Genomic DNA, 144,179 nt, shown 5'->3' on the forward strand with positions numbered 1-144,179 from the left:
TGATTTTTTTTATGTCTTCCAGTTTATCCTAAAAATCACCGCCTTACACTCTTATTATTTTGTGTTGTGTGTTTAGTTTTGTGTTCTTATCGTTTTGAAAAAGCACATCAGGTAACAAACACGGATATCACACAAGACATTTTCTCCCCCGCTGTAACAGCTCAGTCTGTAGGTTTAAACTGCAATATGATCCCATGTTAAAACACTGTGACCCCACTTCTGGCTTTGTTTACATAATAATTCATTGGTTTGTAATCCATGATAATCCTGGCATGAACAGTATTGTACGAGTTTCTGGACCAAAGTCAAACCGCATCTCACAGAAAAACATGAATTGTACCTTTAAGCTGCAAGCTGTTTTGTTAAATATGTTATGTTTCCAGTAAACTACATGGTTATTTTGTGATGTAGCGACAGCACACACAGGGATTCCTCATATTGCTTCACATGTTGCCTCCACATGCCACTCGGCATCCACACCGGTAGAGGGCAGTAGAATCCTCAACAGCTCTGCGTTAGGATCCTAGCGTCCTTTTAAAGATCGTCTATTGGTAAGATGGATCATTCAATGCTTGCGTCACTCAAGTTTCGTGTTAGACCTTCCATGGTGCTAGATTTACTGTCTTGGAGAGTTACTGTAGCTGTAGACCTTTCAACTCCTGTAGGCAGCTGAACGCAAATTGAAAAATAAATCTCTCCAAAGCTGTCCGTGACAATATAACAAACGCAATCGCCATTGAACTCCAGTGTAAAATAGTGTTCTGTCTATGTGTTGCTGATATGTAATATTCTAATTAGAAAGATAGGCAGCTGGATAGATGGATAGAGAGAGGGAAAGAGAGAGCGAGGGAGATTTTATGTGTTTCCCACTCATTTACATGTAGCAATAATCACACTTTGCATTAGTGTGGCAAAGTCCCAAGCTCGTGGCGGCTTTTGCGGCACCCGGAAGCGGGACAGAGTGAGACCTCTTCCCTTTCCGCCCCTCTTTGCAGCCCGTTCCTCCCTTCCGCTCCGACGGGCTTCAGTAAATTCAGCAGTAATGGATTCGCAGCGCAGGGCGAGGGTGTGCAAATGACAGCTCGCAGCAACTCTGTAAGTAGCCTGCCGTGGTTCAGACATGAGCGAGTGGCGCAGAGGAGACAGTGTGTGCTCTGATGTGCACGCAGGATCTTGTCTTTGCGGCCGGAATTGTTTTGCACAACTGTAAAGGAAAAAGTGTGTAGAGGAGCGTGTCCATAGTCCACCTCTGACATGTCAGTAACCCAGGAGTGTCCTTATGTTGAGTGGCAGGAAGCTCAGTCACTCACAGCACCTGGTGGTTTTCATGTCGGACCCACATGAGCTAGATCAGATCAGAGATCCCCACTGGACAGGGAAGCCCACCAGTCTGGATTCAGTGTAGACCTGTCAGCAGTGTGACTGAGACTACATGGCTGTAATCCCTGTGATCCATTTCCTGTTGCATTCATTCACTCACTCACTCACTCATTGCAGAGGCCGGAATGCGACTGCCCCACCGCTGAGCTCAAGATGAGAGAGTGGTGGATTCATGTGGGTCTGATCTGCATCCCCCTGGTCGCAGTCTACCTGCACATCCCGCCCCCCCAGCTGTCACCTGCCCTGCGCAAGTGGCACAGCGCTGGGGAGGTTTTCCATTTCAGAGGCCACAACATCTTCTACAGAGGTGAGAGAGCAGCACGGACCTCCACAACCTCCCGTCAGGAGACATCAGTATGATACTTCTGTGGTAATCCTATAGGACTTTAAAGAGGGGGTTATTGAACCTAATCATGGCCTTATCTTGCTTTATCGTATTTTATACTTTTAAACTCAAGAGGAAAAGGTGCAAATACTGCATGATTATGTGTAATAGCCTCTGCTGGTCTCCACTTAAAATCTGTGTCCCCCCTCTGTCAACATACCAGATTCCTACGGTGCACTTGGAAGCTCTGATGTGGTCATTCTGCTCCACGGCTTCCCCACCTCCAGCTACGACTGGAACAAGGTACTGGCCACACCGCCAAGCGTCTCATCAAGGCACCGGAGCCGGCACTGTTCACGTTTGCACAAATTGCAAGCCGACACTGAGAAATGCCATCTCTGTCTGTGCCCCGGTCTAATTAAAACGCTGCCATGTGGAGGCTGGCCAGAGACAGACTCTCTGACTGCTTTGAGGTTAAATTACGCTGGAGGAGAGCGTTTGGTCCTGGGTGAGCTGCAGTCTGACTCCTGGACGGTTTTGCACGGTCTTGCTTCCAGACAGAAGCCCTGGTGTTTTCTGAATAACCCTCAGTGGAATAACAGAGCGTGCAAGATCTTCTTTGAACAATTGCCCAGATATGAAGATAATGCCAGCTTCCTGACTGGAAAACAGAGCTTGAAATGTTTCACTTTGCTTAACAACATCCGTGTGTATGTTTGTTTTGTCCGCCAGATTTGGGAGCCGCTTACTCAGCGCTTCAACAGGGTCATTGCGCTGGACTTCCTGGGTTTCGGCTTCAGTGACAAACCTGTAAGTAAAACTCTGTGCTGTAATTCCCTTGCTGAAGTGTCCCAGAGCAGGACGCTGACCTCCCCTCTGTGTGCCGCACCGCCCAGCGGCCCCACAGGTACTCCATCTTCGAGCAGGCCAGTGTGGTGGAGGCCCTGGTGGCCCACCTGGGACTGAGCGACCAGCGAGTCAACCTGCTGTCCCACGACTACGGAGACACCGTGGCCCTGGAGCTGCTCTACAGGTGTGTGTGTGTGGAGTAAATTGACAAAAGCAAATATGTTAAGTCAATAATCCGGCTCATTCTCTGTCTGTCTTTTTCCTCATAAAAAAAAAACCAAACAAACAAACTAGGAGTGAACAGAACCGGACAGGTCGTCTGACCATCAACAGCCTCTGCCTGTCCAATGGAGGTAGGGTGCAGTCTGTCCTCTGAGGTCACATCGTGCTTCGTTTCTTTTCATCGCTTTGAGTGCTTGTTTTTGTGCCAGCCCACAGTTGGCAGGACAGGGTTTCAAGTGAAAAATGGGTCCACATGCTGACAGGCTGAATATACTCTTTTAAAGCAGCAATAAAGGACAGAGGCTTGCAGCACACTCAGGCTGTTAAGTAGAGAAGAGTAAAAGCCACTCACCGGGAACTCTATTCATGCTCCTTTCAGCCTGAAATAATCTGGGCCTAAAGCACGGGCAGTAAATGGAGATTCAAGTGTGTGGGCTTTAGTTTCTTCAGTTGCTGCTTTCCTAACCCTGCATTTCACTGTGTTGTTAGCCGTCAACACAAGTGGACACTTAAGTGGCATCGATGACAGTTGCCTGATGGGATCTTGAGGCGGCTCTGACACGTTTGAAAGAGGAGTTTGCTCTCACCTGGACTGGAGATTAAAGCCAGGACTCTCACTTTCCCTCCGTTTTGTTTTTGCACAGGAATATTCCCAGAAACGCACTATCCACGTCTGCTGCAGACGGTGAGTCACCTTTTGTCGTTTCAGTCCTCTCCTCTTCAGATGAGGTGCACTGCAGCCGTCTGGTGAAACAAAGCGGATGAACTGATGATGATTGTGTTGTTGTTGTTTTTTTTTGTTGTTGTTGTTTTTCTCTCTCCATAAGCTTCTCAAGGACTCAAGTTTTCTGGCTCCAGTTCTGACACGTCTCACCAACTATATGCTCTTCTCAAAAGGGTAAGTACCACACACACACACACACACACACACAAACACACAGGACAAGTTTATTCATTCTTAGATAACAAATTTTATTTTATGCTGTATCTGTTCTTTTGTGGTTTTCCACAGAATGGCATAGCTGGCTGCTTGTTGTAGTAAACACCTGAAGAGTTTTGTTCCACAGAGAGACGTCCCACTGTCATTAATAATTAATAATACTGTTTAGGATCATAACACGTGCACAGGCTGGAAAAAGAATGTTTTGGAAAAGAATCCTTGATGTTGAGTATATCAGTAAGAGCATGACGTTGGACATTTTGTTTTTCTCATTGTTCTCTCTCTCCCTGTGTGTGTGTGTGTGTGTGTGTGTGTGTGTGTGTGTGTTAGGATCGGGGAAGTGTTCGGTCCGTACACTCAGCCTACAGACGCTGAGTTCTGGGACATGTGGACGGGCCTGCGCTTCAATGATGGGAACCTGGTCCTGGACAGGTGAGGTCACACTTCTTTGTTTAGACTGCAAACGGCCTCATTACCTCCACAGTGCAGGTTACATTATTAGACTGAATGTTTGTCTGTGAGCAGGATATCTCAGAAATTAATTTCTATTTAATTTGGTAATCATGTAGGTCTCAGTTTAAGGAATCATTGGTAAGATTTTGGTGGTGATCTGACTCTTGGATTTCAGACATTAATTTCTTCAATTCTGCTGCTCCCACCAATGGATTCATCATTTCTGTGTGACTGAACTTTTTTCAAACCTACAAGAACTTTGTGTTAAACTGATGATGCCAACATTTCCAAAGATACCAAATATGTCCTGCTGAACTACAGGAAAATGATGCACAAGAGAGCTGGATATTATCTGCTTGATATGCAGCTGCAGCCATGAAACAACGGCATCTTGGCTTTGAATATTTCTCTCAGTGTAAGCATGATGCAGCTTCAGTGACATGTGGCAGCCAGCAGATGGTGAATATGGATGTGACAAGATTGTACAATATGGACAAAAAAGTTTGGACAACTTTCAAGCAACTTAAGGGGACATTTAAGGTCACGGGGTCAAATGATTACAGCTTGTTGGTCAGAGCCATGAAACTAATGGAGACTTTGTTCCAAATCCTAAGCATGTCACATATCACATATAACAGTGATGTCTTCGGGCTTTAGAACAAATAGAGGAATTGCTGTCCATTGGTGAAACTCTCCCCCCATTTATGATTTCACACCCTCCCCTTCTGTCCATGCACAGCATTCTCCAGTACATCAACCAGAGATTAAAACACAGAGAGAGATGGGTGGGCGCGCTCACGTCCACCTTCATCCCATGTGAGTACTCACTCTTACACACACACACCTATACACACACACTCAGATTTACCTGATGAGCTCAGCGTGGAAGTCGACCTGTGCAGGCCACACACTTCCTTCAGATGTATTAACCCAGGAGTCTCAGCTCGCGAGGCGCTTGTGCTAAGCCGCTTAGCCTGCGAGGAGTAGCCTCTTAGCCCATCTGTGATCCCTGGCACGGTGGGGGGAGGGGGGAGGAGGGTGAGATGTGTGTGTGTGTGTGTGTGTGTGTGTGTGTGTGTGTGTGTGTGCTGTCTACTGACAGACACTACATCTATAACAGCAGAAAAGCCCTCTGATTAGCCATCATAGCTGTTAAGATTGAGGAGTTGAAAGCCTGCTCCTTGGCCCTAATGAAAACACGCGTGCACTGAAAACATTCCCACAATTCCCCTGATGACATCACAGGTCAGGTCCCGGCATGCCCACCTCCATCCTGTCCTCCCTCACTCCTCTCACCCCCCTTGTCTTTCAGTGCACATGATCTACGGACCCTTGGACCCAGTCAACCCTCATCCCCAGTTCATCCGTCTTTACCAGTGAGTGGCCCTTCCTCTGATTCTTAAACCCTGTTCAGATTATCTGCAATGCACCTTTTCTTCGTATGTTCACCAAGCTCCTTCGGTGAATGTCTTAAAGGAATATTCCAGCGTTTTGGACAAAACATCCTTTATCTGACTTACCCAGACTGAGACATGATGTTTGGTATTGTTTTCACCTCTACGTCTGTACGGCTGAGTTCCTTTTGGTAGCACTTAATTTTAGCTTAGCATAAAGACTTGAAGTCAATGGGAGTCGTTAGCCTGGTTGTGTCAAAGTGAATAAATAAACCTCACAGTAACTCTAAAGCTGTCTTATTTACAAAAAAACGAACATGTTGTCTCAGTCTGGGTCAGTGGGAAAAAGCCTGGTTTGCCCAAAACGTTGGAGTACTCCTTTAAGAATGAAGACAATTCACAAGGAAATGGAAAGTCTGTGTTTCCCAGAAAATCTGAACAGGTTTCCTGATTTGTGCTGTTTCACTGCGATTTGATCCAGCCCTTCCTGCCACAGGCATCGGTCTTGTCTGCAGGATTGGGCATTAATTCAGACAATTTTGTGATTTGACTTTGCATGCTGATAGATAATTCTTTTTAAATGCTGCAGTGGTGCATACAAATGTAAGAAATGGCCGTTTGAGTGAGTGTTGTGTTTAAAGGTTACGCTGAAAGCAAAAAATGTGTTACTAAAACCAGTCAAGATATCTTTTATGCCTTGAAGAGTGCTTTCCGCCATTTGTGAATACATTGGTAATATTTTTCTATCAAGGGCTGCGTTTTTGACTGTTTTTATTCTTTTGGCTTATGGTGGGCCTTAAACTGCCATTGATTTGTTAATATCCCTGATTTTTTTTTTTTTTCCAGACCATACCTTTCCCTCAGTGTCAAATAGAGCTCAACCACCACCTGAAGTGTGAACAGGCTGATGGTGCAGGTGTAATGTCAAGGTGTTCGGAGTAGAAGGTCAATGGTTCAAGCCCCAGGCAGGACCTGAAAGTCAGGACTGGGGGTTAAACAAAAAAGTTAAAAAAAAAAAAAAAAAAAAGTAAAAATTAGAAAAAAAAGCAAGCTTGTTTACCTTGTCTCTCCTCTGGTGTTTCTCACAAGCTTGTTTACCTTGTCTCTCCTCTCCTGTGGTGTTTCTCACAAGCTTGTTTGTCTTGTCCCTTCTTCCTTGTGGTGTTTTGCACCTTTCTCTGCTTGGTTCCTGTGGCATCTTTTCATTTCTCCTGGCCTTCCCACATGAACACCGTTCACATCTGACTCCGTAACCACCGCACACTTTTGTAGGATTTTGCCAGCCATTGCATCTTCATTCCCAGTTAGGAATCTCTTTCATTTCAGAGAATCTCTTCCAGGACTTCGCAACCACCATCAACTTTCTGAGATTTCACTACCACCATCTTTCCATTTGAGTTTTGTTCACAGGGAATCTCGTTCGGTGCTCCACAGGAACTTCTCTCAGTCTTGAACCGGCAACCTCATGCGTTCCAGGCGCATGTCTTCCAGCTTTGCCGCCATCTTTCACAGCTCTGTCAGCCAGCGATGTGTTACTAGTCTTTGTGCAAGTGACACCACCACTGAGCTACATGGGCAGAGGCTCAATAAAGTGTTACCACCTTCAACCTCTCTGTCTTTAATTGAAAATTGTTTTCTGCTACTGTTGCCGCCATCACTACAATAAAATGGTGGAAGATAAATTGCCAAATCAGATCAGATCTGACAGATTTAAATAAATAACTCAGACTCAGGACTTGAACTTGTAACCTTCTGAACTTCTGCACGCTGACAAAACCACTGAGCTACAGCAGCCATGCAGCTTATTGTGTGTTAACTTCATCATGAATTTCCACACGTTAAACAAAACTGTTGTATTGGGGAAGTCAGAGCGCAGTCTGTGTCATGTTCAAGTCACCCTTCATCTTTAAACTTGTGTAAACTTGTGATGTTCTCCCCTTTGCCAAAAACTAAATGAAGCCTGTGTGGTGTTCCTGCAGGCAGCTGGTCCAGAGGTCAACCGTAACCGTGCTGGACGAGCACATCAGCCACTACCCTCAGCTGGAAGACCCCACTGGCTTCCTCAACGCATATTTCAACTTCATCAACTCCTTCTGAAGATGGTCTGCCCAGTACAAAATGCAACACAAAGGCTCCGACCTGGACTCAGATCCTACACACGTCCTTTGAAATGATGATGTCCATATTCAGAAGCTTTATCTCCCCAGTATTTGCAAAGACTTGAAGTATTTTATCGGTGATGCAAAGGTACCAAAGTTAGAAAAGTTCTAGTGTGGTGCGAAGACTCATTCACTAATGAGATTTTATCATAACTGATACTCAACTAAGCAGCATTATACCCGGAGGTGTCAATTACTGGCTTGGAATACATGAATTTAACAGAGCTATGAGCACTATGAACAAAAATGAGTTGTTTCTCAATGCTAATGTAAAATTGACTCTTTGATGGGAACTTTGGAGCCTCACATGAAGCACGGCAAGGTCGGCTCTATGAACATATCCAATTTTGAGACTTAATTCCCTTCATTTTATGTTGATTGTGATGTGAATTTTGTTCAAGTAAGAATTTGCCAGAATCTGCATCCTCTTGAATTTTGATATGATTTTCTACATGTCTGTATGGTGATGCAAAAAAATAACTTTTCTGTGAATAAAACTTAATTTTGTAAAGAAAAAATATCTGTGGGTGCCTCAATATGTTACAACAGCAACAAACAAAACATGGTGCGTCTCCACAGTCAGAATTTGGTAAATCTGACATGTTTATTGAGAGAAAACAGGATGAAGACCAGGAGCCAGAATAAAGAAACAACTGAAGTCATTCATCATCAAGGTGGATGTTAACACATACGTTTACATACTAGACATGGTAACAAAATGTTTTTAAAGTTGGATGATGTCAGCATAATAGTCACATAGCATCGGATATCGTTTTATCAGACATCAAATCATCTTTAACAAACATAAGAACACACTGAGCTGACAAAAATAAGAGCACTGTATGCTGAGAGCTGTGAAAAAGACAGGTTAAAGTGATGCATCAGATACAGTGTGTTATGAAGAGATGGTTGGCACGAGGCTGGATGATGAGCTCTTTAGCCTACGGACGCCAGGATGACGTCGACAGCCGTCTCGTCTCCGCTGCGAACGGTCACCTGCATGGTGACGCCGTCGCCCAGCGCCAGGCGAGCGCGGACCAGCACGTCGTTACCTCCCCGAAACACACCTGAGAGGAGAGGGAGGGAGCTGTTAGTCAAACTGCTGCATGCCGTTCTGATCAAATTACGGTGTAGCCATGGAAACCAGAGAATCAGCATGTACACAAGCTTTTAAAGACTGCAAATAACCAGACGAGTCAAGCTAGGAGGACATTCCTGCATACATTCTGGACTACTGTACGCTCAAACATTTTACAGAAACGAGCATTTTGATTGTTGACAAATAGAATTTCACACATCCTAAAATAGACCTGTTAGGTGCCAGTATCTAGTGGCACTTGTGTAGGATTGTGCTTGTTTTTTTTCTTCTCGTCTTTTTCACTCTGCTGTCACTCTCCAGGTGCATTTCCACCTACGCATGTGTCATGATTGGATGGTCTGTTTCAGAGGACCTTCATCTCTGTTGTAGCTGTGTGTGTGTGTAACTTGTTCATGGCAGGCACTTTAGTAAAGCTCTTTCTAAGTAACTCTGTAAGTAATGCTTGGTTTGGAAAAGGGCCAGGAGAAAGGGTAGCCCTCAACACCTAGATCTCTCCAGGGACGTAACAGTCCTATGTGTAACAATTTGAAAACATTCAAGAAAGTATGAGAACAGAAATTATCAACTGAAAGTAGTAAAATTAATGGCATGTGATGGACGTATGTAGCTTTGTTTCAGGTGGGTGGCTCCACTGCTACTAACTGGGGCAGTGTTGATGTCCCAGTGTGTTAGTGGACCTTAACATGAGTGGGAACAGCTGACATAACATCTAAATTTAAATATTCCAAAGAATTATATGTTGGTGACAGACAACATTTTGAGTAAAACCCTTCCAGAGCTGACAGCTCCCACAGGCCTAAAGGCTGATACCCACCAGCGAGGAACAGCACATGAGAGTTCTTGTTTTCAGGAACTTTGTCGGAGCGCTCACATGGCTGCATTCCCAGGAAGCTGATGATGTTCCCAACCGCCTCTGTACATGAAAACCACACATTAGTCAACACTGTTTCTGCTTAAATCTGATAAGTAGTAAATTGACAAATACTAAAACCTAGGCAAGTCCTGACACAAGACTGTGTACAACTGGTTAATGCTATAAATCTAATACCAGTAAGAAAAAAAAAATGCTGAAGGCAAACTAGATCCCTTATTCAGCTCATCAAGTTAATTTCCCAGTCCAATTTCAGATACTGTCAAAGTCCAAGGAAAGAAAAAGCATCCTAATCTAGCCTAAATAATGAATTGCGTACCGTCTAGAGTCCGTACAGACGCCAGGGCAAAGGTCTCCTCCTTCTCAAAGTCATCTCCGACCTCCTCCCACGCCGCGCTAAAGTTAGGCTTCAAAACCTTCTGAATGTGGTCTGCTACCGTCACCTCCAGGTCCTCCAACTAGGAGCAGAGCAGGGAGAGAAACACAAGAAATGAAAAGAAGAGGCCAAAGAGGAGGAGAGTTGGAGATAAAAGAGAAAAGGGGTAAGTGAACAGAGGAAAAACACAGGACAAGGTAAGACAATTACATTGATGGAAATCCACTGTAGGTATTTTCTCATTGGCTATTTTATGACAGTTTGTTGACTAAGTGTGATAACATACCACGTATTCATCATCATAACCATCATCGTCAGGCTCTCCTGTGTTGGGGTCGCAGTCTCTAACCAAGTACTTCATGGTGCAACTGAATGTACAGGACACTGCAGAAAGACAGAATATAACGTGCTTACACACTACAGATTTTATAGCTTTTGGTTGAAAAAGGGCAATGACTTTCATCTTTACTGTTCTGGGCTTCTCAATGGCACCAGTCAGCTACCGAAATGTTATGATCTTAGTTAACACTATTACCACCAAAGTCTGTATTATAAAGTGAGACAAGACCCTGCAACCAAAGCCAGTGCCAGGATTCGTACCTGCGGTGGGGTCGTCGTCAGGCAGGCGGACCAAGCTGTAGCAGGAGCCAGGCTGGCTGTAGGGGAGGCTGGGGGCAGGAATGTAGTGTAGCACCTCGTAGGCTTCTGACGGCTCCATCTGCACCACCACCTGACACACAAACACACACGCAAGATTCACATCTGATTTCCTACTGTGTTAACGTTATGTAAAGTTGCAAGTAGCAGGCAGGGGAAGTAGGAAAAAGGAAAATCCACTGAAAAAACAACAGTACTCCACCACAGTCTCATCAAAATAACATTAATGGTGCCAGTGGTATTGCAGATTATGGACAGATGGAAGACTGAACAGATGGAAACCAATCCTCAGCTCGACAAAAATAAATACAAAACTGAATGGAAGCCATATGTTCAAAAATCCTTAAACATGGCTGGTACCTTCTGCAGGAGCTGGTCGTTGAGGGTGTTGGTGCAGTCGAACTGGAAGACCATGTGTCTGGTGAAGGTGTGCTTGATGCAGCGCACCACGTACTCCGTCTCCGCCTCCGTCAGCTGCACCGGCTCGGACGACTTGAAGAGCGGACCCAGCCCCTGAAACTCGGGGATGGAGGCCAGTTGTTCTTTTGGATGGATGGAGAGGAGAGATGGAGGGCGAGAAAGAGGAGGTGGAGGGACAGAGAGAAATATTTTAAAGGGAGAAATAAGGCAAAAACAGAAACAAAGAGAAAAGGAGATAACAAAAACAATGACCACCTCAATCTGCTGCCACCAACTGTAGATTTAAGAGTGCATAGGTAGTGGATGTAATTTTATTGACTATATCCAATATTATTACACCTTCCTAAGTGCAACACTGTGAGAACATCAGAATTAGTGGCTGTAAGAGCAAAAGCTGGTGGCAAAGTTTGTGAAATCTCTGTTGCGGTGCAAACCTTAAATGATACATGACAGATCTCTTCGTCTTACCCTGGTATATGTCTTGGCGTGAAGGTGCCAGTTTCTCTGGGAGCTTGCTGGTGGCAACAGGCGCGATTTCTGAAAGGAAAGAAGCCACATCAACTGTCTTCCTCACACTCAACCTTTTCAGCTAACCGAGCAACAACACATGAGAATAACAGGAATATGTGGACCATCACAGGCAGAAAATCAAGTAAAAGTGAAGGCTGGGGGGGTTTAAGTGCCCAAAACTGTCTTGGCATCACAATCCAATACCTTCTAAAGAAGCAAAAATGATCTTCAGAATCAAGTTGCCTTTGAGAAACAGACACGGTCACTCCATAACTATCCAACATCTGGCCATGTTATTATCTGGCTTCTTAGTCTCAAAGGCGTGAATGAGAAAACCCAGCCTGGTCTAAGGCAATAGAGGGCACACTGTACCTGTCTTCTGCTCGGTGATAGGTGTGGTGGCCAGAGGGACCGTCTTCATGTCGAAGGGTTTCTCTGAGGGCTCCAGCGTGTACTGGTGGAGTGACTTCTCCAAGCCAGGGATAGACACCGACAGACCTGAGAGCAGCACACAGAGGAAGATTAACTCCAGACAAACAGGGAAGAGACTTTTTGTCACAGCTGATCAGTGTTTGATCAGCTGTTTTGGCAGGTGCCCACTGAGGGGAACCTTAAAACAAACACATAAACAAACCAAAACTACAGATCCTGTACAGTCCTAGCACACATTTGTCAGTCACTAGGTACAGTTAGTTAGGTGTGTGCTTATCTATGTGTCTTACCATTGAAGATGTAGGCTGCATTGAGGGCCTTCTGTTTCTGCTGGAGCACATTCATATAGAACGTAGCTCTGTCACGCACCTCATCATCACTGTCCATCATACACCTGTAAATAAGGGTATGCATGCACACACACATTAGAGGCATGTGGCACTACATATTCAAATTCAAACTCATATTCAAAGTTATATTACATTGTGTGAAGGACATTGTATGTAATTTGTATTCAATATACAGACTAGAAATGACACTAAAAAATACACTAACAATCCTCTCATAATCTCTAATTTTAGGCCAAACAATGACTGTTCCATTACATTAGGGAGAAAAGTTTTCAATATATGTCATCCATGCAAGGACAGAAAGTGGCAGTGAAAACACTAACTAATGGAAGTAAATTTGAGTTACCTCTGCATGAGAACCAGCACACTTGGGAGAAGATCATCATTCTGGGCTCCAAATTTAGCCAAAGCACTGACAGCAGCTGGAGGTGAAGGGGAAGAAAGTGTTTCAGTTGATTTTAAAACTTCACCAACACAAAACTGCTATTCACCAACATAAAGAGTGTGATTTAGGTATCCTAGATGATGAGTACTGCTGGTACAGTGAGTACCACTGTATGCAACTGACTTAGATGTCAGTGGAAAGAGATAAGGTCAGGTAAGTCATTGGGGTGGTCAACTAGTGACATGCAATGGGCAATTAAAACAGAAAAAAAAAAAAAAACTCAAACACAAGTATGTTTTTGTTAGTGCGAAAATAAATTAAAAAATAAATTCTCTTCAGCACTTAGTCCCAGATATTCAGGGATGGGATGAATACACACTACCCCCTCTGTCTCACCTGCTCGAACAGCCTCGCTCTCCAGCACCACTCGGTTGAAGATGAAGCGGATGTACTTGGAGGGCGAGGGTGTGCGCGGGCCCTCCTTGCCTAGTAAGTGCAGGATCTTGGTGGCCAGCACCGTGTGCTCGCAGTCCTCAATGAACTCACACAGGTGGGCCAGACCGGTCTCTTTGCTCTCAGGGTTCTCCTCGATGATGCTGATGATGCAGTCCACGATGGCCCGCTTGTACTCAAAACCACCCTGCAGGGGAGAGGACTCCATGAGCAGCAGTGATCAAAAGGCTCTGGGCTAAGGTGCAACGCTGTCATTGGTGTAGTTAAGCTTGATTAAGAGCTTATTGTGTGATTACACAATGATAGCAACAGCTGATTCCCATGCATGTACCATAAATACACACTCACTGACTGAACCTGCCGGCCTGCACATCAACATTGATATGACTAATAGCTATTCAGCCTATTTATCTGTCATTTACGCATCATTTGATGAAAATAAACCCAGCTGGACATTACTTTTCAAAGACATAGCAATTCCAGATTTTGCCTCACTAGTCACCATGAGTAGAGGGTGGCAACTGAGCAACCAAAGCACAAATAAAAATTATTTAACCCTTATGCAGAATGCACTTTACAAGTTTAATATAGTGAAGCACTTACTCTCTCAAAATGTGTCTTCTGTGACACCATTTATACTTATGACCTATTTTCTATGTAGGCCTCTTATGGAAAATAAGTAATACTGACTCATGATGATGACCATACAATTACCTGTATGGTCAAATCATGCCGTGCCATTTATAATTATGATTGTGATAAGTGAATGATCTCTGCAGGGCAAAGACCAAAGTGTGACTGAGAGCAGGAAGCCCTCGAATAGTGAACTCACATCGTCTCTGAGCATGTTGGACAGGAAGTTCATCATGACGCTGTGTTTCCTGGGATACTTCTGACACAGGGCGCTGATGGCCTGCACCACCACCACCTGGATTATCAGAGTAACAGGGACATCATCAGGACAGGTTAAAAACATGGATTTAAAAAAGGAGGGAAATCTAGAAATTAATCTTTTATAGTAACAAATCCTGAGGTCAACAAAACTCCACAATGCCACATTCTCAGTTCAACAGCTATTGTATTTCAATGTCCATAAATCCCTCAGGATTAATATTGGATTAATATTCCCAGACCCATTTTCCAGCTGGCATTCTGCCTTGCTATCATTGTCGTTAAGTTGTTTTTGGCTGGCTTGCCTGAAACTACCATTAGTTGATCTGAGGGGAAATTATGTTTTTGCTTCCCTTCCACAAGGGAGGGCAGAGGTTACAGAAAAGAGCTGGTAGGGATTAGGGAATCAGAGTCTTGCTTCAGTACATTTTATTAGAGTGAATGCGTATCACAACAGGGGGTTGAATATGTCTGCATTACCCTGTTGCCCAAAACCTCTAGGCACTTTGTTCTCCTGCCTACTCAAAAAAACAGAAATAAAATCAATTTAAACTAAACCAAAATAAAGAAGCCTGACCTTGAACTCGTCTGAGATCTCAGAGACAAAGGAGGAGATCTGCTTCATGAGTCGGTCCACGCTGCTCTCACTGCCGGTCTTGAGCAGGGTGGTGATGGCCAGCGTGGCGATGCTGCGGTTTGAGTCTGTGATCAGGTTCTCCAGGTCCAAGTTGCATGCAGTCACTGCTGAGGGGTGCTTCATTGCCACCTGGTGGCCACAGGGAACATCGTAGTTGTAAGCGTCAATTTTCAAAAGTACTGTCATAAAATATCATGACAATGGTATCTAGAATAAAAATAGAGCCTAAATATACCTTAATACATCATCCATCATAAAAATGACCGGTGTTTCTGTACAGCAAAATAAACTTTGTGACGGAGGGATGGAGAGTGTAGCTGTACCTTGTTCAGAGTCCTGACTGCAGCGTATCTCAGAGCTGCTTTGGGAGAACTGCAGAAGAGTTGCAGCACTGCAGAAAAAGACACACATTCACAATGAGACTCAAAGAGCCTAAGAGGGTAATATGATGAGGACAGATCATAAAAGCAGCAGGTAAATCTTGGGTAGGATGGCAATTTATTTTATTCCAAAATGAATGAAACAAATAAGGCTTATGCTTTCACTGATGCAGCAGAAAGGCTTACCAGAGACAGCGGGTGCCAGCTCCCTGGCAGTGCAGTTGGGCATGTGGACGATGGCAGAGGCGGCCTCGTACACCACCATCTCATTCTTGTTTCTCAGGCAGCTCTCAATGAAGTCAAACAAGGGGCTGTCGTGGCTGCAAACACACAGACAGAATACAATACTGTAAACAACAGATGTAATGCTTACTGCAACACCACAGTGATAAAGGTTACAAAGAAAGTCAACTCAGTGTTACTTGTTTATTTTCCCAGCTGACCAACACCGGCAAGAATAAATAACATGGAAACCCTAACATGCATGTCCATGACGCTCTGTGTGTATCTGGGCCGTTAGGAGTGCAGGCATACGTACCCTCCTTCTGTCTCCTCCAGCAGTTTGCTGGCGATCCGGATGAGCATGCAGTAGGCAAAGGGAGACTTGAGACCAGACTTGGTGAACTTGTTGAGCATCTTGGATACAGCAAGACGGTCATTCTTCCTAAGGTGGTACAACAGGCCCAGGGCATGATACTGGAGGATGAGACACACACACACACACACACACACACACACACACACACACACACACACCAGTTTTAAGATTAGCTATTGTCCAAAACATTTTTTCACCATCCATGTTTCAACATAACATGAATTCTCCGGTGCCTGTGTCTGTTCTACTCACCTGGACCATGATATTATCGCTGGATGCAGCCTCCTGGGCCTCATTCACCCAGCGCTTCACCACATCATAGCTCATCTTCACCATGTGCTGAGGACACAAACACAAGAGACTTCAGAAAGATAGTTTTGACCAACCCAAGGAAAACTAAAAGCAGAATTCAAATCACCATGAAGACTGAATCTGAAAGAAAGAAAAGGAGATGCAAGAGTGGGAAAACAACATTTTGTGCCTTTTTGACTGAATCAGACTGACATCTGATTCAGTCTAGAACAACATATTCATTATATCAATAACAAACTGAGGTGATCCTGTCAGACCATAAGGAATACTAACAACTGCACAGACAGTGGCAGTCATCTTTCATGCAATCAAAGATGCCAGCCACTTAAACACTCCTGTTGGCAACTGGGCAAATAAAATAAAAGAACCCCTGAACTCAAATAGTATTATATCTACTCCAAAAACTGGTATCTACACAAGGGGTGGGTGTTAATTTGGCTGTGATGACAAAGCCAGACCAGCCGCACTGAGGCACCAGCTAAGCCTGTTTTAGAGCTAGAAAAACCCTGGATTTTATTGCACACAAACCACAGCGCACCCACACACAGTCATCTTACTCACACAGGAACACAAAAACAGCAGGAAAACAGCAAGCTACTACTGAAAATACATGTGGCCTGTGTGTCTATGACACCACAAGGCTAGACTGATGTCCAGTTTTGTAAATTAAATCTGTTATTGTGCCATGTCTCACCAGTGAGGAGACCAGTGCTGAACTGGACACACTGGGCACCTTGTCCACAATGGCCTGCTTCATGTACCTCTCAATGGCCTGCAGCATGGTGGTCTGTGGGAAAATGGTGATTCAGTTTTTTATATTACACAGCATGAAAATGTCACAGGAAAAATGGGAGAGGATGACAAGACCTCAGAGTTTTTGGTGAAATTCAAAAAGTGATACATGTGTTGCATGTAAAGGGAAACATGAAGGAGAAGAGAGAGGAAAAGAGGAAGCAGCACTCACGTCAGTGATCCTGCAGAGGGCTCTGATAGCAGGTCCTCTGTACACATCTTCCTTCCCCGTCATATCTTTGGTCAGGCTATAAAACACCACACACACAGCAAATAAAGCACTCCGCAGCATCAGATGACATGAGAAATAAGGCATCAGAAATAAAAAGTAATTTCCAAAATAATCTTTTTTTTCCCTCTCTAATAATTTAAAAAGGATTGAAAGGTTTTTAGCTTAAAGATCATTTCTAACAATCTGTTTGCAATGTGAAAAAACTACAATTTTATGCACCGTGAACTTTTACTTCATATGTCCTTGTGTGATTGGGAGAAAAACTTGCACTAAAATTACAGCCAAAGATTTTCTTTAACACTGAAAAGTGAAATGAGGCACCAGCCCTAGTATAGCCACAACCAAACCAAAATCAATTTCAAATGCTCTTCCATTCTGGAAAGAACTGTATTTGCACACATGTAAAACTTGTGTCTATGTCAAAATACTAACCTGCTGGTAACAATGATGACATCCTCTGAGATGTTGGCCATCTCTTTGATGGTCAGGTAGCACATCCTCCTGAGGGTTTGCTGAGATGACACAAAGTTTGACCTCATTTCCATTATGACTTGCAAAAAAACTATTGTATAAAATGTATATCGCTACAAACACTGAGCAAAGACAGAAACTGGAATGAAACTGGAATGAAAGCAGTGAACGAATGACTGGATGACAGAATTAAACATCAATAACTTACATCATTGGACTGAAAGAGCCTCGTCATGGCAAAGAAGGCCTCAGTCGCCTCTGTGGTCCCAAAATGCTCTCCCTATATTGACAAAGAGGTAAAAATACAGAGCAAGTGAGAGACAGGAGGAGGACAGATGCAAAATGTGTGTGTTTTGTCCAACAATCTTTTACCTGGTTGAGAAGGTAAATAATCTTGGTGAGGATGTGCAGACATCTTCTGGGGTTGATGGGCGTCTCGTTGAAGATACGTGCCTACGAAAAAGCAGAGCATAACTTAATACAAGGATTAAGCCAGGGAGCAGCGTCCTGCTTGTAGGAGACGTGAGGGCAGGTAAAGCCCTTTGAGACTGTCAACAGTGATACCGTGCTTCAAATAAACTTGAACTTGAACACGTTCCTAGTGCAGAACCTGAGCCATGTACTGCAAACATTACCTCCTGCAACACTGCACTCTTCTCCAGGTGCTGGAAAGGGTTCGACCCACTTCCTGAAAGACAAAACATCAGAGTTAGGCTTCCTTTTCCGGCAGAAACTTTACAATGTTACTTAACTAAATTACATGAAAGACCAAAAGCTGTGTGCCACTGTTGGCATGTTGTTGTTGACTACCTAAATAACTGTTAAAATAACACATAACCCTTTAGACATCAAAGTTCTTGTGGAAATCATGTTTTTTTTTTTTTTTCTTCCCCAGTGGCATATGATCTGTCAGTGGTTCTCGCACCACTACAGGTGTGGTTATGTTTGGATAGGGTCCTAAAGCAGAGGGAAGCTCTTTGACGATTTAAAATGGCATTTTATAGTTCCCCATTGTCATCCAAAACAACTAATTTGTGCAAAATGCTTATGTTTCTTATATGATTTATACAGCTTTAGAAAAATAATGAAAGCAAATAGACCCTAAAGAAAACGGTACATTGAGAGCCTATCATGTTCATTTCATGTTTACCCATTTGTCCACATTACATAAGGAAAGACATAAATATGAAGCCAATAAATGATGTTAATCACGTATTTAGACACGTTAAACATTGAATGGGATCAAACTGTGCCCAGAGATAACGGGAGGATAACACATAAGGTGGCGCTGGCTGCATCGCCAAATGAAGCAAAAACTAAATAAATTTCAGGGACAGGCTGGCAGTTCACCATGAAACTGTAACAGTAACAGGGGCAAGCAGCTAGGACTGACGTGCTGGTCATAAAAGTCACATCTCAGCGGAGCTACATGAGCAGATATGAACACATAACATAACCCCAAGTCAGCCCGGTCTGTGGCTAATGCTACATGCTAACCATCAAACGTAGTAACGGTTAATTGATGCTATACTTAAAGGAGTGGTGTTGACAAGTAAATGTGTGCCTTGTAAATTTAATTGCGAACGTAATTAGATTCATAAGTAGCTAAATACTACATACATAATAATAAATTAGCCTGCAGAAGTGTCTAACAGTCAAGCAGCTAACCTGACATCTGGCTAGCTTTGGTCGGCTAACAGCTTAGCTTCCACACAGAATAAACTCTGAACAACCCAGACGTTGTTTTTAACTTCCACAGCTGCTGCAACTGAAAAAAATTGACTTTGCAACCTTACCAGATTCTTCGTCTTTCTTGTCAAATTTTTTAATCATTGTCGCGGAATGAGTTTCACGGATGAGGGCGAACGACGCTCTCAAACTCGATCCGAAGAGAAGCTACTTCCACGTAGCAGAAATGAGCGCTTCCTGTTTGAGCGTCCACGTCGACCGAGGGGGAGCCACGTCACATCCTGTTCCGCATCACCACCGACAGAGGGCGCTGCTGTAACAAAATCGTGATACCACGGGGCGAAACCTCAGTTTGTGATTTTATTTATCACAGATATGTGTTAGTGCCTTTAAAACACAGGTTATCATTGCAAGGTGTTTTTTAATCATTATCATCTGCTCTAAAACCAATATAAAGCGTTCAGCAGCTTATTGCTTAAATGTTGACTGTTAAAAGCAACAAACTTCGGTGTTCAGCGTTCACATGTTCAATAAAAAGGCTACTTTGTTTTAATCTACAGAATTTAAATGACGACTGAGCGCCTGTAGGAGTCTCGTTTCGGGTGTACGGAGCAGCTGGACAACAATTGCACTGGGGAGACATGCACATTCAAAGTATAGCCTACAGTATCTCTGTAGGAAAATGACAAAAAGTTAGTTAGAGACACCAATTTGTTCTAAAAATGTAGCCTACATCTGCGAGGAAAAACAGCTACACTCGTTCCTTAGATGTACGAAAACAAACATATAGTTAGTTCCATGTGCTTTATTTGAGGAAAAATAATCCTTTATTTTGAGTATAAAAATAACAGACATCTGATGAACACATACAGTACATTCCCATGCATTAACATTTTACTGTTTTACACAATTTTGCAGTTGGCTTGTACATCAGTGCCCACCAAAAGAGGTTTTGCCACTTTTCTCATTGTTTCACACTGAAATGTTGACCGGTGATAATCTGCTTTATGAACCCAGTAAACCCTTTTAAAACAAATGGAGCAGGGAGAATGCCCAGTTTTGACTAACCTCCAAAAAATGACCATAATCAAGGTCCTGATATCAAATCTAATAACAGGATGATGGAACAAAGGAAAGAAATATTTCAGGGGTCTTTTGCTCAGGATGTAGGAATACTCTGTTGTAATCATAAATGCTTACCAGCCAGGCCAGTGGTTCTCCATCATGGTCACATGACACACCCAAAAGAGCAACACATCGGACTACAGACCCCGAGTCTGTCCCAGCAGCCTCCACATGACAAGATTTAGGCGTTGACTGAGAAGTGAGCAGTGCAGAATGTGAAACCCAGCTACTTTTAGTCACTACAGCACTGTTCATCCTCTAAACTGAATAATTACTGATCTCAAAGACTTGATTTCTGTCTATTTTTAAAATTCTGATTCTAATTATAATCTGGAGTAAAGTTTAAATGAACTGGGATAATTACATGAAAATCCACTTGTTGCAGGATTTTTCTCCACATAGGTGACAATACACTGAAATTGACAGATTAAGGTGGATTAAGAGTAAACCTTAAGGGACAAAGTGCAGTTCTGTCAGCCCTACTGGCAGAAGTTAATGAAATCCAGGCTCATAACTTAATGACTTTAGATTATGGATAATATTTGCAGTGAAAATCTTATCTGTAGTCATTTTTTTCATCCTGCTTTGTTCAGTGTTTATAGTTTTGTCAAGGATTCTGAAACTGAAAGCTGGTAAATGAAGGGGCAATAATAACTAGATTTTTTTTTTTATTATTTTAGTGAAATTGAGAAGCTCAGTTGGATGTGTGCTGAAAACAGGTACTACATCGCAGAAAACGCTTATCTTAAGTCGTTATTTAAGTACTTAAGTAGTTATTTAAAATGTTATTCTTATACTGAAATAAATCTACCAGTGAGATAATTCCTCGTTTCATTTGCAAGTCATCTTGTCATAAGTGGAACGACCCTGTTCTTATTGTTTTGACCGTAGTTTTTCTTGGTTAAACATAATAACATTTTATGCTGCAATTTTTTTTAAACTAAACTACAAATAAAAAAACGAATATAACATATAATATAAATTATACTGTAAAACTGAATCTGCGAAATCACTAGTTACATATGAAACTGAGCTCATCAGGCAGGCCTTATGATTACTTGCCATTACTTTCCCTAAATCTGAGCTACAATTCCACATCATGCTCCATAATTTCCCTGATGAATCGTCGTCCTCCCTATCTAAATGAGAAATGGCAAAGAAGTTTAATTTGGTGGAAGTATTCCCAACACTTCAACTTTATTGAGCAAAAGGATGACAAGAACATTGGTCCCTCTGACCATTCACAGGGGCTGGGTTATCGCGATAGTTCAAGAAAAGAGAGGATGTCCACCGCCGACTTTGGGAGGTGTAACGGAAAATTAATGACAAACAGGCTATTATAACGAATTACTGCTCGCGCGGAGTAACACGTTAAGGAATAGCATTAATTTTTGAAAGGAATGACGAGCAACTAGTGAGTGTTTTTCAGGAGTGAGCCCGGCCGGGCGGTCAGCTTGTCCGGGTTCACTTCCTCCGGCCAATCTGCGCCAGGAGGCGCGCGTTGTCGGCCGCCTTGGCGCGCAGGTTCTTGGCTTTGGCCACGTCGAAGAGGACGTTCATGATGTTGGTCGGGACGTCCAGCGACAGGGTCAGCCTGCTCCTGCGGTCACTCTTCCCGCTGTTCCGGAGCATCTTGCCCCTGAGCTTGGTCCGGCTCAGGAACCTGTAGTTTGCGGGACTGGAAGTCCTTTTTTCCCGGCTGGACTCAGCCGAGGCGGAGGACGGATAGTCCTCGGACTGGAGCAGGGACCCCAAGGCGTCCAGGGAGGGGTATTCCGGGTCGTCCTCGCTGCTCCGGACCTCCGCGGGTGTCTGGTTGTCGCACAGGAGGTCAGAGCGGCTCTCGAAGAGGCGGAGGCACAGGCTGGAGGTCGGTGTGCACAGGACCGAGAGCAGCAGCAGGGTCTTCAGGGACGACAGCATGCTGTGTCCTCTGGGAGCGGACAAAAAAAAAAAAAACAATAACAACAACAACAACAACAACATTTTGGTCACTCTTGTACAGTAACTTTTATTTTCTCTCCGTGCACTGCAAAACTGTCTATCTTAACAAGTCAAATAATCTTGTGCTGAGTCCTTAAGTCTTATTTATCTTGAGAAATCTGCCATTGGTGAGTGTCTCATACACTGGAGTATGGTGTAATAAGATGTCATTAACCCTCAAGCATTGTAAACAAAATCTTGAAAGCTGCATAAGAAACAATTTGGAAATGATCTCATCCCCACTGACAGATTTTCCGTTGTTGGGTTGAACATGGATGAATATTAGGACAATTAAAAATTAGATGGTTTGTGAAGATGAACGCTGTTTGCAGTACTGATTCTGTAAGATCAGCACAAATGAAAATAAGTGAAACTTACTGATGAAGTTCAGTTCTACTCCTCAACAGATATTCAACCCTGCGCTTTTGCAATCCGCTTATGAATGTCTAGAGCTGAGTTTGAAAAACTTTGCTGTGTAGCTGTGTAAAATATAGCGAGTTGCAAAAATATAAGCAAAAATGTAGCAAAACTTACCACGCGTGTCCTATGACAAAGAGTACAGTTTAAAGAGCGGAGTTTATTCGCGTTCCCCTCCAAGACAAAACACTGTCAAGCACCCAAAAACAACCCTTAAAAGTTGATCTCGTATAAGAAATCCTTATAAGTTAATCTGTGCGAAGGTCACTTGTGGTGAGCAGTGCGCACTGTCTGACCACCAGTCTGAGCTGCTCGTCCATTCCCAGCGCATTCATTTAGTAGGAGCCATGAAAGTGCAGCGCTGCGCCAGCAACAACGTCATCCCGCTGGCATTTCGGTCTCCTATGAAGTATCCCATTGGCTGGGATGCGGTGAGGTAGAGGTAAGTAATGAGGTTGATAAACTGTGACCTCCTGCTGATGATCATAACACATCACAACCACCAACAAGCAAAAATAAATTAATAAAAATACTTAACATGTTTGTCTTTCTGTAACTATTTCCTTATCAGTCTGATGAAAAAGTACACTGTGACTATTCCTTTTAAAAAAGGGGAAAAAAGTTGTGTAAACCAATTTAACACTGAATGGATAAAATCTCACTCCTTGATACTGCTAGTTTTGTACAATCAACTGTCTCAAAAGTTACAAAACTCTCCAACCCATGTGCTTCTCTTTATCTACAGCTCCTTTGTGACTGGTATAGATTTAATAAAGGAAATCACACAATTCCTAAGTTAAATCAGTGTGATAACAGCTCTGGATTCCCCTCATCAGTGGAGTGTGTTGTCCACCTGTGATAACCCTGCTGTCTGTGACACCCACATTTTTACACACCACACAAAGATGTGTTTTATGTGAACAGTGTGTCAGATAGCATTAGTGGGCTTTTCTTTTATTGCTTAAGAAATAACACTAAGAAGAGAGAATGGAGAGCATTTGAGAGGCCGGTCTGCACTTCAGCACCATGGACAGCTCCAGCAGGGATTCCCCACTTCCTACCAATGTCATTTTAATGACACACACCAGACTTGTTGAATATAATTGACTGGGCTGTGTTAGTAATGGACCTGCCTTCATGATTTGCAGCTCAGATCTTTATGGAGATGGTGTGTGAGCTCTCCTTAACAATCTTATATAGACTTGGAGTTTATATGTAACACACAACATGGGTGCCACCTGCAGTGATGTATGGGAGAGATGGGATCAAGCTCTAATGAGGAGTCTCATTGTGGCTTTAACATAACTCTATAAGGCTTTGCAGCTGGAGTAATCACAGTCCAAGAGACACTGCAGTGAAATGTCCTCCCACTCTTCCCTCTGCTCTGCCATCGATCTCTGAAAAGCTAGGAATTAATTGTGCTCCACTTCAGATTCAGTGGTAGATGTGCACTTTAATTAAACCATTGTTGGTGATTCACATTTTTGTTAGCAACTTGAGAAAGTACACGCTGAGTAACCTCATGTGTCTCTCAGCCCAGATTACGGGTGAGGGCCTGTTGGCCACACTAGTTTTAAATTTTAAAAACAAAAAAAAAAAAGTACTTTCCAAAAACAAAAGAACAGACAATTTTTAATTTGTCTCCAATGCAAATGAACATGAGAAACTTTTTTCCCTCTTGAACTGTTGTCATCTTAATGCCAGCGGAGTCATTTGTCATATTCAAGATATTGTCACTTAATTCAAGAAAACGTCTTTGCTTTGGAAACAAGTGAAATTATCTTAGACACAGTGTCACCTTGTTAATACAAGATGAAAAGATTTATTATGAAAAGGATTATAGGTTATTATTTAACACACACAACACACAAATTACACAATATTTGTTTTCTTGTATTTTTTTTTACATCCATATCCAATTATCTTTCATTTCTGGAAAACAGTGTATCTTTAATGATGCTGTGCCACAGGCACAAATAAAAACCACAACAAATGAAACAAAAGATTTTTTTTTTTTTTTTTTTTTTTTTTTTTTTTTTTGGATAATATCAGCCCTCAATGTGCCATCAAACAAAATGCCTTCCTGTCCCTAAATGGTGGCCTATTGGTTTACACTTCTGATTGATCCCTCCTTGCATTTTGTCATGCCCTAACATCCTATTTCACCAGGAAATGCATTAAATTATGGAGGCAAGCTGCACTCAAAATGCTACTTTATTGCAACTTTAATGTACTTGGCAGAAAGTGTGCCTGATCGAGCTGCTGTTACAGATATGAGAGTCCAATTAAAACACTCTGTCACTACATCTCGCTGATCTCTTTGGCATCTTGGTGGGTGGATCTATGGCATACAGCAGCGTGGAAGTGTCATGGAGCCTTTGTAGGCTTATCAGTGCAAGGATCATCTGTCACTTTGAGAGAGAAATTTTGCTTGAAATACTGTAACCCACCTTTAAAAGAACTGATTGATAGTGGGGCAAGTATAGCATGATGCCTCGGAAATGTAGCAGAAAGATGCAGTAAAAGCTGGGTTGTGAACCAAGCAAGAGCACCTATAGATTCATAAAGCATGAGAAATAATTTTCACGGTCACACCAACAGGATCCTTCCATGCGTGCTGCCCCCATCCGCACGCCCACGCAGGAATCCCCTGCTAAAGCTGCGTCTGTCTGATGTAAAGTCCTCTGAAACACTCTCACCGGACTCCTGTTGGCTCCTCATCTGGCTCCCAGCCTGACCCACAACACCCCCTGCCAAATGGACATATGCACTGGTGGAGAGGAGGCAGCAGGCAATCAGCTACCAGTTTCTTATACTGCACTAGCCAAGAGACAGGGCAAGTGACAGGGCGTAAGATGTGTGGCAGAGGGTTGTGTAAAGTGAGAGAGAGACTGGAGAAATAGGGAGGGACAAGGAGACATGCAAATCAGTGGTAGGTAGACAGAAAGATAGACAGCCAGACAGACAGTTAAATAGACAGACAGACAGGCAGATAATATAATTAGCCGGTTTAAAATAGCATTCAGGCCAGCCTCCATGCCAAGCTTCAACCAGACTGTCCAAATATTGGGGCAAGTCAGGTCACGAGGCACTCCCACACACGCGCACACACGCGTGCACACATATGTTTGTGTGTGATGAGTAGGCATATAAACAAAAACACGCAAACAGTTATTCAACAGTTATTCTCAAGTGCACCTGCTGTGTGAAACACAAGAGCACGATGTCCACAAAAGTAAAGACGGATTTAATTTTCTTTCAGTCGTGTCAATATTCAGCAATTTTGAGAAACAAACACAAATCATCCGGCACTGCTTAAAGAATACATCTGTAAAAATCTGTTAATACATCAAAAGAAATTACAAACTAACGTGCTTAACATTCACATTGTGATTTTCATTGTGCATACAAACAAAGCTGCTATAGTAACCTCCTTGTGATATATACATAAAAAAAAACATTATAAAACATTTTGATAACATTCTTCACTGTCATGTACAAAATAAGCATTTTGTTTGGCAGTTGTTGGCTTCATCTCCAGGGTTCAAGGCCTGTGGAAACAGTGAGCACATTATTAGTCACTGTCATAAAGATCTCCAGACTCAGGTGTCATCAGGTGCCTCTCATTCATGCTGTTTTACCAAAATCCTACAGGCAGCCCGTCTCTCAGCATCACAGAATCTCTTTGAATCATCTGATTTGCTGATGAAGCTTTTCTGTTCCATCCATATATTTCAAACGTCATCTGATCGGTTCTCTACCTCTCCCCTCCGTAACACACCACTTCTGGCACTCCTGTCTTGAGGGGAATCGGTTTTGGTTGCCACCACAGCCCCCGTACACAAAGGGCCTGCATTCCCCTGAGCGACGGTGGAAGTACCAGAGCAGAACAAACTCCGTACAGCCGCCCTCCGACATTGGCTCTAGGCAGCGATCAGCAGCCGAGCCTGGATCCGAAGTGAAGAGACAGGACAAAGTGAAAATAAAGAGTTAAAACCTGTGAGATCATCAATAATAGTCGAACTGGCTATGGAAACTTTTTTTTTTTTTTACACCATCTTCACCTCTAACAGCCACTACAGAGAAGAAATTTAGGGCCAAAGAGTTTATTTACTTATGTCAACATACACACATTCTGAGTAAAGAGGTCCCTCAATTTTGCCACTTCAGGCTGTCAGTTTAGAAAGTCACTTACTGGAGTTAGAAATAGTTCACCCAAAAATGAATGTTTTTATTTTCATTATCTACTAGCTCTCATGTCACATGGTGAAATGTGTATGTCAGTGTCACAAAGGCAGCTGGTGCAGCTTCATTCACCCCTCCTTAAACCAGCTGCAGTGAATGAAAATTGTTCTTTTATGGCTCCAAAAATGACAAAACGCCCATAAAATTACTCAAGATACTCAACATAATCCAAGTGCTCTGTAGCCAAACGATTACACTGTGGGTCCAAAAGTCCAATATTTACCTCATTATCTCCTTCTGCAGGGCCAAGTGTCTCTACAGAGGAAGCAGATGCTGCTTTCACTTTCTGTCAGAAACAATCATGTTTTCAACTACTGTTTCGTCAACACTGACAAAACAGACCCTGAAATAAAAGTGGGGAAAGGATTTTTGTGGACTATCTTAGAAAAAGTGAAACAGAGACCCTTTGTGCTGTTTAATAATTGATATTTATTTAACTTTACCATCAAAAAGTTCTTTCATGTGGCACCTAAAAGTTAAACAAAGTGAAAATATCATCTGGGCATCTTGTGTATCATATAAAATTCAACTTTGCTTTATGTTTAGACACAAAACACTTATACTGTGCTGTTTGGAGTAATTTTTGTAAGATACTCCAGTCTTGAACATGGCTGCTGCAGGGCTGCGTCAGGTAACTCACTGATATGAGAATAAAAGGACAATGATGAAAATCAATTTTTGGGAAAAGATTCGTCAGTTCTTAAAATACTCTCAATTTGCTTATGTATTAAATGAGTCAAAATGAATGAAAGAGGAGAGCGGAGGACAGGAGAGCAGACTTCAGATAGTAAGGAGACGGTTTGCAGGGACTCCAGGAGGCCCCTTAAATTCAGCCTGTAACATTTCAAAAGTGAGATCTGAAAGAGATCACCGAGCTGTACAGGCAAGCCTGAGTGAAGTTTTGTGAAAGATTTGTGTGATCTTTCATGTTGGCATACAGGCAATTGTCAGCTGAGCTACTGGAAGCCATAAATTTATTATTATCTCTGCTGACTCAGACACACGCATCCTCATTATTCTCTAGAGACAGCGCTCCACTGCAGATTGTGAATGTATAAATTAAATGAAAAATCACACACACAGGCTGAAACTCAATTTTTTCTCTCTTTCAGTGTACACACACACACACACACACACACACACACACAAACATACACACACACAAAACACACACACAGAGCTATAGACAGACAAGACCAAACTGAGCGAGGGGGAAGAAGAGAGGAAGAAGAAAAGAGAAGATAATAAAAGAGCAGACGTTTCCATCTCAAACCAAATCTTTGCCACTCACCAGTCGTCTTTTCTCCAAATACCCTTCTCTTCTTCCTCTGTCCCGACTCCACACTCCTTTCCCCGCCAAAATCTGAAGTCCAGAGGCAGTACAGTTAGAAGGCTACAGGTTGGTGGACTCAACCATTGGAGACTAAGTAGGGGCTGCGTGGACTGGACCAACACTTAACAAACACTGGTACAAGTGTCCTGTATGTCTTACTGCCATTATGGTGCACTGACCTAACATTTGGAATCACAACACACCTAATTTAGTGTGAAGGGGTTGTGTGCAGCATTTCAAAACAATACATTATATCACTGTCAGCCTCACTGCTATTTATGTCTAATTACTGAAAATAAATGACACCATGTTTGGGTTGATGCCAGTGGTGTTGGCACTAGTGTTTCTCCAAATTCAGACATTTCCCATACACCCTGTTGCTTCCCGTCATAATGTTGCTACTGGCTCCCACTCCCCCTTCCTGTTGATGTGTGTGTTTGTTTGAAAGACCAAGAGGAATAAGCCCTTCATTAAAGCAAGCACTCATTCAAGCACTCAAGGTAAGCTAAAATGAAGTTGAGACGATCAGCCCTCATCCTGTTTCCTGCCTTCAAGGAATCCAACAGATAATTATGGCATTATGGTAGTAATACTGATGTCTCAAAATGAATATGGAGATGATGTATAGACTATAACCCATCAGACAAATGGGTTGTAGTCATTATATTGTATACAGGATGAGGTAAAAAGCCTCCATTCCACATCTAATAATTGTGATCTATGAATAAACATGCTGACATTGACAGCGGCAATGACAGAGATGTTCTTTGATTATTTTCTTGGTAATGTGGTTACCTGAAGCAAGAAGCTGGAATTACAATAAATTGGAGTGCAGGAAGCTGATCTCGCCTGAGGACTATGAGCTCTAATGAGCTGTGTGAAATACTTTCTCTGACTTTTTGCCCACTTTTTGTCTTCACGCTGGTAGCTGCAGTCAATGCAGCACAGAAGAATGACCATTTCATTTTGACACAAATAACAGTTTTAACCCTTACTTAACTAAACAAGTCAAGGAAGTACATGTTCTTGTTTGTAACTCGTGGGTTTTTGGGTCAGCTATACTGTCAGTAACTACATTGTTGGTTTCATTTCTGTCTTGATAGTTTGGATTTATTGCTAAACCAGTTTTTTGCACTGTCTCCCAAAGTTTAGAAATTTCAAAGTGTTGGGCGGTGACTCACAAATTTGATGGGGAAAACTGATAAACGTGTTTTCATTACCAATGCCATAACTGTTTCATTGACTTTCACTGTTTCACCAAGCCACACAAATGAAGACATGAGACATCATGCAGCATCATCCATGATGCAGTTTTGTGAATCGTGATGCCTCAGCCATTTGTGTGTGTTTGGCCCGTTTGTGCTCGCTTGTGTCCCACAAATGGAAATTTGCAGCTATATTTACCACCAGTATTATTATTACCAGTGTGGTTTGATGGGATCCCCTCTTCTCTGAGGACTACAGGGGCCAGACTGGCCATTTCTCCCAGTCCATCTCCAAATGTGTTCTTTTCCTCTTCATCATCTTCCTCTCCCATCCCCTCCTCAGTTTGCTCACTAGTGAACAACGATACAGTGTCCTCTGGCTTGCTGTCACTCTCAGTCACCACGGTCTCTTTATCTGGATCCATGGACTTCACTAAGAGCTGGTATTCCATCCCTGCAGTGCCACACGCGTGCATAAACACACACACACACACACACACCCACACACACACACACACACACACACACATACACATGCACACACACACACAAAGACACATGAAAACCATATAAGAATAGTGTTGTTTGTTAATAACAGTACTCTAGTTTCATTGTGTGTCACGTCCTGAATTAAATGGAGAGACAGACTGGAAAGGTAAAAGTACATTTGACTCTAAGAATATAAAGTCTTGGTGGATTCTTGTGGCGAGGCGTCACTTAGTAGCGGCCTCGTGTTTGTGAATGGCTCCACTGTGGCTGGCACCATGGTGAGTGTTCCTCTGAGAGAACATAACAGATGGCACAGCACATATGGGTGCTGCCACGGGAGCTCAAGAACACACACACACACACACACACACATACCCACACACACACACACACACACACACACACACACATATACCCACACACAAAATATGTAGCTAGAGGCACAAACTCATTCACTATTCGGCAAATTGTGCATAAAGAAGTGAACAAGCATAGATGGTTCGAAATGTGTACAAGTAAACAACATATCCGTGCATGTATGCACATACATACACATACACACACACACACACAAACACACACACACTCACCGCACTTTTCTGCCACCTCTTGGGTGACAAGCTCCTTCACTTTTTCAACCTTGAGGCAGAGAGAGACAAGATTCAAAGTCAGTGTTACTGACATCAAATGAATATTTCATTCACTGATTCTAGTTTTACTAACCCTGGAAGTAAATTTCATGAATGTGTGTGTGTGTGTGTGTGTGTGTGTGTGTGTGTGTGTGTGTGTGTGTGTGTTTGGGTGTGATAAACACGCACAGAGAGTCCAGGCTCCCCCTTGTCCCCCTTGCGTCCTTCATCCCCCACCTTCCCCTGTGGGAAAAGCACATTCACTCATAAATGAATGGGACTACGGGCAGAAAATGCTGCATAATCTTCAGTGGATCTCATGATAATGCATGCGCTCACTTAAAACTCAGGGAAGAAAAGAGCATTTACAGAAAAAAAGGTTTGTCTTACACTGTCCCCTTTATTTCCAGGAGTCCCAGGTGGTCCTCGCTGACAAGGCTTTCCTCTGCCTCTTCTGCCCCTCTCTCCCTGTGGAACAATGATCAGATTCAAATTACACACAAAACACACATCTATGAGTTTTCAAATTCTTTCACACAGAACTTCAACACTGAAGAAAATAATGAATAACGGCCCAATTTAGCCCGCTCATTAACCTATATTTCTGAACTGTGTGAATGACAGACTTCCCAATTAGCTGCATCCTTGGAAAGTCCTCATTAGAAGTTCCCAGCTACTCACTGTCAACATGGAGAGTCTGGTAATTGTAGCTGAAAGGAGCTAATTGAATGACATATTACTTGAAAGCTCCAGACAGAAATAGCCATCTCTCTCTCTCTCTCTCTCTCTCTCTCTCTCTCTCCCTCTCTCTCTGTGTGTGTGTGTGTGTGTGTGTGTGTGTGTGTATTAATTAAGGCCATGTCTTGGATGTATCTGCTGCTACAGTACAGTCCTACAGAGCATCATTCTGACATTCTGCCCATTGTGTTCTGTCACCATTCTGCTTTTACTTGGAAATGGAAATTATTACATTCAAAAATATAAAAAAAATAAATAAATGAGAGAATGGAGAATAAGAGAGGGAGAGAGGAGCCACACAGAGAAATAGAGAGAAATGAAAAATAAATCTCGACCAAAAGAATAAAAAAACACATAAAAAAAAAAAAACGTCCTTTTCTGAATAACCTCTCGATTTTTTCTGTTACATCTACATCTATGCCATCATCTGATGAGCCACTTTTAATTCATAACATTTTCAAGTGCAATACACAATGTTTTTAAGTGCAATATCCACTCTTTTTGAAGTATTTATTTTAGTTTCATATTTATCGGCTGTGTGATTGTTTTCTTTCTTTAATTTTCTCATTAATTGCACTAATCAGGAGTTATGGTCCTAATTTTGTTGTACATGCACAATGACAATAAAGGTTTTCTATTCTAGACAGTCCAGCATGCAGAGCATAAAACGATGCATAGTCGAGTGTGTATTGTGTCTTCTATTGCCACTTGAGCGAGTGGGTGTACCTTAGGTCCTGTGTCCCCTCGGGCTCCTGAGGGTCCTGGTCTTCCCGGGTCTCCATCCCTCCCTGGACTCCCTGCTGACCCTTTGAACCCTGGGAAGCCGGGGAAACCTGCTGCCCCCTGCGTGGAGAAAGACTAACATGAGCGAGTAAACTAACTTGTGATGGATGCCATTTCATCATTCAGTTATATAATGGTTCAAGTGTGTACAAAGACACTAAAAAATTAATACCGGAAACCTAAATGTAAAATACTAAACATTTGCATTTTTGAAAAGTAAATGAATCATAAAACATGACCTGATGGTGCACGGGAATGCATAAACATGATCAACAGTCAAGCTGGTTTGACTTTGTTTTAGTAATATTTTATTGACCTTGTCTCCTTTCTGTCCTGGGGCACCGTCCACACCATCGATCCCTCCAGTCCCCTTATCACCCTAAAGATATCACATGAAAAATTATGAATTCAAATTTTACAAATGAAAAATTATGAATGAAAGTAAAAACTGAGTGTATTTGTGTACCTTACGTCCCGTGAGTCCATTGAGCCCAGGTATTCCCGGAGTGCCAGGTAACCCCGTGTCACCCTGTCATGCAAACATTTTTCACATCATCTGTTTCACCAACCTAAATGCCTGTTTGGCCTCAACAGAATCAAAGGCCTAACCTTTTCTCCATCCAGTCCTGGGCTCCCCATGCGTCCAGGTAAGCCTCTGAATCCCTGAAAAAAAAAAAAAAACAGGTAAAACTTTAGAATGTAACTACTCAAGCAGGCATAAAGAGCTCCCAAGAAAATGAGCTTCTGATTTGCAACACAACACAAGCGACAAGGTTGGAAGACAAACAATTAGCAGTGAGTAATGGTAATTGCTCAAGACAAGCCTTCACCTTCTCCCCCTTCTCCCCTGTGTCGCCTGGCAAGCCTGGCTCTCCTGAATTGCCCTGTGGGAGGAACAAGAGTTTTGAATAAAGTGTTTGATCATCAGAATAATGCCAATAGAATCACTCATGCCTTATATTCCTCTGCACCTGATCACCCTTCTGTCCTTGCAGTCCTATTTCACCTTTTTCCCCCTTGGCTCCATCCAATCCATGATCACCATTGCGGCCCTAGAATCACATCATTAGCCCATGAACAGGAAGAGTTGTGTGTGTGTGTGTGTGTGTGTGTGTGTGTGTGTGTGTGTGTGTGTGTGTTTAAGTATCTACTGTACCTTTACACCATTAGCACCTGGCTCCCCTGGATCTCCCTGTAGAAAAAAAAAAAAAAATCATACACAGCGCTTCAGAGATTGTAAGTGCATATCTTTCGGTGGATGAATTTCAAAAAGATGAATGTTTATCCAGTGTTAACAAATTTGACTGAACCCTTTCTCACTTTCTGGCCTACTGGTCCTCGGGCTCCAAACGGTCCCACTGCACCCTTCGTGCCTGCGTCGCCCTTTAGGCCCTTCAGATTAAAAATCAGGCACACAATCATTACATGTCCTTTTAAATCCTTCTTCTTCTTTGCCTTTTTAATGTTCTCACTGGGAGCTCGTACCTTGAATCCAGGGGGACCATCTTCCCCCTTTTCTCCTTTATCTCCATCAAAACCTGGCGGGCCTCGCACACCCTGAATCACAAATTACATGCTGTCAAAAGCTTTGTTTAAACACCTTGCTTTAATTGCAAGGAAATTCAAATGATTGAATCAAATTAAAAGAGCAACAGAGTGCGCTGAGACATCATCCCCAAGAGGATCTTACCGCCTCTCCCTTGGTGCCCTTATATCCGCGGGGACCTTGGATTTGAAGCACGCTGCCCTGCAGAAAGCAACTGATTGGTAACTACAAGCACCACATCAGTGTAATCCACAAGTAATTATGAAGTGGTATCAGGATGATAAAAATGACTATATAAAGGAAATCCTAAGAAATGATCATTCAATCTCTCATTTATACATCTTTTGCTACATATCATTAAAATCATAGTTTCATGGCAAGAAAAGTTAATATAGGCTAAATTCTGGTTCACCTACAAAATAACAAGAATCATACCCTCTCTCCTCTGACTCCAGGTGATCCACGGTCTCCCTGGAAAGTAGCACATTTTTGCCAAACATGATAAGTATTTCCATTCCAGTTTTCTCCAAATGTACATAGATTACTGTAATTATTTGCTGCATTGCTGTCCCAGCCAGGAAATTGTGCATTGTGCATGCATGTTACAATATAATGTGCCCCATCCACTTCTGATGAAAAATCAGTTCCAAAAGACAACATAAACTGGGCCAAATGTGAGTGGCACTGATGAGAGAAGGTGTGTTTACAAAGAAAGTACACAGGGACTGACACTTCAGTGGGGAGGAGAGAAGCGAGCCTCAGGGCAGAGGGACTGACAACTGACATCACGCCAACCAAAACAACCTTGTGACACCTCAAACTGAATGGAAGATGACTATCGTAGAAACCAATAAAAAAAAACCAAGCTCCTGGACACTTGGATGTCAGTGCTGGTTTCCATTGCTCCTGTTTACGCAAACAACTCGCTCCAACAGCACGTCATGTATAAATAAAGCATGTGTTGCGTGCAGAGAGGGTCAGTAAGTTTAATTACTCTGCGGCATCACAGAGACTGCCAGCCTTTCATGTTTTTCAGTGCATTACAAAGTCTAGATATAACTGAGAATGGTGTGTAAACAGAACACATGCAATCAGCTGGCGTCCTGAGGGCGAAGCTTCAGTGATGAGAGAGGTCAAAGGGGGAATGTCATGCCTCCCTTAAGCTGACAGGCGGGTCGCAAACATTTATGTTGCACTGAGCAAATACTGTACGAGCTGAGTGCAACACTGATGTGCAGAAGGGCATCTCAGAACACACAGTTTGTTAAAGGTTGAAGTGGATTGGCCACAGCAGCAGAACACCATGCAAAGGTCATCTCCTGTTGGTTAAATAGTAGATGGCTGAGGAGTGGAACAATCATTACATGGTCCAACACGCTGAGGGCAGGGTCAAGGTTTGCTGGAAACAGTATGAATCCATGGATCTCCTCTGTCTGCTGTCAAGCGGGGAATGTTTTCTCCATACACCTTTGTACCAGTAGAGCATTGTGCACACAATAACATAGCAAAGTATTGTTACTAACTAGGTGCGCGCTTTCATGGCGCTTTTTCAAACAAAAGCTCCCAGCAGGATAGAGCATCAATGTCTCAAAATGCTTCCAGGAACATGACAGTAAATATTTTAGCACAAAGCTCAACCTGAAAGAGCTTTGGGATGTTTGCATCAGGGTTCCCCACACTCACTTGGATATCCAGTTCAAGAGCTTTTCATTGAGTTGTAAGGTGTTGTTCATATTTGTTTAAACAATGGTAAGGAAATCAAAGTATGGCTATTTTTTTCTCCTTCAAATCAATAAATCTACTTCTAAACTTTTAAGGCCCGCTGCAGCAAAATTCTGCAGAAAATATGTGACACAATCAAATAAATATACAACAAAACCTATTGAAGCATTTCAACATCTTATTGAATCCATGCCTTAAAAAATTCAGGCTGTTTTGCCAGCTAGGTGCAGGCCACTTAATAAAGCAGATACTGACTGCATATCAACAGAGGTTATAATGTGTGTATAACAACATACTGGCTTACCTTTTCACCTTTGCTTCCTTGCAAGCCTTTCAGACCCTATTAAAAGAGGTCATGTAAAAGCATGTACATCATTTCAACTCAAATGAAGGTCTTGAATGGAGTTTTGTAACCAGCGGCATAGCTCTGAAAAGTAAGGTGTGATACTCACTCTATGCCCTGGAGCTCCTTTAACTCCTACTATGCCCCTTTCACCCTGTAGAAAACAAGATCCAAAAGTTTGCTTTATCCAATGCAAAACGTATTCTTCACAGAAATCGGCAATGAAATTTTGAAAGGAAAAAAGCGTGGACCAACAACACACCTACAGCAATAATTATCCAATTTAGCAGCCATTATCCAGTCCCCACCAACATTTCCCCATCCTCACAAGCCAGACAATCTTGGATGCTGATCACAGTGAGAGAATATTTTCCATTCCAAAACCTGAGATCAGGCATTTTCACCTGATTTAAAAAGGGACTGAACCTGGACAAAATGTTCTTTCCACCCTCAGAGGTAATCTGAAGTATAAACTGTGCTCACCCGTCTGCCTGGGATCCCAGCCACACCCCTGGCACCGGGCTCACCTGGCAGACTGTCACCCTGATGGGAAGAAGAATACTATGCTAAACTGCAAACATTAAAACAAACGCAAGCTCAATCTACATGTCAGAGCAGAAAGCAAAAACAAGCAACAACAAATTCTAATGCACATACTTAAAATATATCATATATATACTCTGCATTATTGGATAAAGACAGGTAATACGACTGTTTATATGTTGCATGTACCTTTTCTCCTTTCACTCCAGGCACACCAGGAGGACCCTTAGGAACAAACAATAATAATGTCAAATTCTTAAAATAAATTCTTTATAATAAAATATTGGTATGATGATGATATGTGGATGTGAACAAAAAAGCTCCAGCTGTCAAATTAAATTTTACTTTCTTGAACAGGTGACATTTTATTTTAATATACATGAGGTTGCTAACTATTTACATCACTGCATGCTGTCTTTAGTTGCCCCACAAGAGGAAACCCTACTTAAAACTGACACCTTCATTAAAAGTCAAAATAAAAGCCAAGAAATGATCAGATGCATCAGTTGTGAAGTTTGTTGAGACAGTGTGTGTTTTCTAACCAGGGGGCCTGATGCTCCTCGTGGTCCAGGAGATCCAGGTAATCCGTTCTTTCCCCGTCTCCCCCTTTCCCCCTGCATCAACAGACAACATTAAGTACCATGAAATACAGCTTATGGTCTGTGTTGCTGTCACAACCATCTCCATGTTGGCCCAATGCAATTTGTTCAGATACTTTCACTGTTTTTTTCTCTGTTTGAAGGCGGTTCAATGGCAACTTTTGACACACACAAGATAATATTAAGTGATACATTATGGGATGTCAACCTGTCTTACCTCTCTGCCCGGTTCTCCTGGATCCCCCGGCTGACCTCTCAGGCCTGGGGAGCCCTGAATGCCTGGGTTACCACGGATACCCTGGATACCTTGAGCACCTGGAGGTCCTGGCTCACCAGGCTCACCCTGAGGAGAGAGAGACGGAGAGAGAGACAAATTCAATGTTTGGCAGACAAACACAGTGAGAGGAGGTCACTTGTTTTGTGTGATGTCATTATTCAGTTCTATTTCTTTCAAATTAATTGCTTTCGATTAAACTCTTCCTTGCCATTATCAATTTATACGTTTCCACACACAATTTCAGTGAGTGAGTCATTGAGGCAATTAATTTCACTAAATGAAAACTGAAATGAGAAACAAAGTCAATTAAAGCAAGAGTGATAGAAAGACAATGAGAAGATTAATTGCTATCTCAGGGATGCTATTAATCAACCGCTGACTGTTTTTTGAGGAAGTGAGGAAACTGGTAAAAATCACCTTTTGTCCTGGAGGACCAGCCTGCCCCACTGGCCCTCTGTGACCAATACCTGGCTCACCCTACACACACACACACACACACACACACACAGAGAGAAACACACTGAAATGCACTGACAACTCAACCAGTATTTCAGTCTCATGCAAAGACATACACCGTGTTCAAATCAAGTTGCACTCAGTCTGGCAGAAGGGTAGTGTAGTTTATATCTTACTCATGTATGAACAAATTTGTATTTACCTTTTGTCCCTTTTCACCAATTTCCCCCTGATAAAAGCAGACAATCACAGCACAAATCAGTTGGACAGCTGTACGGGCAGTCTGTGTCTCTACATTTATTTCATGCACCAAAATAAATCATCACAGGCAATGAAGGAAAGAAAAAAAACCTAAGCAGACTTTGCAGAGTCTTATCAAGATGTGGCAGGTTAACAAGGGGAATTATTAATGTCTGCTTTAATCTAGTGCCTCAAACAGAAGCAGAGCTGAGGGGGGCATCAAACGCCCAGATTCTCCTGGTTTTACTGACAGGCGAGACGGGAGAGAAGCTCTCCCCGAGCTCTGACGTCATTCGCTGATGCAACATGGGTAGGCGGGGACAGCAGCGATGATATTTTTATGCACTGGTGGCACATTTCATGGGGTGACTGTCATTCCTGCTATATCGTATTGGGATGATGGTGATGGTGATGATTGTATAATGAGCAGGATGAGACCGATGACTCATGAACTTTGACAATGTCAGGATGTGTTTCAGTTAAGACGAGGCTTTCAAAATGTAAACAACATGTTAGATGTTAATTTTCCTCTTTGTTTTTTTTTTTTTGTTTTTTTTTTTAAGAGTTGAGCAGGTTGCATTTGATATTACTTAACTCTTTGTAGTTACTTTGAATGTTACAGTGAGTGGAATCAGCATGAAACACAGGTATCATGAGTTTGACACTTAAAAAGCTATTGTATTTTTTACTTGAAGACTTTACATGTGCTTGAAAATGAATGTGTGATTATTTAGTTACCTTTGGTCCTTGTTTTCCATCCTCACCTGGAGCGCCCTATTGTGCAAAAAATGCACAAGAAGCATCACATTTATTTGTCTCAACATTTAGTAACAGTTAAAACAAACAAGCGTGTTTGGATCCTGAATAGAAGTGTGAATGAAATCAAAGTGAGAATGTAGCCTTTGCCCTCACCTTCAGGTAAAAATACATTGGAGGATATGGATATGGCCTTCCAGTCTCTTCCTCATAATCCCCCTCTTGCCCTCTCTCCATCTCCGCCCTGCTTCTCTCCCATTCTTCCCTCTCCCTCTCCAAGTCTCGCCCCCTCCCGTTATCTGTTTCCTCTCTCTCCTTTTCCATTTTTTCTCTCTCCAGTTCCATCTCAGCCTCCTTCTCTTTCTCCAGCTCCATTCTTTCTCTCTCCATCTCCAGACGCTCCCTCTCTCTCTCCTTCTCCAGGTCCTCCTCCCCTTCCCTCTCTCGATCCACGTCCTCCTCTGTCTCCCACTCGTAGTCTCCGCTTCGCTCCTCTTCCCCATAATCTGGGACTGTTTCTGTGAATTCTGTTGCTGTCTCTTCCTCCAATCCCCCCTCCTCCTCTTCCTTCTCTACTTTTTCTTCCCCTCCCTTTGTTTCTGTATGCATCATCCTCCCATCATCCTCCCTCCACTCTTGTCTTTCACTCCTGTTTTGGATTTGAAGGTCAGGGCTTGCTTGCCGCTTCTTCTAGAATGACACAAGTTTTATGATGCTAAGCAACATAGATTTGAATTCATATTTAATGTGAATAAACACTTGATAATCAATATCTATGTTTTTGATTGCTTACATTCCAGTTGTTGTGGCCTTGGGCTCCAGAAGAATATGACTACATTTTTGAAAAACAAAACATGAAGAAATAAATCTGACATGTAGCCTGGAGTGACCATAAAAAAGTATTTTCATATTTCATACAATGCAATGCCTTATCCAACATTTTCTTTTCTTTGGTGTATGGATTTTTAAATGTGAAAAGCTGGAGATGTTGAGAAAAAAAAACAATTTACTTTATGTCCATCCTTGTATCGATTTCTTCCACCTGGGACACCCGGCATGAAAGCCTTAAATATTATAATGATTATTATTTTTGTGTTTATGCCTGTTGCTGTTTTCTGCAAAACTAGATGACACTTACCATCGAATCAGGCCAGGGGGCGCTTTTCCTCACCCTGATTCGGGATCGAAGCACCTGTCAAGTCCCCAAAACGTTTTATAAGTGAATTTAGCATCTGTCCTGTCAAATACTTGTGTTGCAGTGTGTGTGTGTGTGTGTGTGTGTTAGAAATGCTTCTTGAAATCTCCTGTCTGAAACAATTCTAGAATATACATTAAGAACGACACACAGGCTTGTTTGGAAAGTTATCTGAATGTTTTTACTCTCTTAAGGATACATGCACAGAGACGTTAAGCACAGATGAAAAATGCAATAACAAAAAAATTTCACCAGTGAAAGGAGCGTGTGATCTGGCTATATAAATGCTGAGAACATCAATATATTCTGACTAGTAATACAAAAATCTTTTATCAAGTAGATTATTAATGACAGTAAACAAAATACAATATTTTTTGTCCATGTTTCAATAAATAAAAAAATTAATGACAACTTGGTACAGAGGGATGTTTATTAAAATTATGGGCACAGGTTTGGGAACATTTGTCACGTTATGATTTAATGTAATCTATATTTGTGAGACACATGATGAAATTGTTTAATAAATAAATTACGAGTAGCGTGGAGAAGCCATTGAATCAAAGGCTGCAGCTCAATTTACACTGAACAAATTAATGAATGTCAATAACCTGGATGTGAAGGTACAATTCTCTTCCTTTGACGCAGTGTTTCCCTATTTTCAACAGTCCACAGCTAAGATGGAAAAAAAAACCCTGATTCAAGACATGAATCTTGTCGTGGCTTTGGGTGAGTGACATCATCAGTGTGTGAAAAGGAGCTGTCCATCATGAAACGTTGGCAGGTTCAGGGCAAGTTGCTCCTCACCAGCGATACACTTCACAGTTTATATACACACACTTCCCCGAGCAGTGTGCACTTGCTTATGAATGCTTACAACCCTACAGTCACATTCTCTCAGGAATTAAGAGAGGTCCTGTTTAAAAAACAAAACAAAACAAAACAAAACAAAAAGAGAGAAAAGTATTAAGAGTAACTCTCTGGAATGAGCTTTTTGTTGAGTAAATCACTCCTGAGGAGTGTGACTTTTAGTAGCATGTCTGTTCATTTGCATTCAGGCAGTTCTGAGAGAAACCGTGCTCAAAGCATGCTGGAACAATCAGGTCTTCTAGCAACTTGCCCATAACGTTTATTCTATCTCATGCTTTGCTTTATATGTATTTTTGCATTGTGATGGTTTAACTGTGCTTTTCATTCACATTCCATTCACATTAGTCTCATAGAAACAAGTGTACCGCTTTGCACTGGTGAAATTTTCACAGGTGTTAGTACGGAAAAAGCTCCTGAATTGTGACGACAAGTGCTCACATCACATACAGCAGGTGTGGGAGGTGTGGTGCTTCATGTAAGGACCTTCCTGTCCTGCCCTTTGCTCTCACTATACATCCCAATAACCATCACTGTATTTGAGCACTTGCCTGTCACGTTCAGGCGTCTGGAGAAAAGTGCAGATGACAGAGCTTTGAATTCTCAAGGCATGCAAGCGTTTTCAAGAGCAGTTTGGTAAAAATCACAAGTCTACCTTGTCTGCGTCCTCTGTTGTGATGGGAGGTGTAAGCATCGACGCTTCCTCCTGATGGTGACAAAAACAGGACAAGAGCAGTTTGAATGGAGCAGCACCACAATGAATCAAAATCTGTGACTTTTTCAGTAAGCATCAAGAAAGCCTAAAGCCCTCATACCCTTTCTATATCACTGTTTGTCTGAGACGGCGGCTCTGTGGTTGTCAAGTGACCCTGAAAGAAAACATTTACTTCACAAATTAAAAACTGAAGACACTGAGCAATAAAAAAAAAAAAAAAAAAAAAAAAAAATCACAAAATTCAACCTGTACAAGAGCTAACTACAGACTTTAGTTTTAAACCACTTGAATGGTGTTTGCTCTTTACATTATGTTTGGGTGTCTGGATTGTACATTCATTAATTTGAAAAACTTAAATAGCTGATAAACTGCTGACATAATGCAGTCAAATACATAATTAATTGCTGGAAGATTTTAGCTGAGGTAGTGGTTTGTGGTTATATTATAATGTAACAACAAGCTGTATCAAACTACAAGAGAGTGTTTTCACCTGTGCAGCCATCTGTCTGTCTGAGCGTGAGGGCAGTGGGCTGAGCTGGACAGGCCTGTGTGTGGGCAGCTGTTCCTCCTGCTTAAGTAAAATAACATCAGCCCTTTACTGAATAAGTAATAATCCTTTTTTCTAAGAGTTTCACTCCACAGATTGGTGGAGCAGCACTCAGCTCATCTGAAATGTATCATTTCCCTTTCCATCAGATTAAAACTTTAATTAAAATATTGACTTATGTTAAAACAGTGAATGAGATTTGTATTGCTTCACTTTTATTGTGAAGAGAAAAAAACAGTCTGGGTTACATATGGTGGTACTCACATTTTGACTCAACAGATAGGGCAAATTTTCCATTTGGACTTCAAGCTGCATATGAGGAGAAATTATAGTATATTTTATGTTAAAATTAATATCACAGTTGAGACTCAATCTAGCTCAGCGCATAGGGACTGAAGAACAGATACCTGCTCTTTCCTTCTCCCCTCCTGAGCGACTGAGGGGCCGGCGATGGAAAGTTCTCCCTGTGGGATTAAAAAAAGAAAAAAAAAAACTTTCCATTATTAATGCCATCATTTTTAATGGCACACAACCTACAGAAAGTCCAATTTTGAAGCGCAGCACAGGTACATGCAGTGGGCCATTATGACAAACTAATTTATTCCTAATAATTAATTCAGGTAGTAGGTGTGTCATTAATCAACTCTTTCCCATCTATTGTGTGGGCATGAATATATTCTGGTCCCAAGAGATGCTGCTATTCAAATCAGGTATTTTGATTATGAGTTGACAGCTCCATTATCAAGAAGGCAGCCACGCACAGTTAGATAATGCTCCAAATTTGCAACAACCCCACATGACCAGGCATCACTTAGATATTTTAATTTCTGGAAATGCAGTGAGTGTCAGCTCTTTTTGAAACCATTTCCTACCTCGTATTCATAACTGTAATCTTCACCATGGTAAAATTCCTCTTCCTCCCCCTGTACCCGCTCACTTGCCTTCACACAGAGGAGAAACAGCGTGACTTATGAACAGATAGAGCCACACAACACAACTTATGAAGTGTGTCAGCGAGCGGAAGATGAGCGCACATAATGCCATAACAAAGCATACAGCCCATTGATTATAACTATTACCATTTAAATGGACTATAGTGAAATAAGCACACTGATGTAAAGACAAATGCATGCATTCAGCTATTTTAGCCAAACCATCTGCTATCTGCTGTTACTGCTGAATTACAGTGACGATATTTTAAATTGTGTTCACTTCTTATAAAAGCCTGAGTGCAGACATTAAGCGGTTACATCTACACAGGTAATGTCACGTTAATGTCATGCTAAGCATCAGCCAGCAGTGTTAGAGCCTGTTTTTAAGCTGGGCAGAGTGAAATGGCTTTGTTAGTTCAATTCCCTGTTTGGCTGGGGCAAAGGTGAAGTTAAGTTTCCAGGTTTTGTTTGACCCCTTCAAGGACATTTACCAGGCGCTGTCTCTGCCTCTTATGTCGTCCTTTGTTTCCTTTGCCCTGCTTAAGAAGTTCACAGTCAGACAGAAAAAAATAAAGGTTTTCCATGCTTCAGAAGTTGTTGATGATAAAGACTGAAACCATGAGTTGATAAGTTTAGGTAGGGAAAAAAGTGGTTAATTAATACAAATCATTAATGCAACACCATTACACAAAGATGTTTAGCAGTCAGCAATGTTAAAGTTACCAGGTGTTTGAGATCTATTTAACCTTTTTTTTATTGTATAAAGTATCAAAATCTAGGGAGAAAAATTATACTGAATAGACCATCAAACTGAAGTGTCTTGAGAATTTTATTTGAGTCACAGTGTTTTTGCAGATGGAACAATAACAGTGATTGCATTTGATCGCTCAGGAGAAAACACTGTCATTTGAAGCTGCTAATGGAGGCTTTACCTTCCCACGCTCCCTGTTCCTCTTCTTGTCTCCTGAGCTCTTCTTGACAGAGTCGTCCCGAGTGAGGAGAACAGTCTCCACCACTGCCTCTGGTAACCCTGAGACATTCTGACGTGCACACACACACACACACACACACACACACACACACACACACACACAGGATTTCTTGCTCTCCATTCAATGTTGTTACGTGGATCCATTTGGAAACTATGGCCCTGTCTATGCTAAGTGCCATTGGGACCAAAAACGTGAATTACAAGGCTGTCACCTTCTTGGAGGATGTAATAACTAACAATGGCTTTACATTAGAGATGGCATTTCTTTGCTATTTTTGCTTGATTGTGCAAAGTAACAGGAAAATGCAAGAAATACAGTGGCGTAGCATGCAACAAATGTCCTAAAAGCCTGATTTGAACCTCACAGGGAAATTATTTTGTATTTACATTTGACCGCTACTACAGTCACATGAACTTGAAGTAGGATGTTGATGAAAAACAAAATCAATACAGCAATCCAGCTCTGGGTAAACACTAGTATAAAAATGTTTATCATGTTTTAACATGTTCAACGTGCTCTCAAACATGTTCTGCAAAAAGTTACAAATTTAAAGTTGCAGAGCCCCTTACCTCCTGAGTGGCAGTGTGGTTGGAAGTAGAGTTGATCACAGTCAGATTAATTTTGAGTGGGGATATTTCAATGCCATCCTCATCCACCGTCCCCTTCCCCTCTGTTCCCCTTGACCTGGCTCCAATCCTGCCCAGCTCCTGATCTCCATTCAGCGACGTGATGGCCAGCAAGGCAGGGCCCTCTGCAGTTTCATTCAGAAGGTCCTTCAGGGGAAAAGAGGAAATGAGCAGTCATGAGAAGAACATTCATCTGATGTAAGGGAAACATTAGAATATACAAATTGGTTAAACATTGTCTAATTTGAGTGTAATGTGTCATTTCCATCCTTTCCTTCTTATCGCACGGCAACACTCCTCCCACAGGAAGAGGATCACATTATGGAGAATTAATATCATTCATGCTCACAGAGAAATAGGTTAACGCTTGACACTTACAGCTGTGAGAGGCTCTGGAAGCTGTCTGTTCAACTCGGGGTCTTCTATGGTGTCTATCTGTGACCTCTGCTGGCTGGAGAGGTCAAACTTCACCGAACTCTGTTCAGACGACACAGTCAGGCATTTATAGATAGTCTCACAGGTCAGCCAGTATGTTTTATACTAAAGGTGCCTTATAGGATTTGTAGGCTTGGTAAGATACAGTATAGACTCTTATAAATTAACTTACATAGCAAAGCAATCTCAGCCAATTGTATGCAATATATGCTGAGGATGTAAAATATTTCAAAATGCAAAAGTACAACTTGCATGCATTACTGAGTGCCATCCACATGTAAAATATTACAATGCTTCTGTCATTGCTAGATGAATTTTAACCACTGAGGCATGGACCAACCACTTGCTATTAACAGACTCTCACTTGTCACTTCCTTTACAAAACCATGCACTCAGAGTTTACATACTGTGTACTCGGTGATGATGTTGGAGTTGTGAGTTTCTATGTCCTCTTTTGCTTTCCTGGAGCTGTCTAGCACCTGAAGCAACTCCTCTATTCCCTCCTGTAGCAGTCTGTCAATTAAGGCCTTGAGCAAGGGAAGCTGAGGAAAAGAGCTTTTATTCAGATGGGCATACCTTGAAAATCCAAGAAACTCAAAATCTATTGAAGTCAAAATCTGCAGGATGTCACAGAGCTCACCCTGATGCCGTAGGCTTCAAACATTGCCTCAATGTCCTGAGGAAGACGGAAGTACATTGATAATCAATAACATGCATGGATATGTTAAATGAGAGCATAATTTTGCAATATCCTATACTCACCTTCATCTCAACTGATTTTCCAGGGGCTCCAGCATCACCCTGTAGAGACATGAAACTGAGCAGTAAAAATAATGTCATTTCTTGTCCTCCATGTGTTTCTTATGGGAAAACATCGAACAGCACATACCTTCTCTCCTTTCAAGCCTCTCTCCCCTTTATCTCCCTGTAAAAAATTAAAAAAGCTATGAACTACAGAGCCATTATTGCTCTTACTTATGAATCGTCTTTGGTGAGAACCCCATTACCATCTTACCTTCCTTCCCGGTGAGCCCTGGATGCACAGAGACAGAGGGGCAACACATTGGAACATGCATCTAGAATGCATGACATCAAGCTCATGCCACAAGCTAATGACTCCCAACATCTATCAGCACATCTAGCATTTCAACTCTCTAGTAAAACTCATATAATGATGCACTCTGATGCCAGGGAAAATATAATGTAAGGTTTTTGGCCATGCCATGCTTGGATTGATGTGCTACTTTTCATAAGAGCTGCAAGCATGCTGTGTGTGACCATCAAACTCACCGTGGCTCCTGGAGGACCCATTGGGATAGGAAATGCTTGTCTGATGTTTTCAATGGTGGCACCCTGTGAAATGACCCACACAACAATCAGAAAAAGAAAACTGGCATTCAACAGAACCACTGCCAGGTCTAGAGGGACCTGCTTTCGGTTATTCTGAAATACGCTGAAACTCAAAACATGAAAAAAAAAAAACGGAAAAAAAGAAACTGGTGCTGATGAAGAAAATTACCCTGTCTACATAGTTTAACATATTGCTCGACTGACTTTTTGAAATCAGGAAACTTTTAAAAGTTTCAAGAGGTGAGGGATTCTCCTCTCCCAGTCTAATAAATTAGTGAAATTGCAGGCAACTATTTTTACCTCTGGAGTGACAAGCACTTGCGTACCAGGCAAACCTGGAGGTCCCGGTTCCCCCTTGCTACCATCTTTACCCTGGTGAGGGAACACAGTCACTTAGTGCTCTAGTTCACACCTCATTTTTTTCACAAAGGCAATTTGGTTTTACCACTTACATTTACACCTGGCTCTCCCTTGTCACCCTGGAAAGAAGAAGGAGAGAATACCTTTTGTATTCATTACATTGCTTAATTATTTTTTTTTTTTGCCCAATAAATAAATGTAAAGCACCTTTTTGCCATCATCTCCTTTTGGTCCTTTTTCTCCCTGTGAAATGAAAATGCATTTTTAATTTTGATCAATTTGAAAAATTAAATACTTAGTTACATGACACTATATTAAGGCAAAAAAAAAGATAGTAAAGTGAAACATAGCACTGTAATAGCTGAATGAAAATAGATCCTCACATCTTTTCCTGACAGGCCCCTCTTCCCATCAGTTCCAGGTCTCCCCTACAGAGAAAAGGAAATTAATACAAAGACAATTTCAACAATTTTCTTTCAGACTGATCATTGTGCTGGAGACATAGCAAGTCAATGTTATTCATACACCTGAAACAACATGATATTTAATTTAATTACGTGCCCGTTGAATTAATACATTAAAGATATTCAAAATGAATTGCCATGCTGAGCTATTATGTACAAAAGATTAACAGACAATTTTGCAGAGTGGTGTGACAGTGCTACTGAAACAGCTTTTTTTCAGGACACTGATGCTTAGATAAAAATCCTGGTATTGATACATTCTAAGTGATGCCCTATAATAAAAGGACATCAGCCTCCAAGAGCAAAATGCAACAGTTTCTTCAACTCATGAATGCTCTTCAGACTTCTGACAAAGAGAAAATGTTGAAATGCATCAAGCCTATATTCTGTCTTTAATGCAATCTGTCATATCATGGATAGGAAAAAGACAAAATGATACTCACCGGAGTTCCTGGTAAGCCAGGCATTCCAGCGATCCCCACCCGACCTTGGTCTCCTTTCTCTCCCCTCTGTTCACACACACACACACACACACGCAGACACATACACACACCCCTGTCACTTCTGCTGCATAGTCACAGATTTGTGCAATGTATGGCACATGGTAGTGGATCAAAAGGTAAGTAACTATATTACTTGAAAGTAGAAAATGATTTCAAAGTAAATTCTGTCATTTGGGTGCATCCAAAGACATTATTACCACTCTCATAGTTAACAGACTGTAAACTGTGCAGCAACTCATTACTGCAATACTCCGTATATATTGTTGTAATATTATTGTGGGATTACTGCACATATTTTTTACATTATGCATATATATAGATAGTTTACTAATTTCTAATGCACATATTTTTACTTAGCCTAATTCACATATTTTCACAAGTCTTATTTTCCTTTTTTAGTTCTTATAATTTCATTAATCCTTATGTTTTTCTCTCTCGAATTTAAGCAACTGACCCAATTTTCCAAATGCGGATCGATAAAGTCGTTCTGATTCTGATTCTGATTAAGCACATCCATAACTTGTCTTTATGTTTAAATAATTACTTAAGTGTCGACTCCATAATATCAGCAGCCATTCGTGAATAGCAGCTGCAGAGGCGGGTGTAGTGAGGTGAGCTCAGATGCAAGCCTTGGCTTTGATGTGGTTCATTTCAGGCTTTGTGGAGCTCAGACGCTCGGCTTCTATCAGCTTTTAACACCAAGCAAATGGAGGCTTTGGGCACATTTTAGGGTACTCATGGATTTTAATAATATGATTCATCACTTTTAGATCTGCATAAAGACATATTCAAAGCCGTCCCTGCTTTTCCTTTTGATAAACTAGTTTTTGGTAGGTGAGATAATCCTATTCAGTGGTGTCTTTTTTCATGAGAGAAAGTGATGCCTTGTGAAAGCGTGCTCGTAGAGAGTAATAGCCTTGCCTTCAGCATGCAGATATTACATTGTGTCAGTCTGGCCATTGGGCCTTTGTTTCATGTAAGTGACTGAGTCATAGCACCTGAGACACAGACCCAACTGACTGTGTCCACACTGAATCAGAGAATTTCATCTCACATCTCCATTGTACCCTCTCACTTGATGGATTATTAACTGCTCATCTCCATTGTTCCCACTCATTTGATGTTTCATTAACTGCTTATTTTTATTATAAACTATTCCTTAGAAGGGCAGGTGCAACAATGCCTCCATTATTTCTGGTCTCGCAGAATTTCTACATGTTTGCTGCTTCTACATGTTTCCAGACATATTGTTTCATGAAGACACTTTGCACCAGTTCATCCTTATTGCAGAGCTTCTCTTTCTGTTGTTTGAGCCCTTTTCCCTTTGTGAGTTATTAAGCTGTTCAACTATATACAACACATCTCACCAAAGGTCAGAAATGTGAGAAATGTGAAATAATTCATATATAAAGTGTCTGTGCACTCACCAGACCTGGTTCTCCCTTTTGTCCCTGGTCACCCTGCAGGTGTTACAAAAAATATACTAAAGCTGGTATAATTATATAGCATTTTGAAGACATAAGGACAGAGCAGGTCATTTATCTGTAATTGCAGGACACATGGAAAAGGAAACAGCATTAATGCATGAGTTGAAATGCATGTAGATGTTTGTCTAACCTTGGCTCCTGGCTTCCCGGGTAGTCCATCCAGTCCATCTCTCCCCATCCCAGACACACCCTGCAAAGCAGCATCAACACATTTTTAAAACCTCATTCATTTAGAACTGTTCATTTCAAGAGCTAAACCACACTGATATATACAGTACCACAACACAAAGTAAATGCAATGTAGGTGATGTCCATACAGTACCAGAGATGAACCCGGTGGTCCAGGTTTGCCTTCAGGACCCTGTGGACAGACAAATAAAAATATTTGATATCTGTACCATCCTTTTTTGTTGTTGCTTTTGTTGTGTTCATTCTTTTGTGTGTTTGCACTACTATCTATGGTAGTCATTATCAGTTTGCTATTGAATTTTCAGCACACAATAATGTGTTGATGCTATTCAGTGGAACAAAAGATGTGATGCTCACTCTTGGCCCAGGCAGACCTGTTTCTCCTCTCAGACCAGGCTCACCAGGTTCCCCTGGCTCACCCTGAGAATATAACAGGGCAGAGCAGGACAGGACAGGACAGGACAGGGCAGGGCAGGGCAGGGAAGGACAGGACACAGCAGGACAAAACAGGGCAGGACAAAACAGAGCAGGACACAACAGGACAGGGCAAGGCAGGGTAGGGCAGGGCAGGGCAGGGCAGGGCAGGAGAGGAGAGGAGAGGAGAGGAGAGAAGAGAAGAGAAGAGAAGAGAAGAGAAGAGGAGAAGAGAAGAGAAGAGAAAACCATTTAATGTTGAATAAAATCAATATATGTCTCTAACATGGCTACATGCGACTCTTCAGTACATTTACCTTGATCACTCTGGTCAATACATTGTTGTCTGAAGCAAACTGATGGGATGAAATCAAAGAGTTAACTTACAAATGTCAGTAAACTAAAAGACAGACATCACTTTCATAAAGTCTTATGGGACATTTGTTTTTATTTAGTGAATAGCTATCTACTATGGTATTAAAAGTTTATTTACGTGTGCTCCTCCCGGTGGCCCCGGTTTTCCCTTTGGAATGTCAGCCGCAGGATTGAAACAAAACAACAAGACACAGTTAGAGGGACTTGACACCTCACAATGCTAAACTCACCATATTTGCAAGACAGAGGAAAATTTCAGACGCACTGAAGGGTGTCATACATAAAAAAGCCAAACTTAATTACTGAGCATATCAAAAAAGAAATCAAGGAATCACAAGAGGATAGCGGGTTGCAGAGATGTGAGATGTAGAGTCTGACAGAGGAACAATCAGAAGGCAGCCAACCAGGAGAAACAATAAGACATGCTCATCGACTGAGCACACATAAATATAAACACACCGGCTCTCCTTTTTCTCCTTTCTTGCCATCTGTCCCCTGAGAGGAAAATTGAAATCTCATGTTATCTTGATGCAAAACAATTCAAGTTTATATATTCCACTGAATGGTGGGGACATTCCAAGAACAAAACAGACTGATTCCCAACACGTATTTTATTAACACTAATGTTTTTGTCAATAAAGAACTACATTAGAACTTACAGACAAGCCAGTCTTCCCAGTATCCCCCTTCTCTCCTGGGTCCCCCGGTCGTCCTGGTAATCCCAGTGGACCCTTGTCAACATTACAGGAAATATTGAATTAGAATGATTTGAACATGTACTGCAACCTTACACTGCTTTTTAGATGAAGGAAGAGTCTATGTCCCTGAACAAAGCAATACTTTACCCTAATTCCTCTTTCACCAGGCTCTCCAGATGGACCTTGCTCACCCTGTAAAAGACAGAATGAATAAACAAATACATTAATAAACAAACAAAGATAGCATTTAAAGTTGAACATAACTAGTGGTTAAAATGGCTGCTGGAACATTTAGTTTCCCAAGCAATACTAATATAAAACCAGATCCTAATCACACTCACATATTCAGGCTACAATGACTAAACCCAGAATAATCCTGACCAAAAACAAACAAACAAACAAACAAACAAACAAAAAACGAAAAGCACCTTACCTTAGGTCCTTGGTCTCCTTTAACTCCAGGTTCGCCCTGCATAGAAGCAAAACAGTAGCTATCACCAACACGGCATCTTGTAAAGTATCGAGTCGTCTATATGCATACATATTTGAGAATAAAATGAAAACTTGGAAATTTCACGTCAAGAGGTTAAAAGAAAGAATAGAAACTCAAACACTGAGGAACAACAAAGACTTGACATGTTTCTAAGCTCCAGATGAAATGTAGAGCTCTGTTTGGACATGCAATGCTTTCACTCATCCAGATGGCTATGATAATTACTTGTGTCATCTGTGTGATATGTTTTGATACTTTGATACAATCTTTCTGTCCTGTGAGGAAAGTGAAGTAGTATTGTATTGTATCAACTGCAAATGTCCTGTATCATTGCAGTAACAACCATGTAGAATTTACTTACATCTTTACCTCTTAATCCTGGAGCTCCAGGATTGCCAGGTAAGCCGACATTCCCTGTATCCCCTTTAGAGCCGTCCTGCCCCTGGACAAATGAATGACTGGATTTAGTTACATTAACAACCTAAGTAAACATCAAAACCTCCTCACATAATTGATTTTGAGGGTTTTTGTGGGTGCAATGAAAGTGTAGGTGAATTGCCTCAAACAAGCAAAACCTCTTATAAATGACATAGGCAAAATCATCTGCTATGATTTACCTTTGGTCCAGGTTTTCCAGACAAACCAACATTTCCCTGAGAAGGATAAAAAAAAAGAAACATTTATTTTCTTGCCTCAAAGTCATGGCAACACTACAGGGGTTAAAGTGCGAGGTTGTTCATGTTTCTAGTGACTCACCCTCTCACCGTTCTCTCCTTTTGGTCCCTGTTGTCCTGGGATCCCAAACCCAGGACTGCCCTGCACACATCAGAACAAAAAAACAAAACATCCTGCAACCATCTCTTTGTTTTAGACAATATTATTCTGCAGTGACATCTCGCTAACTGAAAATGACAAAATATATGACACAATTGTCATCATTAACCTTTTCTCCTTTGTCTCCTTGTTGTCCTTTTACTCCCTGGGGCCCAGCAGGACCGACTGGACCGATATCACCCTGACAGACAAAATGAATGTGCATACACACACACACACACAGACACACGTGCACATATACACACACAAACACACGTGCACATATACACATACAGCGTACCACACACACAAATCAATCAAAATGATTGTTCATCAGGCAAAATAACTGTAGCAGTGTCAAAACACAATTCTCCACACTTTTAATGGCACCCTGTGGACTGAAATTAAAGAGGTCCCATTCAGAGGACTCTGGAGCATTCAGTCCCACTGCAGAAGTTAATAAGGGAAAATCTTAATTGTGTTTGATAAGCAGACCCAGAGGATTGCCTGAGAGTGCAAGAATACCCCAAACAATTAATTAACAATGCTTCAGCAATAGAAACATAAAGAGAAATCACTTCCCAGTGGACTGACTTTTTAAAGCCATTGACGATAAATGTTAACAACGCACTTTTATACACACGAGTTTGTGAACAAATTCAATAAGCAGATGGCAGCAGTCTGAAGGTTATTAAAGCCAAATTGTGACTGCATTGTCACCTGTTTTGGAATGAACTGGGAAAATGTAGGCAGGAAAATGCAGAGGGGGGTGTTACTCACTCCCCTCTCTCAACAGCTACCATTCGTTTGCCCTTGAGCAAGGCAATTAAGGTTCAATTTCTCCACAGAGAGCGAGAGAAACTCAGTGAGCAAACAGAGCAATGATGTGCCAGATTAGAGGCTGATTGGAGTTTTAGTTATATAAACATTTCTTGGCAACAAAGCTGCTCTGGACGCGGAAGCAATCTCACTCGTTGTGTAAAAACTCAATGGAAAGACCTTGAAGAAACCAGTTTTTCAGAATGAAAGATTGCTAACCGAGTATACACACACACACACACACACACACACACACACACACATACGCACACACACACACACACACACACGCATACACGGTAATTGCTTTGCCTTTTCATGACCACATGAGTATGGCATTCATGATTTTGGAAGGTAAGCAAGTTTACTTACCGAAACAGCTACTAGCCAGTAAAACTAGTCTGAACTCTCTCAGCTAATTTAGATAATTTAGTGCAGCTGGATTGGATTTTTTCCAGGTGCTGCAGGAATGGTAGACCTCCCTTGACTTTAATCCAACTTTACGTAGACAGTTAAAACTGTTGTTATCTGGCCCCGCCTACTGAGATTTAATTCAAACAATAGACAGACAACTAGGCTTCATTGCTTCCTGTAGCTTTGGGGGAAGAGTTACACATCTGGGAGGAGGGATATGCATAACCTCGCCCCACAATCATCTCTACAGGCTTTCTATTTGGATGGCACACAAAATGCCAAACTGATGCATACAAAATGATGAAAAATGACAACTTCGTCCTTCTTCCTTTGATAAATGACGACTGTATTAATGTGAAGCAGGCTCATGCATGCAGGCAGAGCAGAACAATTCCCTGGATACACAACGGTTAAAAAAATAAAGTTGACTTTAGTGACTTACCCTGGTACCCTTCTTTCCAGTTGGGCCAATTATCTGTTGTGAAGGGGGAAAAAGGATGAATTGCGTGCTGTAAAACTGCTGTACAGTGCTGCCGTGTGTAGTATTATATAAGTGGAATGTCTACTACGTGAAATAATCTTTTGCTTTTCTTACACCCTTGGCAGGATCTCCTGGCGCTCCTCTTGGACCCACATCTCCTTTTTGTCCATCTGGCCCAGTCAATCCCTAAAACATTAATGGTAACACTGATAGATTCAAGTGATACTGATTTTAAAAAGGTTAGTAAAAATATACTTTGACTATTATTCCTGACTGTCTGCCTCTCCTGCACATTGCTGTTTATTGTGTTTTATGTTTGATCAGTATATTTTGTGTTTAAATGCTTATTTTCACTAAAGCTAAAAAGCATTAATCCTGTGTTTCTCCTGTGAACTGACACTTTATTTGTACAACTTCAGCTCTGGTCTTTGAATTGGAAAATAAAAATGAGAAAAGATTCACACTGGATGACAAAAGACAGGAAGATTGTCCTCATGAGGACATTTGCACAAGACAATCTGCTCATATTCATTGTGCCGCCTCAAATTAAAAATTAGCGATGCAAGACAAAATGGCCAGCACATTTGCAAAAGATACCCACTGAGGTTTGACAGTGAGGCTCATGATGACATGCAGTCATAATCACCCCTGATAGATAGAACATAATCTCAAAAACCTAGAACAAAAATGCCTTTCCCTTTTGTTCACTTATCAGTGTGAGCATCTGTAGGGAGAGATGAAACAATAGCCATCAAATTGTATACCGATATCTTCCATCTCCATCGTGCTGTATTGTGACCAAAATGAATCAGGAAGTGGATTTTTAATAGGCCGAGGTGAGTCAGTGGCAGCTTGGGTAAAAATCTATCGACTGAAATGTGGTGTGGGTGGAAAAAATAAAATCTGTCTGCTGTGAGTCAGTAAATTTGATTTTACTGCGCATGCATGTGCACACACACACACACACACACACACACATTTTGGAGCTTTGGAAGACAAGAGCGGCTAAATGAAGGGAATTCTGAGCTCAAATGTATTCTAATGATCCGGGAAACTTCTAAAACAGTCTAATGGCCATGGTGAAATTCATATTCACTGTCCATTCAAACTGACTTAATACCAGCATCTGGACATCGTTAGAGACTATTTTATGGTTTAAAGTGGTTTGTAGTTGCACAGGTTCCTACAGCATGCATTTGCAGATATTACTGAATGCAATATGGGGTTGAGTTACATCATAGTGCTACAAATGTCAAAAGATCATGTGACAAACATCTTTCGCTCTCGTTATAGTGCATGTAACCTTGACTGGTGAAAAGGAAACCAAGATACGCAGCGATACTCACTGTGGGTCCTAGTGGTCCTATTGGTCCTATCTCTCCTCGGTCACCCTACAAAACAAAAAAAAGTGTTTGCTAGTGGAAAGCTTAATTTTCTATTCCAGCTGATTCGTGTGTACTCCAGATTCATATCTTTAATGGCTTTCATGTTTATATTTTGCATATTTACTGTATTTCTTAAAACCCTTTTTTCCACTGGTGTTTGGCATCACTATCACGGACATTTCACCACAACACACACATACATACACTCCTGGGCCTTCATGCACATTAGAGGCCAATCACATTTCAGCACCAATTTCACTTCCTTACAACTGAATTAAACTGATTAATTCACATCATAATATTAATTATACAGTGACTATTTTAATCTTAACCAAGGCAAGAGAATCAAAACGAGTGTGTGAGATGAACTCACCTTATCTCCCTGCTCCCCTTTCAACCCCTTCTTTCCCTGCAGGTGAAAATAAAACACTGGCACTGAGTTCTTTCATCACTGACACTTATGCACGATCAGGAGTGAACCAGGTATGAAATCAATTGCATTTGACTGAGAGTAAAATATGCAGGATTTTGCCTCCAGTTGTTGAAATGGAAATAATAATCTATACCCGAGGTCCAATGATTCCCTGGATACCCTGATCTCCAGTTTCGCCCTTGAAAAATAAGTCAAATAAAAACAGAATTTTATGAAAAGATGTTGTGTGTGGTTTCTGGGTTATTACATTCAAAGAACAGTACAGATATTCAAAGGTATTTTTTGATGGGTACCTTGGGGCCAACTGGTCCTGATAAGCCCATATTTCCCTGCAAAAACAGAAAAAAAAAAAAAAAAAAAGAATTTGTGTTAAAGCCTCCAAAACTACAGGCGGGTCTCATATCTTGTATTATCCTTTTTACCTCCTGATCATCTTGGACAGTTTAATTGAGAAACAGAGCCTAGCATGTGATGTTGTCCTTCATTCTTTCAGCCTTTATTTATTCATGAAAATCATTAAGGCTCCCCTATTTTACAATGACATCGAGACAACTTTCAAAGCAAGAATCAGTTAAAACGATCATAAACAATTACAAACTGAAATAAAGTGATTTGAAATCAAGGTTTTAAACCGGCCGGTAGACAGAAGTGTCTCAATTTTCAGGGAGTGCTGAAGGTCATTCCATATATTTAGGGGACAAAACATAAAAGTAAAGCAACAGCAAATGCTCCATGGGCTGGTTTCTCAGACATCTCTAATTTCTAATACTAAACTAAGATTTTGTTTTCAGTGGAGATCATGCACATTCAACTAACCCTACAAGTCTACAAATTCTCATTCACTGTCAGCAGAGCAGTTCCAAAAAGTCTCTCTTGGGGTCCTTGTTCTCTGGAGTGAAGCTTTCATTTAGTTATTTTCACAAATATGAACTCTGTGAGCTCTACATTCAGACAGAAATAACATCATCAAAGTCCTATGTGGTAAATTTTCCCTTCCACATTCATTTTGATGTACCTTCTCTCCTGGCTCTCCACGGGGACCTTGGATGCCTTGTATACCAATTCCTTCTTCACCCTGAGAAAACACATCAGTCATTAAGGCAATTAAACAGTCTCACATTCACATAATCATATTCAAAGTACTGGACAAGGACAATAGTTAGCATTTTTCCAGGAATAAAAGACAATTTTACCTTTTCTCCCTTCTGACCTGGCAATCCTGGCACGCCATCAATGCCAATGGGACCTGGTAAGCCTGCAATACCCTGGTGTGTATGCATGAGAGTGTGTTTGAGCGTGTGAAAGAGGGAGAGAGACAGTTAAAATTAGATCAGTACACTTTTACATAACAACTGCAAAGCTGTGACACTATTTACCCTCAACACTTTGTTTGTCTGTTGTGTTTCTCAGCATCATTTGACTTTTTCTACAACCATAAACTACGCACTTACATCTTTCCCGTGGTCCCCTTTGTCTCCCTTCAGCCCCGTCTTCCCGCGCAAACCCTTTCAAAAATAATGCATGTATTTTCAAATAAAAAAAGCAATAATGCATGTTTTACAAACACAAAATAATCCTAAATGTCTGTAAATGCAGGATTAATTTGAAATTTCTGGCCCCATGCCAGTGGATACGAGCAATCAACTTATTTATTTATTAATGCAGCTTAAACAGACTAATTACCAGATACTTACTTTAGCCCCAGGTTCCCCGACGTCTCCCTACAAAGTCAAAAGATAAAACAGTACAAACCCCTCCATTAATCTAGGTTAAGTGCTATCCAAAGATGTTTAAATATATCTTTGACACATCTCCCACTGAATGGGTTGGCTTGTTGTAATATTATCAAAAATTATAAGATAATACTGGTACTATGATACAGTGAAATTTCAGTACTGTACAGTATGCTACAATGTCATATGGGGAAAAGTACCAAAAATGTCAGCAATAACTTTAACACTACATATTACATTAATGGTAGGATTTCACTCTTCTTTTACAGTAGTCACCAATGCACAGAAGATCTTACAGCTTAAAAAGTCTTGCTTTAATGATTAGTTTCAATTTTGAATCAGAACATGTTACCTTGACAGAGATTCCTGGAGGCCCTAGTGGTCCTGGCTGACCAGGCAGCCCTGGAGCTCCAGAGACCCCTGGTACACCAGGCGGTCCTTGGGGACCCTGAAACATAGTGATTAATACTTGAATTATCCAAAAGTTACATGATGAAGACAGTCCTGAAATGGCTTCTTTGAAGACTCACTGAAGATCCTGGTTCTCCTTTTCGTCCAGGGATGTAACCTGCTTCTGCACCTCCTATAACATATCCAGGTTCTCCCTTTGTGAAAGAGACAAGAGGTCAAACATTTAGCATAAACCAAGATATGCCATGTGTGTTAACACATTTCCATCTCCTTGTTGAACATTGTATCCCTTTAATCCTTTTCCAGAGAGTAGGCAGTTCTGTTGGGACAAGGGCAGTGACTACTTTGAGAAACTCAAAGGTTGGCGCCTTAGCACAGGTTGTTGAAGAAAAAGAGGTATTGCATGGTATTTCAATACAATGACTTACTCTCTCTCCTCTCTGTCCTTTTGGACCAGTGAGTCCAGGAAGGCCCTGCCATTAAAGTACAGACATGAAAAATGATTATAATATTAATTACTATACATTACCATACAAACACACATCTTTGTAAATCTGATAAATGTGGAGGACATGAAAAAGTTTGATGGTTATTATAAATTCCCATCCACGGGAAATTAAAAAGTAATTAAAAGGTGCACTGAAGGGGTTACTATATCAAATTAATAGCTAAAAAATTGTAACTTCTTTTAGCTCTTATTTAGTTTGACCCCCACCTTAATTTTTCACTGCATCTTGATCTTTGATGATGCAAAAAGGTAAAATTTTTTCAAGATTTATTTTGTGCATTATTGGATTTATGTGAACTTCACAGATGAAAGAGCCAGGACATATTGAGAAAGAAAAACACAGGTCCTGGGCTGGTTTTCAAACCCAGGACAGTGCAGTTACAGTTAATGGTTTGTACCTGAACAAACGGAACCACCAGGATGCACCGTAACACGTTTTTTTACATAAATATTTTTGATATTTCTGATCTTTTCTGTTCTGTTCTTACTGCTGTTCTTACCACCTTTTCTGTTCTGATCTTACCATTTCACCTGGAACACCTGGAGGACCCTGCAAAATATAGCTGTTGTTATTTTCACACTCTGAGCAAAATCAAATGAACCCTAACCAGGTCAGCTTTTTTTTTTTTTTTTTTTTTTTTTTTTTTTTTACCCGTTGGCCTGCAGAACCTGGGGGTCCAGTTCTCCCTGGTCGCCCAGGCAACCCAGGAATACCATCTGTTCCTGGAGGTCCCTGCCAAACAAATAAGATGAAGAAAATGTGCCAGAAAATAAAATAACAATAGAAAGCAAACCAAATATTAAAGGTATAAATCACAGTAAGCAGATTGTATGTCATCCCCTGTTTTCATCCTCTTGTCAAATTCATGGCAAAGTTATAATATTTCTGTTATATGTTCTTCCATCTGTACTGCTCATGTGAACAGCTAACAATGCACACTTGGACATCTGCTACATAAATCTGATGGCGTGAAGAGCCAGTGTTTCATATTTAAATGCAAAGCATATGAGCAATAAATTTGTAGATCTGTAAGCTGGCAACATCTGCTCACCTGTAAATCTGTATCGTATAGAGATATTACTTTTAAGCCTTCATCTTCTTCAAGAGGTGCTATTTGTTGTAGTATTTTGAGTACAATATAATCTTGCTTTTGTATTAATTGTTATGTCACCTTTAATATATTCTGTATTATCATTCATTTTGCTGTCATTATATGTAAAATTATCAAAAAGTCTTTTTGGCTGCAAAGATGCCGTATCCTTGCAGGAATCGTAAAAGTTTCATCAAATCTAAGTGAACAACAGTGTCACTTTCATGGTTTGGTGACTTTCATATTTCACATCATCATCAATGGGTCTCTTATGGAATTAAAAGAGAAACCGAAATACACCCCAGACAACAACAAGTGACACATTAAAACCTTGTTTATCAAAATCTCAGCCCTCCAAACTAATTAGTCTACTGAATGGACATTAATGAGCAAAAAGTGTAGAACTATGAAATATATTAAAATCAACTCTTCCCATAGTAATACTGCTCATCCATGACCAAAAACAGAGTTGCAGAACACAGTGTCTGTGTGTGTGTGTGTGTGTGTGTGTGTGTATGTGTGTGTGTGTGCACTGTCTCCTACCTTCTCTCCCTTTTCTCCTTTAGAAGGGCTGAAGGGATTATACTCTCCAGAGCTTTGCTTAAACCTCTGCACACACACAAAGAGCACCACTGGTTATTTAAAAAAAAAAAAAAAAAAAAAAACTTTAAAGGAGAAATACTCATTTGCTAACTGACATCACACTTTTTTTCAGTCCAAGTTTTATACTGAACAAGTCAAAAAGTTCAGTATTCTACATTTCATTAAGGAAACTTATCAGAATTAAACAAATTTATTGAACATACCAGCCCTCCAGAACCAAAACCAAAACCATCTCCCTAGAGAGAGGGAATGAGAGAAAGAGAGTATGTGTAAGTCAGCAAAACAGATTATAGTATGTCTGCATGAATCTCTAAATCAATTTAATCTTTAATCTTTAATTTGACTCACCTTTTCACCTTTTTGGCCCTGAAAGGACAAAGCACATGACAAATGATTAGCAAAGACAAAAACCCATTAATCAAATCAAACATTAATCAGTGTTTGAGAGGTCTGGATAAATGCCAGCACATATCAGTAAAGTGGAGCTACAGACAATGATAATGATCACAACATAAACATATCTAGGTATAATGTCTGCTGAAATGCAGAATTTTGGGGCGGACTTTGTACCCCATCAGATATTTTAGCTACAACGTGTCCATAATGATAACACAATAATGATGGTGAGGAGGAAGAGGAGGAGCTATCAATGGGAATGAATAAAAATGTTTCTGAAGAAAGCACCAACCTTAACACATTCAGAGGGGCAGGGACCCTGGGGCTTAAGCAGCTCCTCTGGGTCTTCAGTAGGGGTGTCCAACTGAGCCGACTAAGAAAACAGAATGCATTACGTATAGGTCACTTGCATACAAAATTCTAATATAAAAACATATAACATGCAAATAGTATTGATTCTGCAACAAAAATTTATTCTGCAATTCTTACATGAACAGTTCACCCAAAAGTGACCATTTTGACATTATCTACTCACCGTCATGCCACCTCAAACACAGGTAAAGTGTCTTTGTCTTTACAACACACAGGGAGGAACTCTCATCAAACAGAACGTGGATAGGTGAGCCTTAAATGCATGTGAGCATCAACTGTTTTCCTATCAAAGGCATTAAATAGCTCTAAAAACACCACCCACTGACTTCAGTTGTTTTGGAGAAGGCTGCTAGCCACCTGTGTGTTGCATCTGTGTTTCAACTGGCATGGGGGTGAGAGGATAATGACAAAATATTCATTTAGCTGAGGAAAAATGTTTGAAACTTTACCGAATAAGAAACAAAATAATCAAACTCTCCAACAAGACTCAGTATGTTTCAAGAAAGACCAAACTATCTCGCCCCCGCCTTTTTCATTTTTGTTTTTGTTTATTTCCCCCCACCTCATCATGTTGTTTGAACTCGGAAAGGAGCGCCTCACTACAGATGCTATTGATGAACTCTCTCTCTATAGAGGGGAAATCATCAAAGGTCTGAGAGTAGAAGATGTTCTTGTAGCTGGTTGGAGAAGCTATCTTCCTCAGCTCCTCAAGGTCTGCATTAGCAACCCCAACAGCCAGGACACTGACACCTTGAAGAAAAGAGAGATATGGCTATTAAAAGACAGGACATTTCCAGATTAATGTTGCTGGTATTTGGAATATCACATCATATTGATCACACATTTGTGATGAAAATAGAAAATCTCTTCCAAATTCATATGGCTAAAACAGGCCATTTTCAGTACTGTTGTGGAGTCTATAGGACACTGACCCAGAGTGTGTGCGATCCTGGATGGGGGCACCACATCATCCTGCGCCCTTCCATCTGTGATCAGAACCAAAACATGAGCCACATCCTGCCTCATGCCCAGAGACTCCTGGAACACCTCCTTCAGCACATAGCTGATGCCTTTTCCTAGGGGTAAATAACAGTATTGTCAGCAAACAAGATGACTTTTCACAAAGTTTTACATTTAAGATGGTACAGCAGGTTAGTTTGCCCTGCTTGCCCACACACTCTCCACATGGGGATGGCTGTGGAGGGTGTGGGTTGTCAGACACCTGTTTTTGTGTTGCCCCCTCCGTAGCGTAGCCCTCTGAGTGCCCTGAGCACAGAGTTTCTGTCCTTGTAGTCAATTAAACGGAACTGGATTCGAGGATCATCACTGTAGTGAACAACAGCTATCTGAGGGAGGAGAAACGGGAGGAAATGTAGATCGTCATAAAAAATACAATAATCTGGACAATTCTTTGCATAGATATGGAGAGATCAGTGTCAGTGTCGACTGTGTTTGGATTAAAGAAATTTTAATTTCTTGCGATTATATTGAACCCTGAAGTTAATTTGTATGGTATAATTTGAAATTGAAATCCACAAACCAAACCTGAATGTGATTATGATTGAATTTTACCTTAAGCTTAACTCTAAATATGATTTTCTCAGTTCAAATTTAATTTTCTTGATTCAGGTTCAGTTTTGTGAGGCACACACCTCCGTGTAGAGGATTTTTACCTCCTAAGCACCAACAGTGGGTTAACGCTTTACTTAGCCAACCACAAACCATGTGTGCCTTGTTCAATAATCAAGTCCCATTCTCCCCATGTCTTTTAATTAATTAAGAGAACAAATCCATTTTTTCTTTAATTAGTTCAATACGAACATGGCAAATTCCAACATTTGCAATTCAAATGCAAACTAGTTGGCACTAATTTCTTTCCACTGATGTGGATTTCTCCTGCCATATTATCACCAGCATAGATACAGGAGCAGACAAAGGCAGCTTCGTGTTGACATTCTCACCTGAGTCCCCTTGGGACCAATGACAGGGAAGTAAGTGGCCACCCGGAATATGAAGTCTTTCATCTTGACGAAGTTATTAGCACCGATGCTCGAGGACTCATCCACCAAGAAAACTATGTCTGCTTTCATCTTACCACACACTGACCAAACACGCACACACGCACGTGCGCACGCACGCACACACACACACACACACACACACACGCACACACGCACACACGCACACGCACACACGCACACACGCACACACACACACGCACACACACACACATCTTTAAGTATACACATTCACCACTTACAAAAGAAAGACAACATAACAGGCAATGCTATTTTCTTGCAGCATATCCACATAGTAATTATACAGCTTAAGCAGTATTAATCACACAAAGTGAACGAGATAGTGAAGAGCTGCTCATTCACTTTCTATAGTATTAATGTACTGTACAGGTTGTCCCTCTAAAATTAATATTCTAGGAGGTCATCTCTCTAAAATACCTGGTCTTGGTGGGGCAGTGGTCTCTGTGCTGGACGTAGACAGTCTTCTGGTTGAAGTGGTTAATCGGACGGTGGTGGCTGGTGTCGTGTTGGGTCCAGTGACACTTGGTTTCTTGGTGGTGACAGTTTTGGTGGGGGGCTTAACCATGGGGTTCTGGGTGGTCTGTGAGGCGGTGGTAATGTGAGAGGGGCGGGGGGCCACTGTGACAGACTGGACTGGCACCAACAGAGGACCTTTTGCCACTGAGACACACAAAGCCATAATATAGCTGATTAAAAACGCACATTTAGAAAGCTGAGTAAACTCATATTAGATGAAATTAGATTAGATTTCACTGTAAAATTCCCTGAGGGGAAATAATGCGTATCATGGCTCATAAATAGTTCTTTTTTCATTTTTGGTCTCTTTCAGAGTAAATTGCATTCACTCTACTAGCTGTATCAATTGGTATTCGTCAATCATTACTAAATTGTTGGTATTACTCTATGATTAAATAGCAGACTGTTGCAAGTAGAGGTTTATGGAGAGAGGTTTATTGCAGAGCTGATTAAACCACTTAAGCGCTGTCTTACCTATCCTTTGATAGACTGTGCTTATGGGTCCCTCCACTTCTCCATACAAGGGTCTGATGGTAAAAATATAGGTTCTGCCATACAGCAGATCACTGATCTTATAGGAGGAGAAACCTGGGCCCAGAATCTCTGTTTTAGAGTCCAACTCTGAAAGGAGATATAAGAGAGAAGATCTTATTATGTATCACCACAGAATGAATATTCCCATTGTTTGATTAAACTATTCAAGGTTAGTACTGTTAATTTGACAGCTTGTTGGATTTGAGTGACACTGCTTATGCAATGAACTTAATAAGTTTTGAGGACTACTGAATAGAAAGACATGCCTTCTTTCTGAAATAAATTTTTGGATGATAAAGAGATACTATATGGTGGTATTTAAAGAATCTGAGGAGAGAGGAGAGAGAGCAGTGATCCTGGGCTCATGCTCTGAAAATTGTGGTCGGAGCACAACCTCATGCAGATTTGTAAACATGAAGTGTGATATCATGGATAAATCAAAGATGTTCCTGTGTCAAGTTAGGGCTCATTAGGTGACAGACCTACAAACTACCAAGGGAAATTTGGAAATTTATTACAAGACATCACAAGTGAAATAAAGGAGATGCATCAGTGTAAGACACAGTGAGCAAAGTTAAAACTAGGAGCCAAGTTCCTGTACCTGTCCAGCCCTTAGTATATCCACCATATCAGCATTTCACTACAATTGTAATCATTTTCCCCCTGAAGAAAATACATGCTTATTACAACCCACACTGCTGAATACTGGCTGTGACGTTTTCTTTCAGTCTCCCCCCTTCCAACAAAGGGGTGCTTATGCTAAGACCCAATTCACACTGCAATAACATGTGTCATGCAACAAATCCCCCACAACACCTAGGGGATCCCACAACAAATTACTACTTTAACTGTCACACTTGGAACATAATTAAATAAATATTGATTTCTTGAACAAACACCTCCCGCAAGCAGATTGGTGCTTATGTCAGGTCCCAATACACACTGCAATAAGACATGTCTTGCAAAGTACATGAATTAAATTCTAAAGGCTGAAAAGTTGATTTAGGCATGGAATTTGACACAATGCTAAGCGAAGGCTGCTTGTTGGTAGAGAGTTTGTGATGGTTGCCCTCTGACCTGAGATGTGTCTCCAGGAGAGGAGGTATCCAGATACACCTGCCACCCTGGTCCAGTTCAGAACGGTGCTGCTGTCTGTAGTGTTCAGAGCAGCAAAGCCATTCACTTTAGGAAGATCCACTGGAACAGAAAACAATGGCAAATAAGTAAACCAAAATTCAAAATCATCAGCAAAATTTCAATCCATGGTTTGATTAACATTTATGGACAAATATGGAGAAATTCAAGCTCTGGTGGAGGGAGAATGTCGGTGGGAATGTCTTGGTAGAAAAATGTTCATCTGTAAGCTGTCATATTCAGAAACAGAGGAATGGTCTATAGGAGTGTTCTCAGCTTTTTTGGCTTAAAGCCCCAAAAAACAAAATGATACGCTTTCATGAATCCTTATAGCAATGAAGAAGTTGACAGGTGGCAAATATTTACTATACCAAAAGATAATTACTCATAACCATTAGAAGGATTTAAAATTTGGATTTGTATGATGGATACTTTGTCTTATTTTGTCACATTTCAAATATCATTGGGAGAACCTTGTTGGTAAACTGTGGCGAGAATGTTGGGTCTGGATTGGGTCTGCCTCCACACAGAATATCTACTGGGCAATTTAAAACCATGATCCTATCTATCTATCTATCTATATACACTATATTACCAAAAGTATTCGCTCACCCATTCAAATGATCAGAATCAGGTGTCCTAATCACTTGGCCTGGCCACAGGTGTATAAAATCAAGCACTCAGGCATGCAGACTGTGAAACAAGACATTTGTGAAAGAATGGGCCGCTCTCAGGAGCTCAGTGAATTCCAGCGTGGAACTGTCATAGGATGCCACCTGTGCAACAAATCCAGTCGTGAAATTTCCTCGCTCCTAAATATTCCACAGTCAACTGTCAGCTCTATTATAACAAAATGGAAGCGTTTGGGAACAACAGCAACTCAGCCACCAAGTGGTAGGCCACGTAAAGTGACGGAGAGGGGTCAGCGGAGGCTGAAGCGCATAGTGCAAAGAGGTCGCCGACTTTCTGCACAGTCAATTGCTACAGAGCTACAAACTTCATGTGACCTTCAGATTAGCCCAAGTACAGTACGCAGAGAGCTTCATGGAATGGGTTTCCATGGCCGAGCAGCTGCAGCCAAGCCACACATCACCAAGTGCAATGCAAAGCGGCGGATGTAATGGTGTAAAGCACGCCGCCACTGGCCTCTAGAGCAGTGGAGACGCGTTCTCTGGAGTGATGAATCACGCTTTTCCATCTGGCAATCTGATGGACGAGTCTGGGTTTGGAGGTTGCCAGGAGAACGGTACATTTCAGACTGCATTGTGCCGACTGTGAAATTTGGTGGAGGAGGAATTATGGTGTGGGGTTGTTTTTCAGGAGCTGGGCTTGGCCCCTTAGTTCCAGTGAAAGGAACTTTGAATGCTTCAGGATACCAAAACATTTTGGACAATTCCATGCTCCCAACCTTGTGGGAACAGTTTGGAGCGGGCCCCTTCCTCTTCCAACATGACTGTGCACCAGTGCACAAAGCAAGGTCCATAAAGACATGGATGACAGAGTCTGGTGTGGATGAACTTGACTGGCCTGCACAGAGTCCTGACCTGAACCCGATAGAACACCTTTGGGATGAATTAGAGCGGAGACTGAGAGCCAGGCCTTCTCGACCAACATCAGTGTGTGACCTCACCAATGCGCTTTTGGAAGAATGGTCAAAAATTCCTATAAACACTCTCCTCAACCTTGTGGACAGTCTTCCCAGAAGAGTTGAAGCTGTAATAGCTGCAAAAGGTGGACCGACATCATATTGAACTCTATGGGTTAGGAATGGGATGGCACTTCAGTTCATAGTATGAGTAAAGGCAGGTGAGCGAATACTTTTGGTAATATAGTGTATCTATCTATCTATCTATCTATCTATCTATCTATCTATTTATCTACCTATCTATCTGTTTATCTGTCTGCCTGTCTGTCTGTCTGTCTATGGTGTTGCCCCCTGTTCAGGTTTGGCAGCACTCACGGGTCCGTGCAGTGACCAGAGCCGGGCTCCCCTCTCTGCTTCCCACCATGGGTGACACCTGGATCTTATAGGCTGAGCTCTCCTGCAGCCTGGGGATGGTGAAGGTGGTGGTGGCAGCAGATACCAGCTGGGACTTCTCATCGCCCCCTAGAGGAGGGAATGGTTAAAGACAGCAATGACAGAAAAAGAGAGTGCAGCACCGACTACTGAAAATACTATAATGAAGAAATCTGTACCAATTAAAAGTTAAAGGGTCACAGGTGTGCATTTTACAAGAGCTCTACAACGACCTTTAAATAACTGAGGGTGAGATCCATACATTTAATATTTGACAAACATGCAGGAAAAAATATTAGGAAAAAAGAAACAGAAACTAGGAGACACACCATGTTTAAAGTGTGTTTTTTTGGTGTATATACTGTACATGCATAGAGCATGCACACACATGTTTGATTGTGTATGTGGTCCTCTTACCAAGGAAAGGGCTCCAGGAGACTTTATACCCAGTTACTCCTGGTGTTTTCCTCCAGGCCAGGGTGAAGGAGTTGACTCCTATGTCCACCACCTTCACTTCTCTCACTGCCTGGATCAACTCTGAGTCTGATACTGCAGCTGGAGAATACCACCATACATCCAAGTCAGGTCAGGAAAACTGGTGGCAATGCAACTGTATTCCATTATTCTCTATGGGCTCACAAATCAAATGCAATCATCAGAGTGGGGAACAGTGTGAAATCTCTGCATAGCCACTGTTAGCACCGAAAATAAATTTGTATTTCATCAAAGATGGTGAGTTGGCGTAGGATTTACCTCAAATATTTCCACACTATGTAGTTTGTCAGTATAATACACTGAGAGCTTGGTTTAATATATTGACATTGACAGTGATGAAATGATAGCAGCCCTGTTGACTTAGAGTCTTAAAAGCTGATGGAAAAAGAACAGAGTCGGCAGTTAAAATAGGAAGACCAAAATACATGAGTTGTCAGTCAAACAAAGGCACTATTCCTAGCCCCAACCCATTTAATTACAATATCAAGTCTCTCTGCTATTAGTAACAGCACAGAGCTATTGAGATCTAAAAAGGACGGATACTATCATGATCAGGTTAAAGTGAATTTATATAACACAAACTGCCACCACACATTGTTACCAGAAGCTACCTAGGCACGCCTCTTCCTTCCTTACCTGTGAGCTGGGAGAGGGAGATTTCAGGTCCCTCTGTGTTGCCGTACACTGCATGGATGCTGACTGTGTAGGTAGTCTCTGGTCTCAGATCTTCGATACGATGGAACAGAACAGTACGGTCCAGGTAACGGGACTGAGGGCTTCTGCCATCTACATGCATGCAGGCATACACACACACACACACACACACACACACACACACACACACACAAATATAAAATAACAATATCCCATACAGACATAATGAGTAATTTCCTCAATTCTTATCAAATGTTCTCCAGCCAGTACAGTTACAGTAACTACTGAGTTCTTCACAGTCTGTAAAGATTCTTGCTTATGAAACGTAACGTGCATGTAACACAATTAATGGGGTTCACACCATTTCAGGCATATTCAAATTTAGTAGTTCTTTTGTAATATGAGAGCCCAACAGAAACAGGGCCTGAAATGTTTCCCAATCCATAGTTGAAGAAATGCAGAGGCATAGGAAGATGCTGACAGATAAAGTACCTGTGCTCCATGAGAGTTTGTACTCAGTGGCTCCAACGATGGGACTCCACTCCACATCTATAGAGGTGCTGGTATAGGATGACACCTTGAAGTTGGACACATAGCCCAAAGGAGCTGAAATACAGAGAGCAAGAAGTGGTAATACAGTATGTTTAGTCTGCACTTATTTTTAAATTACTTATGGCATTTATTTACTTGGTAATATACAACAAAAAGAGACAAAGCGGATTAAAAAAAGAGACAGGGTGACACAAGAAATGTTGGGAACTGGATCCAAACAACCACTGTCTATGTACACAGTATGTACCTGAACCTGATGAGATGCAGGTATATTCCACAGCTCTGCACTTTCATCACCTTGCTTTGCTTGTTCTGTCTTGCTTTGCTGAGGTTGCTTGGTTTATTAATTAAAATTTTAGTCTTTAGTCACTACTGTGGGTGACGCTGACACTCACATGTACGGAAGGTAGCGGTGATACCGGGCCCCACCACAGATCCAAACAGCACGTAGAGAGACAGGACGTACTCAGTATCATGGATGACATTCTTCAGCTGGTACTCTGTGGTGCTGCCATTCAGTGCCAGCTGCCTGGGACGGTCCCGACCCACAAACTCTGAAAATAATATGAATGTTAACACAGTGGCAGATCGATACCCTCACCTAAACCATATATTTATACTGCTTTAGAACTGTAGGAATTCTCCAAGTAGCTCCTTGGGTGCAAAAAACAGCAACAAACAAGTTTAGGTGTGTTGTTTACTGCACGATGGCTATAACTACAGGTGTGGTGTATTAGTTGTTGTAACACTGATGAATGAATCCAAACCACATTCAGCTGAGGCCCCAGTTGGTTTAAAAAAAAAAAAAAAAAAAAAAAAAAAAAAAACAATCCAGGGATGTTAACGATCTCTTATTGATTTCCTTCATTAAATCTATACACATTACATGGTATATAGATAACAATTTTTAAAGCTTTGAGACAGCTGAAATGTGGATTGTTTAATACATTAATTGCAAATTTATATTAAACTAACCTTGAATTCACTATTGTAAGCAATGAGATGCTGCATGTAGCACAATTATAGAACTGGGTAAACATTGTTCTGAGCTGTTGCTTACTGTGAGTATATTGTTCAAATTAATATCTGCGATGCAAACAATAATATTCTGGTGTAAAAGAATAAGCGCTTGAAAAGAACCATTGATTAATTAATTTTCATAGATTTCTTGCCATTTCCTCAAAGGATAAATCAAACAATAATTTTAGTTGTCTTTTTTTCTGCCAAAAAGACTGATACTGAGCTTCATAAGCACAACTAGCATGTGTACCCCCCTTTTTTTTTATTTAAAAAAAAAAAGAAAAAAAAAAAAAAGCCCAACAATTTGTGTGGCAAACTTCAATGGAAGAACACAGACATATTATCCATCTCAAAATAAAAGATCAAAACCTCCTCATCTTTCATCCCTCTCTCTTTCACCCGGTTATTCCCCACTTTCCTGCTGTTCCTGTCAACTTTGGCTTGGCATCAGAGGCTCTTCCTCTCATTAAAGCACACAAAGCACACGGCATCCTCCTTCCTCTATCCCTTTATTTGTCTTTCATCAGGAAGGGTGCCCATGCTACCTGTCACATCCCCCTGGCAGACTGGCAGGGTGGGTGTGTCCATTGTAAAAATCAATGGCATTTCAAAAGCTCTTGGTGGAGTTAGTCTGTCAGTCAGAGACTAAGAGCCAGGCAACTTCAGACAAAAACCCAGCGCACGCACACATACACACACACACACACACACACACACACACACACACACACACACACACTGAATAAATGTCCTTTCACTGTGTCCTATTCCTGCTGGAGGAGGGCATCATAAACCTTCATGGTATGTAAAATGTAGATGAGAGTGAGTGAGTCATCAGCGCTAGCAGTGAGAGGTTTGGATCTTATCACTATATATTTATGTACATATCTGTGTATGCATGTATTAATATGCATGCTTATCTATGTACTTGAGAGAAAGCACGATAACCTTTAAACCTCTCATAAATAGCATTTTAATACCCTAATTTAGACTGTAATTATCTGTATACACAACCACTAAGTATACAGACTTAAGATGCACTGATACCCACTCTGCAGTGGAGGTTCTGGGCCTGGGGAATTGGAATATACACACACAAACACATACACACACACACACATAAACATACACTGATACATAGCAAAGCTTTGACTGTTACATTAAATGTTCTGTTAAATTCAAGCTTTGGCAACACTGCTAACAGTTATTACCCCAAACCTGCCACTCATTGTTAATGAATTTCTCATTTTCTGTATAAGCAAGTCATTGTCCAGCCACTCAAAAAGACACCAGGGGTCCGCATAAAACTGCATAAAACTGTGTAGATTCATCACTAAAACACACACATGGCGTGAAGTATGTGGGAAGGTACACTAATTCTCACTGCACTTTCTTTTTTAAAAATACCGGTGTCTGTGTAGAAAATAGTATATGCATGTTTCTGAGTGTATATATTTGCCCCCTGCTCTTGATCTAGCTCTGTCTCAGAATTATAAGACCTATCTTGAAGTTCTCCTTTTCCTCCAAGGTTTTGGAAATGGTGGTTGCATTGCAGCTCCTCAAAGTACTGGATGGCTACAGTACCCTTGATAAATTCCAGTCAGGGTTTCACCAACGACACCTTGCTGAAATGGCACAGCTCAGAGTCACCAACAATTTATTAATGTGTTCTGACACTGACAAAAACACACTTGACTTGAGTGTGGCATTTCACACTCCTGACCACTTCATATTATTGGATACATTTAAGGATTGGGTTTGTAGCTCCAGCACTGCTCTCAAATGGTTGTACTACCTACTTAAAAAGTACTGTAGATGATTAGTGCTGTAGATGGTTAGCTGGTGACTGCAGGCCCACATCGGCCTCTCTGCAATGTGAGGTTCCCCAGGGTTCAATTCTTGGTCCTTTCTTGTTCTCCTGCTACATACTTCCACTTGCTTCATTTATTTATCTTTTCAGCCCAATCTCCTTCAAGTGTTACACAGACCACACACAGCTGTATAAGTCTTCATTTGCCTGAGTAAAGCATATTGAATTGAACTAAACTGAGAGAAACGGAGAGAGAAAGAGAATCACCTGGGGTGGGTCCCCAGGCCAGTCTGTAGCCTGTGGCTCCTGGGACACTGTTCCATGAAACAACAGCACTACTGGTGCTCACAGCAGATACCTTCAGAGTCTGGACTGCACTGCTCTCCACTGACAGAGAGAGAGAGAGAGAAAGAGAGAGAGGGAGAGAGAGAGAGTGAGAGAGAAAATGAGAGAGAGAGAGAGAGAGAGAGAGAAGAAGAAGACAGGGGAGAGATAAAAGAAGATGGGGGAACAGTGATGCATCTTCAGTTCTGTCCCTGTCATATAATGTATACACACACAAACACACACACGCGCACACACACACACAAATACATAACATCCTTCTTAATCTGCTCATATATAATCAGTGTGTGTCATATTTTTGCACTCCTCAGTCTGTATCCGACTCACATGTCTTGGCTCTGGTGGTGGTGACGGGTCCCTCGATGTCTACGAATATGGGGTTGATGGTGATGGTGTACTCAGAGCCTGGGTTGAGGCCCTGGATCATATAGAAACTGTAGGTGTCTCCAAGGTTTACATTCTCTATGTGGCCATCTAAAAGAATAGAAGGAAGCACAAACTTATGTAAAGTGGAAAGATGAAATGCCTGGTAATGATATCTGGAGTGACAGACAGAGAGATGGAGAGGTAGATTAAAAAAAAAATCACAAATAAAAGGTGGGTAAACTGAGTTTCAGTGGGACTGCCCTTAGCTGCACCCCCATTCATGAGAAAGTGACAATCAATTCAGTCATTTTTGGGGTCGTTACAGGTAAGAGACCCTTAGTGCTGCAGTACCTGGTGACGCCCAGGTCAGGCGGTACCCTGTCGCACCCTGCACTGCTGTCCACCTCGCCTGGACTGTGTCTGTGGTTGCATTCTGAACCAGAAACTGTTGAACTGGCATCAGCTTTACTGTGGAACACACACACACACACACACACACACACACATACAGACATACAGACATACAAATTCATAATTTCATGTCATTATCACTGAATTAGTTTACTGACTGATCATGCTAATGAATAACAGCTGTGATAAAGAGGAGGGTTGTTTAGAAAATTATGTGTCTGTGCATGCTGAGTGTCATAGTCAATTGACAAAAATCACATAGCATAAACAGAAAATAATGGCACAATAACTAATGATATATTCATTTGACGAACAGACCATAATATCATATTTCCAACAACTCTAGAGATGATTTCTATGGAACACATCATCAAATCAACAATAAAAAGAAGCTTTTTATAAATCTTTTTCAAAACCAGTCCTTGCTATACTTTGTTACTTGAACAACACCACCCTTGTGTGGACACGTTTTGGTACTACACCTTAGCATTTGTGATACTTGTTTGATCCCCATAGGGAATTTCTCTTTTCTCTTTCCCCTCCTCCACAGTGAAGTCGGGGTCAGCTTTAGAATGGGACAGTTGAGTATCACCAATTCTTTCTGTAAAAAGGGCTTGAACCCAAGCCTTCTTATTGCATGTTTACATTACACTGAATTTATATATGCAAATGAATGTAAATCTGATGTAAATGTGATGCTTTGATCTTGATCTCTTGATCTCTGGGGCAGCAGGAAGACCCACAAACCAAAAGAGGGAGAGAGGCATGACAGTAACAATGCACAGCATAGACACACACAGAAAAAGTAAATTAAAAAAATCAAAATGAAAAAAGGAAGAAAAAACGTACATGTTTTGCCCACTATGGAGACAGGCTCGCTTGGTCCTTGGGGGTAGACAGCATAAATACTGACGGTGTACTTGTTATCCTCCTCCAGATTGTCAATCACATGGGACGAGGTGTCTCCAGGAAGCAGCTGCTCATAAGTAGATCCCGGTCTATTGGCTGAATCATAAATCAGAAAGAATCAAACACTGAGCACTTTGCCCCTGTAACAATTTGTTCCACTCAAGCTGGATGCCATAAGTTCAAGAACATGTTCAGATTATCTGTATTTATGATGAGGCTCAATGTAGTTATGAAAATAATAAAACTGATTCACTGTTAGTGACACTTTAAACTACACAGCTTTGTCTCCATGTAAACAATTTGCAAAGTATAAAAGAAGGTATAACATTCTAAAAGAAAGTAACATCTTAGCAAAACACTTATTTTGTATACTGCGATGATATGCTGATGATAAAACTCTAGCTTTGGATGTGGTGTTTCATAGTGTTAACTGCACTCAAGAATGTTTGCCTACATCTAGGGATGAAGATCTTGAATCCGTTGAGCTTTCCTAGAGGAGGCGTCCAGGCCAGTCGCAGAGAGAACAGGCCCTTTTCAATGACACGGAAGTTTGAGACCTGAGGCAAAGGAGCTGAAAGACAAGGACGTGCCGCTTAGGGAAGGGAAGTACAATATATTTCAAAATGAAGGTTCAAAGTGTGCATGCAATGTAAATGCATGTGTGCCTTTGCACAGGTGTGTATGTGTGTGCATGGCACCCACTGGTCTGGACGGTGACTGTAGCAGAGTCTCCTATGAGACTGGGGTAGATGGCGTAGACAGTGAGGGAGTAGTCTGTTTTAGGAGTCAGGTCTGTCACCACCGCTGTGTTTACGTCTCCCTTCAGATCAATCTGTCACATACACAGAGGACAGCAGAGAGAGAAGGGGTTGAATGTCATAGTGTGTGTGAAAAAGTGAGAGAGACAGAGCAACAGAAAAAAAAAGTTGGATCAAGACAGTGATGAAAATAAAGAGTAAAAGACAGAAATATGCAGTCAGAACATCCTGTCCTGAACAAAAAACTATTCACATCCACAATCCCTGCATGAGTGTCCACATCAGTAAAACACCAGCGTCTTTATTCTTTGTTTGTTCTCCTGGACAAGCACAGTAACCCTTTCCCCAGTTGTATATAAGTTATGTGGTATGTCATGCAGAACTTAAACTGTTTCTCTTGTGGTACTGCAAGGGGATTCTGAAGTGTTTCTCTATATGACTGTAGTGTTGAATCTGAGACACACACACACACACACACACACAAGTATACATGTACACATGCTGGCAGACTAACAATGTATTCTGTTAGACTCCACTCATACTCCGAGGAACTGGCAAAGCTGGATACATTTTTTGAACATATTCATACCAAGGGAAATGGACACATTCTGGAGTGCACCCACAAAGACGTGCAAACACACACACACACACACACACACACACACACACACACACACACACATACGCACATGTAAACACACTCACATGCACACATACACACACAGGCTCATTGTGAAAAGCTACATCATGTATTGTAGCTTTCATAGCGTTTATGGGCCCTGCACCCTGTGACTTCGAGTGTGTTTGTCATTCAAATAGAGCAGGATTATGACTGAGGAAAAGAACATCACATAAAAAGGTAGGTATTTCTCTAAAATACTCAAGTGTATTCTCCAGATAGTCTGGAGTACTATGAGGAGCTCACTTTTCATCAGGATGACACTGCGATTCTAGCACATCCAAAATCAGGGAAGTCTATTTGTACAATTAGAAAAGCCAGGCACATATGTACATAGTCAGTAATATGACATTAACAGTTATATTATTTTGTGAATATAAAGCAAGGTAGTATACTGACCTCTATTTTAAGAATGCCACTGTATTGTGTGTGGAGAAGTTAGGATGTGCTCTTGCCTTGCCAAAAGGCTATTCTTGGCCTTGCAAAAGCTTTAAGTATTAATGCCAACTGTGACTTAACACTTGCTGTATATAATGAACACACTCTCTGCACTTTCAGTTGCAGCTCATTCTTTACTGTCACTGTTCCATCCTGCTCACTCTCACTTACCTAAAGCCCAGAAAAAATTATGTTACACGTGCGTGCACCATCTGCCATGGATGCCCTGCTGGCTTCATGCTCATTGGGGGAATGCAAATAGTGGGAGAATGGGCTGTGTAATTTTGGCCTGAGGATGGGACTAGAGGAAAAGTTGCAAAAGAAGCAAGGAACAACAGTCAGTGCTAGCTACGTTGAAAGATCTACAATGAATTAGGATGAAAATATTTTATAAAAAAATCTACAAATCAATAAGCATAGCTTCCAAAATAATGATGGAGATGATGATGGAGAGGGAATTCAAGCAATATTTGAGAAACTTGTTAACACTTTAAGAAAATGGTATGGTGTAAATCTTAGAAACAAGACAAAAAGTACATTCCAAGTTGGAGGCAGGATGTGCATAAAGAGGTCAGTGTTAGAGGATAACTCAAGCGGTCTTGACCACAATTTGGGGTGACGACCTGGCCGATATAGCCATTAATGGGGTGTAAGATATCCATAGCAAAGGTAGAGAAGTTAGAATAATGAGCCTATACATTTAAAAATGGCTTAGAATTTCTTAAGGCAGTCTATCATAGCGCTGTGAGGTACAAGGAACCTTGACCACGTGGCCCCTTGGCAGGTAACATCTTGCTTAATAGGGATTTGAGACTGGAGTTGATGCAAAATGAGTAGTATATACACACAGAAATACATGTAGTATCTGCTATTTCAGCACCAGACTAAGATATGACATAGTGGATAGTCCAATATTCAGTCATCTATAAATGGAAGGAAAAAGCTTAGATACACTGCACTAGCAGCGAAGACTGAAGAGGGAAGTCACAAGGCCAGCATATGTCTTGCAGAAGTTGGGTGCAGTGGATTTGTAGGCACATTCACAACTCATTTTCTGAGGCATAAGGTATTCATAGTCAGGGATTATGATGGCTCAGTGGCTCTGGCTGTAAAGAAAAGACACCGCCAAGTGAAGCACAAGAAAACATCTAAAAAGCAAAGGTGACGTACGTCTCATAGCCACTGTAGCAATAACTACAAAACACAGGAAAACGAAATGTCGTTACTCAAAATATGCATGCAAAATTTATCTTGTAAAAAAGTCTATGAATAGTCTATAGTGTTTCCATAATTTTTTACATCTTGATAGGGAAGGACGTTCCTGTAGAGTTAAATCCTAATGAATCAAAGCCTCTAAAACTCAATACATTTTAGAGGCTTTTTATAGATAAGATACCACAGTTTGTCTTAATGAAGTGGGAATTGGGGTTTGAAAAAAGGCTCTGCTGGTAATTAGAAAGTACAGGTGACAACGCACTTATGCACACACACACACACACACACACACACAAACACACACACACACACACACACAAACACACACACATACATGCAGGCACACAGTTCCTCACCAGTCTCTGCTGTGAAGCCACGAGCTGTCCCTTGGGACTGAGAGGAGTGACCAGGAGTCGGTATCCAGTGACGTCTCCTGTGGCCTGGCTCCATGTCAGTCTGAGGGAGCTATGGGCCAACTCAGTGACCTGCAGGTCCCTGGGACCCACGACACGATCATCAGCTGTAAGGGGGAGAAGGGTGACAGGGGAAACATACTGTAGTTGACTTGTCAGTATGAGGATGGTTGGAGAGGATAAAATGCTTTATTAAGAAGAGCATTGCTTTCATACTGCATGTGTCCACTCACCAGGCTGGATGGTTTTCACTGGGCGCGGTGGCTCAGAGGCAGTAAGACACAACCTCCGGGAGAGTTTGGGCAGAAGCGCTCCCAGGAGAGAGAAGTCAGTGCCTAGCAACAGGTGCTCCTCATGCGGCTCTGTCACAATCATCCTCAGCTCTGATTCGTCAGCTCCCCTAATACCTGGGTGGGGACATGGACAGGGATAGTGTGATAGGATGTAGGACACACATGGGCAAAATAAGGCCTGGGGACTGCATCTGGCATTCGGCCATCAAACCCTGTGCCAAATTTACGCTTGCATAGGAGAACAAATTCTTCTGTTTATTTCACAAAGGTGCTGTACAATGCACCAACAATCCTGTAGATGGCAGTGTCAGACATGAGTTGGGTTGAGCTTGACATGGTAGACTCTGCACGTGCTGTGGGCACAACTGAAAATGCTACAAGTTTCATGCTGGCTCACAAAATCACCAAGGAGAGAAAACCATTTTCACAGTGATTGTTTTTACAAAAAACTGCATGGTGCAGGCTGCAACTGCAACAACAACAACAACAACATAAAGCATTCAAGCAGAGTACAGTAGCTTTTATATAATGTGATATAACTGAATGTGTTTAGAAATAAACTGCACTATAGAAACTTGAATTATAAACTTGGAATGTGGCCCCTCACCTGATCTTCAACTCACTGCCCAGCCCTTGAACCAAAAAGGTTGCCCACACCTGATGTAAGACACTGCAGATACAGCAAAAATTGAAGCCCTACCTTTCCCATGCTTGTTACACTGCTACACCTTCAACTCCAAATTATGCAGTGCTACAGAGGCACAGATGCATAATGTAGATGTCTATGTTGGTTACTTCTAAAGGGGATGCAATGCATCCAGTGTGGTGACATTAATAAAGGCAAGAGACAAGATTAAAAAAAACAAGATTTTAAAAAACAACATAACACTGTCAAAAAAAACAAATTCATTATCATAATGAATAATATACCATCCCTGCACCATGGGACACTTGATTTTTGCTGAATTTCCAATTGATTAATGCATAACAGTCTCACTAATGTTTGCCAATTACAAAGTGACAGTCCATTCATTTAGCAAGTGTCATTCATATCTTTTACATCTTTGATTATCTCCACATTATCTATTGTGGTGACACAAGAAAAAATACAGATCATTAACTAAATTTGAACACAATGAACTGAAACCAACAGAGATTATTAGGGAGTGTGGCAGCATTTTGAGTGATTGACTGTAAAGATGAAAGATATCATCTATAGAACGAGACACACACATGCTCACACTCATACATATACACACAAAAAGACACACCGCCGCACACATACACACAGGCTATATCAAAGGCCTACTGTCAGCTGTCTGGGGCTGACACGTGCACTTGTCCATGTGTGTTTCTGCATGTACAGTCCATGCATGTATGTGCACACGCACATCTATGTCTGGCTACACAGGCGTGTCGGAGGTGTGTGAGCTAGTAGACAAAGATGTATGGGGGTCTTCTCCATGGGCGTGATGAACGAGAGGAGCTGGCCTCGGAGTCAGAGGTGCAGAGGGGGGACACAGAAAAGCTTCATGAAAAATCGCAGCAATTAGCCCATCACTGGCTAATGAGCTGTAATTATTACACTGCTCCCGGCTGAGACCAGTACACAGTGTTTGTGTGTGTGTGTGTGTGTGTGTGTGTGTGTGCATGTGTGTGTGTGTGTGTGTGTGTGTGTGTGTGTGTGTGTGTGCGTGTGTGTGTGTGCGTGTGTGCGTGTGAGTGCGTGTGTGCGCACTTATGTATGTGTAAGAGAACGAGAGAGGGAAGAATTGGGGGAACAGAGTGTGTGTACGCATATATATTTATATTCATTTTGTGGATATGCATTCATGAACAGAGGGCAAAATGTACACTAGCTTTACAGATTTATGCAGCACACAGTATCTGAAAATACACCTTCATATCACATACAGACAGGAGCAGACATAATCACTCACTCCCTCTCATGTATATGATACACACTCAAACATCCACATGAAAATATACTCACATGAGTGCACACACACTCAGATCTAGAGATATAAGGAATCACATACACATGAATGCACAAACAAACAACCCACACTGAATGACACTCAATGAATTCAAATGCATAGGTCATGCATTTTCCAACTGCAAACTCTGCAGATAAGCCAGCGAGCTTGGATAAAATCTGAGGGCCGCTGCAGTGGGGATGTTGAAGGAATTTATGATTACCAAATTCCACACTCACCTACTGCAAAGAGAGAAATCCCACTGTCAGCCACTGCTTTAGCTGCGCCATCAACCTGGTCATCTGAACGGCCATTTGTGATCAAAACAGCAATCTGTCAAGCAGGGGGAAACATGAAATCACATAATCAAAGCTATCTAGCATCCAGTAATATGTTTTACTCCCACCCTACTATTTTAGTCCCATTCAATCATGGATGATATACATGTGGTCTGGAAGTCACTGTCAGCAGAGATTGTAAATGCAGTCTGATAGGTTCAGCCATTTCTGTGTTTCACATCATGGGTTGCTGCAACAGTATGTGACAGGCTTTCAGCTGTTTGGATTTTTCCCACAAGTACTTACTGCAGCAATATGGACTGTATGTCATTGCTATTTCATTGCTTTGTCATATCATTTACACTGACATTTTAAGTATTTATACTGTGTTTGAATAAATAAAAATTCAAATAAAGTAACTTAGAATTAACAATGCCAGAATAACTATATTGTTTGACACACAGTGCTATGGCGCTTATGCATAACTTATATAGCTTATAGTTAGCATAATAATTAAATGAATTCAAGTTCCCTTTTAGTAGGGCCTTAACTAATGCTGATTTTGTATTGTGAAAAAGTGTTACAAGTGTTGCTATAAATTGTAATCCTTCAGTTGAGGCTGCAATCTACATTAATATGCATAATGGAAGAATGATGGACTTTTGACATGCTTTAGCTCATAACTGAATACATAATTAACTAAATTAAACAAACCCAAAGACAAAGTGGAATTCAAGGATGCTGTACTCATCTCACTGAAAGTTCACCTCATAGTCGCTGAGGAGAGGGCCGTAATGCATCAATATGCAGACGATGTATCTTTTTTTTTGCATGTGTCTCTGGCTGTCAAATCCAATACATCAACCTAATCCTCATCTCTCTGCCTTCCCACATCAGGTGTGCTGCTGCAGTTTGATTCACATACATAGACATTCAGAGAGAAAGCACTGTTTGGAATGCTAACCAGCCATCTTACACAAAAACAAGACCACAGCACAAGACTGTCAGAGAAGTATAGTCCAAGGAAAAGTAAAGTATTTGGAGTTTGTTGGAGTGTTTGGATAATACTGTTTGATGTGCCTCCTATGTTCAGTTGAGTTGCCGGCTGCTGTGTTTGGGTTCAGATCCAAGGTCGAGGCCGGTTTAATAGATTGAATCTTAAAATATTTATTATGATCCAAAATCCTTCAAGGGTCTGTTTATTCTGAATCCACACTAACCTATATATGTTTCAACAAGATTTCATATGCTGGCTTTTGGGATTTTCCAGATGGCATTTTGGAACCTTTAGTCTGGTGTGGTCTGATCTCTTTTAACTTTGAACTTGCTTGAGAAGTCTGCATGTGTAACTGTTTCAAGGATGATTTAATGAATTGCATTTCCTTCAATTTGTTCAAAGCTATCTGTGTCAAATACCTTTGGCGCGTTGTCTCTGGTGATGGCCGGGCTGAAGACGTAGTCAACCAGGAACTGGAGGGCGTCACCCGTTCTGCTGGCTCCGCCCTCATAGGGAAGGTCTCTGATTGCTCTGAGCACTTCCTCCAATGAGCTGTAGTCTGTCAGAGCAATCCGCATCCTAGATCAGAGGACACAAACTGTCAGTGGTTCATATAGAAATGCTGTTCAGCACAGGCTATATAAATTCACTAATGTGTAATGCCATCCAGTAATAACTGTAACACAACTGAGTGTTGCTGTCATGATGAGTATCTGTGCACCAGGATAGAAACACTTGCTCATGGGCTCTTGCTGAAAGTAAGCACACTGTGGGTTATTAAACAATGGAGACCAATATCAGTTTTTTATAGTTTAAATGATTGGGTATAAATTACTGAATCAAAAGTGTACTTCTTTTCACATAAAATACTTCTCCTGTAAAGATAAATGAGCTTGGTTTGATGGTTGGCTGTGCGTTACCTGAGGATGTGCTGTGCCCATGCCTGTGCTCAAGATTTACCTGGGAATATCCCCGTAGACAGTGACTCCAAAGCGGACGCCCTCAGCTCCCACCACATTGTCCTGGAAGGAGGAGATGATGGTGGAGATGAAGTCTTTAACACTGGAGAAGCTGGTTTGGCCCACACTCCATGACTCATCCACCAGAAACACTATGTCCGCCTGCACTACCGTCCTGCATGCTGGGGGAGGGAAAAGAACGGGTGAATGGCTGTGTGTGCCTCTACCCAGGTGTTAAGAATGAGTGAACACATGTCTGCATGTGCATGCACAGTTTAAAAGTATGTATGTGTCATGAAAGATGTATGTGACTTCATTGTTTGATTGGTGTATAAATGGGAGAATGTGTGTGGGGGTAGAAATCTGCATTCATCTCCAACATCTCACTCAGCTTTGTTCAAAGTTCACTCTGTTTTCTTTCAAAAAATCAGGAAACTGAAACAAAACACTACATAGCATTTGCCTTCAGCTTTAAGAAACTTTTCATATTCAATTTAAGATACAGAATAAAGGTTTAAGGTTAAGAGTACTTAACTGTCACACAGTGGATATTTGTGTTTTGGTGAAATAAAGATGAAAAAAATAAAATAAATTAAAAAATAAATAAATAAATAAAACATTACATTTTACTAAAAATGAGTGGTGCACTTGCACAGCTTTCAGTGGTGAAACACATTATAGAAGGAAATCTAGCAGTACCTATGAAGTTTTTTTCCCTCATTGACCACCAGGTAGCAGTCTTGTTCCATCCTACAGAGGGTGCTCACTGCACTTGCCTTTGTCACGCAGCCAGAGCACCACAAGAATCCCTATGAATTTTTAATGGGACACAAGTGAACTGAAGAGACTATCAATATTCTGAGCGCTCCAGCAATAAAACTTTAGTACAGCGATGAGGAACGCTTAGAATAATAAGGTAAACACACCCAAAATCAGGGTCTGTCCCCTTGCTCAGCCAAGCAAACAAGTTTAACATGAGGATCTGCCCTGTTTGGAGAGAGAAGTTGCATTCTTATGCTTTTTAACATGGAGTCAATAAGACCCCCCCACACTCATGCACACACACACACACACACACACACACACACACACACACACACACACACACACACACACATAATCAGAGACATACACACACAGAAATGTGTAGGGTCCGCACAAACCCTCCAAATCAATATTGTAGCATTACATATGCAATAAACCACAGTGACGACGGCATTGATTAGGTCAATGAATAAGAGATAGGCACCACTGATTGTCCTGTAAGTGATAACTCAGCTTCTCTGCCTGTCCTCTATTTCATTACCTTGCTTTCTCTCCTCTATTATCCCTCCCTTTCCTTGGCCGCAGTCCCAGAATTCAGTGGGGGTAACATATGTCTCCAGCTCCTGGCGACCTAACATTCTGTTACGCCTCACACACCCGTACATCTCTGGCCACGCAGCAAGGAAGCTAAATATCAAATAGGAAACCATTATGGTTCCTTCACTATCTCTACCAACAGTTCTGTTATAGTAGCATGTATATTCATAGTGAACTCCATCACCAATGCAAAAAGTAACAGTGAACCACAATGCTTGATCAGGCTTTCCATGTCCTGTGTCAAGTGTCATATGTGCTCATATGTCCATGTACATATTTTGGGATACAATTTCCACACCAAAGAAATCTGTGAAAAAAACATAAAACATGGTGTAGACATGAGCAGGAAATCAGTGGGAGGCTGGTCTATGTCAGACAGACTCAGACTGAGGTGGAAAATAAGATCAATTATCCAGAAGTTTCTCTGTCTGGGCTGGCAGGTGAGAACCACATGTCTTGGATGAGGGGACAACACATGCTGAGGGATTAGAGGTGTTTTCTTGAAGGTTATCTATGCTGCTATCTCATACTGGCTAAAATGGCCAGTGATTAAAGTGATTACTGTGGATGCATCTCTATAGTGTAGCAACACTGATTTATGCATTAGCTGTAGCTGTAGTTGTAAGAGCAAAAATTTTGCCAAATGCGTGACATGATTCCACTTTTTTTTTTCAGGGCAATTTCACTTGACTCCAATATTTCCAACAAGAGTCACCGTGATAAAGCAAGGCAAAACACAAGCATTAGTATGCCTTATGCCAGTAATAAGAAAGACATTTGACTCATGAAAAATAAGGAGAGAAACAAGAGAAACAACCTCAATATTAAATGACTGGTAAGATGGATATGTTTTGTAGTGAGGAACTGCCATTTCCACAATAAGTCGTGTGATATTACCTGAAGACAATGGCAGAGGTAACTAACTACATTTACTCAAATGCTGTAGTTGCACAGCTTTTTGTTGCATTCAGAGAAAACAGGCAGGGGAATAAGAGAAAACTATATCTGGCTTTATGGTGTGTTTTTTTTTTTATTTTGTAATTAAAAAAAGTATAGTTTGAGCTCATGCTCCCATCCTTTTGTAATAACATGTCGATCACATGTAGCAATGTTCTCTGTTCCAAGAAATACAATCTCTACTAATCTGAGTACATGTAAATAAGCTATTTTTTACTTTAACCAGCCAAGTATTACTTTGTTTATATCCCTGATGGAGGACCCAAAGGCCTTACCAGCACAAAAGAAAACAAAAAAAACTTTTCATTTATGTTGTGTACAGCTTTGTATAAATGCAGTACACTGTGGGCAAGCGAAAGTCACTCCGTCAGACACTTTCATCATCTCAGAAACAGTAATGAATTACCACAATCTACTGTAATGAAATCAAGAGACCAGAATTGAGTTATCAGAAAACAAAATACTGTGAAACACAGGTTTATCAGCTTCACACTGTGCCCACACACGGTTTCTCTGAAAAACTGCTGTAAACACTAGAGAATATGAAAAGAAATGGCAGTATTTATGATCATGAGTTAGCTAGCTTTGACAACTCAGCGACCTTAATTGGCAGAACAAGTACAAACGTACACCAGGTAAACAAGCTGGAAAAGCACAAACTTATGTGAAATTTGAAATGCGATGGCCCTAGGGATTGCTGTGCACAGTCATAGGAGGATATGGGAAATAACATAAACACTGTCAAGAATTAGCAATGCCAAGAGCTTTGCAAAGCAGTGGTACCATCAAATGGGGCCTTAGGCTATTTTTGTCCTTGCATAATTCTGCTCAACCTTACCAATTACTCTGCCAATCACTTTCCACATTGAAAAAACATAACTTTTGATTGGCTGATTGACCTTTTGGTGACATCCAATAGCACCTGAGGCTAAGGTTGTGTATCTAGGGGATGGATTTGACAGCCTGGCAGACTGAGTGCATGTATTGTACATGAGGCTCACAGATGTTTAAATTCCCTGACTAGACAGAGAATGGAGACAAACTCAAGCAAGGTTACTGTCTGCTTGCTGCACCAATCCAGGTGTGGAGATTTAATGATTGGGCCTGTGCACAGACTGTCAGTTCAGCCCCCAGTCAAAGGTCGGTGCACATACCTGGCATTCATATCAAACGTTACGATATTGTAACCCTAGTTCGATAAGCATGGGTGAAGCCTTTTTCTGGACTTTGTGGGTAATAATTCTTTTCAACCACATGCACAAAATAGCTCACTGACATTCACAGAAATGCAGTTGGCCAATCAAGATGGCCTGCCTAATGTGAGCTCGATCTGCACAGTATATAAGGCAAGTATATACCTAGCTAATGGCATCCGTAACCCTATTCAGCGAGCGGCAGGGTCCATAAATAGAGGGCTCCACCTGTGCTTATAGAAGTAGGGTTACAATATTGTAACCTCTGTTCTATCCCACATAGGCTCCACCCTTTACTGGTCTACAGGTCAATTGGCACGGTGAGAAAAAAGGAAAAAATCAGGGGCCCAATTCATCTCAGTGAAACATAATATGAAAGTGGGTGGATCGCAGGCCTACCCTCACAGGGGTCAAAGGTTATGGCAGAGGCATCCTGCCCACCTCATGCCCTGAGGTCATCAAGGAGCATGGGGAGAATGCAGGTGACACATGTAATGCCCAGGGGGTCAGGTGTAAAAACAGCTGACACACACATCAATTTCACAAGTCCAGGGTCACAGCAGCAAGCACGGGCCCTGAAAAGGAACCTGCCATGTCCAAGAGACTGAGCCATATGAAGGCATGAAGTGAACATATGAAAGGCATAGATCACAACATTGCCATGGATATGTCCTTGACACTCAACCCACTGAAAATGGTCGTAAAGGCCTGGGAAATGCACTCACGCAGCCATTTGGCAAGGCACTTCTTGGATAGGGCTTTGCCAGCCACACCATCCCTATGGCACACACACAGCTGTTCAGTGCGTTGGATGGGGGCCATGCATCCAACATAACATGCCAACATGCATACTGGGCATAGCAGATGCAATTTTGCCTCCAGGTCTCCCATGTAGGATGGAGGACAAAATGCATCCAGCTGTATTATTCTCGACCAAAATAAACTCCTTATGTACGTGGGAACAAAGGAGGGCTTCGATCTGAAAGTAGCACCACTTTGGTCACTACGAAGCAGCATGCAGCTGGGGTGACCCAAAAGGGCACTCAGCTCACTAACTGTCCTGGCTGAAGTCAGTGCAAGCTGCAGAGCTGTCTTGAGTGACAGTGCCTTCAGAGGGGAGCGCTGCATGGGCTCGTCCGGCTGCTTGGCTAGGGCTGTCTGTGCGTGTGATTGGAGGAGTGCTATCACCCACAGAGTCTGGTAAAGGGTGAAGCCTGTGTGAGACAGAACTATAACTAAAGATTACTTCCCTGAATCTTTGTTTTGACTCATGAATAATAAGCAAGTGAATTAGTGAATACGTAACATGCAGTGCAGAGGTTTTGTCACTCATAGAGCATGAGTGGCAGAAAGGAATTACTAGAAAATCAAAACACAGAGAACACAGACGTTGGAAGTTGGAAACAATAACAAAGCAGAGCATGAGGAGCAAGTCACTTGAGTGAATGTATGAATGTGTGTGTGTGTATGTGTGTGTGTGTGTGTGTGTGTGTGTTGTGGATGCAAGGAATCAATTACCTTCAGCTTGTGCTGTGACACTTCGATGGGAAAGAGAAACGGACAGTATAAAAACCCACACACAAGCGTGGCCCATACTACTCCTGTCCTCTCCTCTTCTCTCCTCTCCTCCTCCCGGTTCTACTCTTCGCAAATCCCTTTCCTTAGTTCCACTGCACAACCATCAATCCCAACTCTTCTTTTCTCTTATCTGAAAGTGTACAGAAGAAAACATCAGCATGATCGATTAATGGCACTCAAACATAACACAAATTTCATTTTCAGTTTGTAAAGAGCTCATGATTCTTATGCAGGAATTATGCCTTTGCAAACTTGCAAGAGTTTCATGCTTAGACATACCTCCAATGACGGTGTTAAAATTTATGTGTGGGGTGGATATCTTGAAAAACTTATAACTAGATTAAGTTCAAGCTAACACAGAGGGCCTTATTCACAGAAGACGTGCCTCCTCCACAGTTTTGTCAGTTGAGTCTAAACTCTCCCTAATTAAATCAACCCTCAGCAGTTTGCATAGTGCACCTTTAACTTCAGTTTTGAGTGAAAAGTGAAAAATGTATAGGCCTTAAGTGAAACAAAGTGTATATCAAATAGGCTTGGAATCGATGTTATATTACCACATACATGATAGCCCCTTAATAATTAGCATATTATACAGACTTGCATCATTGCATTTCAATATAAAGCAAGTGATTTGACCTTTTCTTTGAATCAGACATTGCACAGTTGAGAACACAAAGCAAGTCAGAATCCTGGAGATGTCAGGAAAATACCGACACCTGTTTTTGGGGAAACTCTGCCCTGCCAGCTGCTCAAAAGGCATCCAGCAGGAGCCCTCATGCATGGACAAGGTTGGAGTGAATGCCAGCCTGCCCAATTTTACCGATAAATTGCGACCACATGTGCTTATTAGAACTTTGAAATACGAGCTTAAGTGCCTTGTGGCTCGAGGACACTTTGACAGCTGGGCAGCGCGGCCTCTCATTTCACTGCGCCACCCTGCCATGCCAACATGAACAAACTAACCACTGGGTTTGCTTTCACACACAAACACAGACAAATATAAGCAACGGATGAAATATTGTTGTGGTTACAGTGGAAACAGTAATGAGATCAAACAAGTTATTTTACTGTAAGTACACATCATGCTGTCATATTTTGCCAGAAAAGAAGAATCTGTCATGACATGAAAATGATAATTTGTCAGAGAATTTTGAACATATACTCTATGATATTTGATGAACACGGCTTTAACATCCGATCTCTGATCTGTGGAATCTGTGTTCAGTGTCATATGATCACAATAAATCTGTCCAGTCTGTGCTGCTTAACAGACACAAATGATCAAAGCAGTAGTTTTTGGCAAGCATTCAGTTAAGATCATTTGAACTGAAGAGAGATGCTCATTGGAAACTACTAAAGACCAGAATGAGACAGAGTTCGGCTGGATTACTGTAAAAACCCAAATTAAAAAATGCGTAAGCTTCTTTTGGAAACTATCCAAAAATACACAAAACTAATTCCCTGTGGTTTCTTTAATGTTAACTGCTACAATTCCTCTTGGTGTAGTCCAGCCAGGTTAAGGATAATGTGAAAAAACTCTGGTATGGTTCTACAACAGAAGCAAACCGTGTTTGGCTCAGTCAGCTAACAGCCAAACCCCCAGAGCAGAGCACCTGTCCCGGGGAGAGGATTAACCAAACCCCCTGAGGGCCCCACATCACCCTGGTACTCACACTACACAGGTGATTATGTACAAAACCATGGCTGGGACAGCGCGAGTAATCACTACCGGGGTGTGTGTGTGTGTGTGTGTGTGTGTGTGTGTGTGTGTGTGTGTGTGTGTGTGTGTATGATGCCTTGCACTTGGTCAAAAACCTATTGTACCAGGGCAAGTCTGTAATAATGGGCACATGTGTGTCCAATTTCTTTTTGCACCTGCCCACAGTTATATTATTGTGTGTGAGTGTGTGTGCACCTCAGTGCCTCATGTTTGACCAGGATGTCATGACACCATGTGAGCCCAATTCTTACCGCTATTTAGCATGTGTCAATCAACACACACACAGACACACAGTGGGTTCACATTGTCTGTAATCTGACATTTAGTGCAGCATCAGCTTTACTATAACCACTACTGTCAAATATAATTTCTTTTCATCTTTATTAGAAAGGGGACTAAATGTATATAAAAGATAGCAGGAAAAAGAGGGGAAGGTACACCTGCACACTGGATCAGAGTTCCCAATTCATTTATTTAAGTAGATGTGACATTTCAACATGGAGTCTTCATCAGGCATTAGTCAGGACAGTGGCCCAGCTGGTCTATATCTAGAAGCCACACAATGTCATTCATATGCTGGCGCTAATAGTTCTAAAACATCATCTAGATACAAATAAATTCAATTTTGGAGAGTAACAACAGTACAAAAATGAATGTATGAATCCCAAAATAATAACACAATTCACAGGAAAGTTGATTAAATACACATGTGTGAATGAATGGTTGAATAATCTGTCAAGTTAAATTCTAAAGACTAACTTGTGACAGGTACTGTAAGAGCACACAAACATATGCGCTACGATCATCGGTAGTGGAGCATACAAATAAGTCATCTAAAATGAAGAGTCAGCACAAAGCAGAGGTTCAACATTCCCAGGAAAGGTGTGATAACAAAATCCTTGTTTAGTCTGTGTGGAGACACAGTCTTAAGGGAGTGTATCCAATATGTTTCCCTCTGCAGGGGTTTTCTCTCATAATCCCCACCTCTAGGGGGAGTATTCACTGCCTCAATGCCAATATATCTCATTGACCTGATGCTGTGTCCCACCTGTATAAAATTACCTGCAACTGGATTTTTGGTTTCAGCTCTCCTGATAGCAGACCTATGTTCACTTAAACAAGCATGTTGATTATTGGATGGTTTACCAGCACAGGATAGACCACATGGGCAATGTATAAGATAGACAACATGAGTTGTGCTGCATGTTATCACACCACGGATCTTTATGTCTCGGCCGGTATGTGGGTGGTTGAATGTTTTGCAGCGATGTGTGTAAATACACTGTGTACAGTTACCACACTTGTAGTTACCATCAGGTAGTGGGGGTGGGAGAGAGGTGTGGGGACGATGTGTTGGAGATTCGGAGGTCCTTTCAACACCAAGTTATCTTGAGATTAGGGTCAGACTGAAAGATGAACCATTATTTATGTATGATTTTATGTTATTCTGAGCCGAGTGCAGAATATTTGCTACAGCATAGCATACTGTCAGTATATTTTGTACAAGCAACAAACTATAGACTCTGTGCTTGTGAGAGTCCATCAAAAAGATTGTTAGCTGTTTCTGCCCGTTCTCTTTTCTATCCCAAAACTGAGATTGCTGAGATCTGCAGCATGGGTCATATAGGACTGCACATTCCCCTCTCTCTGTGGAACTGGCTGAGAGGCAGACTTTTTGTGAGGGGTGATGGGTGAAAACTGTCCCGCCACAGAAGGGCAGTGTTCCTATCTGTAGGTTTGCAATAAAGGTCAGTGTGTAGCTGATTGTCTGATATTTCCAAAATATTAAAATATTAATTTTAGGCTACTGCCACACTGATTTAGGTATTCACAAAACTTGTTCAGATTTTTCTCAGTACGGTCAAATATAACAAAAATATCATCAACAAATCATTTATACAACTTGATCATTGACAAGAAAGGATTGCACTCATTGAAAAGGTATCTATCCTTAAAAAGTCATGTGCCAATCTGCAATATGACACCATACGACTTCCCATAGCTCTTCCTGTCTTTTGTAAATACTAGTCTTTTTGTGTTTCCACTACTGGTTGCAGCCAAAGATCAATATAGGATGATATATATTTCCACCAGTCCCATTTATGGTGGGACTCCCGCTCAAAGGGGTAGTTTGAGCTTGGTGACCCTTAGGTAAGGTGTAGATCATTGGGGGTACGTGGGTGGTCAGCTTTCAGAAAATTAAACGTGTTCTTGTCAAATTTGGAGTTATTGAAGCAATACTGTAAATTCTCATGTGTGTGTGCAGGTGGAGGTGAGGTGGGTGTTGCCACTGCCAGCTATTGGCCTGGTATTGATCTATCCTGGCCAGTGGACAGGCAGACAGAGAAAGGAGCCCCACAGGGGAGCATACTGCTATTCTTGACAGAAATCTAAACAGTGGAAGAGTATTTATTACCCATGAGAGTAAGTGGAAGTACTGTGACACTATGAAAAAGCCCCACTTTCTATTCTTCAATGCAGAGAGAGAAAAAGAGAGATACAAAGAATCCTGCAATTTGCAGAAAGAATGCAAATTCCAGCTTACAATGAAAGAGTGAAGCCCCATGGCTATAGCTTTTGATTTGGTATAATGTACTGACAGTATGCAGCTCAATCCCACTGACACTCTGCAGCTGCTTTGCTAGCATATAATCTCCCACTGAGATGTATATCTTGGAAAGTGACATTTAAGGGCAAGTGTACAAGGAAAGTACAGAATTAGTGTCTTATCTTAGTATCTGACACTGCAGATGTTGCTGCTGGCTTCTACTCATGGTACCTGTGGTTGAAACACACGAATTTAACCAATCAGGAGGGGCTGCTACAACAGACACTGTCCTTGCAAATTCATTCATCACAAAACATCACAGAAAGCGAGAAAAAGAAAGGGCAAAAGACTAAAAGTGATTAACTGGATGCATGCATCAATCAATGCCCTATTAGAGCATATCCAAAGCTTAAATTGCCACATGATGCATGAGCAATGGAATCACAAAACAGTAACAGATTATCTTTTTAAAATAAATGAACTTCCATTAGAGAGGAACACGTTCAGCACATTAAGTGTGATTGAGCCAACACAGTCCATGCTGTCATGTTTAAAATTAGCTTGCTGTTCCCCATACCTCTCCATTCGAGTGCATGTGTGTGTGATCATGTGTATGTGCAAGTTCATAAGCAGAACATCAAAGAGAGCTCTGCCTTCACTCAACTATTATACAGAAAAAAATAAAAAAAAACAGAAAAGCTGGAATGAAAACATAAAAGGTTCCTTTTAACTTGAAAAACTGACATTTTGCCTATCAAGCCATCAAATAATGTTCACCACACATCAATCTCCCAATACTGAGACACCATGAAGCCATATTTTCAGTATGAATTGATATCATAATGATGTTTAAAAAAAAAAAAATCAGATCAATGTGAAACAAATGTGAATTCCAGAAATCGCCCCACTGTGGTTTGACCACCTGGTCTGATAAAGGCTGACTAGTTTACAACCTCTGCAGATGGAAGTGAGAGCTGGCAGAGTTTATATTATAGTGTAATGCAGCCAAAAACCACTCTCCACTCTGCCATTCACATACCAGTGCAAACCTGAGATTTGTCTCTGCATGTATCCTGCTTATAAATGAGGACTGTGCTGCAGAGAGGACAAACTCAATCATGGGCTTTTGAATAATGACAGCAAGTCTGTCTAACCTGTATCCCCCTGGTATTAGTGCAGCAGAATTTAAAATAGTTTCTGATGGGAGTGGAGCAATAGTGCAGCAACAGCAACGCAACATGAATGTAAAGACAGTCCTGTGATGGCTTCTTCTTATGTAACACAATTTTAAAAGCAAATTTTTTTGCCCAAGTTACCAAAGGTGAGGTGTGGAACAAGGGTCTTCTGGGCCATGCATGCCATCCTAAATTGCTGTAGCCGAGCAATTGCTACGCAGATACATCATCGCTGTCAGGTGAAAAACTCTTATCTCCAAGATGACAGCTGTTCGGGGACTAGAAAAAAAGAAAAGCTTGAGCTCGTCCACAGTGTATTTCTGACTTTACCCACAAGGTTTTGAAAGTGTTTCATCTGGTTTCATCAGTCCAGTGGATGCAGAATTTTCTCCACCCATAGAGGACCATGTAATCCTGAAGCTGAACATGAAAAGCTGCAAAATTCGAGTGAAGTTTTCACAAAGTGACAGAAGTGCGGAAACAGTTGGTGACTTTTGTAAACATCTCACTCTCTACCTATGCATCCACCCACCCATTCACTGACATACACTATCAATCCTGAGGTTATAATAACCCAGTGTGGGTGTCACCTTACATGCTGAGGCCATCACTGTGTCAGTTGAAAATGAAGAATATGGCCTTCAGCACGACACAAGTTATTTTACTGTGGTCAAAGAAACAGAAATCACAGCTCATTCCAACAATACCTCAAGACATTCCTGCAAGCTCTGCTATCGTGAGCGGATCACATATACAGACGCCATGCTCGTGATGCGCCCACATGAAAAAAGTACACATAATGGAGTCTATCACTCACACCTCACTGGAACCACAAGCACTTTAATCCAGAAGCCTCACCTAGCAGGAAGTATGTATTGTGTCCAAGGCCTTAGTTTATTACTATCCTGAGAGGATTAAATAAGGATACAAAATGAAGTTTTCCTGTCTCTGCCACTTAAACTTCCTCTCTGTCCCCTTCTCTTGCTTACACACACACACACACACACACACACACACACACACACACACACACCGTATGCCCTACAAGTCTAACTGCGCGTCAGCTATTTCTACATAATGGCATTTTCCACCTCACCACTTCACAGGATGGATTATCCCTGTAGGTGGGAAACTGGTAACAGTGAAAAGGCACACACACACACACACACACACACACACACACACACACACACACACAGAGCTCTCAGCTAAGAGCTATGCAGTGTGATAGCAGATATCTCTGGTGCATCAGAATACACATACAAAGATGACTAAGATCTAAGACACACAAGCTAATACACCCCCCTCAAACATACGCACACACACACACACATACAAGAATGTACATTCATTCACTGCCTACTAGCTATAGCATACAAATCAGCACACTGTCTTAATATCATTTTGCATTTGCAGTGAACTGACACAGACAAGTCTATGCATGGGGAAGAACTCCACCATTCAGCTTCACCGCTCCTACAAACAGCCCTTTATGCTCTAATCATTCATAAATACCCTATAGTTGATGTGACTGCAATATGTAATATGTCTTGGTCTTGTTGGTTTTATGCCACATTCATATTCGTGAGATGCCACTTAAAAGCATGATGAAGGATCAGAGTTTTTCAACTTGGAAACTTTGAATAAGCTCTCATGGCCAAAAAGACAAGCAGACTTTACACACAAATAAAATGCTGGCATTTTCTGCAAGTCCATTAGACTTTGTGTGTGTGTGTGTGTGTGTGTGTTTCTTTATCGCTTACGAGGGCTAGATTGAGCGGAACAGCACATTTGCAGACTAACAGTTTCATTTGCTGACTAACAGGTTCAGCAATTACCTTATCACAGAAAAAAGAGGTGAATGAGACAGAGAGAAAAGAAAAAAAGACAAAAAAAAAAAAAAACAGCGAGCACTTGCATCAGACAAGTTACACTGTTTAAGGTGAAACTCTACTGTAAGCAGTAACACTAAAAGAGCAATGTTCTAGAGTTATATAGGAAAGGTGCTGGCCTTAGTCCAGACATTTAAGCAGTAACAAGGCCATCTTGGCAGGGAAGAATCTAACAGCTACTCTGTAAAGCACCATATTAAAGTGCAGTAAAAGTAATGGAGTTTTCACTATGACCTAAAAATGAGCCCACAGATTCTCACTTACCACTCCAGAGAAGTGAATCATCATTATCTTCCCAAAATCTATTTCTTTAGGATTGCCAGCTTATAAAATAGAGAAAAAAAAAGTCCCCTTAAAACACACTAAAAAGTTTCATCCGAGTTAAGAAAAAAAAAAAAAAGAAAAAAAAAAAGGTCCGTTGATACTGTATTCCTTCAGTGGTGCTGGTCAAAAATGAATATTGTGAATAGTGAATCAGTGTGTGCATGTGTGTGTGAATGTGGGTGAGAGAAGAGGTAGACTTGTGCAAAATGTGTGCGAGAGAGGATGAGTGACACACTGACTTTTTTTTTTGCGGGGCTGTGCTGTGTAGCGCTCAAAAGTTAGAAGAGGGGTGTGTGTGAAGCTGCTGCAACCTGTTGGCTCAGAGAGACGGAGAGCGAGAGAGAGAGGAAGAGAGAGAGAGAGAGAGAGAGAGAGAGAGAGAGAGAGAGAGAGAGAGAGAGAGAGAGAGAGAAGGAGGTGGAGGTTACAGATGAGCTTTGACCCTACCAGGAATGCGGTGCTACTTTCCTGCAGTACACAAATTTATGTATGTGCATGTATGCGTAATGTATGTGAATGTAAGTGTGTGCATGTGTGTGTAGTAGATCCAGGTCTCGATGCAGACAGCCAGGATTTCACCTCAGGGTACTGGGAAAACAACAGTGAAGTAAGATGATGTGAAGTACTGTCAACTTAATCCTTCCACCACATGAAAACACACTGTAAGCTGAAATCAGAAATGTGAACTTCCGCCAAAAAAACATCTGAGCTATGCGTATAAGAAGACGGGAGTCAGTCCTTGAATGACCTCGGCAATGTGCGAAAAGAGCTTCGCGATTTGATCTCGTATTGGCACAATAACTTTTTCACCGCTGAAATCCAAAACGAACCGCTCATATAGCCTGCTGCATTTGAATACAGCTGTTCCAAATAGCAATGAAAAACATTTCACAACCAAACCACATCTGCACCTTGCCTTCACACATTATTAGAGCAATTTAAGCATTAGGTTATAAGGAAGGAAAGGGACGAATAAAAGATCATAATAACACCAAGTCCAAACACAGCCAAGGTCAGTTTGTTGAAAATATAAGACTGGCACTCTTATACTCCTTGCATACCTCTGTGCACACACATGAACTTAGTCAAAATAGCTGGCAGAGCAAACACCTTCTTAAAAAGAAGCATAGACAAGAGGACAGATCGGTCATGCTTTACGAGCTGTTGGTGTGTTTAGAGCATGGTGGGCCATGGGGTCATCTTTAACGGGGGACCCCAGGAATGTGTTAGGCAGCTTAATAGGGTTTAGCCAGCTGTCAGTCGTGACATGCTATAACTCAGCAGGACAATGGTGGGATCTAGGTGAGACGCACATCTAGGTGATAATGGCAAGAGTTCACGGATGCCAACAGGAGAACATAAAACTGCATATGTGCACAAAGACAGTTTTATAATACACTATTTCTGTCTTTTACTGTCTACACTGGCATGGCAGCTACTCTTGTCCCCTTTTCCATGCATCTTTTCACAAAGTTGTAGCACACGACTTCTAAGCAAATCCTACTGGAGTATCAGTGCCACAGAAATGCTGCAAACATGTAAAGACTGAGGCATAAAGTTTCTACATCTATACTACACAGATGAAGCAAGGGTTTTGTTCTGTTTCTGCAAGCGTATGGAGAACAAGTCTGCCTGTAGATTTGCGGTGATGGAAAGAGTACAACAAATTGCTTCTCAAGTAGAAGTACCATTACTTTGCTGATATTTTATTCAAGTAGAAGTAACAGTAGAAGTACTACTGTAAGAATCTACTGAAGTAAAAGTAAAAAGTAGCTCATTTAAAAGCTACTGGGTTCCTTTTTCAAATCAGTAACTGTGTTAGCTTTGATCTTTTCCATGCAGTTAGAAAAGATGAGAACACACAGAGCAAACTAGATTCTTTTAAAGGGGCATTGCAAAAAATTGCAGAGAACTGATTGAAGTGAGGACCTTGTCAACTCAACCAACATGTAGAATAAGCACATAATATGATGCTTGATATTTTTCCCTTTTTTTCTAGATGGTCCTCGCTTCCATCAATCATCTGCAGTTTTTCATTGTGCACCTCTTATGGGAAATTTAGAAAAAGAAGTAGAACCAACAAAATAGAAGCAGATTCCTCTTCTGATTTTCGTTGACTGAGCGTTCATTGTGAAAGGTTCCACAATCTGTCATTAATCATTTGTTCTCTGTAATGGATATGATTTAAAATGTAGTGAAGTACAACACTCAAGCAAAAATGTACTTTAGTAAAATGAAAACTACTACCAGAGCACAAAAAAGCTACACAATTATAGTAACATATTAAGTAAGTGTAATTGGTTGCTTCAACCTCTGTAGATTTGTACATTCATAAAATTCAGACTAATAAAGAAATATCTGTGGAGGTAAACATATTTACCAGACATTTCAGTAAGACTCTCTCAAACACATCTGCAATAAATAGAAAATGCCATTTATCAGGAAACCATGAAAGGGCGTACACACACATAGTCTAGCGAAAAAACAACAACTATGGATTTCATCCTCGCCTTGGCAAGAAACAGAGCAACACTGATCAAAAGTCTGTGAAGCTATTGGAAACCCATGTCTAGATTATTCACAGATGTCGCAACATAGGAAAAAATACGTCACAGAGGGTGAAATCATCCCGGTCTCTATGGAGGATGCATGCTCTATATACAGCATCACTGCATTATGTCACTTTTATTAAAATGAGCCTTCTGTAGTCTCAGTGGCTCAAATCACATCCATACATGTGTTGCTCTAATGGAAAATTTAAAGCTCAACCCTGCACCTAATTGCACTGTTATGCAGACCTGTGAAGAATAGTGAGAGCCTGCAGTTTTCTTTTGCATGGAGAAGGAAATGGTGCGAGAATGGTGAACATCATGAATGTCCAACTCTATGTCCCGTTCTGTATGTACATTAACCAGGTTGGTGCCACTGACTGGAGGCGGATGAGGGGGGGTGAATTTGAGAAAAGCATTTTTAGTTTAAGAAGTGTTTTATCGTTGTGTGAATTGAGAATAAAGTACAGGATAGGTTCTGTATTTTTCAGCCCAGTGTGTATTAAAATGTTGACTCCCATCATAGTGTAATCCAACTGTGGATTACGCTACCTCGCTGCCACCTTTAGTGATGATAACTCACTGCTCTGCTGCATCTTGCTAGCCTTCAACAACATCCAAAAGGGCACTATTTTTCAGGCTCAAAAACCATTATAAATGTCCAACATGACACTCACTGTGTCAGGTCAAATGGATGCTCTTTTCTTTGGTATTCCCCGTGGTCTAAAATTCTTATTTTTGGGCAAGTCATTTATACCAAGTTGACACTATGAATGCCACACAAGATTAAAGTTCCAATGTCCCAGTTCAGGTGAATGCAGAATTTCCCTGTGCTATGTATGGTTATAAATGATGGGTAATGACATTTTCATACAGGCTAGGTTGAAAAATACCAAACCTATCCTTTACTGTGAATACCTTTGAGACAGACTTTGACATCGCCATCCATCTAGCCATCTTGCTAGGAAGCAAAGGAAACAGGTTGGAGCCTCTAACACATTGCCACGCTCATTATGCAAATATGCTTGTATAGGCCTGATCATACTGATGGCATACAGATTCAGATTACACTTAAGGACATTACACTGTGAGACAGTACTTGCAATAGCACATTTACACTCTTTCGGATTACAAAATTGGTCAGGCTTTGTGAAGGTCTGTAACTGGCCATTGCACTGATAGGCCACTTGACGATAATATGAGGACACAACTGTCATGATTGTGTTTCCTTTTCCTTATTCACTTTCCTTCTTTCCTTCCCTTGTTTCCTCCAAGTTTCCTCCTGGTAGGAGACAAGTGATAGTGACTGAGGAGAGGAAAGGAAAGGAGCAGAAGGAAAGACAAATGGGACAACACCCATATTTCTGCACGCCTGCTGTGGCATTTAGGGGTCAACATTGCAGGCAGTGCAATAAAAGTAGTTCATCTGTCTGGAAGAGAAGTAGAAATAAAAGCTTGTGTACTGTGGCCTGGCCTGAGGGCTGTCTGAGCTAACTGCTGCCCTGCCACTGACCTCTGGACATGTTCAGGTCAAGAGTTACTACAGCGACCAGGAGGGCTCATCAATCAGGACCAGGCTTCCTAAACAGCCATTGGGGCTGTGGGTGTTGGAGAGATGGGGTACATTTGTCTGTGAATGAGTGTGTCTAAGAGAGTATAGCTGAGTACATAAATGTCTCCCCTGATACTGAACAGGTAGGATGGGCTTCAATATGAGGAGAAGCTGCAACTAGTAGTAGTATGAATATTGTTTTTCAGTGGAGAGTTTCTTGTCACATAACCCAGATGCTCTTTTTGGAGGATTATTGTCCCCAAGAAAGATTTGTAGGGGAAAAACTGGAATACACAAACTCCAAAACAGTCAGTGAGCATAATGGCTGCATCAAAACTGAGCACAGTAATCTTAACCACACCAAAAGGACACACACCACTGTAAACCTCTTAAAACATTCAGCTCGAAGTTCTATAGCTTCTCAGGCCCAATTACAGCATGGGTAAATGGTCTTAACTCTCTTAAAATAGCAGGTGTGATTAGAAATAAAAGGTGTTGTGGACCTGCTGGGGGTATTCAGATGGGGAATATTAACCAGCCTTGTCTCAGCTAATTGCACCTCTTCTCCAAGTGGGCCTAAATCCCCCCTAGTCACCAGCGGTGCTGCTGTGAAAGTGAGCTTTGATTAAATTCACGCTGTAGGCTAAGCAGAAAACAATCATGTGGATTGGGAGCCAAGAGAAAGAACGAAAGAATGAGGGAGAGGGGAAAAAAAGAGAGGAAAAACTAACAAAAGAACACTAAATTAGCAGAGCCATTGGGACAGGAGTAGGAGGGGCGTGTGTGAGTTGGCTGGGGTATTATGTGTGTGTGTATGTGTGTGTGCTTGGTGTAAACATGGCGGGCAAAAAAGAAAAGCTAGTGCTTCTACACAGGTGTGTGTATGAGAAGTCTGTCATGCATTGGGAATGCCAGGGGCCAGGCAACTTAACTCACACAGCAATAAAAACATCAGAGGAATCATGGGTAATTACACCTTTAGTCACAATGGCCTCTTTTTACCCTCTGTCTCCCTCCATTCTTTCTCCTCTCTGACCCAAATGCCAAAGGCAGAAAGGTGACAAACTATCCACTACTCCACTCTTGACAGTTGCCTTTGGATAAAAGCCATATCAAAACCACAGCCACTGTGTTTCTGCCCAGGCCTCTGATGATGAACAGAATGATGGCACAAGTGATTATAATTATCTATTAATATTCTGTTTGGAAGAGCCCGACCCATTCACCATTCATGCCTTGTGGCAGCTTTTCAAGGAGCCAGTGCTTCTAATTTGATGAAATACAGATTTAATGTATTTCTGAAATCTTCATTTCTCCACCTCCTTTTTGTGCTCCACTGATTCCATCACAAAGGTTATGAATCAAACATTACCGTAGCCGTCGGTTGTAAGGCACTCCGTTAATTGTGCAATTTCTCACACAGCACTTTAATTATGTAAAGTTTAAGCTCTTAGTTGAAACTCTGGGCTGATCGTTTCTTCACGCAGGGCTATCTATGACTGGTGAGTCTATCGCTGTGAAATCATTAGCTTGAGCTCAAAAGGGACACGGGAGATTGTGTTTTCTGAATTATATCAGCAGCTCAGAGCTGAACTTTGACCGCGTAAACTTTGAAACATTTTACAATTAAGCCTTCCGATTCAGAGCTTTGCTGCGGTGTGAAATCGGCCTAGGTGGCGGGTTTTCCCACGTTGCTATTTGATTCATTTCCCTGGCCTCTTTTGTGTAGTTTTAATGGAACTATTGATAGACTGACAGCATGAGATGAGTGTGAAACACAAAGATTTGACGCTTGTATCAATTTTTGTGTTATGCTATGCTGTCAGTGTTGGCACACTTCTTGGAGTTTCACACCAGAAAGATGGGCAGTCTTTATCTGGCCTGGGGCTGAGACAATTCTGACTCACATCCATAAACCATACACGCTGGGCATAGCGCCCACTGCTGCCGACTACAAAAGGTCTGCTCTGTGCCAAGCCTTTTAGCAGTGCAAACATGCACACACACTCACACACACACACACACACACACACAAGCATTCACACAAATATTACACTCGCATTAGACAGACACATATGCAGAGAAGACACGCATAGATATCCACATAGGTGTGCACATACAATAACACACACAGAGACAGGAAAGCGTGCACGCACACACACTCCAGCGTTCAGTGCCAGTCTCTCATGATCGATTCATTTCATAAACCATGCGACTTTTTCCATCCCCGGCTGAGATACAAGCTGTCATGGCAACAGAAGAAAACAGCAGTCGCAGCATAAGGGCTGGTTTGTTGGGACAGGCTGAACCAGAGGAAAGACTTGAGATGCAGCAGAAGTCTAGCCCGAGAGAATTAGTCATGAGCGTGTGTCCAATTACCATGAAGTTCAACGCCGCAGATGACAAATGGCGTCAAAACAATGAACAAAAACAGGTCTCTTCGCTGTGCTTAAGAAGACAGACTTTCACAGAAAATTAAACATACAACACATACCAGGCAGAGAGAAATAGAAACACACATAGCTAATGTAGTCAATAGCCACAGGCCAATAACTACACTCTGTTATCCCCATGGATTTTAAGTTGGATGCCAAAACCATTTCATTAGCTTCATTAAGCATACGCCCCTCATTTGAGGTCTGAAAATATCCAAAAGAAGCCTTTCAAACCAGTTATTATATACAGCAAAAAACTACATAGACTGATAAATATACTTTATTGATCTTAAATTGGGGACTTCTTGCAGCAGCTGTCCCTGGTGTGTTTTGTCTATACAGACAAGTAATATCATGACTACAAGGACAGACTGGCTGTCATACAAGTATGCCATTCATGGAAGACCTGAATGATAACACTTAGTGAATTAGATTGAGAGCTTGAGTCTGACCCGGAGAGACAGTTGAGACAAAGAGGATTCAGGGGGAGTGAAAAGGTGTAACTCAGGCCAAAATGAATGACAGCCAATGTCCTCAACATGTTAGCTGCTGCCCACAGTGGACTTCAAGTACAAAGCTAATGTTGCTGAGATGAGAATATGTTGCTCAAACAAATATGCCTCATGTACTTTTCTTGGTAGAAAAAAAAGAAGTCCAACCTCATTAAGTTTAAGGTGCCGAGGTGTTTTTTTTCATTACTGATGACGGAGGTAGCCAGGGCGTGTATCATCTCGCTTACTTGGTGTCTCTGGTTTACATGCATGACATAGATAATCCCTGAAGGTCAAACAGAAAGTTGTCCACAGTTGACTTTTGGACCTTCCAGAGAAAAAAAAGTGCAGGGCAGAGATGCCTAAAGTGACGAATTTTGCCTGCCAAAAAACAGACAAGGTGCTGACCAACTTGTAGGAGTGTATCTGTGTGCGTCTGTCAGACAGAGAGAGATGTTTTGCTACTGATGGAAACCTTACAATAACCTACAGAGTCACAGTTCACTGCATGAGAGGAATCCTCAAGAACCAAGCTGCATAAAAAAGGCAGCCAGCTTCCAACCAACCCTAACCGGTCTGCGTACCACACATAAACACTCACAGCAGATTCGACTGATCTTGTTTAGTGTGTACGGGGCATTTAAACCGTGCATATCTGAGACCTTCGGCTCAGGGAAGAGGAAAACACATCAGCTGCTGAAAAAAAGCACGTGTATCTATGTTTTCCGTTATTTCTTCTGATCTCTTAGACAGGGTGTTAGCATGTGCTGCCCTGCATCCTACAGATTCTCACTTGGCAGTCCAGACCATTTGGCAGCAAAGCACAAACAACTAAGAGGCTAAGCTACTGACTTGTAAATACAGGTGTTTCTGTGAAATAATGCTGCTAGCTGAGATGTGAATTTAACCCCAGCTCCGGTTAAACTTCAGCTATCTCAGAGTAGATGGAATTTATAGCTCTTTCCCTGTCAGGGTCTAAAATAAGCAACCTCTGTGGCAGAATTCGTCTTCTCCCAGGTGACAGGAGATGACTAAACACCTTTTCCCTGGTGAGACTGATGAATATTTTATATGTGAATTGCAAGCGCACGCTTCAATTGACAAGCATGCACATTTAGCACACAGGCTTGGCAAATCGGTGTGTTTGTTACAGTACATTTAACAGAAAGATAGTTTCTGTCCACTGGCATGTCCACTAGTTTTGTGTCCACCAGCTTTTCATCCTCATTCCTGGTAGAATCACGCAACATGGTTTGAAACCAAAGAAAAGTCTGAAAGTTTGAAAGGTTATCATGTTGAAGTAATTTGCTGCAGGAATAATGCTTCAGTGTTTTTCCACACAGCTGAACATAATCCAGCTCTACTGAGCAAAACAGAACTGAGCTCACAGAGCCGTGGTGCATAGGACAGGACAGAAATTATTCAGCAAAGCACATAATAGCATTGTAAAACCTTAGGCTGCAGCATACAAAAGGAAATATCTCACTGTTCTTTTAATATATTCATTTGGATTGTCAGGAAGAAAGAGAGGAAAGGATGAATAAGAAAGTGTTTAAGTTGGACTTAACTACACAATATGCACAACTGGTGCTATTGTGTAGTAAAGCAACAAGTGTCTTTTGATGTCTGCTAGAATTTTAATGTTAACATTATGGCATATATTGAATCAGGCATTAAGAATTGACTCATGTGAACATCATAATCTAGTTCAATTGGATGAGATCAACTAAGTTCATGTGCTAACAACAAATAAACATGTTGATATTAGTCATTATCTTAAGGTATGTATTAGTGTTTCAAGGGTGGCATTAAGAATATTTTGTTGCCTCGTACATATTATTATTTACCATTCTCTATATTCAGCATCTGTATCCTGTATTTGACCTCAGGCAGGATATGAGCTAATGTTTGGACTACTTTGTGCATATAAACGCATTCAATAAGAAAAAAAATCCTTCATCAGTGAGGCGGTGAACTTGGTGGAATGTGACTTCTTGTGTTGTACAATAACATGTTGGCTAAGGCTGGGTGATGATACACGCAGCACACACACACACACACACACACACACAAGCAGAGACACGTCTGCTGTGTGTCTGCAGAGAGCAGGTCACTGGAGCTCTGCAGTAGTACTCAATGGAATGGAACAAAGCTGAGGGCGGACTGCGGCTATGAAGGCTGCCTCCTCATGTACATTATGCAAAAGTACGTGCTCACATAGAAATTCAGGTTTTTGGGTCCAAACATGACAGCCGACCACAAAGAGGTGAAGGTGCAGTGTGGTAATGTGGTTCAGCGATGCAGAAAAGAGAAAGCAGCACAACGCCTAACACAATCTAAGCCACTTCAGTGTGTTTCCAACCCCTGCAGACTCCCGGACTTGCGGTGCTTTTATTAACTGTAGAGGCGGATGCCATTTACTGACCTTTATGTTGTCCAAATTTTATGGAAACAAGAACAAGGCAAAATCGGGGTCAGATTTAACTATAATGATGTCTAGGTAGACACAAATACAGATACCAAACACACAACCTCTCATCATTCTACACAGGCTTTTTCTACACTCCTGATCTCTAACCTCTGCAATCCCCTTTCTTTCTGAGAGTAAATAGATCACAAATTTATCAGAGCTTGACCGTATGGCGAGGTGAAGGATTTCAAAGATGGGAACACCTAGGGAGGGGGTTTTCACAACAGTCACATAACCTTTGTCCTCATAATCTACCTCTATGTCCTCCTCCTGCTTTAATCGTCTCTAGACTCTTCTCCCCCATTATCAGCTTTTTGAAATCCCCCCCTTTTCGGTTTAATTTAATCTGCACAGCACAGTCGGGGGCCGAGGACGATAATTTGATGAATAGTCTCAGGCTCTTCCTCCCGAGGATACTCTGGAAAGGAAATATCCCTGAAGAGAAGTGGATCACCCAATTTCATGGGAAGCGGGCTGTGGGTGTGCAAGAAGGCAGCAACTCCTGGGAAATAAGTGGCTGAGAAAGGGAGGCTGCAAAAGACCAAGCAGGAGATGCTGAGAGAGAGGAGGAGAGGATAATGAGAATACCATAGAAAGGTTGGAACGACACACAAAGAGAAGAGGACCGAGGAAAATAACAGGACAAAGTAATGACTTGTGAATGGCTAAATGATACACAAAGATGCTGAACAGGGCGAAAAAGAAGAGTTGCAAAGGGAGAGAAAGAAACCCAAAACATAAAAAGCTTGGTTATTGTTAACATGTGGCGCATTTGTTATATGGGACAGTATATCCTTACTGGCTAGAGGGTTCAGTATGTCTCACCAGAGAGGAAAGAGTGGGAGACAGAGAAATGGAGTGATGGAGACAAAGTGTAGTGGAGGTGGAGAAACAGACTGAGGAGGAAAACATCTGCAGCAGGAAGAGAAACACATGGAGGAGAAGGAAGGGAGAGAATGAAAGACAGAGAGAGAGAAAAAAAGAGACAGAACGAAGGAAGCGAGGGGAATAGAAAAGCTCAGGAGAACTGTTGTCACACACATCAGGGGATCAGATGTCAAAGCAAATGTTCGTGAATGGTGAAAGGTGGAATACGTGTGCACATTCACACATTGTCTCTCAAACATACACACACAGACTGCAGAATCCCACCCAGCTACTGTACAAGCCCCACACAAACACACAGTGGCACCACCATTACAAGCACCGCCACCCTTCATATCCACACACACGCTAACTCCCCCACACAAACACACACAGTGACATCACTGTAATACACACCATCCTCCATATTCACACACACACACACACACACACACTCACCATCTCCTTTTTCTGTTTCTTTAACACTGCTCCCCTGAGGCTGGCATTCCCAGGCTCCCAGGTGAGGTCAGCCCACCCTGGAGGGGGCAGTGTGGTTCCACCAGGGGTATTTGTCTGGACATGCCCACCCCAGAGGGATGTAACTAGAATATCTCCCTCCGCCTGGGGGGACCAGCTGGGCGGAGAGAGAGTGAAAGAGGGAGGAGGGCTATAAAGGGAAAAAAAACTAAAAACATAAACATGTGCCATGCTGGGGAAGCATCTTAAAGAGTATACATAGTAAATCACATATGGCAGAAAAATGTTTTTCGACATTCTACAATCATGAATATTTCTATGTCAGTCTTGAACGCATGCCAACAATTCTGCCTTCAACAGAAGAAATCATAGATGTGAAGTTCTTTCGGCAACATAGTAAAAAATAACTTTTTTGTCAGGTAGATGCTGCTGTCTCCATCAAAATTAATGAAAATATTATCATGATATCAGGTTTTTATTCTGTTTTGTTTGCTGTTTCATAGTCCAACTACATTTTCCTCACCAGAAAGATAAACTTTACCTCCTCTGTCCTGTTTGACCTTCTTCTCCTTTGATTCTCACACAGTATTGCTGGATAACAACATTCATCTTAGGGATAAAAAGCATAGTCTATGTCTGAGTTATGTTACCTTTGCCTTATGTTTTGCTTAAGTGTTCAAATGTTTTTAAGCATAGTCTGAGATGATTATTGCACCTCTCAATTTCCTAAACAAAGGAAAGGCAAACCCTTACATGAAATCATAATCAGACAAAATCAGGGCATTCAAACATACATCAAAATGTTTTGTACAGACCAAATGTATTTCTTTCTGTGAAGGATGGATACATGAGTGGGCAGAATGATAAATAAACGGAGAAACTGGAGCTAGAAATTGGAAAAGGAAATAGGAAAGGACAGGGCATAGTATTGATATTGCTTCAGCAGTAGTTATTTGAGTTTTTATCTTGGTCCTCATTTACTGACTTATGGAGTTTCAAAATACCACATTACATTCCAGCAAACAGCCAGGATGAAGATAACAACTGTTGTTGTGTGCCAGTTGGCATTTTTAAAAAAAATGGAAATGTGAAAATTAGCAAGGAAGAACAAAGTAAACTCATGCATGTGCACATGCACACACAAGCTAATTGTCTAGAATTTGTTTGTCATGGCACCCAAGACGATGTCGAAGAATAACAATATCAGATCCACAGAGCAACATTTAAATATGCTAAACAGGGGAGAGGAGGTGCAGAGGAGTAACGTCCCTGGAATAAGGCACTTTTTGAGAATCAAACACAGCTTCATTAAACCCCTTTTGAGTGACGGCCACTTGGGACCACATGGCAGTTTTCTGTGGGTCTTATGTCTCTGGGGAAGGTTTTGCCGGGTGGGACTAAAAATTTTCAGTAAAGGCCAAGGAATGATGTGATGAGTCATGATGGCCAATAATGTCTTTGTACCCTTGAAAAAATGTATTACTTGACCATTACAAACACTATAATGCACTGGTGTGACTTCCACTAGGTGGAGCTCCGTCCCTGGGTCCCTTTGTGAATTATGGTTGTGCACATGCACCGTACAATGTAACAGCAAACCAGCTACCAGTGGCTAGCGGTTTCTAAAACTTAAAAAAAAGTATCTTCTCGTAGTGACTTAGCAACTGATTTTACTTCATAATTACCACCACAGAACCAAAACTTTAACAAAGGACTCTGGACATTCATCAACACCTAAAACAATATAAACAGGAAAAGTTGTCAGTACGATCACATCTCCAGAAATCCCTGCGGCTGTCAAATGTTAATGACTAACTGGGCAGAAAATCGCCCAAATCTGGCAACATGTCTTGGGTGTAAATGTTTCCAGTTATTTTCAGTGTTCAGTTTCAACCAATCACGGGCCGCCAACATATTACACCCATATCGCCGTCGGCCAGAAAAAGTATGCCCTTTGGCACACAGACAAAGATTGCTGGCAGCGCTTTTTGATTAGTCATCATGTCTCTGTAATGATGTATGATTAATGTGAGAGTAACAACTGAAATTTCCACACACAACACAACAGCAACAAAAGCGATTTTTCATTAAAATATGTAGGCTGTTTAATAATTGGAAATGCAGGAGGGGTGGCACCCTAGCGCCCTTAATAGACCACACGGCCCTGCTTTAATGTATGTTACTGAAACCACAAAGAAACACATGCACGAGTAATTCAGTGGACATGGTGACTGATTGAAAAAGAGCCAAGTAGGCGTCTGTTCTGGGAGAAATCATGCCATCTCTCTGTATATCTTAGTATGCACTGTGTATTGATTATTACAATTACACACTATTACAGTTCCATTATCTGCACTGACTGTCTTTAATTACACTAGAGAGCAAGAGGAACAGTGAGAGCGAGTTTGCACAGATAGATAGATGAAGGGAGACACTGCGTTCAACTAATTAAAACAGAAACTTTTTGTTTCAGCAAGTTGACAGGGAATGAATCTGGCAGGGAATTAATCTGACCGCAGGGAACACAGTGAGGAGTCACACACACACACACACACACACACACACACACGCACGCACGCACACGCAAACACAGGGAGGTGCAGTGCAGAGTGCCGTTGCCATAGTTACTGACTGTGGCACCACATCATGCTGCTGCGCTAATGCAGAGGTGTGTTTGTGTGTATGTGTGTGTGTGTGTGACTCACTTAATTCTTTCATTATATCACCACGCTGACCTATTCCAACATCCACGACACACACGCACACACATACATAGACACACACACACACACACACACACACACACACACACACGGCAGGAGAGAGACAGAAAGGTTGCAGAGATAAATACAAAGTGCTCTTGTTGACAAGACTTTTTCTTCTGGTAACAGTTTCCAATCTGTTAGCCAATGCCCTTGAGTTGAAGCACTATCTATTGCTGATGTGGGTGATAATATCCTGAAACATCATGATATGGCAAGAAAAGGAAAGCACCTCACTTCAGGTCAAGGCCTAAAGAATGCATTCCTTTGGTTGCAGGTATGAAATATTAATGTATACCTATACAAAACCGGATACAGGGCTTGTGCCTGCAGGGCATAAGGTCAGTGATACAATACGTGCGTGTGTGTGTGTGTGTGTGTGTGTGTGTGTGTGTGGCTACATGCATGCTCCCAAGTTTGTTACAGTAAGGGAGTCAGTGTGTGGAAAATAAGAAAAAAGAGAAACACAGCTGAGAGGATGATGCAGAATGCCCAGCACAGCAAGTGCAGCACCAACTGGAAGTCATCCATAACCTGCTCTAATAAACTCCCAACATACTTCAACTAATGCAAGCTTGCAAAGACCCCCACATGGGAAAGGTCCACTCTCACAGCCCTTCTGTACCAAACCATTCTCACCATAGGTTGGTGTTCATTATCTGTGAGCACATCTTAAAAAAGTACCCATCAAAACAGATCCACACAGGCTGATTTACTAACATGATAAGTCTGTTAAATACTGTCCTTACAGAACCATGTCATTGTCTGATATAGGCCACTTACAACATGCTGTTGATTTTTTTTTCTCTCTGCTTAATGCTGGTGATCCTAGCCCTGGATTAGCCTGCATTGTCTTGTCAGCCTTTGTCTTTGTGTAATGGTACCCCTCTGTGTGTCTATGTGTAACTGGTGTCCTTCTGTGTTTGAAACTTTTTTATGCTGCCATTTTGACCAGGACTCCCTGAAAGAAGAGACATTGTGTCTCAATGGGACCTTCCTGGTAAAATAAAGGATAAATAAAATAAAATAAAAATAAAATAAATAAATCCTAATTTTCATGCTAAAAAAATTCTCAGTATCATCTACTGTTGATTTATACTCTCTGCTTATATTTTTAAATGCTAGTTGAAGTGATCTCTAATCGGTATGGTGAGCCAAACCTTGACCTTTTGGAGTCGTGGGAAAACAACTACTGAACGTGAGAAAATGAGAAAAGCCAGGGACCGATTTTATGAGTGTTTAGGACCATCAAAAATGGAGAATGTCATATAAGCTTTGTAGGAAGGCTAAGTGTGTGTGTGTGTGTGTGCGTCCGAGCATGAAACGAGCAGGTGTGTCCCTGTTCTTTGCTCTCAGTGTACACCCGGCGTGTGTAAAGGTTGGCTGTCAACTTTACAGCTGTGCATGCAACATATCATTGCACTTTCACACACTATTTTCCAAGTCTATCCACACCCTCATAACCCTCCCCGTCTCCTCCTCTCCTTTTCACAAGGCATTTTAAAGGGATAACTCAAATTAAGGGAAACTAGCTGTAACTGCTCACCCGTAACTACAAACAAATCACTCCTGCTGTAAAAGCGAGGATATAACTGCACCGTTGCTTACAGCTTTGAAGTAGCGTGACAGCTCATAAGGCTTGGTGATGGCTGTGTCCACCTGGTAAGAAGGCCTGGTGCCTCAACAGGGCCGCAGGGACAGGCAACGGTAATTCTTGTCGACATGGGCAGAGGTGGGACAGAGAGGTTTAACCGACGTCAACTGTACATTGGACTTCAGAAAATACACAAAGAATCAGATTCCACAATACCATGATTAATATCTGATTTGCATTGTGGCACCTACTGTAATAAGATGATTAATGGCATCAAACTAAATCTCACGGAGCAGAGTCAGATTCATTGTTACAAAGGTAGAATTCAGAGGGCATGGGGGAGGGGTCTCAGTGGTTTGGTGGATCCGTGCACATGTGCTGCCAGATCAGGCTTATGATCTTTTATGCTTGGTCTATTTTCAAAAGAGGAAAATTGCATGCAGACATGAATATTGTAATGCTTTTGAGAAATGCTTAACTTGAAACAGCAGGATCATGTTTACCATAGATACTTTCTTGAATCTTCCAGTGTCCAGGTATTGTATGGTGTGTGAATATCAAAAGCAATAAAAAATTACTGTCTTGATCCAATTCCAAACAGCAGTTACAGAGGCTCCACTTTTAGTCATGACTCTGCATTGTGCTTAATGAAAGAACTTAACTAACAGAGCAATCAGAAGTGCACAGAGAAGCAAGAAGGAAAAGTAAGAAAGGCTTGCTGGCTATGCATATGTTTGCAAATGTCAACACATTGAATTAACAAGTCTTTCATTAAGTCCTTAACTAGAGTATGTTGTAGTATACAGTATAAGACAAAATCTCCTTTTCAAGGGAGACATGGTCAAGACTGCAGAATCAGGAGAAGAATCAAAAGGTTATAAGCAAAATCCACACTAACTACATAACTGCTCAAAAAGGCAGTACTCCAACAGCAAAAGATGTTAGACTTATATGAGTTCGGACATTTTTTGGAGGCGTTTATACAAAGTATTTTTCAGTTCCATGAAAAAAATAGGTGCAAAAAGAAGTTACCCTGGTGGGAATTAAACCCTTAACAGCAATGTTGGTACTATTCTCTGCTTGATGCAGGAACTCAGATACAGTATGTGAGGCCAAGTGTTCAGTATCAGAGCCAAGGGTAATTTTCACTCAGTGAATTATAGTGATGCTGGAGTGTTAATTCAGTTTCTCTCACGAGCATATATCTTACAATATCCATTCCAGAATCAAAATAGAGATTAATGCTATCACTCCTCCCCTCTCATTTCTTACAAAATTCCTTAAAAAGTGATTCATATTCACACTGGGTGATTGAGCTTTGAGCTTTGAAAGCTGATAATGTGCTTCTGCATATCTATCCCATTAGTAACTCTTTTCAGCCGAGCCCAGACATATACTTGGGTTGCAAGCCATTCTTTGTTTCTCCCAGAAAATACATCCTCCTTTTTTTCTGTGCAGTGAAAAGTGATGCTGTCTTTGGGAGTTATGATGAAAGGGTGTGGCATGTTTCTCTGTCAGCACCTGTGGCGGTGGGGGAAGATTGAGAACTTCAAAAGATAGTGTGGTACAGAATACACATGTGCTCTTTAAATATACCACAATTTCTCCGATATGGACAATGTTATACACAGGTTTATGGTGTGAAGAGTCCTGTAACGACAGAAATACAGGTGTTGCTCTCATAGAAATAAACTTAACTGCATGTACTTAACACAGAAATGATTTACTGCCCCGCCATCAGAAAGCACAAAGAATGATTTAGAAACCATGGGTTTCACAATATACCTATTCACTTTTCACCTAGTTCAACATTTGTGAAAGAATATGCTGCAGTGGTTGCTGCATGGAGGATAGATGAAGGAGGCTCCTGATGGAGGGACTACGATTTGTAACTGCAGAGACAAAGACTGAAAGTAGCAGATGGGAGGGCATCAACAAACACATAGACAAGCTGGTAGGCAGGCAGGTAGCGAGTGTAGTCTGTCAGACAGACAGAGAGTAAGTGTGATTACACATCCAGAATGAGAAGAAGCAGACCACTTCGCCGCCCAGTCAGCCATTCTCATCCTCTCATCTCCTCTCCACCTCATGCTATATCCCTGTTATGCTCTTTAAACAAGCTTAGAGGCTTTTACAGGGCATGACAAATCATCGGAGACCTTTGCCATGCACGTAGCAGTGCTGTGCAGCCAGTGTTGGTGCTCAAGAGCAGGAAGTCGATGTGTTAGTCTAAGATAAGCTACAGGTAAGGGATAAAGACTGCTGTGTAAGTAGGTTATACCCCCGGGGCCCGAAAAGACACTGCTGGTGGTGAGGCTGCCTTGTCTCAAACTGCCAGAGAATTATGACAGGGTTGCAACATCTGCTGCCTGAGAGGGAGACTGACAGTGATGGATGGCCAGGTGTATGAGTGTGTGAGTGTCTATGCATGTAGATTTTTGACTATAAACACAAACATTGATATGGATATGCACATACACATGCATTCACAAAGTGACTGAGTCACCATTTGTGAGCAATGCATATGTCTGTGACAGATGACAATTTCACTTTACGAGGAATCACCAATAAAAAATGTGCACAATGCAAGAATACACACACACACACAAACACATTGTTTTTGATGGCTCATTGTTTAATACCTGTCAACATCTCCCGTATGAATGTATTTCCAGTTGAATAAATAATCCCATCAGAGGAGATAAAGATTAACGATGTATTTATCATCCAATGACAAGAACTGCACGCTACACATAAAAGATCAGTATCAGGATGTCAACGGCATATCCAATTTGATGAGATTACTGAACAGTAAGAAATATAATTCCACTTCACTGTCAGGGGAATTAATGCTACGTTTATAAAACCCTGCACATGTACTCTGTACTTCGTAGACAAGGAAAGTTTCCCAAGATAAACAAATAGCTTCTGTAGTCCTTGGTCTTGCAGGTATTATGCAAATAGCAGAAAGTGCTATTTTCTGATGCACACTTCAACATATTTTACAATGATTAAGAAAAAAATGCGGGTTTAGGGTCTTAGTATCAAATGCCACACTAGATAATATTTGTGTTTCTGTGTGTAAACATTATACACCTTTAGACCGATCTATATAAAGTAGACCTACTGCCCTCTAGTACTGACATTTTTCATCCAGCTATTAAAATAGGACAGTTGCAGTTTTGTCTGTAATTACGGTGTAATCATCTTCATGTACTATATATGGCCATTACCGTCATCACCCATCATGTGTACACAACATAGCGAGTGTGAAATTTCCAGACGTGTTGTGGCAAGAGCAACAGATCACAGCAAAAGGCATGTGCCGACAGTGAAGACTAACCTCAGCTGTTTGGCATTGGCATATCATAGACTGCAGTATTCATGTTTGGGTTTGTGGTAACGTTGTGACAAATATGTGGGTTTGTCAATCATCTGTGCTCTTCCGATTATGGAAAAAAGATTTTGATGTTCGTTTCATCTAAAAAAAAAAAAATGTATCCCATACTATGAATGTTCTCGATATACAATAAAAGTAGTGGTTCCTCTGAATATTTCCACCTTAACTACATGTCAGATGTACAAAAGCTCACAAGCCTTCCCTCCCTGCTTTCATCTTCTCTTCTTTCTCAGACTGTTGGGTTTGGGCTAGGTGAACGAGCTGAACTGGGAGGTGCAGGGGTCTTGCGACCCAAGGGGATGGGAGGCAGGACGGGATGGGTGCTGGATCCAGGACGCCCAGAGGAGGGAGTCACTACTGCAGACAGTTTGTCTGTGCCTGGATGGGGGGCGTCAGGCGTCTGGTCCAGTTCCACTTGTTCTGAAAGGGAAAAACATTTACTGGATACAAGCACATATATGGAGACATTCTAATGACACATCTATAACTAACTTCAACTAACTAGTCAACCAGATGAATTTATGTGGAGATGCACAGATCTGGTGATTTATAGACTGGCATAAATCATAGGCAAATGATTTGCAAGAGTCATGCAACAGTTGCCTAAAAGTGACATGCATGATATAAATAAAGAACTTAAGTAAACATAAAAATGAGCGGTGACAACTTTAAGAAAACAGAAATAACTCTAACCTTTCCAGTGCAAAACATAGGCATACAACTAATTATTTGTGTAAATTAGTGCTCTCAGAAACCCTAATTACTAATAGGATTAAGAAGCATACAGTATCATGACCTTTGCTGCAGGTCATCCACGCTTTCTATTTTCTGTAGTCTAACTACAAAACAGCAGCAATGCCATAAAAAATAATTATAAAAAATGTATTTTTGACCTTTGAGTGTTTCCAGAGTGTGTCCCAGGACAGAGATGTCCAAAGGCTCCACAACAGGTCCTGAGCCCAGGTCAAAGCCTTGTGCTGGGGCCAAGGCCCCTGCTGAGCTGGGCACAGACAAGGCCGAACTGGCTCGAGACTCATCCGAGCTGCTGGTTAAGGGAGGGAGAGAATGGATAAGAGAGGAGGAAAGGGAGGGGGAGAGAGGATGATGGCCTAAAAGGGCATGAAGAAGGCCAGGTAATGAGAGAAGATGGCGTGCTGGGAAAACAGAGAGAGAAATCATGTTGGCATGCAAGGACTAACAGTTAAATGTCAATGGAGAAATTACTGAGGAACAGCAAGTAAAAGACAGAGGTAATGGAAAAACAGAATATGATGCAGAGAGCTGTCAGGTATGGGCATTTAGTGGCAATCTAAAATAGGGGGCTTTTTAAAGCCAATGGTATCTAAGGGAAAAATTCTCTTCACTTGGCCTCCTGCATAGAGAGTTCAGAAAGGAGGGTGAGCTGAAAAGTGTCCTTGGAGCTGGGAGGGATTCAGTGATTTGATCAAGGACACTTCAGTAAGATGAACATGCTTGGGCTCTTGGGAGATCCAAACCCAGAGGCATCTAGTTAAAGGACAGTCTGTTTAATCACTAGACCAGCTTAATGGCTGGCACGTCTTGTTTCCTGATACTTCTATGTTAAGGCCTGAGGTCGATGCGACTTGCAGATTTAAAAATAAGATTTCTCCAACAACTATAGGAACTGCAAATGTGAATCTCTCTCCTTCTGTGGAATCCAAGAAGATGCTAAATGCCCTCAAAACAAATTAAAGTAATTTTACACATTTGATTTCGATCCATAGAGCAGCTCTAAAACTCATTATCGAGGACCTACAAAAGACAGACAAAATAATGGAAACATGTACTGTAGTGCCTTCAGAACAGCTTCACTGGCTCTGCAATTATGTCCCAAACTCTGGGATATTGGACCACTGTTTCAAGTAAGAAAGCCTCCAGTTCTTTGATATTCCTTGGCTGTTATACAGCCATGCAGAGCAATCATCCAACCAGCCTACTCCCATGAGATCGCTGGCCAAACCATTACAGATCCACTATCATGTTTAACAGCTGGAAACAGACATTGTGTGCTGTAAGAATGCTTTGGGTTTCTCCAAACATAAACCCATCCAGGTACAAAACAAAGGATGAAAGACAACTCTTCAAAGCATATGACTTTTTCCATTGCTCACAAGCCAATATTATGCTCTTTACACCAGGTTACGGAGCTTTGTGGGAAGTTTTTGTGAGGACTGTGTCACATATGTGTTGACTCAACTCTGGGTTAAATTTCTGTACAAAGATTTCCGGTGCTGAACAACTGTCCTTTTACTTGCCAGCTTCTTCTTTGACTTGCAGCTAAAATTCCTCTTTACCTTAGTTTGTGCATTGCTGGGAAAGGTTTTGATTATGCAGACTACTCCATATTAAAATAATTCTCACACTGACAGTTTTGCCCTTTTGGTACTAGTTGCCTCATGTGGCTTTGACAATTCACATATACATTTAATTATCTTTTTTCAAATCTTGACACATACTGCTAAGCGTTATTCATCTTGATATGATTTGCCAGTGTAGCTGCCATTTTGGCTGTGTTTCAGTTATTTCAAAGTTTTCAAAGTCCACTTTCATGCTTTGTTTCTGTTATTTTGTCCACTCCGTCAACACTGGCTGTGTCCCAAAACAAGGTGTGCCACAGTGATCCAACCACCCCTCCACACACTCAATGCCAGGAAACTAGACAGCTGAATCGGTCCAGCTACAAAAGCAAGATGGAAGCTGACACCAGAAATAGGGAATGTTCTGTTAAATGTCTGCAGACACACACACACACACACACACACACACACACACACACACACACACACACTCAAGCCTATGCCAAAATCCCATCAGAGAAAAGCGACAGCCTCCTCTGTTACAAGATGTCAGACAGACATACAAGTGAAGGCATATCCCTAATAAGACTGAGGCCAACAAGTACACAGATGTCTGGAATCCTCTAGAGAAATACTGAAGGGCTGAGTAATGCTCTCTTGACACTGTAAGTCATGTATCAATCAGACAGCAGTGACAGAACGTGCAGGTTGCCCACAAGTTTGGTAAAAACTTGCCCTCTAAAAACATGAACTCGACGTTTGGATTAAAAAGTTAATGAGACTTGGAAGTGGGAAGGAATTAATTTTCCACTGAACATACACATTTCTTAAATGCTGTTAGATTACTTGTGAGAGACGCTAATGGAATAACTTGGTTCTAATTTGTTCAGGTGGGGGAATACTGTGTGTGGTTGCATGCACACATAGGCAGGCGCACACATACACTCACAGACACATTTTTCTTGATATATGACTATATCATTGTGTGACAGATTAAGTTCATATTTGCGGCCAACTTGTGTAGTAAGCCTGTTTATTGAGCTTAAGTATACACAGTGGGAAGTTAAAAAGCAGTAAGAGCTATAAATCAGAATTTATGAGTCAGTGTGCCTATAACTGTGTGTGCATGTGTATGTGTTTGTGTTTGTGTAGGTTTGTCCCCAGATGGCTCATACCAGTAAAATGAGCCCTATAAAATTGAACATATGTTGTTAAACAAGAACAGGGAGGTAAAGAATATACTACAAAAGAAGTTTTTCGATTCCTCAGTTTTCAGTCTGGGATTTTCTGTTATTAAACTTCTTGACTTCCTGTGGATTCTACTGTAACATAAAAACAAACTTTGCACAAACCTAAAGTCAACTCATAACTCAAAATGCTACTCCTATTTAAGTTTACAAACCATATATGTTGTGAAACCTTATACAACTTCAGAAACCATATATGTATCTGCTATTCACAGACAGTGCCATCTGTCTCTACTTCAGATTTGGCAACAATGCTGTATCTTTCCATTTGGTAAATAGACCTTTTTTTTGAGTTTGGGTAGGGTATTGGTAGAGTGTGAGCATCTGTGAGTGTGGGTGAGTGTGTGGGCGTACGCATGTGTATGTGTGTGCATTTACCTGCTGTCCTCATGCAAGTGGGTGCCAGCATCCTGATTCTGAGGCAGTGATGATAGAGCTTTCTGGGCTGAGCTGAGGTAAACAAAATTCAGGACCAAATTCAATCATTTTCCTTCAGTGGTTTAAATCTTATGGAATGCTATTTCAAACACTCTCCTTGTCACAAACACACACACACACACACACACACATATGCATGTACACAAGTGCGCATGCATGCACATTTTACAATTACGACCTCCCCTGACTCTTAAATCCAAGTTAATTGGCAAGGACACCCACCACAGGAGGATGAACTTTCACTTAGCACACTGTGTGAGGAAATCTACCTTTGAACAAAGCCTATCATCTTCCTTCTTTATTCATATTTTTGTAGCTGTATCTGGTGGCAGGTACATTTTAGAACAACTTAACTAAGAGTACCACTACACAAATCTCTCTTCTTAGCCAACAGTTGTATGCAAATTATTTGGACATCTGCCACTTCAACAACAAGGTCAAACAATAGCTCAAAATAGCCCATTCAAAAGCAGTTAGGAGAAGTGTTCCAATTACATGTAATTTGGCTGAGCTGTGAATGCCCACTCAAATTAAAAACTGGAGTACTATTAAGTGCATACTACTTAGGGTGCACCTTTTGAAGAGCTGGCTGTAGGCCCCGGGACTCTTCCCTACTATAGCCTCTCTCACCAGCTGCTCACGCCTTCTGATGGAAGCTAGCTCCTGTAGAGAGAGTCAAAGAGAAGTGGGAGTGGGGGAGCAGCAGTGGGAAGGTTGGGAGAGGGGAGCAGAAAATACAGAGAAAGTAGAGGAGAGGAGGAGAGAGGGAGGAGATGGGGAAAGGGGGAGTGAGGTAGGTAGAATTAAAAAGAGATGTGGAGGAGTGGAAGAAGTCCAAAAGGGAGCAAGACAGAGGGAGGCATGAGGATGTATGACGATGACAAAAAGAGCTAGAATTCTGTTACAGCAAACACAAACAGATGAAAAAATGAAAAGAAATGCTTTTGTGAATTTGATAGACTTTGTTTTTTTGGCATTCCCTTAAAGGTTGCGTTACCAGATACATTTTTCATAAGAAGTGAGGTTACTCACAGCAGGGTTCTTCTGAGGGCTGAGCTGTGCTTGGACCATGGCACAATAGTTCCTGGAGAAGGAGTCTGAGGGGTCCAAAGCCATGGGTAAGTATGACTTTGTGACTGATCCTGAAGTGCTAGACAGGGCTGAAGCTGGCCTTTCCTCTGGTAAGTGCTCTGAGGCGGACAGAGAGACAGTTATGCTGATATCAGTGACTGCATGTGAAGACAACAGCATGCACACACAAGACGCACTGCATAAACAGATAATGCACTGTGTATGGGCAGACATGCATGCATGTGCACCCACTGTATCACATGCACACACATGCATGAACACAAAAACACACAGATGAAACATACCAGTAGAGGTTTGATCTAGGGATGCTCTGTCATTGTGATCGTCTTTGCTCTGCTCCTCCAGCCCCAGGTATGATTTCACCACCAGCTTCAGCATCTGGTAGGCCTCCTCCTGGTCATCTACACACACACACACACACACACACACACACACACACACACACACACGTACATTTGCATGTTCACGCATGAACACATTACACAGAAAAAAAGGGGTCATGAACGTAGCCAGTATGTCTCCCATCTAATGTTAATGAATGAAAGATATGAGGACGGTGACCTCAGCGTAATGAGGTTCTCGCAGGCAGCGCATAAAAGTGATGAGTTACCCACACTCTCCGTACATTCAGTTCATTAAGAAAACAGCTAACATGTGCAAGTGCTTTCATGAGGGAATGATAAACACAGCCATTCAGTGGCTAATGTGCTCTTAACACATGTGGTAATTAGATTGCAAGTGTAGAGTATGGATTTGAGTGAAGTATTTTAATTTATCTACAGCTATATCAATGACACTGGCTTTAGACTGGGGGAGGCTTTGTGAGACACTGAGATGAGATGTTGCCTGCAACAATAGATCCCCTATTCCTTCGTACAAAGATGTATTGTAGGCAAAGGCTGAGCAACTACGAACATGAAAATGGATGATTGTTGTAAATTTCAGTGTGAATACTGACATCTGTACTACAATGAAACAATAGCAAATCAGCAAACTGAAACTGAATCTTCAATGAAAGGGGTGATTTAAAATTGACCACTAATGAAACTAATGAAACACTAATTATTCACCCCAGCCACCCACACTGAAAATAATAACTTTGCCCTGAAAGAACCTAAATGAGTACATGCAGTGTCATAAAACAAGCCTTGCATAGGGATAAATAGTTCAAATAACAAAGCATCCCTTTGCCGTACCACAGGGGATGACATTATCAAAGAAGCCTGGCCGTTGCCTGTTGATGTTGGTGTAGAGCTTGATACGTGCCACAGCAGTGTCTATCTGTGTGCGGGTATACAGGCCACGCATTCTCATATGCCTGGTATATTGCTCCACCTGGGTGGGGATGAGGAGGATGTAGCGAGGCTCAAAGTAGCTGTTCTTCAGACTTAACACACCCTGGGAGGACAAACAAAACATTTCATCTTTAAGGAGGGGGGTATGCCAGAAGAAGGGAGCTTCACTCAGTGGTTTACAGATTGAAAAGAAAAATAAACCTGCAAGTTAAAAGAAGACCCACAGACCTGTAGACCCATTAGAACATGAATTTCACACTGGAAAGATAAACCATTTTTAGATCTCTAAAAAATAAAATCAAGACTTAAGATGCTGTATTTAAACATCTAAAGTGCACAATCCACAGCATAATCTACAGCCCTGAGGGGCGAAGAGTTTCACTGGGAACTTTTTCCTGTGCCACTTCACAGACCTTATCTACAAATTAGAGGCAGATAGATAAGGTCTTCCAGTGTTCTTCAGCATGCTATTGCTGTGACTTATACCGAGTATTGTTGTTGTTTTTGGAAAGAGGTGATGCTGTATTTTTGTATGTACATTTCACATGTTAATTTTTATAATTTTATCTGCACAAAACAGTGCCTATCCAGCGCTATCAGGGTGAAGGGACACAGAAGACATGAAGATAGACTGGGAACCTTGCCAAATCACACAGAAACTATCAGGATGGATAGACAGCACTACTGGGAAAATATGTGTGGGTAAGAGGGAAAATGTCTTTTTTGTATCTTGAATGACCTGCTCTTTTAAAGATGAGAGCTTAGATAATATGATTTTTTAATGTTTCAGAGTGCCCTAGTCAGAGTACTGTGTATGTTTGATTGAATTTAACATATACTACTGCATCCACAGTAACATAGTATATTTTATGTTGTTAGTGGGTAAATGAAAACCTGTCTTTTGCTTTCTTGATCTCTGTGTCAGCCTGTTATATTATCCACATATGTGCCTGTTTGATGTGCTCCAGCCACACATGCAAGTCTGTGTTTCGGTGTTCTTCATACGCACCTCCAGTTCCATATGCACACAGCAGGCCAGGCCTTCCCTAGCCACGTCCTCAATGGCATCCCTGCTCAGACCGAACCTGTGACCCCCGTACTGCATGGTCTGGATAAACTTACCCTAAGGCAGAGTTTCAAGTTGTGGGGGGAAAAGAATGAAAGAATGTTTTTAGTGTAACATCTCCACAGACCACTTTATTACCACATTATTCAGCATCTTACCAATGTTATGAGCTACATTAATCTCCAAAAGTGGACATAAACCTTTACTTATGTATACAACCCTGCTTATTCTGTCAAAATGAATAACTTCAGTCCCTCCCCCACCTGTGAGCTGAACTCTTGACTGCTGTCGTCAGGGCAAAAGTCCCTCTCTTTGTCACTCATGACCCCTAACCTTTAGTCTATCTTATTCTGGGCAGTTTTATTTGAGCTGCATAATTTATTACTCTCAACATGCCTATGGCCGCATCCCAGGTTAGAATAAATTTGGCAACATGTTCACTAAAAAGTAACAGATAGCACTAAAAGGCCACAAATTGTTATGAGACTCATTTCCTTGTGAAAGAGAACCTTGTTTTCAATAAATTGCACTTCTGTTTGATATCCCCATGCAAAAATGCTGTTCGTCTGTACTGACCAACCCAAATAAGTCATAGAAAAGAATACAATTTACCAGTGTCACCCACAGAACGGCACAAATGTATGAGATTTGGTTTGGGTTCTGTTTTGCGGTTCCATATTAGCAAACTTGGCAACCACTCATCCAAAATTACACAGCACACTAATCATCCCTGTGTTTACAGCCCAATGAAAAATGTAATAAGTACTCAGGACTGCTGATTGGGGTTAAATTTGTATAAGAACAGCCACAAGGAGCGGATACAAGAGGTTATGATTACATAGTTGCAGAACAGTACATCTGGGGGAGCAAAGGAGGGAGAGGGGAGGGGAAGAGGGCAGCTGACAGAGGAAAGATCAGAGCACGAGGAGAGAGGCCTAAGTAAGAAGGAGAGGAGAAAAAAGCAGAAGAATGATAGTCCAAGATGTTGGCAGTACAGGAGAAGGATGGATGAATCAAGTAGAGGGAGGGACAGACAGTAAAGTTAACCTGATCCACTTCCATTTGGAGCAGACAAACGGCAAATACCAGCATCAAAGCCCTCCTTCTGTAAATCACTGGCTGACCCACACCTCTATCCATCATCCCACCACACTTGCATAATAGCAGCTTGAAAAGAGGGACAAGCTGGATGAGACACAAAATGTGCCCCAGGGGCCTCCTATTCTGGACTTTTTTTCTCCTGACTCTAGAAAATATCTGACTGCAATTGTGTAGATTTGATGCTTTTGTTATCAATAATTTCCTTTTTGTGAGATTTCATCTGAGGAGAATAACAAATGGCTGAAATGATGGATGATAGACGAATACTTTCAAGTCACAGAAATACAAAATCTACTGAGTGCGGCACAAGCTGTCCTGTAAAGATGTATTTTGTGGTAATCAAACATGAACTTGACTTGCATAAAAAGTGTGTGAATAAATATGAATCATGCACATATTTAATTCACAGCCACTGCCAAAGGAAACACAACACAGAGGGTATAATAAATTACACACACACACACACACACACACACATATATATATATATATATATATATATATATATATATATATATATTTTTTTTTTTTTTTTTTTTTTTTTTTTTTTTTAACAAAACAATCTGTGAACAATAATTGTTAAGAGTCTGTAACAATTTGTGACCAAAATCACGACTGGATTGTAGTTACTGTAAATAGGATGGGACAAATTCATGATGTTTGAAATCTTCCACTAGTTAAATTTCAATAAATAAGGATCCACACAGGCAGCACAGCATCATCACATGAATCCAACCACACTCCTGATATATTGGACATTTGATTGGTCTTTATGTGGAGCACTTAAGGAAGATTTTGACTAACCCAAATGATTCATTACCATGGGGATTCAACTAAGATTTGAAAATTTGCTAATCCCATATGACCCCTACAGTGGTTAGATAAGGATTAGTCTCTGCTCTGAAACTGCAGTGAATGTGATTATTCCTCACTAATGAAGTAAACAAAATCCAGTGTAATTATGCTCTGCTACACACACCCAAAGTGTCTTGCATTTCTTTTGGCAGCAAGACAGACAGACAGACAGACAGACAGACAGACAGATAGACAGATAGATAGATAGATAGATAGATAGATAGATAGATAGATAGATAGATAGATAGACGATAGATAGATAGATAGATAGATAGATAGATAGATAGATAGATAGATAGATAGATAGATAGATAGATAGACAGATGGATAGACAGATAGATGGATAGATGGATAGATAGATAGATAGATAGATAGATAGATAGACAGACAGATAGACAGATAGATAGATAGATAGATAGATAGATAGATAGATAGATAGATAGATAGATAGATAGATAGATAGAGCTCCAAAATATCAGGTGAATTAATGGAATCAAGTAACTTTGACTAATTATGACAAGTGAGTGAAATGAGTTCCTCCCATTGCAAAATAAAGCATCTTTAAAAGATTGTGCACATTTATTTGACTTGTGGATATATACTTATTTGTTTGCTTGAATTATGAACATCTTATGCCCACCATTCAGCTGGCTGCGTAGAATTCAAAGCGATGTGCAAAAAGCTAAATGACAAACTAACACACCATGTGAATCATGTTTTGAAAATCGTCCTCGCTGACAAAATGGTAGTCACTTCCATTCTCCTCTCCAAGGTATGGCTTCCTTGTAGTGTGACAGCCTCTGTGGGAATATACACACACACACACACACACACACACACACACACACAGCTGCCATATAATTTACAAGGACTAACCATGTGAAATATCCTGGGTCTGAAACCACTAAAGAGGGCTGGTAGGGGTGCTAAGACAGAGGACAAGCCCCTTGGGCTCCTGGAATGTTCCAGACAGTAAAATCAACCACCAGGTGAGAGCCAGCAATGTCAGCACCAACACATGCAGGTCTGATTTTCATACTACCACATGTATGTGTTGTCATGATAGTTATTGTATATGGAATATAAATCTATCAGTCAAAAAGGTAGCATGCTATTGGTCACTTGACATGTGTTTTAAGATGGTTATGTTCAGCCTGTTAGATGTATGTATGTATGTACTTTTCCCTTTTTGATTTATTTTTTTATTTTTGCCATTTCTGCTGTAATCAATGCTGATAGTAGAGAAAGACAGGAAAGCAGGGAGAGAGAGGGGATGGCATGCAGCAAAGGATTCAGAATCAAACCCAATCCCGTTAACTAAAATTTTGGACCTAGTGGGACCAACATCACTGCACTTTCAATTCAAACTATTTAGGAAGTTAATTAGTAATTTTGAAGTTAGCTGATTAACATGCTGACACATCTCATAGTATCATGCATGTGCTGTTGACATATACAGTATATATACACAAGGATGGGACTGACCCGGTGGCAAAATATTCACTGAACTCCTGACAGAGTTTGTGGGCCAGCTCTCTCTTCCCACAGGCTTGAGGTCCAGTCAGTACCAGCATAGGATAGGGAGAGGCAACACTGGCCAGGGTGCTGCTTAGAAACACCCACACACACACCCATACCCACACACACACACACACAGGGGAAGACAATATGAACAACATAGAAACACTGGAGATAAAATGTTTCTAATGTTTAGAAACATTTTATCTTATTTTACAGGGTGTGCTTTACTCTGGATGATCCTTGCATTGTGTTTGTTTTCAAGTATCCACATTCTCAACAGAATTTCAGCTCCTTGCTTCAGACGATCTTTTACCTGATTTTACTTCGTCCTTCTCCTGTCACCTTGTCTCAAGTTGCAAGGTGGTCTAAAGCCACAGTCATGGAGACTAGAATGCAGACCATGTGTAGAATCAACCATGGTACAATTGTACCAAATATGAGCATAAATTGGAACCAAGTCTGCATGGTTCTTGTTTCAGACCATCTGCCAGACCAGCAAATTATATCCATATTCGACGTAATTGTATTATGGCTGTTTCCATATGGACTGTACTCCAATCTAAGTGAATGTAGCTTCAAGTAATAAAACTCCGCTTTCAAGCCAAGTGCCAAGCTATAGTATACTAAATCACTCAAGGAACAAGGATGATCCTATTTTTAAAGACATCAAATTTGACTTTGTCTACAGTATTTCCACAACAATAAATGATGTGACTTCATGCGCCATAGTTCTATTCTATTTGCTTATCAGGTATCTTGAAGCCAACTGAGCATAGCATCATGTTTAAAAAAAAAAATGCAAATAAACGTTATGCTTGCATGTATAGTTTCTTGAGCATCAGGGATGATGTTTTTTGTGAACAATTTCTTTTTTTGATTTTCAATATTTGAAACATGAAACATGAAATACATAATGAAAAAGTACAAAATAAACAATACCCCCCCACCAAAAACATCATTTCAAAGAAAAAAAGAGGGTCATAAAATATACTGTAAAAGACAACAGAGGTAGAAGAAAGCCCAGAGAGATTTACCACATCACTCCCTAAACAATCATCTCCCTCAGGTCCTTAATCAAGGCCTCCCACACAGTGATATTGGATGCGTTGGCCCCATGCATTGTACAAATGACAGCCTCATACAGACCACATCCATATAAGATCGAACCTGACATCAAAAAGTTAAGGTTTGGGCCTTTTGCCATCTTAAAGCAATCGTTTTCTTAATGGTCGTTCAGCTTGTGAGAAAAATTCTAGCCTTAGTAGCAAGAAAAGAAATTCTGGCTAGGTCACTGAGAGGGAGGACAGAAAGAGATGCCAGAATATCAATGAACAGAAGGATGGATAATTTGTTGGCCACCATTTCCCAGAATGTATACACTTCTGGGCATTCCCATATCATGTGAAAGTATGTGATGTGCCTAAAGCGTTTAAGGAACAGAGTAAAATAAGGCTGGTCAGATTTTTTTTTTAATCAGAAACAAGATATGAGGGATGATGTTGACTGAGAGGTTGGTCTCAATACTTTTCTCCTTTTATCAACTCGACTCAATATTAACATTACTAGAAAAGGCTAGGCTGAACAGCTACCACTGGTGATAACTAGTTAGCCAAAAGATGCATATAAATAAAATGTATTATTATTATTATTATTATTATTATTATTATCATTATTATTATTATTCATCGTAGTCATAGTAGTAGTATTATTGCGAGGGTAACTTAGAACAGCTATCAAATCATCACATGAACATTTGCTAGTCCTGCCTCACAGCTCAATACAAGCCAAGCATCATCTCTTTTTTGCTTTTTGTGAGCTCTACAAAAGCAGAGTTGTCTAAAACTGGATGACTTCATTCTGCTACATCAGAGACTCCTCCATGATGCGTTTTCATTCAGAGGTTAACATGTGCCAAAAGTAGCATTTCTAGTGGCTGGTCAGATGCAGGTTGAAGACACATTAAGTTTGACCTATGCAAATGAGCAAAACTACTTGGCAGCCACCACTAATCACCTAATAGGGGTGAAGCCAACATACAGTCTTTGGTGCACAGTGCCTTACCTTGACATGCCCTTTGAGATACACAGGAACACACTGGCACAAGACCAATCAGAGGTGGCAATACTTAACAACATATTTGTACCAACCTATCATAGAGGACCTGGGGCTGCATCAGCTGGTACAGCAGGTGAGTCATGTGATCCCTGGCAGCTACCACATCCAGAGGAGGATCGTACTTATTCACTGAAGATACCTGGTATTTAAGGTAAACCTGGAGTCAACATTTATTCTAACTTTGGACAAATGGGAATCCTTATTAAATATGGAAATCATGTGCTTTGAGAAGCTATTGATTGTGCTTATGTTTCTGGTTGACCTGGTGAAAAATTATGTCTATTCATACCTTTTCCTCTGCAGTGATGTTCTCCTGGTCCAGGGAGGTCAGGTGTTGGAGGAGGAAGATGACCGAGAGTCTGTAATCTGGCTGATCCTAGCAATCATGTCAATATATCAAATATTATTAAAGCTTGATCAACGTGCACATTCTCCTGAAATGGGTGGTGCTAGGAGCAGATCCCCAGACACATTCACTGCAAAAAAATCACAACTTGCTCCCGCACTCACATAACAGCAGAGCTTTAATGTGAGTGCCGGAGCAAGTTGTGATTTTTTTGCAGTGAATATATCAAATATTAGCATTAACAGGACCATTAGGTTTTGGACAACCCCTTGATGGAGCTCGTATTACATTAGACACAGACAGTTTCCTCTGTTGTTGAAATGAACACGGTATACATAGCTGCCTGGATAAAACAAAATCAACTCTAAGAAGCAATACACAACAAAAGCATTACAGCGCCCCCAGTGCTTCCGAGCTAGCTGCATGGCATTTAGATGCAGGGGATTTAGACCGAGTTACCTGCACAGGGTTTCCTTTCAGATTGAAGTCTCTCAGCAGTAATAGATCATGGATGTGTGTGGCCTCCTTAATTTCACTAATCTGAAATCAGTCAAACATGAACACAAATTCATGGTGGAACCACTGTTAATTGATTGAGAATATTACTTCTAGATATAAAACCAAATGGTGTGCTCGTTTTTTCAGTTGTGCCTCATCATTACATCATTACAAAAGTTCTGGGTCTATACTGCAAAAAAATGTCTTAAAACAAGACTCATCTCCTTGCTGTCCTTGGGCCAGTTTTAGATGAGTGGTATTCCTAGAGCCATGCAACTTGATAATTAAACCCACATCAGTACAGCTTGACCTGCTAAAGCCTGACTGCTTTTACCTGAACTTCAAAACGGCCCCCCTACAGAATGGTCATAATGAGCATCAGGGTGGACTAGTGCTTAGAAAGACCTACCTGAAATTCAGTGCTCACAGGTTTAAACCTTAAGCGCTAGTCTGTTTGCTGACAGTCAGATGTCCTATTGAAGTGTCCACAAGCAAGACACTGAAGCCTTGCTAAGACTGTCAATGCATTGCCAAAAAAATGGGAATATATGCAATATCAGATTTATTTTCAATAAAGCAGGATTCAATGGAGAATTCCCAATGCCAATCAGAAAAAAAAATCCTGCACATTAATTGGACTTGAAAGACTGATTCTCATGTTAAAATATGTGTGTAGCGTTTTTCTTTGACCTTTTTCATTATGTTTTAGGTCCAAATATCTAAATTATCCTTATCTTTTCTTCTTTCAAAATGATCTCAATTTCAGGATTTGTATCAACATAGTCCAGTTGTTAATCAATCCTAAGGTACTCTGTACAGGTGGTTCCTGATCAGTACCAGGTTGCTCTCAAGGTTGAGGGAGTCCAGTAAGTGGAGGTTCCGGAGGCCAGACAGACTGGTGATGCAGTTCTTAGACAGGTCCAAAACCTGCAGGCACTTCAGATTCTCCAACCCCTCAGTTGTCTCCAGCTGGTTTCCTCTCTATACACAGAGAGTAAAGAGCAGATGAATACTCAAGACACATGTAAGCAGGCAAGTACAAACATATTTGCATGTCACACACACAAACAGCAGCAATTCCTCACATGAGGTTTTAAACTGCAAGTTCTTTTCTCCTTGCGCTTCCACAATTTTTAGTTTCGCTAATGAAAACTACCTGAGTGTACCCTGGTTGATCTGCAGGGTGCCTCCATCTTCTTTGCTCCCAGTGCATGGATGAGTGGCAGGCCTGCTCTTTTCTGCTAAATCCTGACAGGTGAGGACTGACAGCCCAACAGCTGTCGAGGTGCAAACGCAGCACACTTACCTGCTAAAGCGCCAGACCCGGGCACCCCTCCCCTGTCAGGGTCCCTAGCCTCCTTTTCAGTATCTAAGGTTGTTATCTGGGCCTTTGGCTACACCTCGCCCTGCTCTCGCCAAGCACGTTCCCTGGCAGAGGGCTGCTGTCAGCAGGGGAGGGTGACCGCGACGGTCCCTTGAAGCTTTGGGGCTGCAGTGTGATGGGCTGGGAAACAGGCTGGCTGACAGCGGCATGCTGTTTGGGGAGGCACTATATGAGGACGAGGGGTTAGGGATGGGATTAGATGGATGCCGGATGGACAAGGTGTGCATGTGTGTGTGTATGTATGTTGAACTAGGTCCAGGCTCACTCAAACACCGGCAGCTGGTCCCACAGCAAAGCAATAGACAGGGGAGGACACAGCCGGACCGACTGCTGCTGACAACGAGGAAATACAGATAAAGGACAATAGATACTTGCGCACATGAACACACACACACAAACACGCACACACATACAGATTACTCAAAAAAAGGAAGGGATGGAGGGGGGAGAGGGAGAAAGAGAGAAAGACGGCGAGAGAGCCTGCTGTTGGGCCATATGTGGATTTGAGTGCGGGATGCCAGGATTTTGCTCAATGTAAAAAAGAGGCCAAGAAAAGAGGCATAGAGAGAGATAAAGACAGAGAGGAAAGAAAGGACAGAACAGAGCAAGCAACAGACAGGTGAAATTGAGCATGCAGGAGGTGAAATACAAGAAATGAGAAAGAACAACTCCAAGGTGAGTACTACTGTGCGTGTAAGTGTAGATACCAAACAACACATGGAGGAAAACATCTTGAGAAGTGATGGCAGACTGCAAAGTGAAGCATGTCAGTAGGCAAATGATGGCAAGGTGAACAGAAAACAACCGAGATGCATGTTTAAAATGTATGTATGTATATATGCATGCCCGCGTGCATGTGTGTGACAGTTTGTGCTCGGACCAAATGTGAACCTACATGAAAAGTTAGAAGGGAAAGGTGCCTTCTCGCAGCCTGTTATACATTATTTATCATATTTCTGACAGTGACAGAGGAGGACCTACGAGGCAGAGGTTTTTGAGAGGCAGACTGTCCAGGCCACTGATCCTGGAGATCTTGTTGTGTGCCAGGCTGAGGTGGGTGAGGCTGCAACACTGCTCAAGACCACTGATCTCACTGAAGCTGTTGTCTGAGGCCAGATACGGACACGTTAAGAATGACACATGAATGAAAAATTATGGTCATCATCATAATGAGACTGTACCATTTGAAAAAAGTGACACCTACTCATACAAAATGACTGATAGCTCAAAATGATAAGGATATCAGCTAACAAGTTCTTGGTTTACAAGATAGTGACACTTTTACAGTCAGTGCATTCCATGTTTAAAACGATCATCTTACAATAATCACTATTTGTTAAGGGTATACATAGGTATGTATAAGACAGGTATACATAGTTATACCTATGCATAACAAACTTGTGAGAGAGACTGTGATTGACACAGACAGAGACAGAAAAAGATGGATGGAGTCAATTGTTCCTCAATAAGGATACAGTCCAGTTCCAGTTTACAAAGAGATGAAAAGGCTGACAAATCCTTCATTTTTGTCATATGGTTGTGGGAGAAGTTGACCTCCTGTGAAAAGCAACAGATTAATGGCATAAACAACAGTTATGAAACATCTCACTTGAGACATTTCTTCAACTACATCCATAGAGTAAGGCAAAGACTTTTTAACCTGGTAAAGTTCACTGTAATCCAAGGACAGTTTATGCCCTGTAAGCATATTCAAAGTGACTACAGATGGGCTATGGAAATCCAGGCCTATCTAGTGGGAATAGCCCTATACAGTAAAGCCCAGGCCACCAATCAAATGTTGTCTTATCCTGTCAGCCCAAGGTCCTGCATTACCTTCAAGTTCTTGGGTGGCTGGAATCCAAAGAAGTCGGAGAGTTCATTGTGAGAAGCATCCAAGATGATGAGGGAGGGCATGTGGCTCACACAGGATAAATCTGTCGGTTGACAAATGTTAAGAGAGTTGGACTGATCAGAGGCAAAAAAACATCAAAGTAAAATAATTCTTTATACATATCATTCAAATGAAAATAAATGAGTTGTTAGTAGCATCAATAAAATGCATATCTTGGTCAGTCGGTATGGAATATGGTCAGTGCCTCATGCAAAACAATCCTAAACACAGGAGTTGTTTGTACAGTAAAGGCATGTCATCTGAACATTACAAGGCTTACCTTTGATTTTGTTGTGAGATAGCTCAAGCTTCTGGACATGGACACAATTGCATAAAATGGAGACATCGCTCAGATTGTGACCCTGGGGTAAACAAAAACGCAACCTTGGCTAAATTAAATTTGTCACAAAATGAAATTGTGAGGGAAATAGCCTGACTTGAGTGCAATGCAATAACGCACAATTTTAAGGTAAACCAATTTGTCAGGGATTGCTTCATCTTGGCAAATCAGATATCAAATATTAGGCTTGCAAGCCATAATGCCAAATGCAAGTGGTGTGTGTGTGTGTGTGTGTGTGTATGTGTTTCTTACAGGCAGAGAGCGGAACTGGTAGAGGCACTGCAGTCCACTGGCAGCGCGTCCAAGGTTAGAGAGGCCGCTGGCCACCACCTCTGCAGTCAAAACGCCATCTTTCTGTTACCATGAAGAAAAACAGTTCAGGGTTACTCACGATTTTTGCATATACGGTAATAGAATAATGATGCTATTATGTGTAGCCCTTGCAGCCCTTACAAGTGCACTAGCTTCCCTGCAATAAAAGTGAGATTACACAATTTAAAAAGTATGTCTGCGAGGCACATGGAATGAGGCCACTACAAGCATGGCATCATACTCACAGAATCCTGCCTCTACAAGCTCTCACACACACAGAGACACACACATAAGCATGCAGATGGGTAAGGATGCACTCTCTTCTGTGTTACTGCAACTAAGCTACTGTTATAAAGTTCAAATTATTAATGATAATAGCAGTGTGACCTTGCTGTTCTGCTTTATCGCCAGAGGCCTCTTGCACAAGGTTACCTGCTTTACCTGTTGCATATGGAATAAATATGGAGGTTTAATCAAACTGGTCGATCACTGGATAAATACGGGTAGTCTGCCTCTACTAAATCACCCATGTGGTGACAACATTATAGCATTTTCAGTCACGGTGAAAGAGGCCACATGAGAACAACAAAGTGGCTTTCACAGCAATAACACAAACATGGTGATAAGCTGTCGTGCTTGTCCACAACCCCAGCTAGTGAAACAGTTAAGGAAATTACATATTTATCACAGCAGGCTCATTTATCAAATACCAGACCTAATTAACGTTACAGGTCGCAGCAAATTAAAAAGTTTTGCGTCGGTTAGAAAATTGAATTTGGAACCATTTCATTAAAAAAAAAAAAAAAAAAAAAAAAAAAAAAAAAAAAAGATAATAAAATAAATAAAATTTGGTCGACGTGTTAAAAGATAACCTGGTCAAGTAATGAATTTAGCTAGCTGGCTGTCGTAAAGTTAATATCCCCGGACAAGGAACGCTAATAAGCTTTTTTAAGAATTGTAGCCGTATTTATAAGTAAAATGCAGAATGTGACCAAGTTTAAAACCTTGTAAAGTCTTGAACTGACAAAAGCTCGTTTAAAACGTTTTCAGTTGATCTGAGACAGGTTTTCACCGTCTAAGTTAGCATGCTCTTTAACTTACCTCCATCGCCCTGTGTTGTCTCTGCTGGCAGGCTGAAGCCTCTGAACAGGAGTGAGTCAGTGACCCTGGGGAACAACTTCAGCAGTCAGGAGACACATCAGACCCGTTCCCTTAATAAAGCCCTGTGGGCAGCATGTGTGGTCGAACGGGGCAATATTACGCAGAATATTAGGTTTCCAGCTAGCTTTCAGCTTGAAGCGTCCTATTCGTCACTAGGCAACGATGAGACAAGTGTGAGGCGAAATGAATTGTGGGTCTTGTAGTTCTCGACTTAGCTTTACAGCCTGCCAAGCTTGTGTACATAAGGCTTGACAAACGTGTGAAGTATTACTTAGTTTCCATCCTTAACTGTAGCCTTTATAACTAGACATAGTAGCCTACGCTGGTTTATAAAACTAGAGTTTGTGAGTATCAGCATTATTTTGGACGTCATAAAACTAAGCTGACAAGGATGCATGGCTCATGTCATGTTCAGGAGGATGCCCTCATGTGAAATGTTGTCTGTTTCTTTCTCTGATTCCATCATGCAGTGCTCTCACACTTCATGCTTCAACAATATCATGCAGCACATCACACCTGACAGGTAAAGTACATTCCTCAAGTGTTGGTTTTAGATCGTGCATATGATAACAGTTGATTCGCTCAATCTGAGTTTGTGTAAAACAGGTGTTATCAATGGTGCATCAAAATGTTGACAGACTATGTTGCCATGCCTGGCATAGGGGTTAGTTTGTGCATGATTTCTTGTCAGTGGTACTTTTCCAATGAAAAATATGCTTGTTTTGTGATCACAGCAGACAAAACGGTAAGAAAAAAAAAAAATCACAGGTACAGACATTATGCAAAATACACAACACAACAGATTCAGACAAGTCAGGAATTTGGATTGTTTATTTTTTTTTTTTTTTCAGGTACAGCAGTGTATACATTGGCAAATCATCTCACCATCATTTAGTGTGGGGTGAAGAATTCAAAGCATTTATGAGAATAACAGGCAACAATAACAAGAAGAATGGAGATGTTATGACTTTACAGTGGTTACACTTTGGCATAACTAAAATCAAATTTTCTCTCATTACCACACTAATTTGTATGCAAAACAATTTCTTTATAACAAAACAAACAAACAAAAAAGATTAATGCAAAAAAGAGCATGTGCTGAATTTGCCTGCATGTAAAAGATGGACCTTAATCACATTTTACATGTTTTAGTCATGAGTGAGAGGCATGGGCAGCAGGAGTGTTACTTGATTACATTTATACTGTATACCCAGTATGCCCACACAATTGAAATTACATTAGCCCTATAGAGTTCCATGGGTTGTGCGTGTGCATACAGTTATAATTGTGTGATAATGTGTGTATGTGTTGTGTGCGTGAGTATCTATGTGTGTGACACGTTACAGTCTGTAACTCTACATTTAAGTTCCCCATGTATAACAATATAAAAGTAGCTCTGAACTGAACAGCTGAATGAGCAGATTTTAGACTTTATACTAAGTGTACATTTCAAGGCGGCAGGCGAACCCCGCAGACGCTCCGTGGTTGTTTTCCCATCGATCCCAGCCTATGTGTCATTATGATGGATTGCTCTGTGGGTTTCCGGGGGACCAGCGCTGGGCCCGCTGTATTGACAAGGCTCTCTTTCCCCTCTCGTTCTCTCGTTAAGTACTTCTCTCCTGAGTTAATGAACTAAAAACACAGAGGGGTCCAGGGATGGGAATGATTTGTGACTGTCTTTTGAGCGTGAGTGTTCAGTTCAGTTTAGAAGATGTCAAATTTAAGTTTTCAGCATGTGTATTAGAGATGACAGAGGCAGATTCACAGTTGCACCAATGTCAGTTCATATGGGCTGAATAACTGATGAACTGTGCCCCGAAACACTCGCCGCAACATAACACTTGCAGGTCATTCTACTGTGGTGTGGTGTTCCTTGAATTAAATTTTAAGTATACATGGTTCTGGTTATAGAGGATGAATGAAAAAGTGATATAATAGCATCGCTGTAGATGGGAAAAGCTCAGCAAAAAAACAACTTCTATTTTTAAGTCACTCTTTCATCCAATATACCTCGTGACTTCCCACGTTAGCCACACAAGTTTACTTCACCAACTCTAAGAAAAAAGACAGATAAACAGACTTTTTAGCAGCTGTAGATATGAGACAATTGTAAGCCTGGGGAACCTTTGGGGACTAACCCAAATTGGCGGCAGGCAGAAGATGTGGCCTCATTCAGAGTCTAATCTGGCATCTGTTATTGCAGACAGAGTCAGTGGGCCCATGGGGCAGCCAGGAGAGGAGAGATAGAGGGTGTAATTGAGAGCTGCAGTTTAGATCTAATAGGGAAATGAGATGAGATGGGGCCTAAGTTGGGGTGGGTGTCCAAGACAATTGCCTTTTATCTGGAGTTGAAGCTAGGGTGAGTGGGGAATTGTTTGATTCACTGTGCACGCGTATGTATGTTGCATTTGTGTGTCTTTTAAAAATGAAAGAAGTGCCAATATAGTTTCCCTTATGACAATAAGTTGCCTATGGAGCCATGTCATTGTTGACATACCAGAGGGACATACAGTTTCAGACCTGATTCAATAAGGGTTTGAAATCTTTTTGCCTGTCTAACTTGATGAGAGATTGACACTACTTGTTGTTATAAGTGGTTGGGGGACTTTGCGACTTCACTTCCCAATTAAATGTCAGTGGTACTGTAAGCAGGCTGATAAAATCAAAGTTGTGGGAAGTTATATCTGTGACTGCGCTCGACTACAAAAGGTTCCATCACATCAGAGAAGATAAAAAAAAAAAAAGAAGATAGACTTTTGATCCTACAGATTTCACACATTATAATGAGCCAGGTCTGGAATACGCAGCGATTCCTTTTCATTAGTAACCAGTCATGGAATTTCAGCCAAACCACCATCAACCCCGTGACCCCTCTGAACTCCATTCTGCTGCATCATCACACAGTGGTGATCTTCTTGTCCTTGGTGGCCTGTTTGATGGCGGCCTGCTCACAGATGATCTCCTTCAGCCTCTGCAGGCGGGTGTTTTGGGTGCCCAGGTCACCCACGCCGGTCTGACTGCGCTGGAGTAAGGAGAGGGCGTTGATGTACTCCAGCTCTGTGTAGCGGACGCCCTGGTCCACCACCAGGTTCAGCAGCTCGTCTGCTGTGTTGTACAACATCTCATAGTACTGCCTGGATGGAGGAAGTAAGAGAGAGAGAGAAAGAGAAAGAGAAAGAGGTTGGATTATATGTGGAGGGCAGGAAGAGATGAGGAAAGAAATAGGGACAGCCAGCAGACAGTTGAGAAAAGGACAAATAATGAGGAGGAGCAGGGGAGAGAAAGAAAGAGGAATAGAGAGTCAGAGAGTTAACACTACTTGGTCTTGCATTATTCTGGTGAAACATGTGATGGAGCAAACACAACAAAGGGGAAACACAAAAGTCAAGCTAACTACTGCTGCTGTCAAGCCCAATTTTCTGGCAAAGAGCTTGGAGGGTCTCACCCTGCCACCACTGAGAGCTAAAGGGAGAGAGAGAGAGAGAAAACATCTACAGTCTACAAATTACTGAGACAGTTTTAATGAAATAATGCTGGCAGAGCCAAAGGAGAACAGGCGTGGCTGTGTGCAGAATTAATAGGTCCTTAAGCAGGACCTAAAACCTCAATGGGACATTTGAAAAAGAGAGGAGAGACCATGAAGTGCATACTGATGGAGTAGAAGAGCAAAGGGAGAGCACACATGCTTCCCGCTGCTGACTGTCACAAAGGCATAAAGGTCAGATGCAGCAAACACAAAAGGGGTAGAGGGATAGAGGGTGTGTGTATGTGTACTTTCATATACACTGTCTATGCTTCTGTTAAACTGAATATGCTGACCTAACCCCATGTGTATGTGTGCCCAGGATGTAAATACAAATCATTAGCATCAACTCAAAGCAGCACACAGTGGTTTGCCATACATATGGATTCTGGAGGCAAGGTAACCTGTCATACACACCGTTCACAAATGCCTGTGCACAAAGTGCTGCTTGGTATGGAGCTGCAAGTACAATAAATACACTGGGGAGCGCCGGAATGCAGGAAAGACTATTTTTCTCTGCTCGGGGGCTAAACAGGTCAAATACCTCAGAGAGTCTGTGTGTTAGGGCTTTTGTAGGCCACACAACTCTGCTGTCAAACAGGCACGTGCACGTCACCACACAGGTGCACACTCTAAGAGAGATTCAGTCACTATCTGCCCCTGGGTACAAGGAAATCCCATTCACTGAAGATATACACTGAATTACACTGCTATCGTGGCAGAGAGAGGGAGAGTTAGAGGACACACACACACACACGCACACACACACACACACACACACACACACACACACACACACACAAATTCTAGGAGTGGGAATCTTTTAACCGAGATTGAACTTGATTCATCCTTTAGTAGTTGCCGACTGGATGTAAGTCAATGATTCAATTCAGCATCTTGAACAGAAATGTTATGTCTATTAAATATACCTGGAACAATGTAAGAATAGTGTTTTTCTTCTGAAATATAACAAAAAGTACTATGAACACTATTTATTATAAAACAAATATTTTCAATATTCGGTTGTTGTTTCATAGTTTGTTTCATATTAATTGCGAAGTCAGAGTGATTCATATACGCTAGTTAGGCTTGATGCACTTGAATTTAGAACTGATCAAACATTACATCCCATAATATATTCACAAATAAGCATGCATGTACAGTACAGACACACTATGAAATATATGTTTAAAATGTGTATGCATGCAGCGCACAAGTAAAGATTACCTGGAAGACAAAAACTATTCTTTAAAAACTTGCTATGTAACATAATTTTTCTCACTTTCCTTTTGGCGCAGTGTTTCTTTTCAAATGAGTGAATCTGCTTCTTACGGGCTCCCATTTGACAAGACTAGCAATACATTGTAATGAGCCAGTGTCTGCAGGTGACACAGCATATTCTCAGTTTGGCTGAAAATCTGCTCTTTCATTTCTCCTTCTAGACCAAAGAAACTTCTTTTACTGTCATAAATTGGCCACCTTGGCCAAGGGCAGGTGCCAGTCACACGACAATAGCAGCTGCTGGTGCTTTGTGAGTGCAGCAGTTCAGTGAAGGGAGATAATCGTAGTCCCTGACATTGTTGGGCTAAAAAAAAGGCCTTGGAAGTGTTGTGGTTGAGGGAAAAAAATCTGAAGTCTACCTGTTTTTAAACCCGTCTTTATATGACAATGGAGAAAAAAGTGACTCATAATTCGTCCCTCCAAAGCATGTGGAGGAAGAGGGGGTATGCCTCAAAAGGCTTTCAGTTTTGCCAGAGGAAGTCAAAAGCACACAGATACAAATCTTTAGTGATTCCTGATATGCCGCAGTATGAAGACACATTCATAAGAAAAGCTATTCTTATCTTATTTGTTTAGCTCCACCACCCATCCAAAACTCATTCCCTCCTCCAGATGATTATTTTAGCTGCTAATGAGGCATTAATAAGCGCTCAGGGAGCTTCTGTTCCAAGGTGTTTTAGGTGCTGTCATTTTGTATAAAACTGTAGAAACAGAGGTGGGATGAATAAAGGAGAGACAGAATGAATGAAAAGGATCTAAAGAGATACCAAGTAAGGGAGTAAAAGAGTGATGAAGACAGACAGACAAGTGAGGCAGTGAAGTGCACAAGATCTGTTTTCATATTTTTTTGTTCCCTGACAAGTAATGCCCTTGGTCATGGCTGCATTTGCATTCTCGCTCATTCTCCGTCCCGCTCTCAATTTCTCTCCAAGGTCTTGTTCATTTTTTCATTCCTGAGCTCATTTCACGAACGAGTCTGTCAATATTGATGAGGGGTCACACTAGCTCCCTCCTGCGTTGTGGGCATGACGGCGGCAAGAAAAAATAAAATTGTTTTAAATGATGGGTCCCACTTGTGCTTTTATCTCATAATGAAATGTGCAGTGTGATTGTGTTTGTAACTGCGTGTGTATCCGTGTGTTTGTATTTTGCTGATGGGTGTCTGTAAATGTCGGTGCCTCTGGCTGTGTGTCTGCCTTTCTATCTGCTTGTTTGCAGGAGTGTGCATTTCTATAGAGTGTGTGTTTGAACGTTAGTACATTCACCTCACAAACACAGCTTAACACCAACTCTAAAGCATTCCCATTTCATTCCCCGGACCCTGCGATTAACTGCACGCTTGAGGCAAACTCACCTCGTTATAAGATCTAATGGGGAAAACACACAACCAAAACACATTCTCTCGTTTCTTTTGTTGAGGGAGAGCTTTGAACAGAAGGCTTCCCTCTTTCAAATATCCATCCATGACTCTCAAAGGGTATCAGGATAGAGGAAAAAAAACATGTTTATTTGAAAGAGTGCAATAAACAAGAGAAGGAAGTGCATCTGACGTGCTAAGACTGCTCCATTTGTACTTCCTAAAGCGGCTTTGTTAAGTTTAACAGTTATTTTCAAGTAAGGAAGATGCCTGTGAAGTAGATATTTTATGTCAGTTTTTTTATGCATCACTCTGAATTTATTTTCTATGACACATTCCAAAGATTAAAAAAAAAAGTGACTGTCACCAGTACAAAGTGCCTCAGTAAATTTACTTGTGTTTTTATGTAGTCTGAATGAGGGGTTTTTGGGATCAACGCCCTGCAGCTGTTTGGGTAACTCAGCTGGTAAACTGATGCAGTGCTGCACCAGGTGGGAAAAAAACAGCAAACATGCCTGCTGATGACTGTGGCCACTTGGACATTCTTCGATATTATCAATCTGTCTGATAAAACAGAGTGAACTGTTACAATTTTGCAACCCACCTGTTGATGTGACCTGGAGAGAAAAACGACTTCATAGATGCTATAAAACACAGCACTAATATAACAGCAACTACGATAAATTCAGAAAAAAGGCTCCACGGGCTACCTTTAAAATGGATCTACTGTAGCCCATTAATAATTAATAGCTGGGTACTGAATCTACTGAGCAGTTTGTTGGACCTTCTGTAGGATCCCACACTGCTATACAAAAAGAGTATTCACTGTAAGATAAGGTGGTGTGTCACTTGCTTGTTAGTGTGTGCCTGTGTGTGTGTGTGTGTGTGTGTGCATGTCAGGTGATGACAACTGCCTAACTAGCCTGTGATCGGTACCAATGGAGAAGCAAGAGAAGCTTGGCTAAAAAAAAAAAAGAGAAGGTGTGAGTGTATGCATGTGCGTGTGTGTGTGTGTGTGTGTGTGTGTGTGTGTGTGTGTGTCTGCATGATGTATGTAAGTGTGTGCTGAAAACACCCAAACACTTCATTACCCAGGCGGTTGGAAAGCCATTTACCAAACTGCAGAAGGGCTGTTAATAAGATTAAAATCTCTAGGCATCCCGCCATCAAGAGAGAACCCCACCCATCGCAAACACCCACCCCAACCCCAACCCTATCACCAGCATCACCTACACACACACACACAGACACACACAAACACCCACAAACACATAAACAAACACCCACACACACAGGCTCCCACTTATCCATTACAGATATAGCTAGATAATGAACAGCTTTTTCTTTCTCCCTGGTACCAAAACACAATGTTATTTGCATGCCCTGCACTCCTCACCCCCCATCCCCCGCAACTCCCTCATACACACACTCAGTCTCTGTCACACACACACACTCCACTAATTTCCACCTGCTTCCATTCAAACTCCCAACCACAAGAGTACTGCTTCAATAATCAGCTTGTGTGTGTATGTGTGTGTGTGTGTGTGTGTGTGTGTGTGTGTGTCTATGCGCACTCGTGTGTCAGCCACCGCGGTGTGCTTTCTATTAAATTTTAATTAGCCCACCCCGCTTGCCTCGTATACAAAGAATATTAAGCAAATTTATGATGCGTGGATGCAGCAGAGGACGAACCGATATGTATGTCAATGGCACGACAGCGAGGGAGAGATGGAGGGATAGAAGAAGAATGGGAGGAGGAAGACAGAAAGAAAGGGAGAGAGAGAGAAAGTGAGAGAAAGACAAGAATCAGCACAATTCATTTCCCCTCATTTCCAGCGTGTACAATATTAAGGCCATTACAGGCTGCCTCGGTCAGCGCATTTGGAACAACATATTAGTTAGTGGCAGAGAGATGAGGAGGAGGAGGAGGGGTAGAAGACTCTCTGGATGATCCTCTCCATTAGCCAGAACCGAGGCTTGTTGCTGCGGTAACAAATGCCAGGGGTGCCGACACCGACGACAGGGCTGCTGACTTCCATCTCAGTCTGTCCACTCCTCTCTCGCTCTGTCTTCTCTCTGTCTTCTCTCGAGCTCCTCTCCTCTCTTATCCTCCTCTTTCACTTTCCAATGCCTCTCTCTGCCTCTCTCTCCCTTCAGAGCAGCACATTTGTCTCTTTGGTAATGAGGAAAGGTCTGCAGAGACACAGACTGAGGCTTCATCAGCAAAGACCAGTCTCATCATGCTGCGCCATGTGTATACACAACACACACAACACACACACACACACACACACACACAATCCCACACATCTACCCTGCATGCAAGCACACACGCTTGCTTTCACAGGCTTCATCAGTAAAGATCGCTGTCATCACGCTGCAAAACGCACATACGCTAACACTCACACATACAAGTGCATGGACACACTCACAGAGGCTTCATCAGCAAAGGCTAGTCCCATCATGCTGCACTTTGCACGCACACACACACTCACACACAAACACACACACAGACAAACAAACACAGGAGCATAGAAAGGGAGGGGCTGGAAGGAGAAGGCAAGAAAGGGAACAACAATTCAGCAAAGACGATGCAGGTGGTTGGACGGTAGATAGAAAAAAAAAAGACAGGGAGAGAAAAGCGACGAGAGAGAGGGGGACTGAGAGAGAGGTGGAAGAGGGAGATAAAAAGAGAGACACAAGGTGACAGGGAGAGAGGAAGAGGCAGAGCAAAGTGACAGTGCACCGAAGCCGAGCCTAAATACAAACAGTTTTATCTGTTGACACCCACTACCTTCTGACACGGCCGTCAACTGTACTTATTACCACACTCTCTGTAGACACACCAACCTGTCACCCAAACACATACACACACACTGGGGTTCTGACACACATACATGAATGCACACACACACACATAAGAAAAAAAAAAAAAAAAAAAAAAAGCATTTTATACGCTGACATATACACATGGACAGGCACAGGAATTTAGAAGTGATACACTCCAAAACAGCAAAGTGCAGATAGTACACACATGCAGACACACGCGCACGCACGCAGGCACACACACATCCTAGTAATTTCCAGTAGCAGACAGGTGGGTGCAGTGGGTTGAACCCTGGGGCATTTCTACACTCAGCCTGTCAGACTAGTGTTTAGCCTAGCTGTGGGCTAAGGGGCTTGGCGAGTTATCGTCACCAGACTGGCCGCCGCTAGCTGGGGATGTTATGACAGCACCGCAACCTGCCTACACGGGTCACTGGGCAGCTTAGGGCTCCACTGCATGTGTGTGTTTCTGATAGTGTTGGTGTGTGTCTCGCATTCCTCTGAGTTTGTCATTTCTTTGCGTGAGTCTGGAAAAAACAGATCTTAAAAAGTTGCTGCACCAGACAGAGTGGTAGACATCACATGTACTTAGACATGAGCTCACAGCAACACACATGCATACACATTTCCACACATCTTGTAGTACAAAATACATAGCTGTAGTGTGTAGTCAACCCACTTTCAGTAGTGTAGCTTCTCTACTGGTGCGCTGCAGGAAAAGTGCTTGTTCCAACAGAATGGTAATTCTGGGCTTAGTCGACCTGTGCGCGTTGAATTGCTAAGCACCCACACTATCATACAGACAAGCTATCTAGCTGCTTAATAAATCTACACATGGGCAGCCAGTGGGGATACCTGCAATCTTTGGTGTCAGTTAAGGAATTACATGTACATCTGACAAACTTGGGGGGTTTTATGACATTAAGTCAAGCAACCTTAGCCAAACTGTTCAAAAACTGCATCCTGCTACATCAAACATATTGAGCAATTGTATGGCTTTGAAAAAGAGGGCGTTCATATATGCACACACCATCAAGACAATGTGTGTGACTACAGGTCTCTGATGGGTCTTTGGTGGACTGGACTGGTTAGTTGGAAAATGCTGTCTGAGGAAAAAAAAAAGCTCCAGCCCAAAGAGTTATAGCTGCAGCATTAAGAGAACTGCAACATTTTTTAAAGGCTTTCACTTGCCAGCCAAGCTGCAAAGTAAACAAAATATGCTTCATCTTCAAATCTCATTGACAGAAAATTACCTTTGGATCTCTGTTTACAGTTACGAAAGTTGTTGCTAAGCAAAATAAGACAAAGATCTCCCTCTATAGGCTATAGTGGACTGTTGCCAGGCAACACTGGTTTATTGAACGTTTTATTTAAGATTGGTGGGGAACTACTGTATTAGGGCTTATGGTATTTTCAAGATAGAATACATCTTCACACGTTCATCACACTTCTGCCTCTCTCAGGAATCACAATACAACAGAGAGGAATGGACAGAGGAGAGTGAGAGGAAGAGATCAATAGAGTGACAATGCTGATGGAGATAGGGGAGTCAACATACACACACACCAACAGAGACATACACAGTCCACACAAACACGAACACACACACAGATGTGACGTTGATCAGACACTGCAGTGACACACCCAGGACTCCAGGATGGGACTGCGCTCTTGTGCTGTCTCTGAGCAGATGGTGTGTGTGCGCCCCTTGTACGTGTGCTTGCATGTGTGTGTTTGTGCATGTGTGTGTGCTGACCTTGACCTAAGAGCTGATCTAGTGCCAAAACTTCAGACTGAGAGGCAAGGGAACCCAATAGGATCTTGCTATACATGTGCACACAGACACACACAAAACACACATGCACACACACAAGCATGCACACACACAGCATAGTAAGTGTTTCTACACCCTGTACCTAATTAACATTGGACTTGTTGTCAAAGGATTTTTCCACAAATATAGAGTATACACATTTGGCCACTAGGTGACACTGTTTGCCCATGCAGCTTGTCTGTGCATGTGTGTGCGTGTGTGTATGTGTGTGTATGTGTGTATGTGTGTGTGTGTCCGTCCTCAGGAGTTCTGCAGTGCTGGTTACTGGTCTTCTCCTTAGTTCTAACTCAGATCAATGGTTATTACTGTGCCCTTGCCTCCGTCTCTCTCAATCCCCTTCTTTCATACACATGCACAAAGACAACCTAAACACATACACACATACACGCACACACACACACACATTCATAAACACAGATAACAACACAGAAATATATTCGCATACAGCCAACCATAAGCAGCCTTTCTCAAAAACAAGCTTCCTGCTGCTTTTTCTCTTCTCTTCCTCCTCTCTTTCTCTTGTTTCTCCAGAGGTGGTCACAGAATACAGATGAATATTCCTTTTTCAACCGCTCTTCCTCAGCCTGTTTCTCGCACTGCTGCTCTTCTCCCTAACATTGCTTATAGGTCGCTGGTAACTGTGTCGCCATCGGAACGTCTGTTCCAAATGCTAGGATATATATCCAATTCAGAATACAATTATCACCTTATCACCTTAAGTCTATCATTCTGTAAAATACAGAGATCTTGTTTGCAAGATTAAGTTTGTCAAACAAGGACTTTAGGAGCTTAATATCCTTTAAAAAGTATATTAACAGCTGTTCATTTTGCAGGCATCACTTCTTTAAAGGAGTGTTTTTTTAAGGAATCTCATCAATCTCTTCCTCCTACTCTCTCCCTTTCTCAGCATCTGCTCAATCTTTGATTTGCACACTGCATGCATTTCTATTAGCCTCTGCATTTCACAACTAAAACTATTAATGCAGTATGTTCATGTAACTTCAGCGACATCAAATATTACATATGCAAACTTCAGACAAGTGTGTGTGTGCCTGGAATATATTTTCTTCAATGTCCCTAGAGGTTGAAATAATCAAAGTTGTACTTCTTTTTATTGGAGCACAAACACATCATGTAATCTCACTGTCATAATAATATTACTCTTTCTTTTACAGACAAAATGATCTGCTCCACTCGTGGGTGTGCGCATGTGAAAATGCATTTCCTATCCATGAATATGATGATTTAAAAATGCTGATTGGCTCAGTGGAGTGTCCGTGTGCGCCTGAGATTAGCGGATATGTATATGCGTGTGTGTATGTGTGTGAGTCTGGGAGCCGCAGGCTGGTCAACCCAAAAAACCATGAATGTCTAAACAATGTGCACTGCAATTCCCAATCAACACCTACACACCGCCCACACC

General features: G+C 41.5%; 6 protein-coding genes across 7 annotated transcripts in view; 1 reads left to right on the forward strand and 5 right to left on the reverse strand.

Moving 5' to 3' along the window:
• Positions 1-1,000: 1,000 nt before the first annotated feature.
• On the forward strand, positions 1,001-8,239 carry mest (mesoderm specific transcript). 2 transcript variants are annotated; one of them, XM_030045776.1, is made up of 12 exons: positions 1,001-1,095; positions 1,498-1,687; positions 1,929-2,008; positions 2,438-2,515; positions 2,602-2,738; positions 2,849-2,907; positions 3,421-3,461; positions 3,604-3,674; positions 4,047-4,148; positions 4,909-4,985; positions 5,482-5,545; positions 7,543-8,239. In XM_030045776.1, exons 1-12 carry the CDS (start codon positions 1,075-1,077, stop codon positions 7,658-7,660), a joined length of 1,038 nt encoding a protein of 345 aa, XP_029901636.1. In that variant the 5' UTR covers positions 1,001-1,074; the 3' UTR covers positions 7,661-8,239. The 2 variants fall into 2 exon arrangements, with proteins under 2 accessions (XP_029901636.1, XP_029901637.1); XM_030045777.1 differs by lacking the exon at positions 7,543-8,239 and adding an exon at positions 6,410-6,609.
• Positions 8,240-8,288: 49 nt separating this feature from the next.
• copg2 (COPI coat complex subunit gamma 2) lies at positions 8,289-19,525 on the reverse strand. The gene is made up of 24 exons (XM_030045775.1): positions 19,385-19,525; positions 18,224-18,276; positions 17,961-18,041; positions 17,797-17,868; positions 17,550-17,629; positions 17,058-17,133; positions 16,788-16,880; positions 16,034-16,120; positions 15,722-15,879; positions 15,370-15,503; positions 15,127-15,194; positions 14,744-14,932; positions 14,108-14,203; positions 13,219-13,462; positions 12,784-12,859; positions 12,378-12,481; positions 12,028-12,153; positions 11,614-11,682; positions 11,086-11,267; positions 10,669-10,798; positions 10,355-10,452; positions 10,012-10,150; positions 9,636-9,734; positions 8,289-8,789 (listed from the first exon to the last, which is right to left on the reverse strand). Exons 1-24 carry the CDS (start codon positions 19,419-19,421, stop codon positions 8,659-8,661), a joined length of 2,622 nt encoding a protein of 873 aa, XP_029901635.1. The 5' UTR covers positions 19,422-19,525; the 3' UTR covers positions 8,289-8,658.
• Positions 19,526-21,813: 2,288 nt separating this feature from the next.
• On the reverse strand, positions 21,814-22,325 carry ucn3l (urocortin 3, like). Its single transcript, XM_030046109.1, has one exon. It carries the CDS (start codon positions 22,323-22,325, stop codon positions 21,867-21,869), a length of 459 nt encoding a protein of 152 aa, XP_029901969.1. The 3' UTR covers positions 21,814-21,866.
• A 3,909-nt stretch (positions 22,326-26,234) lies between these two features.
• On the reverse strand, positions 26,235-86,718 carry col7a1l (collagen type VII alpha 1-like). Its single transcript, XM_030046429.1, has 109 exons — positions 86,643-86,718; positions 81,614-81,794; positions 81,073-81,232; positions 79,618-79,711; positions 77,343-77,516; positions 77,053-77,216; positions 74,309-74,438; positions 74,061-74,177; positions 73,547-73,702; positions 72,638-72,754; positions 72,248-72,394; positions 71,843-71,962; positions 69,141-69,299; positions 68,686-68,799; positions 68,176-68,325; positions 67,462-67,599; positions 66,988-67,134; positions 64,971-65,090; positions 63,834-63,980; positions 63,261-63,503; positions 62,766-62,905; positions 62,027-62,150; positions 61,737-61,880; positions 61,367-61,554; positions 60,725-60,805; positions 60,385-60,402; positions 60,240-60,272; positions 59,977-60,042; positions 58,995-59,075; positions 58,866-58,892; positions 58,263-58,307; positions 57,954-58,028; positions 57,776-57,871; positions 57,385-57,411; positions 57,142-57,195; positions 56,884-56,955; positions 56,706-56,765; positions 55,984-56,019; positions 55,824-55,868; positions 55,631-55,666; positions 55,219-55,263; positions 53,987-54,058; positions 53,834-53,866; positions 52,289-52,360; positions 52,102-52,161; positions 51,963-51,998; positions 51,707-51,787; positions 51,286-51,321; positions 51,000-51,044; positions 50,814-50,885; positions 50,614-50,649; positions 50,273-50,302; positions 50,097-50,135; positions 49,723-49,785; positions 49,499-49,537; positions 49,307-49,366; positions 49,117-49,149; positions 47,630-47,695; positions 47,106-47,150; positions 46,930-46,965; positions 46,815-46,841; positions 46,663-46,734; positions 46,303-46,365; positions 46,028-46,045; positions 45,902-45,937; positions 45,775-45,813; positions 45,653-45,688; positions 45,420-45,554; positions 44,956-45,054; positions 44,521-44,724; positions 43,892-43,999; positions 43,451-43,495; positions 42,900-42,968; positions 42,435-42,491; positions 42,292-42,336; positions 41,971-42,051; positions 41,581-41,634; positions 41,421-41,471; positions 39,845-39,898; positions 39,717-39,770; positions 39,500-39,538; positions 38,863-39,396; positions 38,689-38,724; positions 37,913-37,939; positions 37,672-37,731; positions 37,195-37,320; positions 36,921-36,992; positions 36,568-36,603; positions 36,319-36,378; positions 35,945-35,989; positions 35,797-35,832; positions 34,206-34,241; positions 33,915-33,971; positions 33,710-33,781; positions 33,545-33,616; positions 33,381-33,416; positions 33,196-33,276; positions 33,055-33,108; positions 32,834-32,887; positions 32,691-32,753; positions 32,541-32,603; positions 32,168-32,284; positions 31,094-31,171; positions 30,893-30,946; positions 30,665-30,713; positions 29,803-30,039; positions 28,339-28,410; positions 26,564-26,749; positions 26,235-26,353 (listed from the first exon to the last, which is right to left on the reverse strand). Exons 1-109 carry the CDS (start codon positions 86,716-86,718, stop codon positions 26,334-26,336), a joined length of 9,120 nt encoding a protein of 3,039 aa, XP_029902289.1. The 3' UTR covers positions 26,235-26,333.
• A 26,466-nt stretch (positions 86,719-113,184) lies between these two features.
• lrguk (leucine-rich repeats and guanylate kinase domain containing) lies at positions 113,185-131,881 on the reverse strand. Its single transcript, XM_030046430.1, has 20 exons — positions 131,876-131,881; positions 130,715-130,816; positions 130,403-130,484; positions 130,065-130,165; positions 129,707-129,788; positions 129,213-129,337; positions 127,685-127,828; positions 126,809-126,889; positions 126,293-126,379; positions 126,036-126,142; positions 123,853-123,972; positions 123,071-123,167; positions 120,355-120,468; positions 119,247-119,448; positions 118,335-118,451; positions 117,991-118,148; positions 117,533-117,621; positions 116,899-116,970; positions 113,842-114,000; positions 113,185-113,353 (listed from the first exon to the last, which is right to left on the reverse strand). Exons 1-20 carry the CDS (start codon positions 131,879-131,881, stop codon positions 113,185-113,187), a joined length of 2,214 nt encoding a protein of 737 aa, XP_029902290.1.
• Positions 131,882-132,748: 867 nt separating this feature from the next.
• exoc4 (exocyst complex component 4) overlaps positions 132,749-144,179 on the reverse strand; it is a 137,285-nt gene continuing 125,854 nt past the window's right edge. The window contains exon 20 of the mRNA XM_030045766.1: positions 132,749-135,069. Within this exon, the coding sequence (XP_029901626.1) occupies positions 134,832-135,069 (238 nt within the window). The 3' untranslated portion in view covers positions 132,749-134,831. The remainder of the gene's footprint in view (positions 135,070-144,179) is intronic.

Source organism: Myripristis murdjan, chromosome 23, assembly GCF_902150065.1.
Source record: "Myripristis murdjan chromosome 23, fMyrMur1.1, whole genome shotgun sequence".
Classification (NCBI taxonomy): domain Eukaryota; kingdom Metazoa; phylum Chordata; class Actinopteri; order Holocentriformes; family Holocentridae; genus Myripristis; species Myripristis murdjan.

Excerpts from the sequence above, each read along its gene's own strand:
- mest (XM_030045776.1), top strand. The coding sequence starts at position 1,075 with ATGACAGCTCGCAGCAACTCT. Across the intron at positions 2,009-2,437 it reads CCAGCTACGACTGGAACAAG|ATTTGGGAGCCGCTTACTCA; the intron begins GTACTGGCCACA and ends TTTGTCCGCCAG. Across the intron at positions 2,739-2,848 it reads GCCCTGGAGCTGCTCTACAG|GAGTGAACAGAACCGGACAG; the intron begins GTGTGTGTGTGT and ends CAAACAAACTAG.
- copg2 (XM_030045775.1), bottom strand. The coding sequence starts at position 19,421 with ATGATTAAAAAATTTGACAAGAAAGACGAAGAATCTG. Across the intron at positions 16,881-17,057 it reads CCCTCTGCAGGATCACTGAC|ACCACCATGCTGCAGGCCAT; the intron begins GTGAGTGCTGCT and ends ATTTTCCCACAG. Across the intron at positions 15,504-15,721 it reads CTGGAGGAGACAGAAGGAGG|CCACGACAGCCCCTTGTTTG; the intron begins GTACGTATGCCT and ends GTGTGTTTGCAG.
- ucn3l (XM_030046109.1), bottom strand. The coding sequence starts at position 22,325 with ATGCTGTCGTCCCTGAAGACCCTGCTGCTGCTCTCGGTCCTGTGCACA.
- col7a1l (XM_030046429.1), bottom strand. The coding sequence starts at position 86,718 with ATGGGCCACGCTTGTGTGTGGGTTTTTATACTGTCCGTTTCTCTTTCC. Across the intron at positions 68,800-69,140 it reads CACCGCTACCTTCCGTACAT|CTCCTTTGGGCTATGTGTCC; the intron begins GTGAGTGTCAGC and ends TCTGTATTTCAG. Across the intron at positions 57,872-57,953 it reads AAGGAGAACCAGGATCTTCA|GGTCCCCAAGGACCGCCTGG; the intron begins GTGAGTCTTCAA and ends ACTATGTTTCAG.
- lrguk (XM_030046430.1), bottom strand. Across the intron at positions 129,789-130,064 it reads AGCCACCCAAGAACTTGAAG|GAGGTCAACTTCTCCCACAA; the intron begins GTAATGCAGGAC and ends TGCTTTTCACAG. Across the intron at positions 114,001-116,898 it reads CACTTGCATGAGGACAGCAG|CAGCTCGGATGAGTCTCGAG; the intron begins GTAAATGCACAC and ends TCCCTTAACCAG.